Consider the following 137,794-nt stretch of genomic DNA (forward strand, 5'->3'; position numbering starts at 1 on the left):
GTGATCTTGTTCTGTATCCTCCATGAATGCAGAAGGACTCTCTTGATCTACTTCAGGTGCTAAGCTGTGTGGGTCACAGGTAATTTAGAGACGCCCCTGCTAATAACGAAGGATGCACCCAAACTGAATACTGAGGTGTGTTTTTATCAAGTAAGACATCAAGTAAGGCTGATACCAGAAGACAAGCCACTACTCTGGTTTTGTGGTGTGAGATGCAGGGCAAAGAGACTCCAGCTGTTTATGAATGGCAAGGTTTTGGGTGGTTATAGACCACCAGCTGCTGATTTAGCTGTGGCCAAACCAAAGAAGAACAGAGCCCAGAGAGGGTGCACTAGAACTGTGTTGGTACTGTGTTTCTGTCACCTTGGGCGATATACAGACCCTACCAAACCATAACAACTAGAAATGTGAACAAAGTTTTGCCATCTTAATATTAACCACTAGGTTACATTATGCCATTCACCATGAGAGCTACAATCCTTGCTCCAGCAGGTTTGGGCTAACAATAAGGATTGAGATCTGGTCTTACTGTGGGAGTTTGGGCTTGGTGGGCTGTGAAGGCACTGCAGGTGGCCTTTTTTATGGAAACGCATTGTAAAAAACAGGACCTCTTCTGACCACGGGGAAGGTCTTTATTTGTAGCCAAAGCTCTAAAACGTAGGGAAATGTAGTAAATAGTCCAACATTTATCCTCTCCTTCATATTTTTCAAAACTATCCGTCATGATGCTTGACACCCCTGATCTCGATGATTGAATCCCAAAGTGTGGTCGGAGCCTTTTGCTAATGCTTTCCAGGTGGGCAGCAGTAATAACCAACCCCAAATCAGGGAAAAATGTGTAATAAGGATGTTGGTCATCTCCATTTGAGGACAGGCATGCAGAAGTTGCAGTGTGTTGCAGTACACTGGAGTAACAGTAGAGGGAGATATTTTATTTCAAGCCAACGTGAAAATAATCAAAGCATTTAAACATACATTATTAACACATTCAAATGCAAATACATATCAGCCGCCTAGCTTAATAGTTGTGATTCCTCTCCTTGATGTGTTGAAGCTTTGTCCTCCTTGGTGCCTATGCATTTGACCTAGAAACAAAAGATGCCACACTCAGTACAGTCCTATCTACCAGCCAACAAAAACACTTAAACCATTCCACAAGAGATAACAGAAATCATAATCATATACGCTCGACAACTAACTGTGTTCCTAATGTAACTATCCCACACCAACTGCCGCTCCACTGCTCTCTTAAGTAGGGCTCCTTGATAGCCAGATCGGCAACAGGTGAGGGATTAATCCCAGGTGTGGCTGGCTCAAAGGCAGGAGGCTCTCCAGGCACACACACAAACACACAAACTCACTCCAACTCGTGCACAGGGAAGCAAGGGACCAGGAGCAGATCACACCAACAAACAACCATAAGCATTCGAGAAGACAAATGAAAGTAATAAATATTCATCAAACCCAAAAATAACGCATGATCCCTAGGTCACAGTCCCAGCCCCATGACGACGTTGTGGGTGCAACAATATTATTTCATGAATGACTTTTTCACAGTATGCCTACTAGTCATCCATACATGCAGTGATATGATTTGATTTGATTTTTTTTTTTTTTTTAGAAAATGTGTTTCTTTTCTCATTTTATTGATTATTATTAAGACAGGGATTTGTTAAAATAGATCTGAACAGTATTGCAGAGGCAGATTTGTCATGATGAAAACAAATCGCAGGTTTTGTTAAATGCAATTTTAATTTTTGAACTTTACCTGTGAGTAATTTCCAACCAAATATCTGTAGTTACAATCTAGTATCACGGCAAATTAACTGTTTACAATCCAAAGCATTTCAATTTTATATCTTAATGGGTAATTAAGGCGGGATTATAAGTGATTACATTACAAATTAAATAAACAGAAAAGCAGTTAAGGGGGGGGGGGGGGGGGGGGGGGGGCTTAAAAACAACACAACGTCAGTGCCTATATGGACACTGTGGCTCCATTAAAAACCAGACTGCCTAAAACTAAATCTGAGCCCTGGCTGAACGACATGACCCGAGCTGTCGGACTCGACTGCCGTCGAGCTGAGCGCAAGTGAAAAAGGACAAACTACAAGTGTCATTCCAGATGCTGAAGGACTGTTGGCGTCAATATCAAAGAACTGCAAAAGATGCCAAAAGAAAACACTTATATGACATTATTTTTGTCAAACTGCCGTGTTTTATTTAAAACTATTAACTCTGTTCTTAATGCACCATATACTGACTGTATCGAGCCCTCATCAGAAGCCTGTGAAATTTTTTACACTTTTTTATTGACAAGGTCTCCTCCACAAGGGCTCAAATCTCTCCTCATGCTCACGACCTCTCAGTCTCTGTTTCCTGCTCTGCTGCCTTTGACAGGTTTGAGCCTGTGACTCTGTCCTTTTTAAAGGAGACTGTTGGTCATCTTAAGCCTGCAGGGTCTCCAAATGATGCTGTCCCTCCTCGACTTTTAAAAGGGGTGTTACCTACAGTTGGTCCTTTGGTTCTTGAGCTGGTAAACCATAGTCTGATGTCAGGTGTTGTCCCTAAAGATTTTAAACATGCAGTAGTCAAACCCCTGATTAAAAAACCTGCTCTTGATCCTACGGTTCTTGCAAATTACAGTCCTATCTCCAAACTACCTTTTCTTTCCAAAATTCTTGAAAAGGTAGTTTACAGCCAAATAATGGCCTTCCTGGAAAAGCAAAATGTGTTAGAAGTTTTCCAATCTGGTTTAAAACCCTTTCATAGCACTGAATCAGCCCTTTTAAAAGTTTTTAATGACATATTTTTAGCGACTGATGCTGGGGACTGTGTTGTTCTTGTGCTTTTTTTGACAGCTGCGTTTGATACCGTGGATCATGCCATTTTATTCTCTCGTTTGGAGCACTGGGTGGGCATTAGGGGCCCAGCACTGGAGTGGTTCAGGTCCTACTTGGCGGGGCGAATTTTTTGTGTCAGCCTCGGTGACTATGTGTCGTCCTCCGCTCCCCTCTTGTGTGGTGTCCCACAGGGCTCAGTTCTAGGCCCCCTCCTCTTCTCTTTATATCTGCTTCCTCTTGGTTCTGTACTGAGAAAGCACGGCATTGCTTTCCACTTTTATGCTGATGACTGTCAGATCTATGTCCCTCTAAAGAAAAAAGGCAGATACCTTACACAGCCATTACTTCAGTGTCTCGATGACATTAAGGTTTGGATGTCTGTTAACTTTTTAAAATTCAATGATAAAAAGACAGAGGTGATGGTTTTTGGTAGCCCCACTGAGACCCCAATGTGTATGTAGATTCCCTGGCCCAGTATGTTAAGCCAACTGTCACAAACCTAGGGGTCAAAGTGGACTGTGATCTGAAGTTTAACAATCAAATTAAGGCAGTGGTAAAATCTAGCTTCTTTCACCTCAGGCAGCTGGCAAAAATAAAGCCAATTCTTTGAGCACTTTGAGACAGTGATCCACACCATTGTTAGCACTCGGCTGGATTACTGTAATGCACTTTATATTGGGGTCAGCGCATCATATATTAGTCATCTACAGAGGGTGCAAAATGCCGCAGCTCGTCTTTTAACTGGCACTCGAAAGTTTGAGCACATTTCCCTTGTTTTAGCTTCACTTCACTGGCTGCCCATTTCTTGTAGGATTCATTTTAAAATTCTTTTATTTACTTTGAAAGCTCTCCATGGCCTAGCCCCATCTTATCTCTCTGAGCTGCTACAGCCTTATACACCCACCTGCTCTCTCAGGTCAGATGATCAGCTGCTCCTGAAGATACCCAGGACTGGCCGTAAACTTAGAGGAGATCGTGCTTTTGCTGTAGAAGCTCCAAAACTGTGGAACGAGCTTCCTTTAGAGATTAGACAGGCCAGTTCTTTATCTGTCACTCTTGGAAACCCACCTCTTTACCGACACCACGTGAGATGTTGGTTTTTATTTTTATTTCAGTTGTTTTTAGGTGATTCGATGCTGTTTTATCTTGTTTTTGTTTTAATGTAGGGCTGTTTTAATTTTATGTTTTATTTATTTATTTTGCTGTTTTCTGTTTTTCTATTGTTTTAACTTATTTTCTGTACAGCACTTTGTTCCTGTGCTGGGTATTTTAAAGTGCTTTATGAATAAAATTGGATTGGAATTGGATTAAAATAAATAAGTAAATTTTAAAAAATAACAAATCATGCAGTTTAAAAACAAGTAACTGGATTAACAAACGTAACAATGAATACAGATTTTAATCAGGCATTTTATAGGAGACCCTTTCCTGTTTTTCCTTGCTTAATTTGTTTTTACAGTTAATTGTTGCGTGTTGATGTTCTTTTACCTTTTCCATTCTGCCTTGCCTTTGATACTAGGGAAGTCCAACAGTAATACCTAAATACATATTGTGGCTAATGTACGCTTGGCGGTGGTTGTGCAATGAGGTGTGTTTTCGCCTCCCACGCGGTGTTTGCTGTAAGAGCTCGCATCGAATCTTTCCATTACAATCAAGTTTCGTTTTAACACTGACATCAAACTGCAGACTAAGAGCTGCGTGATGGCCACGGCCGCGATCAACTCCTTACTGAACTACAAAACAGAAAAATACATTGATACAAAAAATAAGGCAGTCGGAGTGTTGCACAGACTTTTTCAGTTATCTGTCATTGGTTACATAATAGGGTAAGTGCATTATTGCCACGTATAATTTCCTAAACTGTACATGTTATTACTTAACGGGTTAACTTAAAATAAGTCACTGAACAAATATAATAACATTTGGGCTTTGTCTGTAGCATATCGTTTGGTAAACAGAATAAAACAAACAAACAAAAAATATTAATTTTTGAATGAGCGGTTCATTTATTGTATTGAATAGTAGACTATTCGCACGTTACACGCTTATTTTATACTTTAAAGAAGTAAGCAAAATTAAAAATAAAATGCTTAAAATGTCAGAATTTTGACCTGTGCGTTTGAGCAAATACCACATGAACGTTTCTCTTTCGCTGTTTTGTTTTTTGTTTTTGCCCGAACCTATGCGCACTTGTGGCATGCGGTTCAGCGTCTCGCTTTACCCGACACAATTCAAAAGTGTTACCTGGGACACAACAGGCGGAAACGGAACACAAGGGGTCTATTCCTGGCTTACCGATGACAGCCGAAAACCGCACACAGTAATCTTTAGGTGTCATGTGGGTAGAATGTAGAGAACTGTGCATATAAGTCTGCACAAAACAATTTTTAGACAACACTTATCTTTATAACTGAGTTTAAATGTTTTGGTGTGTGAAAATGCGTCAGATTATATTAGGTTTATGACGTGCAGTGTTTGAACCATGATCTGTTAGGATTCCTTTAATGTTATCAGCACAAAGATCAGAGAGTCCCTGTTATAGTGGGAGGAAAAGGGGGGCTACCCACTCATTCATGGGGGGGGGGGGGGGGGGGGGCTTTAATCCAAACTTTGTTTATATTAATAGTGGAGGCTTTGATGTTGCTTTTATCCCTTAGCAAAATTAGAAAAATGGGTTAGACCAATTTCACAGCTAAGATATTAGGTTACTGCTAATGCACACTGTTACTGTGGTCTTACCTCAAATAAAGAAGAATATGAAAAGCACACAAATGTGACTAAGAAATCATTTGGCTATGAGCTGCTGTTAATATCAGATGTGACACAGTGTTAATGAGGACAGCTGAACACAATGAAACAGCAGGTCCTTCTCCAAATGATGTGACACAAGGCGAGATCGTTTAGTGGCAACTAAAAAGTATTATTAGGAATCATTTTTGAGGATTGCAAATGTGGGGAGGTTTCAAACTGTGCAGACTTTGTGGAAAACCTTTATCATTGATTTTCATTGAACATGGCATATGAACTGCTCATTACTGGCCACCCCAACAATACCCACTGATTGTCATGTACAGCCGCTGGCTAACTTATTCCTTTAAAACATTCGTCAGAGATGTGGGTCAACATGGAAGAGGGTCGCTGAGACTGCTTGTATATTGTCACAGTTTGCTGATTTGGGAGACTGTTTTGAGTGTGATGTAAATACAGAACACAGGCAGGGGTTTAGCAACAAAACAATCTGCTTTATTTGGCTGTTGTAAAAAGTCCAAAAGGCAAAACAGAACCCTAAGAGAAGAAACTAAACTGAGGCATGGGAACAAACTGGGACCAGGAGACTGATGGGACAGATGACACAGGAAGATGGCATTTTCTATAAACACAGAAGGGCAATCGGGGAAGTAGATATAGTTGAACTAAATCACGGAGGATGTGAGAAGGCGAAGCAAAACTAAATGAAAAGCACAAGGGACAATTAACTATCAAAATAAAGCAGAAAGTGAGAAGCGATAATTAAACTACACCAAGTTCATTGCCCTGGAGAACAGCTACAATCTCAGAGCCAGTAGCTGGCCGTGGTTTAAAGTGCCCCTTGCAAACACAGAGTCAGGAAACATTCGGAAAGTCCTCCGAACGTTCTCATTGTCTCACAGCACGTCCTCTGAGAACCACTGGTCCCTCATTCAATAAGCCCAAATTTTACTTGAGGTTAGTATTTGTAAGCTTTCAGTATAACCTCCAATCTGCTAATTATGCTAAAGTATTTTATTCTGCCTATGCGAACAATGTAAATCGCAGTGTGGACTAAACCATTTTGGTTCTTTTTAAGAGATGAAAGGACCCCTGAGCCTCCACAATATGTTGAAATCAAAGTTCAGTCACACAGCCAGTTCATTTGGGCAATTTACTTATGGAACTAATTAATTAATAATAATAAAAATGTAAACAAAAAAACAAACTCTTCATTCCAGGCCTTGCAAGGTTAGAGAGTCCCACTAAGCCAACCACTTTGATACACCTGACTAGCAGTATCACCCCTCAATGCATACTGTATGTCACAAAAGACAGTTGAAAAAGGCAAAAACATATAAAATATCTGCATAAGGTTTGCACCAAAGCTTTTACCAAAGACCTGCGAGAACACTGGGTAGTTCTGCTTTGATTTAAAGGTGGGTTTTCATAGTCAAGCAAGGCTACCAGGAGATAGATGATGCCATCCAGAGTTCTGTCATAACTAAAGTGAAGGGAACTGCGGTGACCAACACCAGTGAATCTGGTCTGCTTGTGTGGGGACCTGAGGAGTATGTCATCCCCCCACAGGTGAGAACACTTTTATTATTTCAGACTAGATTAAAGCCATGCACTGCTGATGAGACTTTGACATTTTGTCTGTTATTTTCTTTTTGTCATTCAGGGTGAAGATGTTCTGTTTGTTGTAACCAGCTTCTTAGAGACACCAAACCAGAAGATGGGTTACTGTGCTGAGGTGAGAACATTTTGTTTTCACTTTAAATCACTGACTGGACATAATAGACCACAGTGATGGTATTTCTAACTTTAACTAAGAGGTGTTTTCATTGTTTTTAGATTTGATGAATGGCAGCGGTGATGATCAGGTCGTTGTCTCAGTTTTAATTGCTGGTCATTCTACAGACTCATTTGCCATCAAATAAAACAATTCTTCTAACATTCCCTTGTTTTACTGACAACGGAAATATTGCCTCTCCTGTTGATTTCACTTTCACTTTAACCTTTCACCTGCCAGCCCAATTTTTCTAGCATGCACCACACCACAGACAGTTTCCTCTTGCAAGTACAGGTTAGATAGAGTGTGTCATACTGTGTTGCAAGTAAATGATGTTAACTCTAAGGAGAGTATCCACTATTTATTTAGGGGATTTGTTTCATTTTGTCTGTTACTTACAGGAAAAAACTTTTTTTCAATAAGTGATTACATGAGATAGGTAACACCATAAAGTGCCAGAATGTGGAAGAATGATATTTTATGAAACTACTTTATCACTCTGCATGTGAATATAACAGACTGGGGAGGCTTCCTCCAGTGCTTCATGGCCCACCTGACAATAGCGTGATGTGTTTAAAGTCATACACATTGGTTTGTGGCTGACCTGTAATTCCTCTCCTGCATGGTAACATATTGTTTGCACGGTAGCAGAGAAATGTTTTCCTCACACCTCTTAACCCATTTTGTCACCTCCATCATCATCATATGAGTGTGTATGTGTGTCAGTATTCATGATTTATTTTCAGCTCACAATATACAGTATGTAAACCCAGAAGACTCTCTGGGTTGCCTGCCTGATAGCCATCAGCTAAGAAGAAACAAACAGCTATAAAAATTTGCTCTTATAAATATTGACCGAAACCGAGAGCAGGGTCTGACACTTGCAGGGGAGCCTTTTGGTATCATGCAGCATGTGCCATTTTTAACGGTTGAGTTCTAGTAAAATAGAAAAAGCACAGACATGCATCCATTTAACACCCTTGGCTTCATTTAACTTTCATATTCACCATGTTGCTAGAATACAGAAATCTTCTATTTTAGATTAAGATATTCTTGGATGCTAACAAGTTCTGACTGCTTTAAATATACTGAAATTTACTTTTTGTGTTATATTTGTAAATTCTGACTTTGTATCCCTTATTTTTGACTTACATTTACATATGTACAGTGGGGCAAAAAAGTATTTAGTCAGCCACCGATTGTGCAAGTTGCCCCACCTAAAATGATGACAGAGGTCAGTAATTTGCACCAGAGGTACACTTCAACTGTGAGAGACAGAATGTGAAAAAAAAATCCATGAATCCACATGGTAGGATTTGTAAAGAATTTATTCGTAAATCAGGGTGGAAAATAAGTATTTGGTCAATAACAAAAATACAACTCAATACTTTGTAACATAACCTTTGTTGGCAATAACAGAGGTCAAACGTTTACTATAGGTCTTTACCAGGTTTGCACACACAGTAGCTGGTATTTTGGCCCATTCCTCCATGCAGATCTTCTCGAGAGCAGTGATGTTTTGGGGCTGTCGCCGAGCAACACGGACTTTCAACTCCCGCCACAGATTTTCTATGGGGTTGAGGTCTGGAGACTGGCTAGGCCACTCCAGGACTTTCAAATGCTTCTTACGGAGCCACTCCTTTGTTGCCCGGGCGGTGTGTTTTGGATCATTGTCATGTTGGAAGACCCAGCCTCGTTTCATCTTCAAAGTTCTGACTGATGGAAGGAGGTTTTGGCTCAAAATCTCACGATACATGGCCCCATTCATTCTGTCCTTAACACGGATCAGTCGTCCTGTCCCCTTGGCAGAAAAACAGCCCCATAGCATGATGTTTCCACCCCCATGCTTCACAGTAGGTATGGTGTTCTTGGGATGCAACTCAGTATTCTTCTTCCTCCAAACACGATGAGTTGAGTTTATACCAAAAAGTTCTACTTTGGTTTCATCTGACCACATGACATTCTCCCAATCCTCTGCTGTATCATCCATGTGCTCTCTGGCAAACTTCAGACGGTCCTGGACATGCACTGGCTTCAGCAGCGGAACACGTCTGGCACTGCGGGATTTGATTCCCTGCCGTTGTAGTGTGTTACTGATGGTGACCTTTGTTACTTTGGTCCCAGCTCTCTGCAGGTCATTCACCAGGTCCCCCCGTGTGGTTCTGGGATCTTTGCTCACCGTTCTCATGATCATTTTGACCCCACGGGATGAGATCTTGCGTGGAGCCCCAGATCGAGGGAGATTATCAGTGGTCTTGTATGTCTTCCATTTTCTGATGATTGCTCCCACAGTTGATTTTTTTCACACCAAGCTGCTTGCCTATTGTAGATTCACTCTTCCCAGTCTGGTGCAGGTCTACAATACTTTTCCTGGTGTCCTTCGAAAGCTCTTTGGTCTTGGCCATGGCGGAGTTTGGAGTCTGACTGTTTGAGGCTGTGGACAGGTGTCTTTTATACAGATGATGAGTTCAGACAGGTGCCATTCATACAGGTAACGAGTGGGGGACAGAAAAGCTTCTTACAGAAGACGTTACAGGTCTGTGAGAGCCAGAGATTTTCCTTGTTTGAGGTGACCAAATACTTATTTTCCACCCTGATTTACGAATAAATTCTTTACAAAACCTACCATGTGGATTCATGGATTTTTTTTTCACATTCTGTCTCTCACAGTTGAAGTGTACCTCTGGTGCAAATTACTGACCTCTGTCGTCATTTTAAGTGGGGGAACTTGCACAATCTGTGGCTGACAAGGAGTTGATAGTGGACTTCCGGCGGTGCAGAGAAGTACACACCCCCATCACCATCAACGGCGCTGCTGTGGAGAGAGTGAGCAGCTTCCGGTTCCTTGGGGTACATCTGGCTGAGGATCTTACGTGGTCAGTACACACAAACAAAACAGTGAAGAAGGCGCAGCAGCGCCTCTTCTTTCTCAGGAGACTGAAAAGATTCGGCATGAGCCCCCGCATCCTCAGGACCTTCTATCACTGTGCCATTGAGAGCATCCTCACTGGATGCATCACCACCTGGTATGGCAACAGCACCGCCTACAACTGCAAAGCTCTCCAGCGAGTAGTGCGGTGCTCTGAACGGATAATTGGAGGTGAGCTTCCTTCCCTCCAAGACATCTACAGGAAGCGGTGCCTGAGGAAAGCGGGGAGGATCATCAAGGACTCCAGTCACCCCAGCCATAAACTGTTCAGACTGCTTCCATCAGGAAGGAGGTTCTGCAGCATCCGGTCCCGTACCAGCAGACTGAGAGACAGCTTCTTCCACCAGGCCATCAGACTGCTGAACACTTCATAGACACCTCACCTTCACTACTGGAACTTTAACATTATGCACTACACACTGTACAGTAATGCCACTGTTTTGCACATGTCTCACTCTGTATATTTTATTTTATATATTTTATTTATTGTTTACTCTATTTAATTTGTAAAATATGTGTACACACACACACACACACACGTAGAAAAATATTTAGTATACACATCCAGAAATGCATATACTATTATATATTGTACATATATTTATTAGTTTCAGATGTAGCCATTCTTGTATTTTGCTTGTTTACATTATTGTATTTTGCACAACTCTGTTGCTTGTGAAGCTCGCACACAAGAATTTCACTCACATGTGCTGTACCAATGTACCTGCACATGTGATGTGACAATAAAAGTGATTTGATTTGATTTGATTTGACTAAATACTTTTTTGCCCCACTGTATTTATCATTTAGTTCGATATACTATATCACACTTGGTTCTGTGTTGTGTTTTTTGTTTTGTTTTTTACATTGCCTCTGTCCTTTTTTTGTTCTCAGAGCCACAAAGTGCTTAATGGCCACTGTAGTGTTGACGAGGACTGTAAAAAGGGAAAGATGGTGGAGTCTGGTCATGGTGAGAAAGAAACATCCTGATATTAAATCAGTATTGTGAAACATGTCTGAATCAGAAACTCTTTTCACATGATCATCTAGATGTTTTTAAACAGTTTTTTTTTGTTGTCTGTTGTCTAAAGGAGTCATGAGCGGCAAATGCATAAGAAACAATGAAAAGTCCAATGGGACCTGTGAAATATTTGGCTGGTGTCCAACTGAAAAAAACATCAAACCACAGTGAGGACAAATTTGAAATGACCAATCCTCCTTTCTCTCTGCACTAACATGCACAAACATTCAGGCAAATCACGTGTAGTTGTCATTTATCGGGTCAGCACAACAGGTTTGGCACTAAATCTAAACTAAGGATGTCCTACACTGAGACACTCAGCTTCATGACCCAGTCTTATAATAGTATTGTATCAGCTCACATTAAACAGCACTGGGTCATAGATGGGTTCATTTCCCACTCAGCAATTCAATCACAATCCCTCTCTATCTGCTACAGGAAGGTTTGACTTTGATTTGTTTTTATTGTTGTCTTATACATTTATTCACAAAAATGTATATTTACTTAACATTTTGTTTTCACAGAAAGCCTTTGCTCAAAAATGCTAAAAACTTCACCATCTACATCAAGAATTTCATCCAGTTTCCTAAATTCTCATTTTCAAAGTAAGTCCTCTTTAACATTTACAACAATATCTCCTTGTACTTGCTGACTAGCTGGATATTGCTGTGTGCAATAAGCAGTTCACATCCATAAATATGTGTTTTTCTTAACTCTGAGGTCCAACATCCTCAAAACAACTGATCAATCCTACTTGAAGAAATGCAGATATGATGAGAAGCAATACCCCTACTGCCCCATCTTTCGCCTGGGAGACATTACGAGAAGAGCTGGATGCAACTTCCAAGACATGGCCACACTTGTTAGTATTACATTGTATTTTCTCAAGATTGTGTTAATGTGATATAACCTCAAATGTTACTTTCTAACACACATAGAGTTTATACCCCAAAATAATTATGATGACTGAATCCATGACTTAAAGGTTTTTTTTAGTTACTGTTATTAGTCATGACCTTTGCTCATTGTTCTTGGGAGAAATTGTGAGACAACCGAAACATGTCCCACTGAACAAAGTTTCTCATGTTTCCTACTTCATTAGGTACAACTGTTCAACTGTCCCAAACCATTCCACTTAATGATTTGGGATCATTAAGTGGAATATCTAATCAGCCAATTACAATGCACCAAGTCAATCCATTTAGGAATTAAGACATGATCAAGATTACTTTCTGTAGTTCTATTCCTTGATAGCCACAGTGTACCCATTTTCTGACAGCTTCTTCCAGCAGGATAACGCACCATGTCACAAAACTCTGACAAAACCTGATCTCAAACTGTTTTTGAACATGGCAATGAGCTCACTTAACTATAATGGCCTCCAGTCACAAGAGCTAACAGAGAACCTGTGGAATGTGGTGAAATGGGAAATTAATCCCCTTGATGTGCAGCTGTGTGGTTCTGTCATGTCATGTGGACTGTTCTCTGTGGAATGTTCAGTGCCATGAAGAATTAGTTCTTCGTGTTCTGAAGGATTAAAGGGGTCTGATCTGGTACTAGCAGGATGTAGCTAATGTTTAACAAATGTTTTCTATACAGCTGTGAATGAACGCAGGTAAAACACCACTAATGGAATGCATACAAGTATCCAAATTTGAATACATGTATAAAAATAAAAATCTTAGAATAAGCATGTTTTGGCTGTTTTGTTAGGGTGGCGCTATTGGCATTGTGATACAGTGGGACTGTGACCTTGACAAAGGCACCTCTCACTGTAATCCAGAGTACCAGTTCACTCGCCTGGATGCCACTGTCTCCAACAAGAGCATCGCAACAGGATTTAACTTCAGGTGAGGCTCACTGCAGAGCATCTTTGTTGGCATGGTGCACAGACATGTAATCATCTTTACAACTTATGAAAGGAATAAAGAACCATAACCATTCTAAATTACCTAAAGGTTATTTATGTTTATCTTTATTTTATTTTTTATATTTTTGTTTTCTTCTCTAACAGACATGCAAGATACTTTAAAAATGCTGCTGGTGAAAGCTATCGATCTCTATACAAAGTTTATGGCATACGATTTCATATCCTGGTATATGGGAAGGTATGTACAATGCATCAGTGACAGAATGAATGCATAAATGGTGCCAATGCATTACAATAAGATAATTTATGTAATAAAGCCAATACATATAACACCAATGCAAAAATACCATTATTATTAGTAGTAGTATCCTCTCTTCTTAGGAGAGGGGTTATTAGGAATGATTTGACAATTAGACAGAATACAGTAATTAAGGGCATAAACTGCATGATGTGTTACTTTTTCTCCAAAACTCACAAACCAATCTCTCTGGGGTGATTGCATTGATAAACTCTTTTGCAAGAATTTGCAAGAAAAGATTTTTAGAATATCAACAAATTAAATCCATAGTAAAAAAAAAGAAATTTAAACCCTGTCAAGTTGAACTACAAACACCATTGAGTGTGGTACAATTTCTTACTCGTAAAACCCCAAAATTACTCTCCAAAATATACAGAATGCTTTCTAAAACAGATGAATCAATATCACTTCCTATTGCAAAATGGGAAGTGGATTTATCAGTTAACTTAACTTTTTTCACTGCCCTATGCATTGCCAAGAAAACAGTCCTCATGAACGGGAAAAATAAAAAATAATCTTAATTCTAACCAATATAGAAATTATCTAATAGATACAGCCTCTGCCACCACATCAAATCAATTGCTCTGGGCTCCTTTGATCAGCTCCATCACCTAGTGGGGGTGGGGGGTTATAGTTTGGTCCCACCTTCGCTGTTGTGATTGGGGGTAGAGACAGGCTTGGGGCGTCGGGGGATTCCCCAGGGGCGTCTTCCTTGGAGGGCTCAACCTGGGGTTGCGGTCATGTCCTGTTAAGGGCTCTCTTGGCTCTTAGGTGATGGTTTCCTCGTGGCTGCATGCAGCGGGGCTAGGGGAGGGTCTGTGCTGATGGACGTGGGTTACTGACCTGGTAGCCTGGCTGCCCCTGGGTGGGTCCGGGTCGGGTGTGGGGTTCTGAGGGTGCTCCGTCTCCGGGCTGGGGCCCTGGCTGGGCCTTGGGTCCTGGTTGGTATGTCGCCGGGGTTGTGGGTGGGTGTATGGGTGTATGGGGGCTCAGCCCTGGCGCAGGGTGCCGCCAGTACATCGAGCCACCTGAGGGGCTCTTCAACTGGTGGGGGAGGCTGTTATATCTTGCAGGAGGTCTCCTCTCTCCAGGAACTCACTCTGCAGATGGGGGAGATACAGGAGATACAGGAGAAGAACTCAGCCTGGGTGTCTATTGTCTTGTGTAGTCTGGAAGATGAGTGGATGACGGGGTGGGTGCAGTTTTCTCTGTGGTGGGGTCAGGTGGGTTGTCCTCTTTCTTTGCCTTTAGACAATAATTCTGATGGCAAAAGAACCAAACGGGACTGGTGAAAAAAAAAGAAAAGAAAAAAGGAATGATTTGAAAAGAGCACTGCAGTCTTTGCTCTTTGAACAAAAATAAATTGTAATAAACTCCTATTTAAAAACATCTCTTGGGTTTCTGATCTCCTCCACAGGCTGGAAAGTTTGCCATAGTCCCCTTGGTTGTCAATATTGGTTCAGGACTGGCTGTGATGGGAGCTGTGAGTATCATTAATAATTAAATCAACATGATATTAAATGAATTGAACAGCATTTTTTTACATATATATCACAGAATTGAATAAAATTCTTTTCAACAGGGAACCTTCTTTTGCGACATTGTCCTCCTTTATTTAACTACGGGGAAGAAGTCTTACAAAGACCAGAAGTTTGAAGTCTTAAAGTATGAAAAGCAACACACGAGTACAGATGTAGACATTTCTTAGGTTTTTTTCCATATTGAAAGGACCACAATATGTGTGTATAGAGAATAATGAGCTAGAATAACTTCACATTAGATTTTTTTAAAATACATATATTTAATATGATATATAATTTGAATAGTTTGATTGATTTAATAATTGAGTCCAATAACATATGCTATTTAAAATCAAGACATAAGCTTGTGTTTTGGGGTTAATTAAAAGCTATTATGGTCCTCACAGGACATAAAACATGCTTAACCTTAAACATTTCCAGGAGTTATGCTGAGCCCTACAACACTGATAATCACTTTATTACAAGTTCCCAGTTTCATTTGTAGTGAGGTGTTTTCATTGTGGTTTATTACTTGTTGTTAATAAAAAGATCCTACATCATTCATTATTATCTAACTATTGAAGTAATACAGTTTTTACAAATTTTCAGTCAGGAAAAAGTGAAGAAAGGTGAAAACGTCCAGGAAACATGCAGTAATGGGCTGTCAGAGGGGTATGTTTCTGCTCTCATTTGTCTTTAAAGACTGTATTGTTGCGCGTGCATGTGTGTTTGTGTGGATTTTGATTTCTAGTTAAGGATATATGTTCATTTATGACTAGAAAAATGCATTTCTGGTGTGATCTGTGGTTAATTTACGCTTCTTTACTATTTGTTACAACAGGTCTCTGATCTGCAGAAACTGTGCCATGAAAGATATGAAGAACAAAATGGAAAAGGACAATCAAAATAGTGTAACATATCAACTATTAAGTGTTCAAAGGTCATGTCCTAACCTCATTTCACAAGTTTAGCCATAAAATATTTTAGCATTATTATGAAGAACATAAACCAAGTTTACTGAACTTTTATCTGTTTACTTTCATGGCTGTGACTTTTTTTTTCTTTTAACACTATTCAGTTCAATTTAGAGTTATTTATGTAACCCCACTTCACAATAACAGTCACCTCAAGGTGCTTTATGCTACGTCCACACTAGCCCGGATAAATTTAAAAATGGCATTTTCGTTTGAAAATGCTCCATGTCCACACTATCGTTTTCAGTTGTTTTCACAGAGTTGTGTGCCCTCACTAAAACGGCCAAAAATTCCAGTCCTGCGCATACATGAAATGCAGGACTCATTTCTATCTGCCATTTATTTACTTACTTTGGATTAATAGTCCAGCCTACAAAAAATGCAAGCATTAGCTATATTTTCAGCATCACTCCCATATAGGAAAGTTTCCATTTAAGAGATACTGTGTAGATGAAAGAAATCAGTGCTACATTTTTATTTAAATTGACTAACGATGTATAAGCATGTATAATGTAAAAATTACTGATACAAGCACAGACCCCTGTGGAACTCCATGAATGTGTGATGAATAGTAGAATGTCCAAGCGTCATGGAGGGCTTTTGTTTTAGTAGAGTAACAAACAATTTGCAGTGAGCATGTACCACTATAACCAACCAGATCAACCTCTGTGGGAGCAAAGTTTAGGTGGCTGCTTTGTATTTTGTTCGCACATCCCACTGAAGAGCATAACAAAGGAGGAAGCACTTCTTTAAATTTGATTACATCACTTCAGAAAGACATCTAGTGTTTTCCAGTGCTGTGCTGTGTTCTTTAGAAATACTGTTAAATGTTCATTGTATGTTTTAGTTTAAGTACCCTGAAGCAGCCGTTGTTCTGTTTTGGTATTATATAGGTTAAACTGAATTTATTTCAACTGAACTGAATTGAAGTGAATTGAACAAGAGCTTCAGAGAGCACAAATCCCCACAGAAAGAAAGTGGTCATACGAAAACTTTAGTAATTTATGTCGTTTCTGTTGCGTCACGCTGGTGCTGGGCTGGTTTTATTAAAAAATGCTACATCAGCCTGCTTTTATAACAACACACTGATCCCTGATCTTTGACCTTGAAACAATATATACTATAATTTTTCTGGGTCAACTATGACCTTGGGTACTAACAGTGAAGGTCAAGGTCAAATGCTTAGCCAACCTAGCTACACATGAAGTTTGAAGAAAAATTGTTTGTAATATCTGAACTGAGCAAAAAAAGAAAAAGAAAGAGAAAGTCTGCAGTCATTCAGAACGGTTGGTCTGTGTATGCTTGATTTTCATTGTTAAATATTGGACACCTCATGTATGAAATGGGCATTCAGTGTCATCTTCTGACACTATTGTTTTTCATACTTTATATGATTTTGAAAAACTTCAAATAAAGATGTTGATAAGAAATTATGTGTTGTTTCTATCATACCTTTTAGTTGCTTCCTTGGTGTGATCTTTTGTAACACTCCTATGTACACATCTACACACAGTGGAGACACTTGCACAGATGCTGTGTGACAGTTGATCAGTTCTTGTTTATAGATTGTGTAAATATTGCAGCACAGCCAACGTGAAATGCATTCCTTCCTTTTTTTCTCAGATAGGGGATTTAGTCAGCCAGCTGTCGGTTAATATAGTTTATTCATGGTGACATCATTGAAATAATCAGATTTTAAAAAGAACTTTATGCTGAACAAGTAATTTTTAAACCTTAGCGGTGGAAGTGCATTTTTAATGTATACTTCATATAGATGAATGATAAATTAATATATGTGTGTGTTATTTTCATTTAGAAAATGACAATGATTTGATCTGAATTTGTATTTCTATTTTCCTTTATATCCACAATGTTTTAAATTATAATGTAAATAATGCAAATAGTATTACAACTTCTTATGTTAACATAACTATGATAATGTAACTTTGTTAATGTAATTGTCAAAGTAACAATATTAAATACTTTGTCAATATTAAAAGTAAGAGTGTAATAACACAAACACAACATTAAGGTTTTTGGCCCCAAACAAACCGACTTAGACATAATTTCTCTGGTTGAATTAGTGGAAAACACACTAGTTTGCACCTCCTCAGTGTTGCCTACAGATGTCACCAAAGGACAGCTTCACAACTGTAGCTTGCACAGTAGCTCTGTGAAGGTTCTCAGTCATCCAGGTCACGTCCAGGTAAGAAGCTTGGAAAGAAAACCGTCTGGACTTTTTGAAATTGCTTGAAGATGTTTCATCTCTCATCTGAGAAGTTCTTCAGACCTTGCACACTATCCCTAAAAGATAGCAATGGTTGCACAGCTGAATAATGCTTTCTGACAACAAATAAACGCTGTGTCTAAAACACTTTTGTAACACTCCTATGTACACATCTACACACAGTGGAGACACTTGCACAGATGCTGTGTGACAGTTGATCAGTTCTTGTTTATAGATTGTGTAAATATTGCAGCACAGCCAACGTGAAATGCATTCCTTCCTTTTTTTCTCAGATAGGGGATTTAGTCAGCCAGCTGTCGGTTAATATAGTTTGTTTATTCATGGTGACATCATTGATCATCATTGACATCATTTTAAAAAGAACTTTCTGCTGAACAAATAACTTTTAAACCTTAGCTGTGGAAGTGCATTTTTAATGTATACTTCATATAGATGAATGATAAATTAATATATGTGTGTGTTATTTTCATTTAGAAAATGACAATGATTTGATCTGACTTTGTATTTCTATTTTCCTTTATAATTTAAAACATTGTGGATATAATGTAAATAATGCAAATAGTATTACAACTACTGAAACTTCTTATGTTAACATAACTATGATAATGTAACTTTGTTAATGTAATTGTCAGAGTAACAATATTAAATACTTTGTCAATATTAAAAGTAAGAGTGTAATAACACAAACACAACATTAAGGTTTTTGGCCCCAAACAAACCGACTTAGACATAATTTCTCTGATTGAATTAGTGGAAAACACACTAGTTTGCACCTCCTCAGTGTTGCCTACAGATGTCACCAAAGGACAGCTTCACAACTGTAGCTTGCACAGTAGCTCTGTGAAGGTTCTCAGTCATCCAGGTCACGTCCAGGTAAGAAGCTTGGAAAGAAAACCGTCTGGACTTCTTCTTTCCAAGCTCCTTTGACCTTGCACAGTATGCCTAAAAGATAGCAATGGTTGCACAGCTGAATAATGCTTTCTGACAACAAAAGACAAAAAACGCTGTGTCTAAATCTCTTTCAAAAGAATACTGGAAAGCACTGTATAGGAGACTAGTAAAGCAGGACTTTGATTTAATAATAAAAGGACTCTACCTCCCGAACTAACACAAATATTAAAACAAAGAATAGCAGTAGGGCGTGTTTGCACTGAGAAGCCAGATTGTTCAGCTCCTCAGACCTGAGGAGCCCAGATGTCATCCAAAGACCAGGAGGCGCCACCAGGAGCCATTTAACACAGGACACCTTAAATAAACTGTAGGGGGCATCAAATAAATATTAAATAGTGACAATAAAAAACTAGTTGACATACTTATTACTTCATTCATTACATCTCGTTTGGGCTACTGTAATTTGTTATTATCAGGAAGCCTGAAACCTACCTGAAAGGTTTGATCCAAAATGCTGTGACAAGATTATTAACAGGAACTAGAAAGAGAGAGCATATTTCTCCTATATTGGCTTCTCTTCATTGGCTCCCTGTTAAATCCTGAATCAAATTAAAAATCCTTCTCATCACATCCAAGGGTCTTGAATAACCAGACCCCATCTTATCCTAATGATCTTATAGTACCATATCACCCCATTAGAGCATTTTGCTCTCAGGCTGCAGCAAGGGCGTAGATTTGGTTTTGGCATTGGTGGGGACGGATAATTCAACCACTGAAGTCTGCCCTGTTTCTTTTTCTATTTTTTCCCTTTTTGTCTTTGCTTCTTGATAGAAAAAAAAAGGAGTAATATACTTGCCTACATATGCTATTCTACATGCTTTTAAACTATTTAAAATTACAATTCATAGTTTTATATGTGAATTATATATGTTAAATTACTATTAAACAAATGACTGACTAAGTATTTTAGACTTTAGTTTACTTCAGCCATATTCCATATAAATCAGATATCATACAAAAATAAAAAATAGCTTCAAATACAGTCATGACAATAAAAGAATATGACTTTAAGGACTTAACAACATTACTTCAGTTATAGTACACCAACATCTCTGATACATGAGCACTAAGGGAACACTGAATGACCTGGTGGTTTTTGTCCATAAAACTACTCATCTAAGATTTCCACAAAGTAAAAGATCTCTCAGCAAAATTATGCAACATTTTAGGCGCACTATTGCCCCTGTTACAGCAACAGACATGGACTACTGGTGTCCCACACAACAACTCAATGTCCACTATGTGAAGGAGCCAAACACATGCCTGCTCCTCTCGTTAACTGAGATAAACTGCTGGCATATTTGTTTTACATCTATACTGTCCAGTCTCTCCTGGTGGACATGGCACACCGCAGCATTGTTTAAACTCATTTGTGTCATTGTTGACCTTAGCCATGTTTTTAGTCTTCTGAGAGCACTTAAGCTTCTTTCAGCCTCAGTACATGTGTTTTATCCTCAGATTAAAATTATTATTATGTGCTTGATGTGCCTCACCTTTGGCCCTGGCTCTTCTCCTCTGACTGCACTAGGACATATTGCCACCTGATAAAATAACACATTGATTCGTGCCATATAAAAAGTGAGACATGTCAATTCAGATTCTTTGTCAAATATACACTAATAAATCAATTTACATCAGCAGCCTAACAATTGTCATGATAATAAATACTAGTTAATCTATAGCACCGAATCATCAGTCAGTCACCTGTGACCTCACATCTTCACCTCTGTCTGAGCTACAACATGGCAGAGCTGCCTCTGTCACCTGATAAATAACAGTGAGACATTCCACATACATGCAGTCACACATGTGCTTCAAAAACAGTAATGAACCACCAAGTCATCATCCAATCTCTCCTGTGATCTTGTATCACCATTACTCTCTGAGCTTTGTGTTGGTTCTTCTGTCACCTGACAAATAGGACATACATGACAAGAAGAATAAAATGTGTAGCTGCTTCAGTGTTTCTGTCAATTTGTGCAGATCTTGACTCATCGGTGATGTTTGTAGGGTGAGTGCATTTTTAAAACAATTTGTGCAAACTGCACTACAAGGTGGAATATTTGCAAAATCATGACTACCTCTTGATATTTTGTCTCAAACATTAACTCTATGAATATGTCAGTACCATTAGGATGAAATTATTGTGTCACCAACATTTTAACGTTAGACATGTAATTTTAACAGCCTCTGTAAACTAATATCCTGGCTTGCTCGAGGCTGCCGTTTTCTCTGACAGTTTCAATTAAAATTAGAAATGCTACTCTGAGACTGGGATAACTAATAGTGCTGCCTGTTGTGCAGTTAGTTTCCAAAACACATTATTCATGGTTACATAAAGTTTTAGACTGACGTGGGCCAAAGCCTAGCATAGCCTGTAACGTTATTATGGCGGACACATTTTATGAGTGAACTTGGCTTTAATTGACTTACAGGTTTCTTTGAAAAATATTTTCTTATATCCAGGTTCTTCCTTTTTGCTGCCATCCTCCTTGCCGCTGCTAAAACTAAACAGAGCTCCCTGAAAGGCACAGCCAATCACATTGGCCATATTTGTCACATGATGTAGGACTCCAGTAGAGAACGTAATTTAACTCTTTCTGCTCCACTGGGTGAATGAGACGTTGACAGATCGTTTTTTTCTTTCTGTCGTTTTTCTTTACTGGCAGAGATCAAATTATTGGTGGAGACAATTCAATAATCGCTGGATATTGGTGGGGACATGTCCCTTCCATGCCAAATCTACGCCCTTGGGCTGCAGGCTTACTTGTAGTCCCTAGAGTAGCCTATTTAAAAGTAAAATGGGAGGCAGAACCTTTAGCTTCCAGGCCCCTCTTCTGTGGAACCAGATCCCAGCTCGGATTAAGGAGACAGACTCCTTCTCTAATTTTAAGATTAGGCTTAAAGCTTTCCTTTTTGATCAACCATACAGTTAGGGCTTGATGCTGTTATTTTTAGATCGATGCATGGAAGTCATGATGGTGATCACTCTACCTGTGAGTGGAGTTGTGGAGCTTTTTGATCAAACTCTTATATTGTCTGATACACAATTCTGTGCTAATTTAATAATGTGATAAAAACTTAAATCTCTACATATTCTTAATGTTGATAATGACAACATGACAATCATGAGACAAACCTTTGCACGTGTGTATTTGAGGTAAAACATCTAAGACCGATAAAAGACTTACAAATAGAGAAGTTACCTTTGCCTCGTTCTTTGATATACATAAATAATTTAATTATGCTGTCTATTTATGAAAAAATAAATCTCACGCTCATGTGTTGGTTCTCATATTCTAAGGCCTCAACCCTCTGTTGTCTGTAAGACTTGTTCTTCATAAAGTTGAGAAGGACAAAGACACAAAAATAGGTTCCCTGTTGAACAGAATTTTATTCAGTTCTGTGACTTATGTAATACTGTCAGCCTCTTTTAATAACATGTTTAATTAATTATTAATGTAATTGTCACTCAAATGGCTTTTGTATAAAAGAGATTAATATTTAGGTTTCTGCAGTTAAAATATTTTTGTTGGACCATATTGTTAAGGTGTGTTTTCTCTTGTGTATGACAACAATTTTTGTTGCCCCGCTATTATCGCGAGGTTTGGGCGTGTTTATAAGAAACTGTGAGGCCTGCGGTTCATCCACTAGCTGTACAAGGTATTTGTTATAATTGTGTTGTAATAGTCTGCAAATTTGTAATGTATGGTGTTCACCAGTAGCGGTTTTAGATACGGGCGACACGGGCGGTTGCTCGGGGCGGCATTGTGGTGGGGGGCGGCATCACGGGCATCGGCAAAAAAAAAAAAAAAATGCTCGTACTCATGCTGCCCGACGTCAGCCAGCGCATATTGGGAATGGCATAGGCACCGATTGGTTTTCTGTCGCCCATTTCCTGGGAGTAAGGGCGCCCTTCGTCTGCGAGGTGCGCCTGCTGCTTGTGGCGCAGAGAGGAGAGGGCGGGGCGGCGGGGGATTCTCTGACCGGCTGGAGCAGCATCTAATAACCAACTCACAAAATAAAAACAAACCAACAAACACGCCAGAGGGAGTGTTCGCCCAGGGCGCCAAACAAGCTAGGACCGCCAGTGGCGTTCACATTACTTTATATGTTAATTTCAGAACCCACAAGACTATACTATTATTTAGCAGAGTGAAGCTGACCCCCCACCCACTTGAAACGTAAAGGTAAATAGGCGGAGCGGTTAGTGCTACGTTTGTGCAGATTTGTGCAGGTAAAATTAGCGTTTGTGCTGCTACGGTTTTTGAGATATTAAACATTATTTTATAGGTCATTCAAAGGTCACCATCCCCCCAGACTGCTCCAAAACAAACCAAAATGGTCTACTTTTTTAGTGCTACGTTTGTGCTGATTTGTGCAGGTAAAATTAGCGTTTGTGCTGCTACAGTATCTGAGATATAATGATTTTAATTATTGCGGCCTACACTGTATAACACCAGTGTCTGTGGCAGTGAGTTTCAGCAGCTGTGGAGTTTTTCACTTTTTCTAGGCTTGCGGCATATTAACTTTTATTAGTTTACACTTTAGTAACACAATTTATTCAGCGCAAAGGTCAATATTTCTTTTGTTACTAGTGCAGAAACGTACACAAGGTAGGCTAAAGTTTTTATTTTTTCTGTGGCAAAACTGAGTTTCATGTGAAGTGATTCACGTATACCTAAATTATTATTATTTTTTACATACCCAGTTGGCCTCTATGATTTTGTTTTGAATTATATATGTTCATTATTATTAATGTAGCTGTCTCAGAAAAAATGAAGTGTTTGCTTTGATAGGTTGTTACCTACGTGTAGAAAACTGAATATTCCACAGCACCTAGGCAACATGTGGCTCACCGGCCCCTCCACTGTGGCTCTTATAAGTCTTATAAGTCCAAGTCCAAGTAAGTCATTTTTTTATTATAAAGACAACAAGAAAGGGTTCTGTTAACAGTTTTTTTTTTTTTTATGAAATATCTGCATTGACTATTCACTGAATGTACAAGGCTTTTAAAAGTGATTTAATGTTTCTTAGGTTCAAATCTGTTTACTGTAATTTTCAAGTTGGTTGCCCATCTTTCCTAATTTTCAATTATTATGGAAAGGACTCACGTAGCTGGCTTCATTTTAACAAATACTTTTTTCCGATATAAAGCTTTGATGATTCATTGTCTTATCAAATCTAAAAATAAGCATTTTTATTTACATTTCCATAGCTTATACGACACAACAACTCATTTTCTAGATATTTATAGGCTCTTTCTTTTTTTAGGCTCTAGACAGGTTTTGTAGCAGCAGGGGGAAAAGGGGCCCTTTGAAATGAAAAGGATGCTGACCCCTGACTTAAGAAGAGTGGTGTGTGACGGTGCAGTGGTGCGACACAAGAGGTCGCTATCACACAAGCTCACCACTCACAAGCAGCCAAGCACAATAGCAACAACGTTATATAACTGGAGTAAATTGGAAATTAACAAAGGGCAGTGTTAAAAGTAGAGTAAGAGTGGTTTAAATCCACAGCGAATTTCTATAACACATCTGTCAAAGGTTACTTAATTTCTACTGTACTTCAAAGTGATGCTTTGTAGTTTATGAAAGTGTTTTGTGTGTTTGTATAAGGTAAAATTACATGTGAAGTTTACAAAGTTCTTCAAGTTAAAGTACACATATATTAAGAATGAAAGTCGTTATAGCTAAAGTATATAGTAACAGTAATGCCAAAGTAATACTCAAGTTACGTATAAGTTACAAATTTAAAGAAGTATTTTGAAATCAAAGCTTAGTGCATTGACTGACATTTAACTAGACTCACAAGATGGCTGACAATGATCATGAAGAGCAATACTGCTGAGCAGATTACAGAACTATATATAATATAACTTCCGGCACCACTCCGAGCTGGCAGCCAGCATCAGCAGCTCCGACCTGACCGAGTCCTTTTTTCTCTTTAATATATGCTTCTTTGTTGTTCTTGTGTTTCTTGTTTTTGTTTTTCTATTGTGGACTGCTGTTCCCCACAATGGAGCTCAGAATTCTATGGACAATCGTGTTCTTTATTACATTTTTTACCGCATCTGTGTCCAGAGAGCGCGTGGAGGTCCGACCTCCCATTGTTTTCAGCAGGGATCAGCTGTTAGCCCTCTGGGCCTCCGCTGCCCTGCCTACCGCCGAGCAAGCCAACATCCCCTGCGAGGTGAGGAGGAAGAGACGCGGTACTCAGGCCGGGATCGGGCGTCGCAGTAAAGTTAGGAGGTACTGGCCAGCAATTCCATCTATTATTATGGGGAATGTGAGATCTCTCCCCAATAAAGTAGACGAGCTGGCGGCTCTTACCCGACATCAGAGGAGCTACAGGGAGTGCAGCCTGATGTGCTTCACAGAGTCGTGGCTAACCGCGCTAACTCCAGACTCACACGTAAACATGGATGGTTTTCATCAGATCCGGGCCGACAGAACAACGGAGAGTGGAAAGAAGAGAGGAGGGGGTCTGGCTGTGTTTGTGAACGATAGATGGTGTAACTCTGGGCATTTATCTATCAAAGAGACGCTATGCTGTAAGGACATTGAGCTGCTAGAGAGAACCGCGAGAGTTTAACACATGATTATGATAGCTGTGTATGTCCCGCCCTCTGCTAACGCTGCAGCAGCCTGTGAGGTCCTGCACACTGTAACCAGCAGACTCCAAACACAGCACCCTCAGACCCTTTTCCTGATCTCTGGGGACTTTAATCACATCTCCCTGTCCTCCACTCTCCCCACCTTCACCCAGTATGTCACCTGCCACACCAGAGACAATAAAACATTGGACTTATTGTATGCCAACACCAAGGAGGCATACAGCTCATCACCTCTCCCTCCCCTGGGGGGCTCAGATCACAACCTGGTTCATCTCCAGCCTGTGTATAAACCTCTAGTACACAGAGAACCAGTTGTGAAACGCACAGTAAGGAAATGGTCGGCAGAGACTGAAGGGACTGTTTCCGTTCTACTGTGTGGGACAACCTCTGCAGCCCCCTGGAGGATGACCTCAACAGCATCACAGACTGCATTACGGATTACATGAACTTCTGTGTGGACAACACCATACCCAGCATAAAGGTTCGGTGTTTTTCTAACAACAAGCCATGGATAAATCCTGAAATTAAGGCTCTCCTCAAGGACAAGAGGAGAGTCCTTATATCTGGAGAGAAACAGGAGCTGAGAGTTGTCCAGAAGAAGCTGAAATGGAAGATAAGGCAAGGAAAGGAAAACTACAGGAGGAAGATGGAAGAGCAGCTGCAACAGGACAACATCAGAGAGGTTTTGAACAGCCTGAAGACAATCTCAGGACAAAAACCAACCCCACAGGGTGCAGGAGACTTGGGCTGGGTGAATGACCTAAATAAATATTTTAATAGGTTTAATCAACCACCCACCCCTCCCCCAGCATCGTTCCTGGGGAAAGTACCACAGCTGTGGAAGACATCCTGTGTGGTATCGGTACCAAAGACCTCCCATCCCAAGGACCTCAGCAGCTACAGGCCGGTAGCCCTGACCTCACATCTGATGAAGACCCTCGAGAGGTTGGTTCTGAACCATCTGTGCCCCCTGGTGAGGTCTTCATTGGAGCCGCTGCAGTTTGCTTACTAGCCTGGCATTAGGGTGGAGGACGCCATCATCTACCTCCTGCACCGAGCTCTGACTCACCCAGAGAAGCCTGGAAGCACTGTGAGGATCATGTTCTTTGATTTCTCCAGTGCTTTCAACACCATCCAGCCACGACTTCTGAGAGACAAGCTGGAGCTATCAGGAGTGGACCGCCACATGTCCAAGTGGATACTGGACTACCTCACAGAACGCCCTCAGTATGTGAGGACAAAGGGCTGTGTCTCTGATATGCTGGTCTGCAGTTCGGGGGCCCCACAGGGAACTGTGCTGGCACCGTTCCTCTTCACCCTCTACACTGCAGACTTCTCCATCAACTCCCCACGCTGTCATCTACAGAAGTTCTCTGACGACTCTGTCATAGTCGGCCTCATCACAGGTGAGGACGACTCAGAATACAGACAGTGGACTCTGGACTTTGTAGACTGGTGTCAGCAGAACCACCTGCTGATCAACTCCAGGAAAACCAAGGAGTAGGTGGTGGACTTCCGGAGATGCAGACTCACCACACTGACACCGGTGAACATCCAGGGAGTGAACATTGAGATAGTGGACTCTTATAGGTACCTGGGTGTTCACCTGAATAATAAACTGGACTGGAGCCACAACACTGACGCCCTTTACAGGAAGGGTCAGAGCAGAGTCTACCTGCTGAGGCGGCTGAGGTCATTTGGAGTACAGGGAGACCTTCTATGACTCTGTGGTGGCATCTGTCATTTTTTATAGTGTAGTATGTTGGAGCAGCAGTTTATCGGCAGCTGAGAGGAAGAGGTTGGATAAACTCATCAGGAAGGCCAGCTCTGTTCTGGGATGCAACCTGGACCCAGTGCAGGTGGTGGGAGACAGAAGGACTCTGGCCAAAATAACATCTCTGATGGACAGAGTCTCCCACCCCATGCATGTAAATGTTGCTGAACTGCAGAGCTCCTTCAGTGACAGACTGCTGCATGCTCGATGCATGAAGGAGCGTTTCCGCGGGTCCTTCCTCCCAGCAGCTGTCAGACTGTACAATCAGAACTGCTCCCAACAAACATAGATGTTTACATCTGCACTGTAACTGCAATAATTTAATCAACCGATTCGCACTACAACCTGGGTTTGCCTCTTATCTGTAGTTAATTTTATTTAATTTAATAATTGTACAGTACTCTGTTTATAGTAACCATTGTCCTTGATGTAAATATGTAAGAAAAAATTGTGTATGTTTCTGTTCCGTGTCCTGTGTACTGTTTATTTGTATATGTGTCTTTCTGGCTGCTGTTACAACCAGATTTCCCCTTGTGGGACAATTAAAGGATTATTCTTCGATTCTAACTACAGACTGTTTGTAAAAGTGAAAGAGTAAGAACACTGAAAAGGGTAAAGAGATCAAGAGGAGAAACTTTCAGAGCGCGAATTGAATGAGGTGATTAACAACATAATGTCACCTGCAGAGATGTACAAACCATTTATGAACAAATACGCCAAAGGACACGCTGGAGAGATTGTTTCTCTCGCCTGGCCTGGGAATGCCTTGGTGTTCCCCCGGATAAGCTAGAGGAGGTGGCTGGGGAGAGGGAGGTCTGGGCTTCTCTGCTTAGGCTGCTGCCCCCTGCGACCCAGCCCCGGATAAAGCGGAAGAAGATGGATGGATGGATACACCAAATACAAACTGCAGATTCAGACGCAAAGCGCAAAGTAGTGTACTTCACTTTCCTCATTCATTGTTAAAAGAGCTGAAAAACAGCTACAAGGAGACTTTGCAGATAGTGATTAAGAGCCATGGCCAGATGTTGGGTCGTGCTTAGGATCTCATAGTACCAAATCAAGGTCAAAATCAAGAAGGTCTAAAAGTGGTTCAGGTCAAACTGATGACCCTCTAAAGTTTAAAGTCTGGCAGTTGTCATTTGAAACCATGATTGAAAGAAAAAACATTTCAAAGAATGAAAGACTTTTATCTCAGGAAGTAACTCGGTAGACCCACAAAGAGAGCAGTTGAAGGATTTCTCCTAGTGGACAGAGATGAAGCATACAACTCAGCTTGGGAAGTGCTGGAAAAGCTATTTGGAGATCTTTTCACTACAGAAAACGCTTTAGAGACAAACTTCACAGTTAGCCTTAAATAAGCTCCAAGGATGGAAGTGAGTTGAGAAAGTTTGCTGGCTGTGCAGCTGTAATGCCACAAATAAAATCATTAGATGGAAATTCAGAAACTCTTGTTGGTTGACGACAAGATGGAACCGCACAGCTATGAAAATTTGTAATGAATTTTCCATCAGCTAGCCATATGGGAGGTATCTGGGAACGCCAAATTCGGACAGTATGAAGCATACTAACAACAATGCTAGACAAGTCCTCAAATAGGCTTGATACAACTAGTCTAAGAACACTCCTTTACAAGTCAATGGCATCATTAACAGCAGACCGTTAAGTGTGGAGTATCTTAATGATCCCTCGGATCCGAAATCATTAACTCCTACTTACATATTAACGATGAAATCTTCAGTCATTCTCCCCCCTTCCCAGACGGTTTTGCAGGGAGGATTTGTATTTGAACAAAAGATGGAAAAAAGTATGTCAGGTTGGGTGTCAGACGCCACCTCTCTGGGGACATCTCAGGCCCTCCAAGGTTTGGAGGCCTATCTCCCCCTACCACCACTTCCCCTGCCAGTGGCGGACTCCCTCAGACATCGGTGCGTTGGTGGTTCTTTGTGTCCAGGGATGGGCGTCCAGGTACACACCGGCTCACGCCCCGAACCTTTATCGGGGCCTGGAGCCTGGGGCTCGCTCGGGCCACTTCGGAGGTGGGGTGCCCCCGGCCTCTCGGCCTGGGGCTCGGTCACTCAGGCACAGCTGGCTGCTGGCGGAGCTCACGGGCGCGTCACTGCAACTCCCCCTGGCTTCTGCTCCGCGGCTGCTGAGTGAGCCCTCATCTGGGACTCTCCTCAGCTCTTACCGGGACAGTGGCGCAGCTGCCCCTCTGTTGGTCTTCCTTGGTCTCTTGTGTTCTGGGGGCCTCTGGATGTCTGGAGTCTTGATCTCCTCCATACCTGCTTCATGCCCTGGAGGACGGGGCTGTGGCCCCCCCACACCCTCTAGCAGATCATTACATGAAGGAACCTTTTAAAAAAAAACAAGCGCGTCCATGCTCACAGGTGTACACACGGGTGATCACACCCACAAACTACACCCTTTTTGGCTCCTACCTCAAAGCACACTGTGTTCTGTTGATCTTATGTGCTGCACAATAATGTTTAATATTTAGTATTTACTGTCATATTCCCATATATCATTGTGATGTTGTTTATTCTACTACTCTTGTTCTCTTCTGCTTGTTTTCTTTTTTATTTCTCAGCAGGTGATCCAGGTGATTGATATATGCATTTTTTTTTTCTGCCCGTTCTGTTGGTTTTTGTCTTTTGCCCTTCTCCCCCGTCCCTCTTCTCAGCTGTTTCTCTTTCCCTCTTTCTTTCTCCCCTTCTTTCCCCCAGTCAAGTCTGTCCCGTATTCAGTAAGTGAAAATAAAATAAACAATAAAAGGCGAATCAACTGGACCATTACGGCAAGCCTGGGATGGTCAATTTGCTAAAGTAAATCCGTTGGGCATCTTTCTTTGCCTTTAGACAACAATTCTGATGGCAAAAGAGCCAAACGGGACAGGCAAAAAAAAAAAGAAAAGATGGAAAAAAGTACAATTTCTAGCAAATGATTTTTGTCCACTTCTAATAGCTAAAGTAGGGGTGAAGAACTCCAGGCCCTTAGGCGAGTGTCCTGCAGGTTTTAGATATCACCCTGGGTCAACACACCAGAGTCAAACGATTAGTTCACTACCAGGCAGCTGGAGAACTTCAAGATATGTTGAGCCATAATTTAGCCATATAAATCAGCTGTGTTGGATCAAGGATACATCTAAAACCTGCAGGACACCAGCCCTTGAGGCCCCCCACACCTGAGCTTAAGTGTGACTTTTAATTGTCACATGCTTCAGTGCATCGAAAGTAAGCTGTACCAACTGGTTAAAACCAACCTTTTTTTGTCCCAGTCCAGCCCTGCTCAAAGAGAATCAGATAGATCATCCTGTTAATATATGTTTTTAATGTTGTAAAACTTTAACATTGGCATGTATGAGGATCGACTCACTTTGAAGCCTTTGAAGCCACTACATGATTTTTTATTTAGCTGTGAAGTTTGCTGCTTGGTGAATTCCTACTGAGACGCAACTCCCCAAATATGGTCACATTTGGCTTATGTTCCTATGGGAACACCTGAAATGCCAAACTAAGTGCTTTAGAACAAACAGACTGGTGATGCTTCTGTTGCTGTGTCCATCGTTTGTGCAGCCTATTGTCTGTTACATATCATAAATGTTATTTATTGTATGTTGACTCGCGTTTTGCTCACATCACTCTTGTGTTAACCGTTCAAAAAGCCTTACAAAGCAGTTGACATGATTAAACTGAACAGGCTGAAAGCTGAACGATAAAAAGTCCAGTAAAGAAATTGATTTTAAAAATAATCTTTAGAAAATGACCCCCAAATAGTGTGCTCTCATTTCATAGTATGAATGCACTGCAGAGTTACCTTGAGCACTGGGTGATAAGAAAACAAGGACAAAACTGAAAAGGTGTTCTCTCGATGTGGGATATGTGTTTTGAAATACAAATAGATAGATCAAAACTAATCACAGATCTCATCAGAGAAATCGAAAGGTAAATATAGCAACACTGATAATAATTCATAGTAGCAGGTTGAACTAGACTTTAGGAGCTCTTATACACGCTGCAAAAAAAAAAAAAAAATCCACGTTAATCTGTTACTGTAAAAAGTCTTTCGCTTTCTTCTTCTTTGAGACAAAAGAGTTGAAACAAAAACATTAGACATAATTTACTGGCACATTTATCACAAGGAAGTGCATGACTGAGTTGTAGTTTGGTATGTGGTGTTTTAGTATAAAAGTACCTGAGCGGGAGGATTATCCACATACCATCTGACAACATGAAGGTCCTGCTGCTTACGCTGCTCTTCGTGCTGCTGTGTAGCACCCAAGGTGAGGCCTTGTCATTCTAGCTTATATTCCATTTTAAAAGCAAACTTCTGATTGGGCTAGAAAATAGGTTTGATCTGAGGGAATCATTTGATTACACCTGGACTTCCTGACTGAGATGAAGGCTGTTGTCTTAGTATTGTAACATGTTTTGATGGATTTTATCCTTTTTTTTAATTAGTGCTCACTCTCAATTGCTACATCTGTGTGGATGAAAATGACACAAGCTGTAAGACAGAGACAGTTTGTCCACTGTCAGCGCAGTACTGTAAAACCAGCCTGAATGGTGCGTAGGATTTGTTTTCTACTTTCATTTTGTTTGTTCTCATGTTCATGATCTAATATGTGCGCTCATATATCATGTAAAATAATACAATTCCAACAATGGTGTGATGGTATAGTGATTGTATTTTTATTTTTTATTTTTAAACAGGTGACAGAATTTCTCGATCATGTGAGGAGTTCTGTGCTGAGGACTATTTCACAACCTGTTGCAGAGAGGATTTGTGCTAGGCCTGAAGCACCCCTCCCGTTCACTTTCACTTTCTGCTTAATCAAATACAATGAAAAAAATGAAATTACATTAATCTGAATGCAATGTCATTTGTTTATTTACCCAAACGGAATCTATCAAAATCACGCACACTTGATTAGAGTTTGACTTGCTCTCATTCATTATGATCCCAAATACATGACTGGTGATTACGGTCATGGATTTTCTTGTATTTTTTTGTTTTTCTTAATGAATAGATGTGGGAAACAGGGCGAAACACACCCACACCCTCTTAATCCTTTCCTGAGTGACTTAGTGGGTCAGAGCAATAAGCAATGCTATGTGGGTCACTGTCTATCTCCACTGTAATAAAAGTTGGACTATTTTTTTAAACTGCAAAAAAAAAAAAAAAAACCATTAAAAGCTGTTGTCTTAATCTATTTGTTCCAGCTGTCTTTTCTTACAGGGCACAAGTGTCTTGCCTGTTTCACACATTAAAATCTTCATACATTTTCACACGGCCCCATGTGGCCACTGTAAGACTCCCTCACTGGTTTCGTTTGGGTGAGGTGAAACTGAGCTGATAACCACGGACCATAAAACGAACATCTCTTTTTAATGGTTCAACATGAGGTCTATAATGATTCGATGCTCAAATGATTTAAGATTTTTCATTTAATCCTTTTTTTTTTACATGCATGTAAACACAGTCACACTTGTGGTTGGCACAGGTCACTCGCCTAGCAGCATTCACGCATCCTGCTTTGTTTTCAGATATGTCACACCTGTTGTTGTTAAGAACCCACAGTATGCAACAGGCCAGACTTGTTCTCAGAAACAATGCACTGCTGCACTGTGCATTGTTTTGTTGATGGAGAGATAAAAATACTGCAGAACTGTATACAGACTAGAAGGCCATTTTAAAGAGGCTCATTAAATCATGGGAGGTTGGCTGAAGTCAGCCACGAAGTGATTATGTGGTTCATTTAGGACTTATTATTATTACGCTTACCTTGCTGTGCAAAAGGCATAACCACCACAACATCTGACACTAGAAGACAACAGTGACATGACTAATCGAAATGAGCTGAAAGGCAGCAAAATACATTTCAGCATCACGTCGTTTTCTTTGAAGTACTTCTTTTATTTTCATGTTTGTGAAAATATAGGTCATATTTTTTAATCTCTCCAGCTGTTTTCTGCTCTGCATTAGAGGAGCTCAGACAGTATGATTTGTGGATTAAAAGAGCACCAACTTCACACTTCATGTGTTACAACTTAGTGCGCTTTGAACCACTCCAGAGAGATGATCGATTAGTCTCTAGGTAACAAAAAACAACAAGAAGAAATGCATTGCATGCAAAAATAACCTTATATTTTTTGTGCCTCACCACAAACTGATATGTGAAAACTTTCCTACATTTATTGTGGTTTGTCAAAAAGTTACTTTAAATATTTCAAAGCTGTGGAAAAATACTTGCCTGCAGCTGTTGCCCACACAGGAAAGAGCTGTTACTGAGCACGTGAGAAATTGTGTGCAGCGCGCTCAGTGTAGTGTTTGTTTTATTGTCTAAAAACCTGCCTGAGGGCATGGTTGTCACAGATGAACAGTCTCCTTTCAAGTGCATTTTTTTCCACACATTACATTCCCTTTTGCTATGCTGTCTTTAAATTCCTAACTTGTTAAGCCAAGCACAGATATACACATTGTTTTACCTCACTACATTTATTACCTTCAAGTTCAGATTTTAACACATACAATGCACATGTATTTAAATAATCTCCCCATAACTGTGAAAAATAAACTGCAACTTCAAAACTACTCCAACTGCTACATTAAAGCACAGCTTACATATACTTAAAGCACATCCATGACAGCATACCGTAAGTAGTATTTGATGTAACTTTATGTAAACAATCTGTTTATGGGCCTGTGTAATTTGACTAGTATAAAGATGCAGGTGGTTAATTACTACATTACTACTACATTTGGTTTCAATTTTGTATTAATGCTAACTGATTACAGCGTTACAGATAGATATAAAACCTACATTAAATTCCCACTGATGTAAGGAGGAACACATCTTAGCACTTAAAGCTATAGATGATGATGACAGAAAGTATTGAAATTCCACTACTTACCTTGCATCATGGCAGAGATTAATGCCTCAGTTTGCATAATAACAATAAAAAGTGTTGAATCTGGGTTTTTGTGTGTTGCCTCAGAATCACAGGATATGTTTGTTTTTTTTAAATATATGTTTTAAAGATTACCCCAGCAGGTCCAGATGTTTATTCTTGCACTCCGTTAATCAGCTCAGTGTGCCCAGATTTAAACCATGACCTTTATGATCAGTCCAGTGTATACAATGTGCACCGCTGGAGTAAAGTGGATATAAGAAAATGACTTTTCCAATAAAACGCATGAAAACGCTGCTTATACATTCATATATTATTGATCTCAAAAACTAATGTCATCTCTAGTCAATTGTTCTTAATGGAATGATTAATTTTACCTTGATTTTACCAGTGATCCTCATAATTATTGATTAATATTTATGATTGATAATATTATTTAGGCAAAAGACTTTTTAGTCTTAAGTCTTCCTAAGTTGCCTTTAATGAGGAAATTTACCTGTAAATTTTTGTTTTTGTAATTTCACTTAGGTCAGAATAAATAAATAACATGGCTGCTCGCTGCTTCCCTACTGGAAAAAAAAGAAAAGAATCAAAACAAAGACAGAGTCTGCTGATCCACCAATAGTGGGCTTGTTGTCAAGAGTGAATCCTGCTTTAGCTGCTAGAGTAATGGTGGGCCATCTATTGGATTAGTGGAGGGATTTCACTGTGGTATTAATCTGAGAAGACAGCAGGCGACCGAGGCTGGCCTCAGACTGAGCTGTTGTGTCTTTCAGCCTCTGGCTTTCACTCGGCTCGCTGTTTGTCCTCCATCTGACGCACCAAAGCAAACTGAACCCGAGACCTCGCAGCCAACATGAACCTTTTCTGCTTTTCTCTGGTAAGATGCATGCATTTGTCTTCTTTACAGAACAGTCTGTGTGTGAGTCGCAGAGTAAAAGAGAAACTTGAGTTGCAAATCTGAGGTTAGCCACAAGAAATATATCGTGAAGATCAATAAATAACACACTATGCATACCTAAATGTGTGGGAAGCTACAGAGTGTCTATCTAGGTTTTTAATCGCAGTTTTCCTACAAAGAAGCAAAACATGATGCTAAAGCGCGGCACTAATCTAATGAGAATGGTTGCTGCTACATCTTCTCGGTAAATAGATCATTGATAACCTGCTGCAGAAAGTTTGATCATTAGACAAGTCCTCCTGACACCGACCTTGTCTTCTTATCTTCCTTTGTCTGAAAACTTTAAGCTTTGTTTGCCATAAAGTTTTAAGCAACATTTCACAGCAGTTCTTTTATTACAGTATGTATTTTGAAGCCCTGGTTTATGTATTACTGACTAATTTCTTTATGCCTACAAGTGCTGTTAAAAGTGTTTATTAATGAAGCCACAAAAGCTAAGATAAGAAGCAGGAATACACACGTGTGCACAATATACACATGGGTACCTCAGATGCTCCTGCAGCTGTCATGCTGCACGTGGGGATGTGACATGTGGGTTGGATACTTTAAACTTGTCTCTGCACAGATGTTGGGGATGTTTACAAATGATCAGACTGATTCATCATTGCCTAGAATCTCTAACGGATGTCGCACCTTTTAACCACTCTGCTCAAATAGCACATACAGCAAGTTTTCGTGCTGCCCGTTAACCCAGGTAGAAATCTAGAAAAGAGAAAAAACAAACACAGCAGCAAAGCAGCAGCATCTCAAAATACACACTTGTTCCCCTGCAAATACAGGAACTTACACTTCATTTGGAAGCTTTTTGTTTAAACCATTTTGCACTACATCTTACATTTTGAGTACTCTGTAAAGACCTGTTATTGGCCCACAGTCATATGAGTCAGGGATTGATTTTCTAAAAGATGGAGGACTCCAGTTCTGTCTCAGACCACTCATTAAGAATTTTGTGGTTTGGTTTAACCAGGAATGGTTGAGTAGAGAAAGAATACAAAATCAATACTCTGCACTATCTTTTATCATGTACACCGATGAGACGTCACAGTACAGTCAAGATGAGCTGACGAGAGAAATTGGTTATGCGTTCCTAGAAGGAATCCCAACGAATCAAACAAAATTTAATCCACGCTGAAATCAGTTCTGTCGAAATTCCCTCATCCATGGTTGACAAGCAAATTTAAAGGAGCTTTGGAGCAGCATTGGTGACATTTCCCTGCAGTCATATCAAATCCTCATAACTACAATTTTCATATTTTGCATCTGATTACAATGAAATGCAGATTTATGTGCTGGAAACATGGATGGAAACAGATGAATTTCATATCCGGCTGCCAAACTGCAGCCCTCTAACAACTGTGTGTCTTTTTGTCTGTCCACTGGGCATCAGGAGGGATCTATGGACAGCCTGTACGAGGCGGTGCAGAGCTCCAGCGACGGCCCACCACAGCCTGTCCCGAGCCGCTCCTCCAGCCGCTCGTGCAGCCGCTCCTGCAGCCCGGCAGTCTTGCTGAATGATGGCACAAAGTGGCGAGGCTCTGGAAGATCTATATCCATGGTGTGTGTCATGAAAATCTCGTACATTGAAGCATGTTGTACAGACTGTGAGCGGTGCGGGCTTGTGAACAATCATGACCAGATTGTATGGGGTCACGGCCTTGAGGAGCTGTGACATGTAACCAGATTGAACCTAAAAAAAATAAAGCTGATTATTAAATGATGAGCAGAGCCAGTTGACAGCTGCCTCTGAGGCGAGGCCAAATGTTCAGTTTCAGTGAATCTCTACATGAATCAGCTGGAGGATTTTGTTGAATGTGGCAAGTTGCTCATTTAGTACAGACAGCCTTAAATGCTTTGTTTTCTTTCAGGAGATGCCTCAGACGCAGAGAGCCAACTCGAACAAGAAGAAAAGAAGGTGAGCTCAGACGTAAATTACTCAAGAATGTTAAGATCGTCCTATATGCCCCACATTACAATGCTTTAAGCTCGAAGCTCAATCTGCTCTATCTCCACATATTATGTATGTCACTCCGCTTCGAACGGACAGGAAAATTGTATTAAAAACATCAAGTAATCCTGGAAGGAATTAAGGCTTCTGTTCGTCTAGTGCGTGCTGTGGCCTTATTTCTCTTTCTTTTGTTGGTCGAGCGTGCAGAAAGCATAAAGCTGCCCTGCCAGTGACAGAGCTTTCCCATTGAGTAATAATATGGCTTGAAAGGCTCCCTGTTTATTTTCGCTGTGGGTTAATACTGTAAATCCTTCCTGCAGCAGAGCAGAATAAATTGGAATGCTGCGCTTAAAGAAGAGGGATTGACGTCCGTAAGACACAATAGGAACCAAAAAAATCTATAAATTGTTCAGCTTTGTTGACAGAGAACTGTATTTTGAGAAGAAGGACCCTTCACACTGTTGGGCCAGCAGAAGGCAGATTACGGCTTTGGGCTAGCTGGACTAAGCGGATTCAAGGTCAACACCTTTTACTCCCTTGGCCTTTCTTTGGACAACGTACAACTTTGTTGACGCTGTAAACGCAAAGAAAGATTTAACACAGTGGACATCTGCACAGCATGAGTCTGCAGTCTTGTGGTCATGTTTTGTGGTTTATGTGCTCCATAGTTGCCTTTTTGAAGTCCCAGGCTCTTTACTTTGTGTTGTGAAGAAAATAATAATGTCTAATTTGTTTTAAATAAAAATAATAATCCAAGATAATGAAATATTTCTTTGTTATTTTACTTTTAGGACACATATATCCAAATCTGCATCAGATAATGAAACACTAGGTGAGTATAACAATTTCTAAACTTCACTTTTTATTAGTGCTAAAGTGTAACTTGTGCATAATGACTGTTTACAACATGTGTTACAGCCCTGACTCCCTTTCACAAACCCTGAGGTAGACTGCGATGAAATAAATGTGTATTTTGGAAGCTTCTAATATTATTTATATTCAAACTTCCAGCGAGCTACCAGGCTTTATGTCCGTGTCTCATAATGCTGATAATGATTTTACTATCAGTGGCTTCCATTCACTCCAACTTTTCGCTTTAAAACCTCCAACGCTCGTCTCTCTCCACGGCAGACACTCCCGGCTGTAATACTGCAGTGTGGCAGCATGCCAGGAGCAGAGAAGATTTAGTTCACATCGCCAACAATCACAATGAAGGTAAGCAGGAAATAAAGAGGCTAAGCTCATCTAAAGTTTATGCCAGCACTCATCTGGAGTCCCAGCAGGACGCTCAAAGGCAGGGTGGGGATTTCGAACCCAATTCAGCATTAAAAAATGACCCCAGACTATCGGCCACTGTGATCTTAAATGGGCGGGACCATTGAAATTCGCCTTTCTGTTAGTATAAAGTAATTTATCAGCCCATTTAATCTAAACCCTGAGATCTCTTAATATAAGAAGAAGAAGTGCAATTTTAGCAAACTGTCTCAATTTGTCTACATGAAAAAGAAATGCTGATGCAGTAAATGGAAAAAATGCTGTCAGCACAACTCTCTGTGCTTGGGTTTTAGGAAATAAATGAATACAAATAGAGAAAAGGTTCTGGATGCTCATTTGTCCAGACTGTTAATGGAAATACCCAGTTCTTTTTGGAGAGTTTCTATAGTAGATCATTCAATTGTTTACCTATTATTTAGTTACTTTGGTGTAGTATGAACAGCAATGGAGGGAGGTCTCTGTCAGCAGGACAAGCTGTAAAATGTAGCGAAATTCCAAAGATGTCCAGTGGGCCAGATTGGAGTCATTTTAGGGCCTGACTCTGGTCCCCAGGCCTTATGTTTAACATTGGTCGGGACAATATGCAATGATGTCGAAAACAACAAGTGAGAGAATGTTTAATTTAATTCTAAGATTTGCTAATCATTGAGGCAAATTCCTTAAAAAGTCCTCAGGTGTACACATTGTGTTGTTGCAGAGATGCGAAAGACGAAACACAGGACAGAAACCAGAGGTGGGAAAGGAAGTCATCATTCTGGCACCAAGAAAAAGGAGAAACAGACCTCAAGCCAGGTTAGAAGAGTAGTTTCACTTTTAGACTGTTTCACTCAAAACCCTCTCTGCAGACATGTTTCAGTCATGCAATGCATTCAGATCTTTGTGGGTACCACAGCGGTATCAGTTTGGTTTTAGGTTTTAAGACCATTTTGTTCATTTGGTTGGCTGGTTTTAATGCCTACTCTGAAGTTTATTGCTCCCAAAAGGCTGATAAATCTGTGCCAGCATCATGTTTGAGCACCTTCGACACACCACAGCAGAGCATTTAACAGCACCGACACCACCACCTGATGTGACTTGCTGAGAGCTACCGCTGGCCCAAATGGCACAATCTTTTAGCACAAATGCTGATTGGGTTTTAATACAGTGCAGATGGTTCAAAGAGGGGTGCACCTCTCTGTGTAATCTCTGGACCACATGGCAGAGAGGGATGTGAAAACTCTGTGTGTGCGTGCGTGCTTAGAAAGGTTTAAAGGCCTCATGCCAGGTTTCTCAGTGGCCAATCTACCTATTGCCATCATAGTTAAAAGAAAACAAAGCATAGCTTGCCAAAACCGGTTCAGCAGCATTTTTCCTTCCTCAAAACACATTATGACAACACTGACATTGTCACATGATCGCTGAGCGCATATCTGCAAAGACTTATAATGTTTACAAATCTTGCAATCCTGTTATCCTTTGTTAATTGAATCTCATTACTATTAATGGTAATGAGATTTTCCTCACCCATTCAACTCTGCCTGTTTGTAGTAGTCCTGCACAGCTCTCCCCTCTAACAGAGAGCAGGCACCCTTGCTATCTGTCTCCTCACAGATCTAAACTAGAAGTCAGTGGACCAGCTGAAAGAATCTAAACTTAACCCCCTAAATTTTCCATTGCTCTCATCAAGCCTGTTAAACACTCCCTGCCAGAAGGTCACACACAATGAATCAATGTTAAGGGGTGTGGGATATTAGAGGTTCTGGAATGAAAGTGTTTAAATGGTGAGTGTGTGTGCATTTGTTTATCTTTTCAGAGTGTCCATGCCAACGGAGTGGCAACAGAGTCCAAAGCAGCTGTCAGGAGAAACCCCAAAAACAGCAAGAAAGCAGGCGGGAAAAGTGGGAAAGAAGGGACAAAGAAAGCAAACAGCTCCAGAGGTAGGAGCTTTCACCAACATTAACCATCATTTCAAACTCTTGGTTGCACCTTTATTCACAGTGGTTAACACAGCAATCAGCTGTTTAATATTTTAGACCGGACACAACCCCAAATGGCTTTGTGTCTCCTTCTAGAATCAAACCAGGTATCTTTAGCTCGTTACGCAAACGTGTAAAGCACTATAGTATATTTAATACAAAAGAATTAATGTCTAGTAATCATCAGTAAATTTAAAATGTATTCACGGTACAAATTACATGTCGGAAGATTGGTGGTTCAATCCATGTCTGCATGCTAAAGTATCCTTGAGCAAGACAGGCTACTGAACCCTGAGCTGCTCAGGATGCATTCATTGCAGTGTGAGTGTGTGTGAATGAGTAAATGAGGCAAGCGCACACTAAATGACAACTTTAACATTTAATATAGTGTTTTATGCATTGACATCATAGCTGATAAAAGTAATACTTGCATTATGATGATGTGAAAACATCTAACACTTCGTGTATCTCTTAATCATGACCAAAGGTTTTTGTGGTTTTGTAGAACAGGTTTCATTCTTGCTGCTGTTTTCATTCCCAGAGGGTCAACTTTAACTGTTTAGTCAAAGTCACTGATAGTGCACCGGACATCCTTTAGTGTCGCCACTGTGACCTGTTGTAACAATAGTGACGTTGCTCCTAACTTGTTGCATTTTAAACCAAACCACAGTCTCTTCCTGAACCTATTTAAAACACTAGTGAATAAAATTCAGTTTTTCAGCATTTACTCTAACCTTCACCTACACCCCGCTGCCTTAAAACAAAGATCAGAAACATTGCTTACAACTTTACAATAGTAAAAGAGTTTTTTTTTTTAAATGATATTGTTATTTTTAAATCTTGCCTTTGTCCTTCCTGACGTTTCTAGAATTTCTATGACTCTATGACTAAGAAAGATTTTGGCTCAAAATAGCAGAACAGCTACAGTTATGTGGCAACTCCAGTTAATGCCCTTTAAAAAAGTAATCAACTTTAAATTCTACTTCTGCTTTTAAGAGTTGCAGCACCTTCAAATTACGTGTCTGCGGCATCCTCACACCTCTCAGAGGGCCACAGCGGTTCAGGATGTGAGGGTTACAAAAGCCAAGGACATACTACACATACTCTGTTTGGCCAACCTCCTGTTTCCTCCTCTCTTTTCGGTACTGCTTCGACATGTAAAGTGATCCTCACAGTGAACTGTCTCATTTGACTAAGTCATTTCCAGTTCAGTTTAACTCTGATGAGGGTTAAACAGCAAATCATTGCATCATCTAAGTTAAATAAAGTTACACTTGAGTCTGATCCCAGTTTGAGAATGGTGAGAATTGTTGACTGTAAGTCACTTTTTTTCTTGTCCCCTCTCTCAGTGTGCTCCCCACCTGGCATGATGAGCCCACAGATGGGACACCACTTTCCCGAAGTGCCGTACAGATCAGACAGGAGGCCCTACCCGGGTAAATTCTCCACCCTCCCCTCTCAGGAGAACACAACCCCAGGCCGATGCACTGACATGGCCAGCCTTCCCGGTGGAGCGACGCCCACCCACCACCAGCGGTGGAGTAACCCTGCTGACAGCAGTCTAGCCTGGGGGACCGTACAGCACACCTGCCGCAGGCCTCTAACAGAGTATCGCGTCTACTCCCATGACTTCATCACGGCGCACGTGAAGGAGTGGGAAGGAAGACAGGAGCACCGGCAGGTAGTGGCCCAGGATGGTTGCTTGAAGCAGGACTGTAAACCTGAGATTCCCCCAAGGGTGCCGCGATCTATCACTGATGTGGACCTGTCCGAACCAAATGTAAGTTTCATGCTGATTGCCACACAGTACTGAGACTGAACTAAAGAGCAGTGAACTAAAAATGGCAACAGTTTTTCAAGGTACTCAGCAGATTGGTTGTCCCAAGAGAACTTCCTCTGAGTGTTTCAGCTGCCTTTCGACCCAGGCTGACTGGATGACGCTGAGCTGAGGGTTTTGTGGTGGACATGTGATCAGCTGTAGGATTCATATCTGTCTTGTCACTCAAGATAGTTGTCTGTGGTTTGTCAAATGCAGTCGAATGCATTTAAGACCAATTAGGTGCCTTGCTGATGACATTTTGTGGTCTATGAGAATTAATTCTGGTCACTATGTCAGCGCTATTGACATGTACCCAGCCTCCTCCCATACAGAACATTTTGCATTTTCTTTAAAAACGTCTCCTACAGATGCTAATATTGGTTGAACATTGAGATGTAGGTGTGGAAATTGATGACTTTGTGGATTTTCCTCATTGCGCAGCTCATTGCTAACATCACGCAACGGAGTACACATTTGCACGCACATGACATCTCTCAAAGCTTTAGACTCTAAGCGATACTCGGTGAGCACGTGTGGCGTGTGAGCCATGTGTTACGCAAAAACAGTTGTCAAAGCCCAGGATGACTAGGGAGAAAATTGTCTGATGAAAACAACCATCCAGTGCAGAGATTACAAAATCCCCATGGATCTGTGGTGTCATTCGTTCTTAGAGTCAGAAAGTCATTTAACAGAGAATAAATCCCCAGAGGACTATAAACAGAGATGGCGCAGGGTGTTAAGACTCTATCTTGTCCTTTTACGAACTTCCCGTGAGATAGTGATAAGAAAAGAAAACAATCAAGTGAAGTGGTTTTAATTTAATTTCCTCTGAATTTGCTTATTTCTTGTTTTGTCACTGGGGAAGTTAACATTAGCTCTGCAGAACTAACAGTGCACACAATGCATGTCAGAACAGTTTTGATATACTTTTGGCATAAAACTGTATCTCAACAAAATATTTCAATGAAGATAGGGTGGATTTTTTTTTTTAAATCAGACAGGAAACCACTAAAGTAAGAAATTTAAAATCTTGATCTAGAACAAAATGAGTTTCTTTTGTTGTTGTTGTTGATTGCAAGCAGCAGGATTAGACTGAGGTTTAGGTCTGCAGAATTCCCTTTTCCACAACCGACCGCAGTGTAAACATGGCAAATCCCCAATGTGGCGACATGAGAGAGGCAAGGTGGAATCCTGTGGAGGCTAAAAACTCCCTCACCTTTTCTGATTCAGTGGAAACACTATGAGTGTGTGGGTGTGTTTGTAGATAAGAGTTTTGTAACTTTTATCATTCGTCACCGATTTTAGAAAAAGGGTGACTTGTTTTAGTGTATCCAAAAAGACATAAAGCCAAAAAACCCTCAGTTCCACACCGAGAGGGGAGGTCGACCGGAAGGTATTTCGACACACCAAAGTTGCCACTTTCAGCTGTTCCTCTGTCATAAATCCACACTTCCTCAAAAGCGTTCTGCCCCACATTAGGAAATGAACTCAGAAGAATAATTACTCCAGCATCATTTACCGCAACAGAGTTCCCCATTGCTGATAAAAGGGAAAATTTGAGGTATATTGAAAGAAGAATTGAATTAAACAAAAGAGGTTTTGTCTTCTTTTTATTCCTGAACTACATAAAATAGCTTTCACTGTGAAGCTTTTAGCCTCATTGGATAATTGAACCTGAGTTGAGTGGCTACATGTATATGATTGTGGCATACTTATGCACAGTTACAGACCAACATGGTGGTGTGGCTCACCATCAGCGTCTAAAAGACGAGTAGCAGATACAAGACAGATGTTTGAACAAGCAAATGCCACATTTATAAAACTGAAGTGCCGCTATTCCTGGAAGTGGTTCTAGTTGTTTCGCTGAGCCGGCCACAAAATGCACACATAAGCATTCGTATTTTTCCCCTTTCAGAGCTGCACTGAAAGAAACAGTGTGAATTGCCTCACATCCTGTGCGTTCTAAGGAAGTGAGCCAGCCAGCCCATCAGACAGATAATCTGTGTGTCAGTTAACACTTCTCTGTAGAGGAGTACAGCAAAGACAAGAGCAAAGGACTAAGATCCGACTAACACCTTGAAAGAAAAAAAAAGGAGTTAGAAAATGTTACAGAGGGCTGCATCTAATGTGTCAGACAAAGCAAGGAGCAAACCAAAGGTGGGTGAAAATAATTATGATCAAAGCTTCAGGGTCCAAATTTCACTTGTGACATCGACTCCGTTACAAATTTGTAGAAGATGAGGCTCAATCTAACATCACCAATTATTGAATTAAAAACTACAGTCTGCTGGAAGCAGCGCGATGTTTTTGGAGAATATGTCACAGTTCATTTTTTAAATGGTGAAGAAAGTCTTTAAAATAAAACCTTGATTTCTGCCAGTGTATTTTCAGTCAGAGAGTGCACTCAGAGCTGCATTAAATCAGTCTGCACAGGGCTGTCTAGGAGTATGGAGCTCATATTTAACCAGGATTTCCAGGGATTATTCATTTATATGATTATTTTTGGTGCTGTGCTGGGGAGATGATGGAGGCTTGGGAGAGATTAGGCTGACTATTAGTTTTATGAAAACCCGGGGGGGGGGGGGGGGGGGACTGAAAGAATTAAAATTGAGCCAGAGCAGCAACGACTTGTCGTGTCACCAGTGCGCTGAGGGTAAACTGGTTTTATCAACGTACTTGTGTATTCGTTTAAGTTTAAAACACAAGCTCTCATTTAGTGTGTACTTGACTTAAAATCGTAGATTTTAAAGGAAGGGTTTTTTTTCTTTTCTTGTTGGTTTTTGTCTTGTCCTAGATGTTTTAAGACTGTTAAAAGAAAAACTGATTATATTTGGCCTGTGAAATCTCGGGTCACAGCACGATTGTGCTATTCAGACGTTGTTTAGCCGTCTTTGTGTGACATCTCTTTTTACCCTTCCCCACAGCGCTCCACAAGCTTTGGCAAATTTGAAGGTCTCAGACATCACTCATCACAGGCCAAACCGAAGGAAAATGGAACCGCTATGGTTTGTAGATGTGCTTGTTTTTCACTTTTGTAACCCTGATGTCAGCAAAATTTACTTCAATAGCAATAATAGTGTAACCGATGCATGAGACTGCCATACTTAATGCAGGTTTTTCACTCATACATTAAAAAGCGGACTGAAAGCGACACACTGGATTTTTTGAGAACAGAAAAACATGTTGTCAATACTAAATATAATTGTAGAATTGTAGAAAAGAAAAAGAGTTGGTGTTTTGTTTTTGTTTGTTTTTATTTTAGGTCGTATTCCTTAATATCCCCGTTCAGTTTGTACTAAACCATGTTTCTTCACACAGGTCACAGAAGAATGTGAAAGTTCAGACCCAAACAACTCAGCTGGACTCCGGAAGAAGATGAAGGAGATTTCACTGACCATGCGCAGAAAAATGGGCAAAAAACATGCCAAGTCTTTATCCGAGGAGACAGTGAGTCGCTGAATCACTCACACACACTTTTACATCAATTAACCGAGCACTCTGATAAGGTTTTTGACCGTTCACATACACACATTAATGCTTTAGTTCTCCAGCGCTGTTTTATTCTAAAGAATTTGTGCGCAAGTGATCAAAAAGTCCCTCAGCGTGCAACAAATTCGAGGCCACGGACATCACTTACTGCAAACCTGCTCTGTTTATCACTTTCATCTCCTCTGAAACCACATCCTCAAACTGTGACGCGGTTGTTGGCGATATTTAGATGACTGTTTGCTGTCATCTGCATCGAAAAGTGTCTTCCTGCAGTATCTGTGTTTTTCTCAAACAGCGATTGAAAGATAAGATGTTTTGATTAGCTTTGGAAATTTCATAGCCTACACCTCCACCTCCACTTTTACATGGAGTCGTTCGAATAGTCTGCCTAATTGTGCACACTCCGTCCCTGTTTATCTGTTTATGTAACGTTGCTGCCTTTTAAAACCGTGGGCCTTGTCGTTTTTTTTTCTTTCCTTCAGGGCGATGACACAGACAAAGAGCCAGATGCAGAGACAGAAAGCAGCCCTCCAGCTGAGAAAAACTCCACACAGACAAGCAACTCCTTGGAGAGTCTTTACAGTGGCCAGAGCTCCTCCAGTAAGTATCTGCTCATAATGCACACCCAGACATAGTGAATAAATGTGTGGTGTTAACCAGTAATACACTTAGATGAGTGTGTAATCCTCCTGTGCTGTGTTGTGTTTGTGGGTTCAGGTGGTGTGACCAGTGAGTCCAATGGCTCTGGTCAGAGAGACAGTCTGAGGCTGGAGGAGGACGGCTCGTATCACGGACAGTTCTGTGGCCGAGCTCGAGTCCACACGGATTTTGTTCCCAGTCCATATGACACGGACTCCCTCAAACTCAAGGTAACTCTCCATGTCCACGCTTTACATGGACATGGCTGTACTTAGACAGGGAAACATCTGCAGTAACAATGAAGCAGTCTCAACCATCTTTTAATAGATTTTTTTTTCCAAGGTTGGTGACATCATCAACATCATCAGTAAGCCTCCAATGGGCATTTGGACAGGCATGCTCAACAACAAAGTGGGCAACTTCAAGTTCATCTATGTCGACGTTTTGGTGGAGAAAGAAGAAGAAGAGGAGACTCCCAAAATCAGACAGCAGAAGCTGTGCAAAAGACCTCGACCTAAAACACTGCTGGAGTTACTGGAACGCTTGAATCTGGAGGTGAGGACCAGATCTGCTCACCTGGGGTCTTTTGTCTTAGTTTAGGGGACGAATCACAAAGTTTTCAAAGACTTAGTCATGACAGCAAAACATTTAAAGATTTGTGCTTTAGTTTTACAGTCGGTGGTTGCTCTTGTTTTAGGAATATGCTTCTGCACTGATGCTAAATGGCTATGAAACAGTGGAGTCCCTGATGCACCTGCAGGAGAAACATCTTATAGAGCTGAACGTCAAAGACCCAGAGCACAGACAGAAGCTACTCACTGCTGCTGAATACCACTACACAGAAGGTCAGAAACACACCGAGCAATCATTGTGACTGGTTCTAATGCTAACAAGTAACAATATGCAGCACTTAGTCAAGGGAGATACTGCTTCATAAGAGTTCACTCCTGAAAAATGAACATTCTGAAAAATAAAAATAAAGATCCTCTCATGAAGGTTTCAGTATTCAGAAGTGGGCTGCACAGACTGGCTCGCAGCAGAGATGCAGGAGTCAGCAAATGAGACTAACAATTTTTGTTAGCAGGCTCAATCGGTGTTATGTTAAGCCTGAAAGTAACACCACACTGAATGTGAAGCAGCTGTAAATACAATACAGTCTTCACAGAGACTGTATATTAAAGAAGCTAATAGCTACCTCACTTATTGTCAATCACAATTTTATTTAATAGCACATTTTATTATACACAAACTAAATGCTTTTAACATAATAGAAAAATACATAAAAACCTAAACCTTTGTTTCCAGTCCTACCCTTTATTTCCTGTCTGTAACCCGTCCCAGCAACCATAAAACAAAGAATAAAAACTGTACAATTGGCTCTCGTCTTTTAACCAGCAGTCATGAGAGTTACATTTTCTGAGTAAATAATAACTCTGTGTGTGTGTGTCTGTACAGACAGCAAAATCTTTGTCCAGTAATTAAATACAATTACATCCCTAAAGTCTTTTAAGCAGCATGTGGAGCTGCTTTGTTTGATTATGGTTAAAACATGGTAGAATTTACTCATTTGCCAATCAGAAGTGAGCATTCAAACAAACAGCAAGATAAGGTAAAGACTGTATTAAATAAAAACTCTCTTTTTTAAATTAAGAAAAATATTTTATATTTACCATAAATATAAAATGAATGGAAGTGTAATTCTGTCACTTTATTTCTGTGGGACAATAAAAAAAGGGTTCACTCTGTAAATATGTGGGTAGAAACAGGTAAAGGCTGAGACATTTGTGCCGTAGAGAATAGAAATACATCATGCACACTGTGAGAAGCTTATTGGTGACTTCCTGTTACTTAGATAGAAAGTGCTTAACATGACAGAAGGTGTTCCTGTAATCTGAAGTCTGGAAGCAGTCTGACTGATTATCAGAAATCCCTGCATGAATGAAAGCAAAACTTTCCAAAACAATCCAATATGACAGTGGAAAAACACAAAGTCAAAGTAAATGTCAGTGTAATTTCTTTTTTAGCTCGGCTTGGTTGACAGTGAAACTAAACAGATGGCAGCTGCTGCAGCGTGACCCTGCCAAGCTCACATTAGACACCAGTAATTTAATCAAGCTGAGCTAGATTAGTCGGATTAGCGGCTTCTGTTAGTGAGTTTAAAAAACAATGAGGAAGAATATTTTTGCAGTTTACAGGAAAAAAAATTAGGTGACATATTTTCTTCTAGAGTTTCCTGCTTCAAATCATATGTATTTGGGTCATGTGACAACTCACCAGAACATCCTCTGGTCTGACACCAATAAGCAACATTTGCGATAATGCGTCGCTATCATCGCAATAAATCATATTAAAATTAAACGGTGTCACCCTTCCGCATCTAAATATGGCTTCAATTCTGCAAAGTAGTACAGATTTGAATATTATGACATTTAATTGAATTCAGTTTGGTTTGTGGCTGCAGGTGATGATGTCAGGGATGCGGAGGAGCTCAAATCTTCCCACAGTCTGCAGGAGGAAGACAGCGACTGTCCCAGAGACTCGGGCTGCTTCATCCCGTCAGAGTGTTCAGACAGCAAGGAGGACACAGAGCCCGTCACAGACGCCGTGGAGTCCTAAAGCACATGTTTGTCATTTGTATACTTTGATCAGAGTTTAAGTTGCACATTTTCTTATGACTTTGATGAAAATGGTTTTAAAAGACTCATTCCATAACTTTCTGAAAATGTCACAATTGTATCCCTTGTTCCAGTGAGGGAACAAGGGATACAATTTGCTTTGTATATGCTAAAGCTTTCTAATGTGGAAGCTTTAGCATATACAAAGAAGAGACAATATTCTTAACTTCATATTATCTTTTTGTCACTTTATCACTATGATAGGTATAGGCATTGAGTTTTGGCAGTAAGTTGCCAAAATTTTGTCACATTAATGTCATTTGTATTTATTGCATTCTAAATCTTGAATTGTTTTTGCGTGTAAAGCTTTTATTTATCACAGCTGCATCATTTTGACCTTTCTTGTTACGTCTGATCTCTGTTTAACTTTCGGTCTACTTTCCTTTCCTGTGATTTAACAGCTGTTTGTATATTCAGATCTTGTCTGTAATGCATACTCTACAGATTGACAAGTATACTTTTTTCTGAAAGTGCATTTGAATGAGATTGTGTGTGAGAGAGCCTGTGTGTGAGCATTCCTGTGAAAAGGAGCATTCATTTATTTTCAAAACTTTTTGTAAATAAAGCATTTTAAAAATAGAGTTAAATATGTGGTTTGTGTTTATTTAAAGACTCTAAGTAATACAAGAGTACAGTCTCTGATAGAGCCAAGTCCACAAGTACATCTGTACACACGGATTGCACCTCTACATGAATTTAGCTTAATTACCACTAACACATGACCCTACACTGTGTTCACTGCATCATTCCATGTTTGGCACTGATCACCACCTGCACTCATATCTATCTACTTAGCACTTTTAATTCTTATGCTTATTTTTATTTTCATGTCTATTTTAGCTTAATTTATGACAGTATGTTTGCACTGAAGCACCGCAGCAATTTCCTAATGTTGTAAACCTGCTCAACATTTGGCAATAAAACCCTTTCTGATTCTGATTCTGATTAAATTAAGGTCTACTTTTAATAGTACTATTGCTAATACTACTACTACTAATAATAATAATAATATTTAGTTAATAATTAATTTATTATATTTTACTTTTATTTATTCATGTTTGTATCGATTGACTAATTTATTTAATTAGTAATTTATAAATAAAAAAAATAATTGTTTCGCCTTTCCCTGATTGGTTAACCTCGTGCATACGTTTCAAAATGCTCCCTTTGCGGTTGGCGTTGCTAGCTATATGGGATTTGTAGTACAAAGCGGCCGATTTCTGGGTTTCTGGTAGCGTTTGCGTAAACGACGTAAACTACATTACCCAGCATTCCCCACGAGCCGTGCAAAGTTGACGTGTATTTTGTTGGTGAACTGAAAATTTCCCGTTTGTCGTCATCCAGTTGTCAAAAGCCGGACACGGTTTCGACACAGCTTTTAATACATTTTTTGTGAATTTTAAGCGTCCGTTGACTTCGTAACGGCTTGTGACGATGGCTGGAGAAATCTCCATGATTGGTGAGTAGAAGCATAGCCGTTTTAGGGTGCTAATTCATGAGCTAATAATGGTTTGGTCCACCTGTGATGCGCGTGCTGTTACCGTCCCACAGGTTCGGTGATTCTGGCCCTGTTCTTGGCTGGCTACCTGGGTCAGCAGTACCTGCCTCCCCCAAAACCCAAGGTGATCGGTTTGGACTTGGGCACCACCTTCTGCTCCGTGGGGGTCTTCCACCCGGGCAGCGGGGAGGTGGAGGTGATAGCGGATGAAGAGGGGAGGAAGAGCATCCCTAGCGCGGTCTCTTTCACCACCACCGCGGTGCTGGCCGGACACGAAGCCGTGGACCTAGCTGACATCAACCCCCAAAACACCATCTACGATGCCAAAAGGTTCATCGGGAAGATTTTTGAGCCAGAGGTCCTAGAGAAGGAGAGCGCTAGGTACCCGTTCAAGGTGGGTCATCCTGGGCTGGGTTTGGAAAGTTTTCAGCTCAGACAGGCAACCAATCTAGCCACCTTTCCTAACTATGTGTATGCAGTGATATTAGATCCACACTTTAAAAAAAAAGCATCCTCTCATCCTTCTCTTGCCATAGGTGATAAACAACAAGGGCAGTGCAGAGTTTGTGATCTCCACCAACCACACCTTCACCGTTACCCCAGAGTTCATCGGCTCCAGGCTGCTGCTGAAGCTGAGGAAGATGGCTGAGCGACAGCTGGGTGTGGTGGTGCAGCAGGCCGTCATCTCAGTGCCTGCAGAGTTTGATGAGAGGCAGAGGGACTACACAGCGAGGGCTGCTAACCTTGCTGGTCAGTTTACTAATGAGTCTCAAGACTGCACATAATTAAACTGGGTTTACAGAGAGCTTTACCCAGTCTTTGAATCCATTACAGCGCTTCTTCTCAGGCATCATTAAAAACAACTCGTACCCCACATTAATGTTAGAAGTGTGTGCACGCTAACTCTTCCTTCGCTGTCTTCCAGGCTTGGCAGTCTTACGTGTGATCAACGAGCCCACGGCTGCAGCAATGGCCTACGGCCTGCACAAGGTGGACGTGTTTAACGTGCTGGTAGTGGACTTGGGAGGAGGGACTTTGGATGTGTCTTTACTCAGCAAACAGGGAGGCATGTTCCTCACTAGGGCAATGGCAGGTAATGTGCTTCACAGCTCCAGAAATAAAAGTTTGGTATAGTTGTAATAAAGTTGCGATAGACTAGCGACCCTTTCCAGGGTGTACCCTGCCTCTCGATAAACCCCACCATTCCTGACTGTAGAATATAATTTTAAAACACCATGGTAACAAACAAGCAACGTTACATGCTTCTATATACTCTAGAACCTTTTTTTATGTTTGTCACACTTAAGTTTCTGATCATTTCATTTATTTATTTATTTCACACTTGGTTCAACAGTTTCAGCAGTCATCAAACAAATGTAAATATTAGACAAAGATGAGACAAGTAAACAAAAAAATGCAGTTTCTAAATGAAGGTGTTTGTTATTAACGAGGAAAAAATACAAACCTACTTGGACCTTTGTGTAAAAGTGATTCCACCCTAACCTAATAACTGGATGGGCCACCCTTAGCAGCAACAACTGCAATTAGGCGTCTTTTACAGCGCTGTGGAGGAATTCTGGCCCACTCATCTTTGCAGAATTGTTGTAATTCAGTCACATTGGTGGGTTTTTGAGCATGAACCATCTTTTTAAGATCATGCCACAGCATCTCAATCAGATTCAGGTCAGGACTTTGACTAGGCCACTCCAAAGTCTTCATTTTGTTTTTCTTAAGCCATTCAGAAGTGGACTTGTTGGTGTGATTTGAGTCATTGTCCTGCTGCAGAACGCAAGCATGTTTCAGTTTGAGGTCATGAACAGGTGGCTGGACAGGATGTTTTGGTAGACAACAGAATTCATGGTCCCATTTACCACAGCAAGTCTACCAGGCTTCTGAGGCAGCAAAACAGTCCCAGACCATCAAACTACCACCACCATATTTTACTGTTGGCGTTATGTTCCTTTTCTGAAATTGTGTGTTACTTTTACGTCAGATGTAATGGGACACGCACCCTTCAAAAAGTTCAGCTTTTGTCTTGTTAGTCCACAGAGTATTTTTCCAAAAGTCTTGGGGATCATCAAGATGTTTTCTGGCAAAACTGCGACAAGTCTTTTTTTCTTTTGCTCAGCAGTGGTCTTCGTCTTTGAAATATGCCTTGCATGCTAAATGACCTCATGTTTGTGTGTTTATTTTTAAAAAGCTGCATAGCTGCTGCTCTTCTGACTACCAAATAAGTGACTTACTGCATCTTGTGGTTCAAAGTGGTGTTAGGTAAGATTACAGGAGTACTGTGTCACTGTTGTTGTGGTGTCACCTCAGAGAAACGTTACGCTAAGGGTGGGGTGGGGGGTGGGGGTGGGATGGGGCATCGATACAGCATAGTATTGCGGTATTTTGTATGGCGACATTGTATTGATACAGGGACATCCATATTCAACATTTTATTAAATAAATGAAAAGAATTTGGGAAGACTGTAAACAAGAGGGCTCACCTCGTGCACTCCTGAGATGATGTTAGCCAAGCAAACTTACATGCAGTCCACTCGAATGTGTTAAAAACTATCCAACTAGCTTTGACAAATCTACCTACTTGTTCAAAGCAAGTTAACAGCTCAGCCACTCAATTAAAAATAGGACAGCAACTTGTTTATGTCTACAAAGAAATTGGTGGCTGCCTGGTGATTATATTGAATATTTTCACATTCTACGACATATTATAACTTGTGGCGACTACATTTTTTGGGTGTTGCACATTCCTGACCACTTTTGAACAAAAGGCAGTTGCACAGGTTGTCTGATAGGAGGCAACCTTTCTGCAAAACAGTTGCAGTCTGACTTGGACGGACTGCAATCACTTTGAGAATGTTAAAGGTTTGCAAATAATTGTATCATTTCTAAATGCAGACAGTCTGGTTGAGTCTTTGGCGATGAGCACAACTCAAGGGGACTTGACTCAACTGGCTGTCTGCTGAATGTAATCTTGTTGTATTTCTGCAGAACAGGATTCCTACTGGCAACCACTTGATACTCAAAAATCCCATCTGTTTCAATCATTACTCGTGAATGGCTGCAGAATGAAAGCACTTACTCTTTTTGATATACTCTGTATTGTGACAGTGTTGTATTGTGTATACTGTACCTCTATACTATCAGTCTATAATGTTAAAGGGCTCTTTTGTTTGTTTGCTTTCAGGCAATAATAATTTGGGAGGTCAGGACTTCAGCCAGAGGTTGCTCCAGTACACAACAGAGCGAGTCCGGCAGGAGTTTGGAGTCCCACCCACCCTCAAGGAGGACATCCACCATCTCCGGCAGGCTGTAGAAGCTGCCAAGCTCAACCTGACCCTCCAACCTAGCGTAACCATCCGGGTGCCCCTGCACCTTCGCACTCTCGACAGCTTAGACAGCTCCACTCCGCCTCCAGTTCTCTTCCAGGCCGTAATCACTCGCACGCTTTTCGAGGAGCTCAATGAGGACCTCTTCCAGAAGATTCTGGCACCTGTGGAGACCGTGTTAGCTGAGGGTCACTTGGACAAGGAGGAGGTGGATGAGATCGTTTTGGTTGGAGGCTCCACCAGGATCCCGCGAATTAGGAGGCTAATTAGTGAGTACTTTGGAAAGGAGCCCAACACATCAGTGGACCCTGACCTGGCTGTGGTCACCGGCGTGGCCATACAGGCCGGCATCATGAGCGGCTCCTGGCCTTTACAAGTCAGTGCCATAGAAATACCCAACAAAAATCTGCGCAAGACGAACTTCAGCTAATCTCTGTTCCAGTGTTTTATTAGTATTTCATGCTTCTTTAATGCGCTTCTTTAACATCTGCTGATGGGAGGGAAAATAAACACACACACAATAAACCCGTCACCAAAAAGCTTACGATGCACAGCGGTCCTTCTGCTCGGTTGTGGAAATCGAGTGGACATCAAAGAAAGCAGACGGTGTACTGAAACAACATTCCTCTACAGCGACTTGTAACATCAGAGGTGAACCGTCTGGTTTCACATTCTGAGTAACAGCTGCTTTTGTTGTGCGCAAACTTGCAGTAAGACAGTGTCTCTGTCACGTATCTGCTGCACCGTTCAGCTTCAGCAGTCGAGGCTTAGTGGCATCAGATACTTAACTTGTGTTCAGGGAACAGCCACACCTTTCGAAAACATCAAGACTAGCCAGTACTGCTCTAGCTATTTATTTATTTATGTGTAAATTGTGTGGGTCTGATTGTGTTCGTGTGAGAGAGACAATGCGTGTAGGTGTTTAATTGACCTTTAATTTGAGTTCTTAATTATGGACATGCCTTTCAAAGGAGCTGCTACATTGTTTGACCTGCTCCCTCAGAGGCCTTCGTCCTGTTCATAATTTTGTAGAAGTCACAGCAACTAAGTGAGACCAGTTAAAATGTGTCCATATGCTTTTAAAACACTCAAATGTAGTGTAACTGTGAGGTGCAGAGTTCAGTCAACAGATGAAGGTACGTGCTGTGGAAAGCCTTCGTTTTTTTTTTTTTTTTTGTTTTTTTACAGTACTGTAAATCATTAGCATCGTGAGAAAAATCCACATAAGGTTATTTGCCTTTAAAAGGGACTGAGGAAACGTGCTCAGTGTTGCACTTTAAGGACTCCACATGTTGACCAATGAGACTTTTTTGTGCAATAGCGCTGCTTTATTTAAATATTTGGGAGGACGGACTGCTTTTGCTGCTGTAGTTCAAGATGAGGATGACCAAAGCGTCACTCATCGGTGCCTTGTGTGTTTGATGCTGAGAAATGTGTTCCTGTCACATTTGGATATTTAAGAACGTGTTTGAACGAGATACAAGAAATTTTTGGTGTATATCCAATTTGGAAGTTCATCTCTGGAAAACAAACAGAAAAGCCGCTCTGATAGTTTTACTTTATTTCGACCAAGAATTCAGTGTGCCCACATTCCTTTGAAGTATCGCAAACTGTTTTTCCCCCCCTGTTGTAATTCATAAATAGGTGTATTCACACCTGCTTTTGTATTTCACATTTTGATGTGTTAGAGCCTCCAGTAAAGATACTGTATGAATCATTTCAATTCCTAACAGGAATAATACCAGGATCTATTTTTATATTGCAACTTTCACCAAGTTTAAGTGTATTTGCCTGAAAATGTCAACAGTCTGCTTTTTGACCTATTAAAAATGAGTTTCTGTCTTCTTCACTGTCCTTTCCTTTTGCAAAGTCAAACTTTTTTCAGTTTTGTATTTATGACTGTCGGGTACTGAGGTGGGGTGATGCAGATGAAGCTCATGTACTCATCTAAATTTTATCTGAGGCCTCTAATAGAAGGCGGAGAAGTTCAGAGAGTAGATGAGTGAAGCTGTAATACCTCCCATTAACATAAATACATTTAAGCTCTGACATACATGAGTTACTCAAAATAACAGTTTCACTTCTGCCAAGTGACCTTTACCAGATAACTTAAATAACCCTTTTTAAGATCTTAATGAGGACACTGCACCCTTCTGAGAATTATTGAACCTACACGCTTTACACTTATCCAGACAAACATGATTTCAAAAGCTGTGCAAGAGAAAAGGGAAATATAACCCAAAACACTTTGTTTTATTTCATTCCTTAAGACTTTAATTTAGAGTTTATAACATTTGCTTCTGAGGCACAGTAATACCCAACATAAGAAAACACAAAAAGGTAATCATCTCTTGACCTGTTCTGATACCAGTCGTATCCCTTAGATTAACTTGCAGCTTCATTTTCACATTTGGTGCCCACTTCATCTACCTCACAGCGGTCAGTTTCACAACAGCAACCAAGCTTTAGATGCATTTTGTTCGTCTGCACTGAAATACCACAAGACTTGACTGCTGTACTTGAACTCAAAGGCTGTACAGGAAGTGAAATCTAATAGGACCAGACTATTGCTAAACTGTCACGTAAGTTCAGATGCCTTTGTGGGCTAGAGCATCTCACGCATTAATCACCTTTTACATACAATTACACACTCAGCACTGCACACATTTATATACCCAGTCAGAAAACACATAATACACATTAAAAATGTACATTCACCATTTACCATAAAAACAGGAGCACAAGTCTCCCCCCCCCCCCGGACCATTTAAACCAGGTGTACTGGGAGCACAGCTCACATGAGTCAGTAGAAGGGATACTTAGAGTTACATGCATTGGTAGGACAGCAGGGCTCTGAGCCTCTATCAAAATAATTCTCTTACATACACCATGTGAGTTTGTCACCTGGAGGAGAAGGCAGGACTTCTGTAAACAGCTTCTGAATTTTTTTTTCTTTTCTATTTAAATATAAATATTACTGTTGGTAAGTTTACTATAAACTACAGCATAGTGCTGCCAGGAGGCAGGATACAATGGGCTGTAAGCTATTAGCCCCATGCTGCGACAAAGCCACAATAAAAAATAAAATTCATCTGAAGAATATCTGATGGCGCTTAAAAGAATGAACTGCTTTGGAAAATTAGCTCAAAAGAAATAAAGAAAGTTGATCTTTGTAAAGAAACAGGCCATGGGAACTCAGAGGAACATTTGGAAGTGAGAGGAGGAGGAGACAAAATTCAATCAGTACAAAGTGCTCTTTGAAATTGTACAGTATGTGTGAGGGGGAGGAAAAATAGTACTATTTACAGAGTATACACAAGGATACTGCAGTCTGCCGGTTAATCGGGGCAGCAGAGGCAGAGAGACACTTTTACACTGATAAACTGGAATGACGGGATCGCCGAGTAGTGTTGTTTTCATCCTGTGAGGCGAGATCACTGGCTGATGCCCTGATTGGCGTAGTAGTCGTAGCTGTCTCCATAGAGCTCCTCGGCACTGCCAACTCCGTTCCTCACCTCTGGAGGGCGCCAAAGGACAAGAAACAAAACAACTTGTTTCAATGATACATTTCCAGCTCTTTCTGACCTCTTCTCATTTACACAAACATCTTTCCCCAGCAGGTTAACAACACTGAAGGATTGGAAAAATGATAAAGAACCACAAACAGCTGGCACTTACATCACTCACCTTTGACCTCCAGTACCAAGGGCTGTCTACACAGACTGGGACATGATTTTCCCCTGGCAGGATTTTGGGGGAGGACAGATGTGTGAAGGGATGGATGGATGCAGGTATGATGATGGGGAAAAATGGCAAAGTAGGCAGAGAGGTGGAAGGTAACAAGGGATGCAACGGATGAAGGGAACAAAGGAAGAAGTCACTGCTTGTGAAGGATGAAAAGGTGCTGAACATCACACGGAGGATGTAGGAGGGAGGCTGTTACTGGGGCTGACCTTCAACATGGAAGAGAGGAAGAGGAGGACCAAGAAGATTTACAGACACTCAGATGCATGCTGGGATGGACTGGCATGCTATTTGGGCACCTGAAGTCTAAAAAACAGGTTATGGAGGTTCAAGAGCCCAAATTAATGAAAAATAAATAAATAAATAAAGACTGGTAAATAATTCAATTTTTCTTTATTTCACTGCACGGGCCTTACCAGAGAAAATAAGTTTCTCCTTCATGACGTTGATGTCTCCACTGGACCTCCTGACCGCAGCATTCAGCATGATCTGTTCAGGGTTGTAGCTGCGCATACCGCTCATCCGATACCTGCAGTGTTTGCACAGGCTGCATCAGAAATCACCACGAGACACAAGGACACCCTAAAGACAGCTGCACTGGATTACAGCCTGGACATTTCAAATTGTAATAAGCAACCTGGTCTGTGTGCATGCCTCACTCTGTTAAAATGTACAGATTGGAACAAATTATGTTCAGGAATTGTTTGTTTGATACTTCACATGCTATGATGCAACATCCAACCGATATCGGTCAAGTGTATGAAGTATGGCGTTCAATTTGGAGGAAAAAAAACAAACGAACAAAAAACAGACTTCTCATAGTGTGTATATATGTATGTATAGGTACTGATCGGGTTTAATTGTAAGTAATAAGGTAAAAGCATCACTCCTTTATCTTTGGAAACACTTGAACGTATTTCATTAAAGATGTGCATTTTGCTGGCAAAATGATCATTTAATTAATGAGTCAATATTCACCGCTCTACTGTTCTCTTAAAATATACTGTCACTCATAGAAAAAAAAAAAACAATGTTTCGTTAACAATTAAAAACATATCAACTATTTTCTTATACAAGTGGTTTATCACTGTTTTGTCTTTGCTAGATTATCGTTGCTGACAGGCCACTGATTTCATTTCCTGCCTGCCACAACTTCATCCTCGTTTTAATGAAAACAGCCCCGATTTCAATTCAATTAACTTGGAAGCATTAGTCACAATGAACTGTGACTAATGCACAGAAGCATTTAGAGACACAAACAAGCCAGGATTCAGAAAGCCAATCCTGAGGCCTTTCCTGGATGAATCGAGAGCTCCAATTCATTTTGGACATTTAGTCGTTAACTTATTAAGACTGATGAGACATTTAAACTCTCACTGTGGACTATTTTTTGTGCTGTGTGGGTAGATTACATTTCATTTGTTTAGCAGAGGAGAATGAGGATGAGAAGTCGTCGCTGTCATAGAGGAAAGCACAGCAGCAGTGCAATACATCCATTCAGGTGAGACAGAGAAGAAGGTGAGAATAAATATAGGAAGTGGAACTAAGGTGGAGAGAAAAAATCTGGATGAGATGGATGATATAGTAACAGCAGAAAAAAAAAGAAAAAAAAAAAGAGGAAATCAACGATGCATCAAACAAAGGAATGATGGGTAAAGATTATGAAAGGTAGAAAGGTGGTGAAAGGAGAGAAGACTTTGGGTCAGGAGAGGCGACCCAGTTACCTGATCATGTGATAGCTGAGAGAAGATGCCAGAATGCAGCAGGAGGAGGAGGAAGAAGAGCATGCAGGTCAGGCAGAGGAGAAAGGACGAGGAAGAGGCGGAAAGAGAAAAAAAGGACAAAAGAAGGCGGGAGACAAGAGATCAGTTTAGAAGCCAGCAGAAGCTATTAAATAGCTCCAATAATCAGAGCAGACTCATTTTGAACCCTTATTGTGGAACAGATTAATAAATAAATCAATGCCCTTGGTGCCAGTGATGACAGGAGGACAGGCCATCTGTCTCTGGGGTCATCAGAGAAACAAACAAACAGCACTTATAACACAGCAGAAACGCAGGGCAGGGAGTGTGAAGGGCTTAGCAAAGAGAAAACACGTTTATATAAAAACATTCACCCTTCTCCAGCCTGGGACACAACAGAAATACACATGACTGCTTATAATGCCACAAAACAAAATGGGTTTTAAAGAGATTCTCATTTGATTAAAAAACAGCATCATTATGTAGGAGCTGCTGATGTGTTCCAGACAGGGAGATGTCTACTGAGTAAATGTGTTTGTCAATTAGCAGTAATGAGTGTATTTAAGTGTGAAAGAGGAATAACACACCTGCAGAAAAATAGAGGAACATTAGCTGTTGTGTAAGAGCTCGCTTTAATGATCTCACTGCTGTGTGTGTACTTACTTTTGGAAAATGAATATGCCTATGACTACAGCGAAGGAGATGAGGTCTGCAGACACCCACGCCAGGCAGTACACATTTGGTCTCTGGAAACACACACACACACACACACACACACACACACACACGATAGATCTGAGTTTTGTCTTGAAGTCATTTACAGCAGGATCCATCACAGGGTGGCGCTATATGCCAAAGAATACAGTTAATTTCAGCTGAATTGTGCTGAACTGTTTTTTTCTGAATAAACCCACTAAAATAACAGTTTTTTTAAACAAACACTGACACTGTCAACATTATCATTTACTACAAACATAAATGCAAATCTCTACTTCCTTCCCCATTACCTTCTGTTGGTCTTAATGACAACTCATAGCATATTTGAGAGGATATTTTTCACAGTTGGGTTTAACAGACAGCGCCGCAGATGCTACGAAAGCCTAAACTGTCCCTGAGCCGTAGCAGTGAGCTGGAGGTCATGTCCACATGTTGTCATGCAGAGTTCCCGTATGGTGCCACAGATGGGGGGAGCGGTTTGGCGCGCTGCACATATGAGGGCGAGTGGAAGGATAGCAGAGAGGCTGCCCATGTTGAGAAGTTTCAACAGGAAGACTGAACTAGAAAAGAATGACACTACAGCAAACAAGAGTTCAGTTCAAAGCTAGGCTCTCCTTTTGATATCAATCAGTAAAATCTAATTTAGTCAAAGAGAGGATGAAGCTGAAGGAGAGGGAGGTTAAAGAGGGCCCTCGCAGCCTTTACAATAAGCATGTATCTAGTAGCTCCCTTAATTAGGTCCAAATTAAATTAAGATACAGGTGGGCTCCACTCGAGTTGTAGTAGCATCTTAAGGACCACTGGTTGAAGCAGGATAGAGCCAAGCTAATCAGTGATTGCTATAACTGAGTCTCTGAATACAATTTTATTTAATTTTTTATTTGTTTGGCACCAATTAAAAACAGGTAAAGAGCCTTCAATATTAGAGAGAAACCTCAGCAATCAGACATGAGTAAAAGTAAGAATTTTAAACAGTAAGAGATCTACATGATGCCTGCTGGTTGGAAGAAGAGGCTCAAACTTACAGTTTATAAATGGGATGTGTCATTCTCTTTGATTTTCTATAAATTAATAAAACACCTGCTGAATACACATATTTTAAGACACGTCTGCAACAAGATTTGGAGAGCAGAAAAGGTCTGAAAAAATCTCAATGCAGTAAAGGAGCAAGTGGGGGGGGAAAAGGAAATCATTCAAATAGAAGATCAGACACCCCCCCCAAAACAATTAACTTAAAAGCAAAATGTGAACCCAAAAGACTTATATAAAACTACTGTGTGTGATGAGTCCTTACCATTAACCAGATGGGGTAAGGCACCTTTAGGAGGACATGCGGGGCCTCTGAGGAGACTGATGACACCCCGCTGCACCAGAGCACCGAGTACAGCCAGGGCTCGTTGACTGTGTAGAGGGTGAGATTGATGTGGGCCTCGGAAAAGTTCCTGGGAAAAAAGGGGGAGAAAAAAAAAAAAAAAAAAAAAAAAAAAAGGAAAACATTCAGGCACTTATAAATCTTTGTGCTGAAGCTGCAGACTGATAACACAACATCAGGGCTGTGTGTCTTCCTACCTGATTTCCTCTCTACTGACTTGGTTGTATCTGAGCAGCAGGCTGCTGATGCCGGACTGCTCCAGAACTTGAGGGCTCCGTTTCACCACTGAGGTCTGGATCAGATCAGGTGCTAGCTGTCTCACCTGGGCTCTATTGTCATCAGGCGTCCACATCACCTGGACACGGCACAGTACGTCAAACAGTTACAGCTTTGAAACTCTATCACCAACACAACTATTTTTATAGGATTTGCATTTGAACTCATTCGTTTTGCATGTAGCATGCAAACAAAGAAACACCAGACATCACGCAGTGAAAAAGAGCAAACACACACTGCCATTTAATCCCTATATAACTACCAGGCTTTGAGGAACCCCAGATTGCTGCACAGCTTGTAGTGTATCGTTGATCCAGCTGTCGTAGCAGGGGTGCTTGGGAGGAGGTCTACGCAGCCTGAAAACCACCGTGCTGTTGTGATATGAGGCTAGTTCTAGAAGCTGCTCCAGGCTGCACACGGTCTGGTTGGCGATCCGTTCCTTCTCACGTTGAAGCAGCGTGTTCACGGTCCAGAAGGGGTCATCCTGAAACATCACACACACAAAAAAAGGAAGAAAAAAAAAAGTGATCATCAGGTTTACAGTTTAAATGAAAGAAAAATACAGGTTACAATACAGCTTTATAACACTTTTATCAACATAAAAACTCAAAAGATCATTCAGTACATCGTTGGAGGACGCCACATTTCTCGCTACACTGCTTACTCCCTTTGGAGAAGATCCTGAGAAGATTCTTTTAATCTATGATAAGATGCCATTTCACTTTTTTTGACTAGAAAACACTTCATTTCTGCCTTTTATATATTGGAGAATACATATACACTACAGATTAGGTGATGAAAAATCATTGTTGAAATTACATGGAGTGGTGGTACGGCTTTTCTTAGAAATGCAATATCTATCCACACAGTGTGCACACATGCAGTGTAAACACAAGACGGGAAAGTAATGAAGATTCAAACAAATACAGACAGCCACATCTCAGTCTTTGCACATCATGGTCTCACCTCATAAGAGCTAAGCTAAAGAAGGAAACATTTTAAAGCAACAAACCTGCACTTTTAGACATGGACAGATTAATGAAAAAGCAGTCCTCGAGTGACGGCTGTTTCATGTACGAGGATGACAGTGAAACATGGCACTCATCGCACCGCAGCTCCCAGTAAAGCTTTGGTGAGTGTTAACATTTTGATGAAAGCCAACGACATCATGAATGATCTAGAGATGGCACGATACCACTTTTTTATGTCCGATACCGATATCATAAATTTGGATATCTGCCGATACCGATATGAATCCGATATAGTGTTTTTTAATCAACAAAACTGTTTTTTTAAATATCTTGCTGCATTTTGTATAAGTTCATACTCAAGTTTAAAACAACAACTACACTAAAGCTATTCTGTTATACCTATATGCAAAAAAAAAAAAATTTCATAGTTCAGCAATACTGATCAATCTAATAAACTTAAACCTACACCATCCTCCCTATTCTGGTATTTTAAAGAGTACTTAGCGTAAATATTAAGCAACCTAACTAATAGGGTTCCAACTCCCAGCAACAACAAAAATAAATAAATAAATAAAAAATAGGGAACCACCCCTCACACTCCACCTCATGATGCTTAATCAACGTAATCAACCTTAATTTGATGCAGTGTGGAAAAAAAATGCACAGAAATCAATTATTTTTCAAGAAATATTAAATAGATTCAACATCTTTCTTCAACAAAATTGCAGACTGCACAGATGGTACCTTCCCAAAGGAAAAAGTACTATAGCTTACTAGGGTATATATATATTAGACTTAATAGTCACTATATACAGTAATTGACTTCTATTCATTTTACATCAAATTAAAACTTTGGGTGTAAGATTCGGATAATTATTTATTAAAAGCTAGACATTTTAAATGAAAATAAGAAAGAAAAGTATGTCTTTGTGCCCCCTTTTCCCTGTTAATGCCCTATCGGCCCCCCTGGCTAAACTTTGCTAGATCCGCCCCTGCACAGTTACCAGCCGTCAGCTACGTAGAAAAAGATCCTCGAGTAGAAAGTAATATTAAATACATTCTAACAACAGCTGATCAAGCTTAAACGTGCTGCTGTTGTTCAGCCGCTGGTTTCCTCTTTCTGGTGCAAAGTGGGCCAAAAACAAACCAGAGAGACGGACTCGCGACAGAAAAGCTGATCAGCTGATCGTTAAGCAGTTTCATGATTGAAGTAGCAGCCAGAAGAGGCAGTCGCTCCATATATCGTTTGGTAAGCTTAACGCAGGAATGCTTTACAAACATTCAGAGATAGACTTACACACTTGCTTTACTTCTCTCGGGGATAACTTTGTCGGAGATGAAATGCCAGGTTGCTAGCGAAGCTCCAAATGCTATCCAGACCACTGACAGGTCCCGCATGCCACAGCCGCTCTATCACGTGATGCATACTGCTCCGACGTGCTAACGTTCTGAGGTGAGTTACGGCGTGTTGCAAGTTTTGTGAGGTGCTTTCATGATATTTAATGGATCGGATTACATTTTTTATTTTTCTCCGATATCCGATCCAGTAATTTAGGTCAGTATCGGACCGATACCGATACGTAATATCGGATCGGTCCATCTCTAGAATGATCAATGTGCGATGCCGTATAGCATTTATGGCTCACTGGGATAATGGCTTTTGTTGCACATCAGTGCATCCCGGCACGCTAAAGCTAAGACTACTTTCAAATAAATTCACAGATTTAGTCCTTATTAGAAACCAAGAACTACCTTGAGGAACCAACGTCCAGCGTTGAGCTGCTGCAGATCCGTCCAATTGAAAAGTGAGGCTTCGTCCATCTGTCTATCTGGAAAAACCTTCTCTACGTCTGTGGTCCTTCGCAGGGTAAAGTCACGCATCAGGAAAGGAACACCATCCATGCTAGCAAACAAAAGAATTAAGAAGTAATTAATATTTGCAGCTGATGTGTACGAGAGAGATGAAGGTTCCGAAAATAGCAGAGAAGAGATAAGAGCTGAAATCGTGCCAAAAAAGGAAAATGCTGCTGCTGACCAATATGTGAATTAAAAAAAAAAAAAACCTGAGCTCATATCAAGATCATTTCCAAGAAAAGACAAAAGGAAAAAGCCCTTCCATTCTCTGTATTTGTCGTTCAAATACTAATCGGAAAAACAAACTAAGCATTTGACTAACAAATATTCTGCTAACACATATAGGTGGGTGTTTGTCTGTGTTTGAACTGTTAGTTTCCAAAACAGCATCATCATGTGTGGGGAAAAGAAATAAATAAAAATCATGTTCTATAGTATGAATGCGTGCACACATGAGCATTTGTCTCCAGTCTGCTTCAGGAGTGGAGTCTCTTTGTGGATCTGGCTGTCATCAGGTCTAATTACTCAGCACCGTTAGGAGCCCACCTGTCAGCAGCCTGAACATCACACACCCATTCACCTCTCTCAGGACCACACACACACACACACACACACACACACACACACACACACACGATTGCTTCAAAAACATCTAATCAAATTAGGATGCACTGACGGTCTTAAAACACTCTGCACTATGAAATGTGGCTCTAAAACACAAACACACACTTTGTGGCCGGCATCACTCTCCACCTCCACACAATCACTCATCCTCCATAGCCGTACATGCATGAGTAGACATGGGCACCCACTATTCATCATATAGCACGGCCACTGGAGTATCCACCCACCCAATTTCCTGCCTTCCTCCAAGTGTGCCTCTCTGAGCTCAGCCCGTCTTCATTATGTTGGTAAAATCATGCAGGAATTGATAACTACGGACTGCTACTATACTTAACAGCGGTATGTTCAATGCATAATGCCTAAGATTGTCCCTTTGGTATTTGGAGTACACAATAATAATAAAACAAAAAACAAAAAACAAAATCCCAAGCAGGTCTAAATGTGATACGTGGTCCTGTGTGACGTTAGTCCTGAACTGATTGAGAAATTTTTGAAAAGCCAGTGATTGTGATAATCTATGAAACCCAGTGTGTGTGTGTGTGTGTTGGGGGGGGGTACTAAACCTTTTATTTGCTTTGCTTTATCATTCTCTTGTATTGATTGTATGTGCGTACCTGATAGCCACGTCAGCCTCCAACCCAGTGACGTTCATCTGCAGCGCTCGCTGGAAGGACCAAATTGTGTTCTCTGGAGCAAGCTACAAACACACTCACAGTAAAGGACAAGCACAGAAATTTTTTATTTATTTTAACATATAGCCCCGTAACAATGACCTAACTTCTGACTTTTCTGAAGTTGGAGCTACATCTCTTGATAAGAAAATGACACAGAGAAAACGTTTTTACATGTATTTATAAAGCTTTCACACTCTGTCCTGTTCACAAAATAATACACACTCTGCCCTCTGAACACAAAGGATTGTGTGTAATGAAAAAAGTCACAGCTGCAGCTTGCCCTTTAACTCTTCTGGTCGAGGGTATGATCAATACCATACCATCACTTACTAGAATAGTATCATCCTATGAAAGCCTGTCAGTAAAGCTACTTGCCTGGGAACCACAGGAAAGGAATGATGCTATAATCAATACAGAGTGATTCTGGGACAAAGAGTCCAGTGATGTGATCACTGTTTCCCAGTGGGAGTCTCACAGCCTTCCACAGCCACTCCTAAATTTAGATTCCACAGTGAGAATCAATTGCCTTGCACAAATAGCACAAAAATCTGGGTGTGTTTTTGAGCGTGTGCGTGACTAACTGTTCTGAACAACCATCTTCTCGTTCCTTCTAACAGTTGTGTAATACTCAACAGTACGTTTTGCCAAGGGCTTAAATTTGTCTGCAGGTGATGTTAAGAAGCAATGGCATTAACCCAAGCACATAAACCAATCATGCAAAAATGCACTTTGCTTACAGATCATATGTTAATGTGGCTAACCATTCCAGCTCCAAGTAAGAGTCTAACTGGTGCTTAAAAAAAAAAAACTACAAACAACACTTTGTCTTTGGCTGGGTTACACCGCAGTCCAGAAGAACATGTAGGTATGGAGCGCTCCCAGCTCACATAGTTTTTCTATTTTTCAGTTGCACACAAGTTAATATGCTGACACAGTCCTTTTGTTTTTCATTCAGAAAAGTGAGAAAAACAAAACAAGGGACTAATATAAAAAAAATAACAATATAAAGCAGCACAATTTTTCCTGGGACTCTGGGAGCCTTGCTGCTAAGCCAATATCTGGACTCTGTATGTTACTGTACGAACATGTACATCAATTTATTTATTTATTTCGTTTTAAATTCTCATTCAGAATGGAAGCTGGGCATCAGCTGACTCACCATAGGGGCTCCTTGATGGCCAATAACAGCAGGGCGTGGTTTGAGGGTGGCTGGGTCCATGATGCAGGGAGAGGTGATATGTAGGGGCACCACGTAGAGTGCTAGTAACACACTGACATACAGCAAAACCACCACCACCTGGAACACTGGAAGAAGATATGCAGCATCAACATAGTTACAGTTGTTAGCTGTGATATAATGAAGTCTAGTTTGACTTTGGGGAAATTTGCTTTTATGATGACTACTGTAAGAACACTCCAATAGGAGCATAGCATAATAACTGGAACTGGGGAAATGGGTAACACAAAATCTACCATTCAGCACCTCCAAAGCTCACCAAACAGCTCATTATACACAGTTTGTGAAAGATGCTAGGTGCTAGGAGTGTGCCAAAATCAGTTACCTGTGCAAAGGCAGTAAATATCTGAATGTTCAGCAGTGCTTAAAACTACACAGTGGCCAACAACACATCCATCGGGGCCATAGAGATTACCCTGTGTCCAACTCTGTATGAGTGTGTAATGATGGCTCAAAGTGGGCACCCACACACAGGAATGTATTTGTTTCAAGGTCAGCTCCGGGGCGGGGTTCAGTAGCCAACTCTTGTTACACACAGGAGACTCACACAACCCTCATCCACCCTCTCACTCGCACACACACTCATACCCTCTTTGATATTCAGTTGCTGTTCTGCACTGAATAAGATAAATTTTGCCAAGACCTTTTCACCTCATCAAGTATATATAAAAAAAAAAAAAAACCTCAAACATAAACATAAAAAATGAAGCCAACAACTAAACAGTCAGGCAAGTTATTTTCCATCTTTCAAAGAGACAAGGGCAAATTCTCTTGAGCAATGATCATTTAGATGTATCAGGTTTTATCACTAAAGACACATTTATCTTTGAAAAAACAATAACTTGTAAGTAATTAGCACTTAATGATATACCATTAATGCATCAGTTTTTTGGTAGCCAACACTGTGGCTCCCCCTTGTTCAAAATCTCAAAATCATAAATCACAAAGACTTTCAAGTTCTTTTTAGGTGTCTGCTTTACAGACACCAGTGGCAGTGAGAGTGAGGACAGAGCACACATTCAGAGCTAACGATCCCCACAAAGAGTCCTGAAATCAAGGACAAACAATTCAAAATGTCCTGGGTGGAAAACATCACATGAGACCGGAGGAATGTTCGTTATCTTGGACACCCTGGGTGGAGGTCTTGGCCTCTTGTCTACATAGTGTTAATCATTCACAACTCCTCCTGTGTATGTGTGTGTTTGATCTGTGGCTGATGGTAACGTCAGGTAAGAATGGACTTGAATGTTGTGTTACAGAAGCACACATACTCATTTTTTCTGCACGGGTGACCTGTCCAGCCACAATCCAAGATAGTGCCGTGACTGCGGCGAGAGCCCCGATGTGCAGGAACGGGCCTGTAGCCTGAACAGAGGTGTGAAACAGAAATGAATGCGGGGGTATGTAGACAGAAAAGGTTAGAGAGAGTTAACGATTGAGTAGAGGAGGAGAGAAACAAAGACAAAGAAGACAGAGAGACATGGAATTACAGATATTATCTGGAGTTGAAGCACTGGCAACACTATTTAGAGATAATAGCTGTAATTTGTAATGGCATTTAATTTTAATGGCCACAGTTGGAGTGAAATCATGTGTCCACTTCAATCACACATTTCTGGTGGTGCAACAATCCCAAACGGACACACTAACTATAAGGTTATTTAAACTTCTCTGATGTAATTTAATTTTAGAGACACTGCAGTTGCTGTAGTACCGCATAGACAGTTTACATGATTACATATTCCTCCAAATGGCAAGCAGCAGAGTATCAACTGCTACAGCAGGCACACAACGATTATTTTAAAGGGACATTAAAAAAAAAAAGAAAAAAAAAAAGCTGTATATGGATGTACAAGATGGACCGATTGTTGTAGACACTGATGTGTAGTGTAGGAATTACACCAGTTTAAATGGGCATGTGCAAACCTCCACAGCACTACAAAGGAGAGACACTTCAGTCCACCCTGGCTGTCTCTGTGAAAGAAAACTGATTATAGCTCCATTACTGAGCCATTATTATATCAAGGCCGACAACCTCTGGTCAAAGTGTTGGTTGTTGTGTGAAAATAACACTGTGCCTCTCGCCTGTGGATCACAACACTCACTTTAGTACGGAACCTAAGCACCAGCTGTGATGTCTACCCATCACAAGTAGTTTAGGGTGATTTAAGTCTGCTGACCTGCAGGGAGATGGGGATGACATCCCACTCTTGCGCCCATGTTTGATTGACAGATATGACCCCAATGATGGTGGTGAGCAAGGCAGCAGTAACTCCTATCTGTGTGGAGAAAGAGGGAGAGACACCAAAAGAGGTTGTTTGTTTAGACACACATATGCACCAGAATAACCCAGAGTAGCTCGCAGCTCTTTCACATCTCAAACAGTGTTTGGTAACTGTATTTGATTTGCTGACAGCATTTCTGAACAGCTTGTTTTCTGGGATTTTGCAACTCTGCTGGGACAACTCCAAACTATAAGTTGGGAAGTTCAGCTGATCAGCAACGATTGGACACAGCGACACACACAAACACTAAGTAAACACATAACAGAGTTAAAAATACATATGTAAAACTCGCCCGCCCCCCTCCCACCACCCATTTTTCACAAACCACACACAGACACATTAACAGTTGCTCAGCTTCACATTTGGCATGTTACCTTATGAAGCCAGTGCAAATTTAACTGCTGCCCAAGTGCAACGTGGCAAAGTGCTAAAACCTGAAGAGAAAGACAGAAAGAAACAAGAACAAGGTTCAGAACAAGCCTGCTGCCTTACAGATCTCAACTTGCTAATCGTTGTTATGTAAGTGGTTACCATATCTGGCAACACATGAAGACAATTTTAAAATCTCTTCAACGATATGTGACTCACAATTAGAAAAGCAATATAGGTGAAGCCAGCAGCGGTGGTGGCTAGGATGGGAACAGTGCCATCACTCCACTCCCCAGAGCGGTTGTACAGGAACCTGCAGAAACAAGGATAACAACATTTCTTGTCTTCATCACACCTAATAAAAAAAGGGTGTGAAGGCTTGTGAGAATAGAGTGTCAGTGTATATATGTGTCCCTATTTTCTCCCACCTATTATCGGCCGTTTTTCTTTCTTACAAAACAAACATGACTGACAAACTACCAACAACATTATGTTAGATTAGCTGCAGAAGTCCACAAAGAAGCAGACTTGTACAAAGAGACAAAATGATGCAATCTACAGTTGAAACATGACATTGATGTAGAAAGCTGAAAATGGAAACTATTGGTTTACTAAAGGTCTCTGATTGACAGGCAGACATCAATAAAGTGCTCTCAAGCTTTGTGTTAGCAACAATAATGCACAGACTCTGCACAGTGACCACAGACACTGTTTCTGTGCCACAGGGAAAATCTGACAAAAATAGATTATGTAACATTATTAATGGATGGTTGGACAAATTATTGAGGACTGGCTTCTGTTTTATGGGATGCTTTACTATAACATGCAACTACATATAGCTATATATAGACATAAAAATATACGCATGCTACTCTGAGTTTAAATCCTCTGAAGAGTGACACTGGGTGTAACACCAGGTCCACAGCTGCAGAGAAAAGACGAAGTGCCTGAATGTATTTGTTTCTGTGCATTTCTTTGGGTGTGGGTGTGCACATTTTTAAATGACAGCTAGGTCCTTTACATTCAAAGTCTTGTGCATGATTCTAGTGGCATAGAGCCACAGCAGGGTCACTTAGTGCAGATGCTCCTCAGCCCTTTGTGAATGCTTTTTATGCTACACATGGACAGAGATACTCCCTGCAGCTAAATCACTCAGTCATAAAGACAGGGATGGCAATTGCTGTGATCATCTCTGGAAATCCCACAAAAGCAGGGTAAAAAGAAGGAAATTTGCTATAAAGAGGGATGGCAAATGTCTATTGGAGATGTAAATGTGGATAAATACACACAACTTAGACAGCAGATAAAACTGGACTGTCTGCAGAGCTCCAAAGAGGATGGCAAACATAGCCAAAGGAAAAGGTCAACAGGGGGCATTGTAGTCTACTACAGCTCCATATATTCTTGGATACTACTAGGGTTGTTTTGCATGACTCAAAAATAATTCTTATTTATCCTGCCCTGGGTTTGGTGCAGCCACTCAGTTCAACCACCGTCTGGAACAGCCCGTTTTAGCTCCCTTTCATATAACTTTCTACTGTCTGGCTGCCCCTCGCAAACTCGATCTAAACAGGAAATGGGTGAGCTGTGCACCTAAGATGGTCATTTTAGGGATATTTGCTTTCAGTTAAACTGCAAAGGACCATGAGTGGAGAAAAAATAATAAAAAAAAATCTACCCAAAACTAGTCTGAGGCCTTTAGGCCCATTTTAAGGCCCAGCTTTGTTACTTATTGTGAATCAAAAGCTGGGCCTTAAATGAAAAAAGAGCTGGGAGATCACTGAAAACTACAGAGGTGAAGAAACGAGGAAAGGTAATGGAAGCAACGGATGATAATAAGAGGAAAAGGTGACATTGTTGCAGAGATCCCTGAGAGGAGAACAGAGAGAGGAGAGGGAGGGGAAAGTTTTCATCTGAAATCATGTGATGTCTGCATACTCTTTAGAGATTTTGCACTAAAATGGAAACATCAGTGTCGCTAATCAGTTAACATTGCCTTGCATTTAGTATCTTAAAAGGCTCAGTTTCCACAGACATTGATTAAACCCATTCCTCAACCATAAACACAGGAGGCCTTCACTGAATTTTTCTTTTAGTCTAGGATTAAACCGTAGTGTCTGCTCTGTGAGAAGATGTAAGTGGTTGTCCCAAAAAACAGTAGTGGGTTAACAAATACAAATGTATATTGTCAAATATACATTTGTTCGATTAAATGTGGCCCAGGACTGAGTGGTGTACAAAACAGGAAGTTGATGGGTGAGGACCTCTGTGACGTAATGGTGTAATCTGCACAGGGTTGGGTGGTCTCTGTTCAGATTAATAATGCCTTGATTATACTCCGTTGCAGACACGGACAGCTGAAGAGTCGAGTGGTCGTTCCTATTTGACTTCTTTGAAGTTTGTGGCCTTTGGTGCATGTGTAGTTGGTGCATTGTAGAATAAATTATTCGCAGACAAGACTGCATAGTCACAAAATGCTAAAATAAATAAATAAAAACCCCAAAAAAACCCAAACAAAAAACAAAAACAAGCAGGCAGATGTCCCTACAGACCCTTGCGCTCACTGCTTTTCACTGATTGTGAAATGTACGTCAGTCAGATCCGAGCGGACCATAGCTGATTGAAGGTGCTGGAAGTATAATTGAGGCTTCTGGCAGAAAACAGGTTAAACTGATTGTTTACAAAAACAACAAGCCAACAAGTAAGGGTTGAATGTGTTTACAGCCAAAACTATATGCTGGCAGCCTCTGACAACACACAGGGGCACTTTTGTACTCACCAGTTGAACTCGCTGTAGTCATTATGTGCCTCCCACCAGAAGTAGAACCAGACAAGCAGGAGACAGAAGGTAAGGAGGAGGATCAGGGACCACAGAAGCTCCCACTGCACACACAGACACACAAACAATTATTTATGTGGCTCCTCCATATTTAATTATAACAGACTTGAGAAGATGACTTAAGTCCTTTTGACAATAATAAAAACAACTGAATTACAAACAATCTGCTGAATTCTACACACAGTAATAGAGACACTCTGTATAAATTATTGGATAGACAGTCACAATTTAAGTACCACAGGAGAGACCAGCAGAGTTCATAATAAGTTAACTTTTCCTAAACTTACCTGAGCACATGGCACCAAACTGACCCGAGTATTCCCTTATACACTTTGCTCATTAGCAAGGAACAGCTTTTAATAAAGTTTGTATGCAAGCTGACTAATTACTGTCCTCATCTCCATGCACTTTGGCACTATGGCAAATATTAAATGGGCTAAATCTTCACAGAGACAGAAAGAGACCCTGAGGACATGCATAAGAGGTGATGAGCACACAGGCATTTCCATCGTTCTCAGCAAACTTTAAATACATCTACGGTTGTGCTATTATCCAGACAAAAACCTTCTGACCTTTTCTTAAAGCAAAGAAGCTTGATTTAAGAAAAGCTCATTGTGCCCTGATGAACTAAGCATCAGCAATGATTGCTCACAAACCCTTAGGTAACGCACACAAAGCTGATTGAATAAACCCCGTGGGCTAAAGAGTAATGCGACTTTAAATGATTTGATACCAGTGACATGCAGTGAGTTTTGTGGAAATCATACACACCGTTTGATCACAGTTATATAAAAAGTCAGAGTTTTGTGTAATCTGGACCAATTGCATGATACACATTTACTAAGAAAATCGACTTTTCAAACCTGCTCCTGGGTCAGAAACAAGTGTCTGTAACTGTAGTGCAACTGTAGTAAATGTGTGGTGAGTCTATAGGAAGTCTGAGACGGTCAGCCAAATATCTGCATGAAGTTTAAAGATGTTGCTTATAGAATCTGGTATGTATAAAAATTATATCCAACTAATAAAATAACTGATTAATAAAAGAAAACTGTTTTTACTAGTTTAAGCTTCTTTATTTGTTGTATTTGTTTATCTTCTGTAAGTAAATTTATATTTGAAGAGCCACTTTGAGTTCCCAGAAACCATTTATGAATATTTTATAACAATAATTAATCTTTAAAAAATGAAAGAATAGACAAAAACAAAACAGATGAATGTATCCTTGCTTTTGGCCTAAACATCAAAAAACATAAGTATAAAAAAAACTTGTGAGCTTTATGTGGGTTGTAGTGTTAAGATAAAGTCACTTGGTTAAATAGCCTAAGCAGCTAAAATGCACCACTGCTGAGTGCTGAGGATCAGATCATTATCACCTCAACCAGCTGATGTAAGGCAGTATGCCTGACCTGCTTTTATCAGCTCTCATTTTCAAGGTGTGTGGGTGGGTTGGTTTTTTTTTTCCTCTCTCGTTCTTTTTTTTTAATATTCAAAGCTTTCCAAAAGCTGGAGCTAAAGGTTTGTGGATCATGAATAAGCTTTTCAGCTTAAAATGATGTTAAACACAGCATCTAAATGCCATACTTTGACCTCAAACTAGTTTTAAGAGCTTCCTTAAATTTCAGCATGCCGATCATATTCAGACTCTTATGAAATTCCTGATGGAACATGTTATTTCACTAACAAAAAAAAACACTACAATAATAATGAATAAATAAGCCTCTCAAAAACACTCAGTTATTTTCTGAAAAACAACTACTGCTTAGCTTCCACTGCAAAATAACAAACATTTACCTGGATCCTTCCTAACATTCAGATAACAGCTCAGCGTGGTTACAAAGAGGTTACACTGATCTCTGTGGGAGGAAGAGCTGTGTGTGACAGGCAGGTCTGGCCCGGGTTCCCATGGCCCTTAATGACTACCTGGAGACACCTGGGAGAGCCGACCTTGAGAGGAGCCATTGTTTGGCCTGCCCCCCCTCTCATTAAATGCTCCACCTTCTCCTTTTCTTTGGATGAACCTGAGAGAGCTGCTATGATGCACAAAGTCTTTACTACTAATACGGAATGAATATGAATATGGCACACAAGGAATCAAACAAGACAACCACAAGTCAAGAAGAAAATTCTTAAAAAGATCATCTTGTTGGGTCTGTTAGTCCGTCTTCCTGTTTCCCAGCTCACTCAGCAGCAGAGCTCATTCAGTCAAAGATGACTTGACCTGCCCTCGTAACGTCACATTACCATTCTGCACAGCTGGCTTTTTATCCGGGCAAAAGAACACATGACACAGACCAACAGCGGGCCAACGGAAATCTATGAAAATTCAAAGCAGCTCTGGGAAACAGTGTTTGAAAAGCACTCCAACACTTCTCCAGGCTTTATTATGACAACATTTCCAAGTAGAGTGCTAAGTTGTTTGACTCTTTAGGAAATCACAAGAGCATATTCTCCTGAGGAAGACCAGTTATGTAATCAAACTTAGAATCTAAGTTATGCTTATTTATCTTATATGTATAATCTTGGCTGTGTCTGTGTCTGAAATGACCATATTAAAAGGACAACATGTATGATGCAGTCCATACTGCATAATGAACTAAATCAAATGCATTTCTGAAATGTTGAATAAAAAGTGCAAATATTTGAAAAGCTTGGAAGTGGCAGAGCTAACTGCTAAAAATAGAAGGATCAAATGGATCAAGGAAAATATTGCTGCAGCATATAAACACTCATGTTAAAACCTTAAAAGGATACATTCCAGAAAATCCTCTGCTTGCACTTTGTTCACAAAACTCTGCAAGTAGTGGAGACAAATGCCATAACAAGCTTTTACCTACAATGTTGATATGCTGCTTCTACAAAGCATCGACATCCCTTCAAGTCACATAAAGCATTCATCATTTATGAAATGGTACTGTACTTTATGCTCTGTCAAAAAATATATATATACAGGCTGCCTAAGAAAACATTAAATAGTGTCAAAATAATAATATTTGTGATTCTCTATTGCACTCAAGAAAACGACACCAGTGAATTCATATCTGGAAAAGTCAGGTATGGAGCACAAACCGTATGTGGTGTGGAAAAATATACCTTTTGCTCTTTTTCCAAGACAGCTGAAAGCAGAGAAAACATTGCTGTTTTAAATTAAAAAGCTGCACAAAGACTTACTTATGGGGCCAAGGGCTGTGAACAACCCCTGCACAGGATAAAATAAAAGTAATAAAAAGGAAGTCTAAACAAATTTATATGAGTTACTCTTCCCCACCTCCTTCTTCAGCAGCATTTTATTTTTAACTGCTCACAGCAGGGCCAATACAGTGGATTATTACTGCAGCAGCCAACAATATATTAAATAAAGCCTACTGGATTGTTCCTCTGTCTGCAGTAATGTTCTTTTGAATTTTATGGTTTAAAAACAACTCAAAATGTCAGCTCGAATTCAGTGTCTTCCCCTTGTTGCAGCTTAGTAAATATTCCCATTAGAGTGCAGCTAAAGGCATTTGGAATGTTAAGTGGGAATGAATCAACCTAACTCAACCCAACACTTACTGCAGACATAAATAAGGGGTGAAAAAAAATCCACAAAAACAACAGCAAAGAATCTCAAGAAAGCAAATTCAGCAAATGGTCATGCCCATGGGTTCCATACTTTCAGGCAGAAATTGAATTTGCATTAAAAGGAATCCTTATATTATGAATCCACTTTAGAGCTTGTAAATTTGGATGGACTACCACAAAAGGTCTTTAATTCCCAAACTGTTGATGTGTTACTTTTGTTAGACCCCTGGAATCAAAGTTGAAGGTCTACAGTGAAATCACTCCTTGACCGCATCATTTCGAATCCACTGTGGTAGCTTTTGTGGAGATTTGCTAGCTCCTTCCAGTTGGTACTTTGTGACAGATAATTGGTTCTCAGTCAAATTTAAAGCAAGGAAATCAGGTAAATACTGAACATCATCATATCTAACAAGACGGCACAATCAAGGTATCAGTGGGTAATATGCTACCTATAGCGGTTACAGAGGTTTTGATCTTTTGTCCTTCTTTTCACTGTAAGGGTGACTGCTAACTGCCAATATGGCTGATTCAATCTGTTCTGTGTTCTCCAACAATGCCTCAATATGCCAGACTGGATCGAGTCTACACAGTTTCACACTCAAGATGGTAACTATTTATACCCATGAGCTGTTCTACAACAACACTTGGACAGGGTTGCACAGAAGAAAACACGTGATGTGTGATTATTATACAGAACTGCAAATGGCCTATTGTGTATACTTTCATTTGCATCTGATTTGTAAGTGTAGCCAAGACAGAACTAGGATGTTAAGTTCTGTAGGATGGATAAAATAAATTCACCCATGGAAACGTGTCATCCTGTGGATTCACAAGTCAAGTTGTGTAACTGTGGCCCATCCTGCATAACAACAGCAGTAACAGCAAAGATGTTAATTTCTTCAAGTTGTTCATTTTCATTTCATTTGTCAAATTTTAATTAAGATTTGACAAAACAAGTATTTGAGATCACAATCTAATGTAATCCCTAAAAATTTAATAAATACGAGGAGATGTACCAAAATAACTAACACAAGTTAAAAACTAATTTTGATAATTTGTGACATTAAAATAAATACTGTACAAACACAGAGTGCACACTGTGAGACAGACTGAACTACACATTCTCACAGACTACATCTTAAATTGACCGAGCTACAAAAAGAAAGACACATTTAAATAATTATTGTGAAAGTAACACAGTCAAAATTCATCATCTTGTCCAAATCTGCTTTGATCACTGAACCTGCTCCTCTGCTCCTCTGTCTGCAGCTTCACCTCCTCAGGCCGGGAACATTTTTGGCTGCTGTGCTCTGATTTCACTCTATTTGCTCAGATTATTTCTGGTGTTAATGACGACTTCTCTTAAGTACACATTTACATTACAGATTGATTAAAAAAAAAAGAAAAAAGCTAATCCAACTGCCCAATGGTGGAATGTCACAACTTTAATAGTCTTTTGTTTTTTTATGCTTTGGATATATTGCATATTGTGTCACCAAATGTATTCAACAGATATCAGATTTATTTACTTCCTAGACATTGGTCAGGCTCTGCAAGAAACAATTAAATGATACATTTAATTAGACACGGCAGCTTGACACAGTATGCTGCAATTAAACATGCCAACACTGCAGGATGCTGCTTAATTTCCTTCTGCTACCACAGATCAATACAGGCAGAAAAAACCCCCAAAAAACCCTTTTCCTGTAAACTCCAACCTAACATGCTCCGCTCTCCTTGCCTCCATCTTCACTGGACATAACACCTCAGTCACTTGTCACATTCCTGAGCAGATCCAGTTAAGTCTCTGACATTTCACACAAGCCGAGTAAGCATTTTAAAATGCAGCTATATTACCAGCCTGCCAATAGCATGAGTGGGAAAAATAATTCAAGGCCACATTACTACTTTTATCATAAAAAACAAAAGAAAAAAAAAACTAATTCCATACACAAGATTCAGTTCAAGTAATTTTGCATATATGAGAAATGTACACACAGCCAGCATTTCTTCCTGAAACATGAAGTACACCCATCTCAACCCTGTAGATCAGTAAACTCTCGGTCAAATGTTCAAACATGTTTCCAACCATAGGAAGGTCTGGATAGGAGACCATGTAAAAAAAAAAAAAAAAAAAAATCCTAAAAAAAACAAAGAATGCACTTCAATTACATGCTGATTGATTTAAAATCCTCTGTGTACAGAAGCAGATATACACTATGTGTCACTGTCCAATAGCTCTAACTTTAGACATTTACTAGATGTTACTTGTTTGAAGGAGGCCACACATTTTAGAATTTGTTGAAAAGTCACTGTTTGGATTACAGGGGTGAGGACGCACACACTGGGAAGAAGTTCAGGGATTTTCTAATCAAAGCAGATAAAGTAAGTATGTTAGCAGAGTTGCGGTACTTTGTTTCACTTCCTTAACAATAATAATTTGCGTCTGCCATAAAAAGAAAAAGAGAAAAAAAAGACTGTAAATGCAGAGGAAAAAAAGATATCTGCAAAATGTTCATGTCCAAGGCAACAGTCCAGAACAGAAATACACTGCACATATATTTAATCCAACAAGTGCGTAGGAGACGGACAAACCGGTCCAATGCAGCAAACAGACTAATGTTAAATGTCTAGTCTGTCAAATCACTGGTCCAAAAACTAAAACTCGTAAAAATAAGCTGCTGTTCATCAGTTCCAAAGAAAAGGAACAACTGTTATAATCTAATAATGTTCAGTCTTCAAATATCTTCCCTTTTTATCTGCTAGCACAAAAATTCAATGTTGCAGAGCAGCAATCGCTTCAAGTAACTGCTAGCTCTAGCTCCTGTCCAGTATTTCACAAGCCAGGGCAAATGTAGACCACAAGATTACCAAAGCTTTGCTTCTATTTTTGAAGCCTTTGTCCCACTGAATTGTAAAGACTGGCTAGATGGAAATACTTTCAATTATTACTGAGAGGCCAGATCGGCTTGCACTGTGTGACGTTGGCAGTCTTCCTACAAAGCACCTTGAACAGACAGGAGGCAGCGTCACTAAGGTAGCCAGTCAACCCGAACGACTCATTAGAGTGAACAAAGATGAAAAAGGGAGAGAAACTACACAACCCACTTGTGGATTATAAACGGGTCTATAGTTGTTGCTTGCTTGTCAAGCTCCTGTGATTCGCTGAGGTCCAGTTACACATACCTGACACCAGCTCCAAGTCGCAGTTTGCCTACAGAGATCAGTGAAGGTGCAGTTTTTTATGAAATCACCACATTGTAAACTAAGAAACATTCTCTATGGAAATCAAAAGTAATTTTTTTCCAGTATCAGCACTGACAATTTTAAATATTAAATGAATCCAAATGAATTAAAATAGACTGAAGGGTCCATTTTTGCACTGGAGACAAGATAAGTGCTACCCAGCACCACAGGTTCAAAACAAAGGATGAGCACCTTGGGGGAGTGGGGGTGCTGACTTGGTAACATTTATTCATTTGTGCTTGTAACAGGAAACAGAGCTACACTGTGTCCAGGTCCCTCCAAACAGGAGGAAAAAATGAGGTCCAGTGTATTCCATTTATGAAATGCAGGTAAATATACCCTTTTTGCCTTGCTGTGTTATTTCTGTGTGTTTACTTATACACCTAAACAGGTTTATATAGGTAATTTGCTCACATCAGTGTGTGTGTGTGTGTGTGTGTGTGTCTCCGCTTGTGCCCTTTGTTTCTGCCAGTTTAGAGTATATTATATGGGCATAAATAAATGAATGTAAACAAAGACATGTGCTGTGTGTTTGAGTCTGTTGGAGCAACATAACCCAAGTGTCCTTCCAAAATAGCAGAAAGAAAGGTCACCTTATGCAATACTTTTGGCATCCAGCTAATATTAATGGTGCTGCAATTTTATAAAAATGAGCCAAATGAGCCTTCAAAATTAAATTGTTTAAAATGTTTTTTTCCCCATTTGGTGGTAATAATTACAAATGACTTGGACCCCAAGGTCTGCTGACCTGTCAGTGATAAATGAGACCCTTCTACAGAATGCTTGCAGGGTTTTCTTTACGTGACAAGTTTGAAGTTCAATAATAACAACACGCGCACAAAATCTAAATCAACCTTTTTTAAAATTTAAAAAAAAAAAAAGAAGAAAAAAAAAGGGTGCAGAGTGTATGTGATGACATACAGGTAGAAACAATGGAGTATTATAACTTCAAGCTTGACCATAGAAAGCTCAAGGTTATTGAATGAGGGAGAAGCCAGCAAGGACATAATATGGTCACATGTATTTTTCTTAGTATGTAAATTAGGGTATTTGGAGATCATGGTGTGGATATAAAAGCACACCTCTTTGGAAGAATAAGAACAGTTTTATAGGATTTGTGCATTTTTTCAGTAGTATATTCAACAGAAAATGTAAAAACTCCTACACATCCAACTTGTTATTCAGGGCTGTGAGGAAAAAAGAAAGAAAGAAAAAACCCACACCACATTACTGTAGCAATACAATAATAATAGCTTTTAAACTTAGCAATTAAACTTTAAGGAGAAATGCCAACTTTTTAATAAAGATGCTACTCTTAAAAATGTAGGTTGAAGGTCACTGGAAGATCTATAAAAAAGCCAAGTAAGTGAGTTTAATTACTAAGCAATAAATAACAGAAAGCCTTGTTTGTGGAAAGGGAGTGAAATTCTCTAAGGACTGTGGGAAACTGACCTTGGTAAAATAAATTGCGCACAGAACAAGATGATCGGATCTCATTCATCCACAACTGTGCGCTGGCACACGTGAGTGCGTGAACAGCTTCAAATTCTCTTGTAACAAAGAATGAGAGCAGGGACAGCACTGACTCCATTTCCTACTGATGTCCTTCTTGTACACAGTGTTATGTAAATCTATACACTAATCCAGTTTCTATACAAACAAAAGCTCTGTTAGAATGAAAAAAAAAAAAAAAAAAAAAAAAAAATCAGGTCAGTCAAATGTCATTCTTTCAATTAACAGACTGGCTGCTAGTGTCGTTAGTATGCATCTCTAAAACAATTAGACAAACCTGAGAATACACTGTAAATAAACAGGTCGCAATTGCTGTGATGGTGTCATTCTATGATCTGTATGGGTTTGAATGCAGGCTATCCCAAAAACTGCAAATTTTTCCTTTCACTTTAATTTCAGTGTAACCTGACTTTTTATAGTCAAAAGAACCTGTGTGAGCAGCAACTCTGTAATAAAATTAGGAAAAAACTGAACTGAATCTGACAACAAAGCCTTTAATTCATGTAGCGTGCTCCTGTCTCAGAGGTTTCCCTAAAGTGTATTAGGAATGTTATGAATGATAACTCTGACTATGTTACATTTAATAGAAAAAATATGGTTCCCAGTCACATCAGCAGAGTTTTGGTTATGTCAGTCTCGCGTTGTTGGTATGCAGCAGCCCATCTTAACACTCTGAAACAGGTAACGTCAGCTGAATTGTCAGTGCTTAGCTAGCAAACAAAGGTAGTGGATGACAGTCTCTGGGGGTTGCAGCAGTCAAACAGAATCAACCTACTGTGACATTACTGTAATATTTGTTGCTCCAGCTAGGCCAACATAACGACCATGAAGTCAGCCTCTGGGGGCTTCTGCCCAAGTTGTTTCCATTCTTGGCATACAGCAGCTGACTTGCCCCCCACACAATATAAGCAGAGTTGCTAAGTAGTGCAATAAACACTCGGCACCAGATTGACAGTGGACAGTGAAGGTAATGTCAAATAAACCTTGGTTTGCGTGGTACTCGCCAGGTAGGTTGTCCCAATCAACTTCGGAAAGTATTCACGCTTCTATGGATTTATTTTGTCCAAGTTTTATGCAGTTTCTTTACATAATCCCACACTGACAAAGTGATGGTGACTACAAATGATTTTTTTAATCCCTTTTTGTTGTTGAACTATGTGCTATGGTACAGTGTGAGGCATTACTCTTTTACAGAAAGGAACTCATGGATAGCAATATGTACTGTACAGAAATGGTAAGGTTTCTGCATTGTTTAATAAGGGGCCTCTCACCTTGGTGGTGTCATCATGGGAGCGTTGATAGCGTTTCCATCTGCAACCATAGATCCCAGTGATGCATGACAAACAAAGCTGGCGCTCATAGACTTGGAGGGGTTGGTGTTTCACCATGCTCCTTCAGTCAGTCCGGCTTCCAGAGCTCTAACATCCCACTGGCTGCGAAGGATCCTGTGAGAAATTACAAACAGCGTTAATATTGAAGCAAACAACGCAGCAACAAATTGTTGAAACCACAAAGGCTGTGTTTGACAACCCATGGAACAAATGGAGTAACATGTCTGGCACTTTAATAGAAAACACATGCTGCCTTGAAAAGCTCGTCCTGATAAAAAGCACAGCTTCAAATTAAGACCTTGTGCATGTTTCCAATGACAACTGGGACTGCTAGCAGCTTTTCATCAATATGATCAAGGAAAAAAACATGGCAAAGAACATTGGTAAAGTGATTATCTATTGAACATCACATGACCAAGAACATGAATATATCACCCACTTATAATAGGTCTGGGACAAGACAGCGTGCAGGAACCACCTCTCCCATTAATCAGGCCAATACGAGGAAATGCAAAAGCAATACCAACAAGTGTACGTGTAATAATACAACTGTGACATTTTAGCAAAAACCTTTCAACCTCTGGGAAACTTTAAAAAGGTCAAAATGTCAACTAAAACTCCAGGTAAAGCAACATGATTGTCCTCACTACCACTTTATTTATTTTTTAATAATGTGCAGGGGGTCTCTGCATCATTTGGCACCTTATCTGAAAGTCTTACACTGCCAGCACTCACTATTAATAAGGCTACAAACCATGGTGGAGTAGCAAGGCACATTATACTTCAGAAGAAAAAAAAAGTCTTGATTTTCCTTTCATCCTTGTCTGATGTCGTTTTAGTAAACATGGTAGGCAAGACTAGTCTGTGTTATGTGTGAATAACTAGAGTTATGAGTAATCCTCACCAATAAGCCTGCTGCTGATTCAGCATAAAGACTTTGTAATCAGCTATAATAACAATAATGATATTACAGCGGTGCGGACTGTTATCACAAGTTTACCTCACTCTCCAGGGACACGATGGAGCCCGTTGTGCTGCAGCTGCAAAACACACATCAACCAAATCTGGGGTTGAAAGTGCAACTTTGTGTTTTCAAAGCAGCAAATGATGCATATATAATGGCAGGGTGAACAAGCCGTGTCGATGAGAGGCAAACAAACATGAATAAGAGGCTACAGCAAGATGCAGACTTGCTTCAAGCTAGTTATATTCCTTTTTCCTTGCAGCGGTTGCTAGTGTGTAGCGTACTTGCATCTGATGTTTCAAATGCAAGTACATGCAGTAATTCTGCACTCTTCCTGCTGTAATCAGGCTGTCTCAGTCTCTGGACAGCTGCTCATTAGCATCTACAGCATGGGCCACGTTTCCTGTTATTAGCGAAACTGCTCTGAAAAGGGTGGGCTAGACCCAGGCAATAATGAATCTAGCTCACCCCAGCAGGACCGCAAAGACAGTCAGTCAGTGTGTTATAAATGATTTGTGGGTTAAAATGAAAAGTGTTAAATGTAACTTCTCCAATGCAGCAGCTTTGTTTACAAGCCTTTTGTATAAGTATTATATCTTAACAAGCCAAACATTTTTTCATAAGAAAAAAAAAAAAATCTGTACTCTTACAGGACAGTTAGTCATGCTAAAGGTTATCGACTGTCTGAAGATCTGTACTTGTCAAATTCATTGCTTGTACTGTGTTGAAGAAATGAAAATCAATTCACTGATACTTGCACAGTTAATATAATTACTCAATGACTGATATAAAATTATTGCTGTCAAATAAAACCAGGCACAGAGATCACATGATTACAAAGACTCACTTCTTGTGTCCAACACAATGCACAGGTGTGTTCATTAATCACCTTATACTGCACCAGTATATTGGCCAAAATCAAACTACTTTGTAGCCAGCCTCTCTGCTGCAAAGCAGCCTAAGGGATTTAGACCTTGATCAGACTGAGCACTATTTCATGCTGCCATGGCCATTATAAGTGACATTTCTTCTCAAACCATGTCTGCCAAGTTGAAAGAGATCAGAGCCTTGTAAGGACATGATTAGGAGCATAATTACGGAAAAATATCTACAAATCTGCCAAAACACTAATGGCATAAAAATCCTCATTTTGAGGCAGCAAAGAGTTTGACATGTTTGATCATGACATTAAAAAAAAGAAAGTGAATTGCCACCTGCCTGCACATTAAAGCCAATGTGTTGTCATCAGGGGTGCAGCAGAAATGTTAACAGAGAGCCAGAGAGAATACTTGCTATTCTGGCCAGATTCTGGAGGGGTGTACATACAGATAATGTGGCCTTAACGTAAGACGTTTGGCTTCTTCGTGGACCCTCACACAATCTTCACTTGACCACTTGCTACTCTGCGTCATCCTGTGTGTGCGCACAAATACATTGAATTGAAACTGAAAAATGTCTCAGGTTCTTTTACTGGCACGACACACAACACATCAAGTCTGTTTATAAACAAACAAAAGGGTCCTAATTGATAAGCAGTTTTGAAACAAACATTTTCTGTTGAAACATGCAGCCCTAAAAAAAAAAAAAAAAAAAAAAATAAAAAAAAAAATAAAAAAAAAATAAAAAAAAATAGTAGTGAGAGAGAATGCAAATTGGATTATGTCCCATTGTGTGATACACATGAGAAAGGAACCTCTCACATGCTTCAACTCACTGCCCAAACACTTTCTAAAGTTGATGTGGAAAAATAGCAGTAGTAAGCAGCTTTAGCTGAAATCAGGCACAGTGTAGATTGGTCAAAATGACTAAAAAAAAAAAAAAAAAAAAAAAAAAGGCATCAAAATCAAAATTCAGCTCAGCTCTTCAGTGAGGAAAACACACGCACACACTTTTGACATCTTCAAAATGTTAGCTGGGGATTGTAACAAAAACCCACAGCGGTTTGGAGTTTCAGTTCAGTTAGTGGAATTACACAGTTCAAGCGCCAAAGACTCAAAACAAACAAATGATTTTAATTAATATTTTTTTAAATGAACAGAAGTCAAACAATTCGAGATTCTGAAAAGAGCTGCTTTTCACATTTCTGCTGCCGACACTGGAACAAAAAACAAATATGGATTTATGTTTGGGCTTGTCGACCAAGCCTTTAAGACAGGAAAACAAATGTGAAGCTGACACAGCAAAGTTTGGTGTGATCACAAAGGCAAACTAAAAAACACTTTCAGCACTGTCATGCCATCTCTTTGTTGACATAATGTTCCAACCGGTTGCCACAGAAACCCCTCCATGTTGTTACAGGAAAGGCTGATGTCATAACTTGTTTACCCCCAAAAGCTTCCATTCATGAAAGTGTTACATCCACTTGTACTCTCAAAGTCAAAAAAATATTACACGCCATAACTACTTTAGTTGAGATAAACATCAAACGGGCCTTTAGAATTCCACCTATTTGATGAATGATATCATCGTAAGTAGATGGAGCAGCACCGAGAGCACAGATTTGTCACCTTAAAATGGAAGGCTTATGCATTTTTCATTTTGGGGTTAAATACCCCCATCGCTCATCTCCTCAAGCCTGAATAAAAGAAAGAAATGCTCCCCCATTAATCCCTTTATCAGCATAATGTCTAAGCAAAAACTCATCAGCCAAATACAGCCCAGTGGACACAATTAATTCTTAAATAAGATGCAATGAATTAGTGAAGCCTAGTTAATTACAGCACAAGTCGTGATGTTCACCACAGACTGAATACATGTTCAGCCAAGACTGGAGCTACACTATCATATTTTGCCAACATGGATGTGACACCTCTGACCACAGTAGGTGTGGAAATGTAACCACCATAAGCAGTGTGGGCTGCTCTGTCACAGTGACTCACTGAGTCACAGACACAACAACCGAGCCACAAAAACTGAAACTTTGATTAAAATCTTTCAAAAATTACACAGTAAGAAGAACAGAGCTTTCTGCATATTTAGCAACACATCAGAAGAATAGAGCAACTTTTCAGATCCTGTCACCTAAATGGCCTCATTCTGAACTCAAACAGATTAAGCGGCAAAGTCAACAAGTGCTCAAAGCTTTCGTCACACGAGAAGCAGACTTCCTGCCATTACTGTCTGTCACAAGGTGTCTGAACTTGTGTGGAGAGGAGGAGAACATGAGAGGGGTGCATGGAAAAACCCCTAAACAGCTTTTACCATCTTCTTTTCTGCTGCCTCATTTCCTCCAATCAAAAGTACACCCAGAGAAAACAGTCAGCAGGGGAGGAAATGCTTCAGCAGTTTCCCAGCAGAAAACATCGTCTTCCTTTGGTCAGGGAACTGAAAGAGACCGAGCAGCAGAGAACTGCAAGACCAAACGCAAACCTGCTAATTGTGAATAATATATTCTTAAAAAGATACTTCACAAAAACAAAAAACAAAAAACAAAAAACAAAAAAAAAAAAAAAAAAAAAAAGGGGGGGGGGGGGTTGCCTCTACACATCTGCTGCAAAGTAATCAAGACCATTTAAAAAAAACAAAAAAAAAAAAACAAACCCAAAACAAGATAACTAGTGAGGATGGACCTGCTGAGAATGCAGAGAAAATGCTCACTCAAACTTTTCAGTAGATGACCCAAGGGTTACATACATAATGAAACAAGAGGAGGTCCAGGAAGTTCTGACAATGCAAAATCTGCAGCTGCATGTCATGTTCCAATACTCTGACATGCTTATTGAGATGTGCAATAGATACCTAGTAACTGAGCTCCATGGAGACCTTGCTAATGGGTGATAAAGCCTATTATAAGGAGCAAAGGGAGAGCACTGACATCAAAGCTGTTAAAGCCAGTTCATTCTAGAGGTCTTGCATTTAGGCCACGGAAGATCAATTGCACTTCAAACAACATTTCTGACACCCTCCTTTTCTTGTGTTTAATATAAACAAATCATTGTTGCTGCTTACTGTTAAGAAAACCCCATGACTTCCTGTGCACTTTAATGACAGACCTGCATCACAAGATTGCAGTGTTTACCACATCTGATTCACAGGTTAACAGTGCAATGTTGTTCACATTTATATATTTATTAATAATACAAATAATGATTAAAGTAGAAACAATATAACAAAGCCAAATAGTTCCCTGCATTACAATGCATTGAAACCTCTGCAAGTCTTAAGATAAGATAGAACTTTATTAATCCCTCGGGTGGGTTCCTCTGGGAAATTCGACTTCCAAAAAGCACAGCAACGACCGAAGTTACAGTTACAGAATTGTTATGAGATATATATATATATATATATATATATATATATATATATATATATATATATATATATATATATATATATATATATATATATATATATATATATATATATATATATATATATATATATATATATATATATATATATATATATATATATATATATATATATATATATATATATATATATATATATATATATATATATATATACACACACACACACACACACACACACATACAAATACAGAGACAAATATAAATAAAATATACAAAGGGGATAAATAGAATAAATAGGAATAAAAAATAAAAATACAAGTGAATTGCACATTTCAAGTATTGAGTCTATTGCACTGTTGACTATTTACAAAAAGTATTGCACAAGGTATTGTACAGTGAGGTGAAGAGGCACTACAGCTTAGTTGTTCCCCCCTCCTTTGTCCTCCTGTTTCCCCTCCCTCTCCCCTCCAGAGAGGAGTTAAACAGTCTGATGGCGTGTGGGACAAAGGAGTTTTTAAGTCTGTTAGTTCTTGTCTTGGGGAGAAGCAACCTGTCACTGAACAGACTCTTCTGATTGTTTATGGCCGTGTGCAGAGGATGCCCAGCATTGTTCATAATGTCCATCAGTTTCTTTAATGTCCTTTTCTCTGCCACTGTCACCAGAGTGTCCAGCTTCATGCCGACCACAGAGCTAGCCCTCCTGATCAGTTTCTCCAGCCTGGATGAGTCCTTCTTTGCTGTGCTGCTCCCCCAGCACACCACAGCATAGAAAAGTACTCCAGCAACCACCGACTGGTAAAACATCCTCAGGAGCTTCCTGCAGATGTTAAAAGACCTCAGCCTCCTGAGGAAGTACAGTCGGCTTTGGGCTTTTTTATACAGGTGCTCTGTGTTGCATGACCAGTCCAGTTTATTGTCCACCCACAGCCCGAGGTACTTGTACTTGTTGACCACCTCCACCTCCTCCCCCTCTATCTGAACCGGCAGTGGACCTTCTCTGGACCTCCCGAAGTCCACAACCAGTTCCTTAGTCTTTGAGGTGTTGAGTTGCAGGTGGTTTGTGTGACTCCATGCGACAAAGTTCCTCACCAGACTTCTGTACTCCTCTTCCTGATCATCCCAGATACACCCCATGATGGCCGTGTCATCTGCAAACTTCTGAATATGGCATAATTCAGAGTTGTAGCAGAAGTCAGAGGTGTACAGGGTGAAGAGAAGAGGGGACAGCACAGTTCCCTGTGGTGCTCCTGTGCTGCTGACCACAGTGTCAGACGTAATGTCCTTCAGCCTGACGTACTGTGGTCTGTCGGTGAGGTAGTCGGAGATCCAAGCCACCAGGCAGGGGTCCACCTCCATCCTGTTCAGTTTTTCCTGAAGCATACAGGGCCTAATGTAAAGATCAGCCAGGTTATGTGACATCTGAAAAGACGCGCACGCATGTCAAATTCCTATTACCGTGAGAAAGAGGCTGGTGAGTTTCCTGGGGAACCAAAAATCTGGAGACATGTTAGAACAGGCCAGTTGACTGACTGTTTAATTTCTGTGTTTATGTAAACCAACCTTTCAGGTGACGCAAGGGGAAAATAACTCCAACCAACAGATTCTGGTACATTGTGATTAATGTATAAAGATACTAATTGAGACTGCACAACATGCATTAGTAAGACAATAACAGCACTTGGCTAAGAACAACAGTTACACTTTAGTAATGATTTACAAGTACTTTTCATCCTTAGCACTCCTTAAGATAAAAACGTGTGTGTAGTGTGACAGAAGGTTCACCAATAGCTGGTGAATGTATTTACTTGGTATCATTTAGTAATTGTGGGCAAACATACTAAAATCATAAAAAATAAAAATAAAAAAGGAAGCAGATCTCATTTCAGCTGGGACACAAAAGGTCATTTGAAGTCAGCATGGTGACCTCAAGCCTATTCCTTCATGTATTCATGAGAATTAATGCAGTTTCACCTATAAGCAAAGGCCTATGGCTGTTGCATATTCAATAACATGCTTCAGTGTTCACGCTCCCCTAGTGCTCTCAAGCTTATATCAAGATGAAGAAACAAAAAACAAAAGCAAAGCTGCATATTCAACACATGAGTAGAGAGTCGCTGACGCCAGAACATTCTGGCCTGAGAAAAGAGGAAAACAGCACAAACAAAGCTCAAATAAAGGCTCTTTGAGGTTTTTCCTGCTCATGACCAACATTTTGAACAAGTCATAATTTGCCCCATAACGTACCCCAATTTTGAAACAGACAGAATTATTAAATTAGGTGAATAGAATTAGGAGGACTTTGGAAAATGCATTATAATCGTATAGCAGTTAAACAGGACATGTTAAACAGCACGACAGTCTGAGAGTTTGTTGTCAAGGTGAAAGCAAAAATTAATGCGCTGACCAGAGATACTGTCAGTAACATTTGGTGATTAGTAATAATGATATGCAATGTGAAGTTGCAGGCGCTTAGGTACACTTATTGCCCTTCACACGCATATGAACTTAAGTCTCTTTTCTTAATCCATAGGGTTTAATATGGTGTGGGCCTACACTTTGCAACTATAACATCTGCAACTCTTCTTATGACTTGCTGTTGTTCCCAGTTCCTTCCATTTTGTTATGCCACCAACAGTCGACTGAGTAGAGGGAAAATTTCACAACTGGACTTGTGGTGGCCTCCTATCACGGCATCATGCTGGAATTCACTGAGCTCCTGTGAGTGACATATTCCTTCGTGATTGGACGTGATTGGAATGAATGGCCAATGATTATTTTTCCACTGTTGTCCAACTGAGTTTAACAGATGAAGACAACACAGCATTTTTCTGCAATAAAGCCTGAGATTTAAAAGACCAGCTCCAGAGCTGAGCTAATTCGGAGTATTACTTTGGCTGAAAGTCAGATAGAGGACGTATTGAAAGAAGGGATGTATTTCAATCATTTCAGCAGCAAATAGAAGAATTAGTAGAGCCAGTGGGGGGTGGGGTGCAAAAACATTCAGACAATGCAGTGCTCTTCAAACTGACAGCTCATCAATCTGCAAAAATATAGGTCAGTAATAATCAGATGAAAAATAATTGATTTAATCACAGTCCATCAGTGTCTCTTAATTAGAACACTGAAAGCGGAAAGAGGAAGCGACATTATTGTCATTACATTATTTGAGCAAAACAAGGGAGCACAAGCACAGAGAAAAATCTCCCCACTCAATTCAGGGCGGGCAAAACAAGGTGTTAAGTGGGTCAAGTGATGCATCAGTAAACGGGTCAAGTAACGTTCCATTTTTTTTTTTTTTTTTTTTTTAAAAACGTAGGTAAGAATAAGGAGTGGGCTTCAGCTGCAGTATGAAGCGTTCTACATGGCCTAAAGGTGACCTAATAGTAGAATATATCTGGAAAGCACGCCACCTAAACACCCGTTTTTATCCACACTTTGAAAAGAAACATCTCAGTCAACCTTGTAGGATTTGAACTCCTTCCTGTTGTGATGTGACAGTACCGTCCTCTCATCTGCCTTGCAACTGGTTAGGCAGCTGATTGTTTGTGGGTTTGGATAATTACCACATTAAAATAAAGATCACACCGACTCCTGTCTGCTTAATGTATACATGCACTGTGCTTTCGCATCAACCTTAGGACAGCATGTGATTTCAGATGTTTCGAGGATGAGGAGAAGCATCCAGAATAGGAGGTCAATACCACAGAACAGTGTCAAGCTCTGAAGAGCTATGAGGATGGAGTTTTATGACTATGTCCAGGATACGCACACAAAAATTCACAAGAAGTCCAAACTTCAAAGTTAAATATCGTGGTTTCATGTGGCAAATGGAAAAGTGCTGAAATGCTTTTAACAACTATCAAGTAGACGTACCATCTACCACATTCCCCATCTCAGTTTAACATATTAGCATGCTAACATCTACCAATAAGTAAAAAACAAAGCATGACTCAGTGTAATGCTAACATAATGATGGTATGCTAAATGAGTCAGAGAATAGCTAAAGTGACTATATTGCATCTTGGGGAGAACGAGAACATGTAAGCTAGACTAAAGTGGCTTTACACTTGAAGAAAAGTGTCAGCATTTTGGTGGCTCAAAAAGAGAACAAGAAAAGAACAAGTAGGTAAAACATCTCTACAAAAACACAGCTTGTGTGTTTTAAAAAAGGAAAGAAAGCAGCAACAAAATTGCAGAACTACAAAGGATGCTTTGGGAAAGGCAAAGGAAAAGAACAAGAGCGTGTTGTTTCTTTTGTCAAAGTTTGCTTGCAGTGTATGACATCTGGATCCCATCTTATATGAAGCAGAGTGACTTATAAGCAGCTTTACAGTCTCACTTTCATCTGGATTTAATCAAAGCTTCGATATTGAATGAAAGCCAGGCTTTAAGGTTCTGTGCCCAGCATGTAGAAGCTTCCATTAAATAGAATGTTTCAGCTGTCAAAGATAACATTAATTCATTAAAATGACCCGTGAGCCTATTAATGAAAAAGGAAAATATATAAAGTTATCCTTGAATAACTCTCCTCTAATGCCTAGTGATAAGGTAATAGTCCATTTACTGCATCTGCGAAATGTACTGTGAGAAAGGAGCCAAAGGCAACAGACATGCAGTTGTGACGAGCACTTTTCAGCCTGGGAATTAGAGCAGGGCGATATGGCCAAAAATATTTATCACGATATATATTTGAAAATTTGCGATAACGATATAACCGACGATATAATTGATGCGAGACAAAATACAACTCCACAACATTACTAGCGCAAAAAGACAACCTTCCATTTATTTTCACTTAAAAAAGAAGCTGGTTTTTATGTACATTAAAGCTTTATAAAAATGTAACAGTGCAAATGCAAATTCCTTGCTGAAAGTTTAACCAAAAGGCATTTCCAGTAGAAATGGGCTGACATATCCTGAGCATAACCATGTATAATATCCACTGAAGTTAAAAAAGAGGTGCTTTGCAACATTAAACTGCAGTGTGCAGTACGCATTTTTCGGACCATAAGGTGCACGGGATTATAAGGCACATTAAGCGAAACAAAGCAGTCAGATAAATCAAACTTTATTAAACTCATTCTTCTTGCTTCCTCCACTTCTGTACCATTGATTCATTAATGTTGAATTCTCTGGCAGCTGCTCTATTCCCTTGTTGTTGCAGTATAGTAATGACTAACCTCGTATTGTGGATGGATTATCTCAGTTGTTCACCTGACTGAAGTTTGGTCCGTTTACAGCATCCTGCCATGCGATTGCATTTGTCTCTAACCATGAAGAACCTTCACGTTAACTTTTATAAGTGGAAAAGTGTTAGTGTTCGTCCTCCAGCTTCACTGTTTATGTTATGCTAACATAGCTGTGTCGCTAGCGATCACGTAGCACATCATTATATACCAGCTAGCCCAACTTCAGTAACCCTACAAACGTCACTGCTGTTTAGTTTCCTGTCTTCATTTATGTTGGAAGTGATAGCAGAGCTGTACGTTTGATTTTTTTTCAGAAATCTCTCAGTCAGAACATGCAATATCATGCTTAGGTAACTAGCGAAACTAGCGAGCTAACTTCCGCTAGCTTCCTGCTAACTTCTAACTCCGTTAAATGTAATAACTTTTGTTTTCATGGATGCCTGGAAGTTAAACTTTATAGTTACACCTGGTAAAGCAGCAATGCTGATCGTTTTATTAAAGATGAAAGAATTTAGACAGTTTTTAACTCTAAGTGATGCTGCAGTGTTGTTTGACCTGAAGTATACGGAGTTTAGGACCCAGATTACTCCCAGATTTAAGAGCATCTTAGTCCGACAAATACGACAATAACAACGGCCGCTTGCATGTTCTGCAAAAAAATGTGCTTTGTTGTGTATCTGACGGACAAACACCAAACCAGTTCCACATCACGGAAGTTGCACCATTTTTACAAACCAATTCTGGTTCATCTGTTTCACTCAACAATCGGCCATGTGCGTATGAAAACAAAGGCACTGCGCATGCGCGTTTTACTCCCATTCTATCGCGATATTTAATTTTCCTATCGTTGCCTAACATTATACCGGTATTACCGTGAACGGTATAATATGGCCCAGCCCTACTGGGAATATTTCTTTTATGCTTTCTTTTTTTCTTAACAATTTATAATATTATTCAGCTTGCAGTATCACCACTTTAAAGGTTTCAGAACTGATACCGTGACCTGGAACATAAACAGCTAACAAGGATGTCCATACCATGCCGAGATAATACTCTTGTTTGGTGGTACAGACCACACAATTAGCTTAGTTCACTCAGACCTCTTCAGTCACTTTGTTTTTCCACAGGGAAGCAGGAAAAGAAAAAAAAAAAAAGTAGTTGGACTACAATGTGGTATCAAGGTGCCATCTGTAAGTCTGCACGGGGCCCTTCTCCACCATCTGTGTGTTGACATCACACCCGTCTCTGTCCTCCACTGTGACTGCCATCTGAAGCTGAGAGGCAGGAACAAGCAAGCCAATGCCGCCATGGTGGTGAACATTTAGCTGCTTTAATTTGGGATGATTAAACATAGGTGACATAACTACTTTGCAACAAGAAATAAATGGAAAACACTACTGAACTGAGTTTTCAGCCAATAAGATTAGATGATAATTTTAGATTAGATGATAACCTGAGGCACTAAAGATATGAAAAGAAATGTACATTTTGTTTTTGCTTGCACATGACAAAACAGACTTCCGTCAAGAAACTACAATTGCCTTTTTCAAGGGGAACATTCAGCTCTGATAAAATAACGTGCCGTTTTGGGCTTTGAACAGAGTTCAAGTTGTAAACTAGGAAAGACGGTGCACCAAAGCCCCCAGTCTTCCTCTGGGAGTTAAGGCCAGGATAAAATTCACTTGATGAGTAGTTCTCGTCTTAATTTCTCGTCTGTTGGGAATTGGAGGATGCAAACACAGTTAGTCCCATCAAGAAGTTGGAGAATTCACAGAAAGCCGTTATTGAGACCTACACAGATCCTTCCATACTTGTGTATGTTCAAAGCTTAACGATGGTGAGAAATTTTCTCCGGAAATAAGATGACACGTAGGAAAGCAGAAGTTTTCTGAATTTTCTGGCGGGCCCTTTAGCAGCCTCTTATTTAACCAGAATTCATCAAAAGCTATAGTTAATGAAGTGGCTTCATGACATGTCCATGTAACAACAGGATGTTGCTACTTGCATTCCAAATATCAATGCTTGATTTGACTTTTCTGCAAATGCAAATCTGCTAAATAGGTAATTGACTATGTCACCATCCAGAGCTGGTACAAACCATGTTCATGTCTAAATATAAGGGAAACAACTACAGATTCTTGTGATGCTTGTGCATTTCAAACTTGTTTAAAAAAAAAATACATTTTTATTACCAGTCAACTACAGTTCCATAGCAAGCTACAACAGGCAAAAACCTCAAACTTCCAACTCAGCAGATTCAAAACTCTTCAGCACAAATTCCACCCTTGGGTTTGCCAACATCTGCTCCATTACAGACAGCAAGTCTGTTCAACAATTGGGGAAAAACACCCAGAAATTTGAGGAAAAATTGGTTGCAATATGAAGTGCTATGGAAATTATAGTCTTCTGGATGTATCATCACATACAGCTTTGCACAGTGTTTCATTTTTCCCCTAAATCTAAATCCTAATCCAACTTAGTTATCTATTACATTTGCATTAAACATTTGCTATAGCTTCAGTGAGTAAACAAATGAATGACAACATTTTTCCCTATGGGTACTATGAGTTCAGAGCATACACTTTGATATGTGGTTTCCTTCTAGCTTTACAGCACCAATGACATTTTCCTTTCTTCTCTCATATATGGAGCTTTCAGATAATACATCCTACATATCAGCTATTGATGATATTTGGCATATTTTCTGACAGGGAAATATAACCAACACTACACTCAAACAGACAAAGTGTTTAGCTTTTCACTGCAACTTTACACAGAGCAGAGCTCCAACACATAAAGCTTCTTTTAAAAGCTCTAAATATTTCTAACTAACTGTGTGTGTGTGTGTGTGTGTGTGTGTGTGTGTGTGTGTGTGTGTGTGTGTGTGTGTGTGTGTGTGTGTGTGTGTGTGTGTGTGTGTGTGTACACAAGAAAAGGGTAAACAAGTGAATCACTGCAATGAACACTTCACTGTTCTTAGACCCAGTATGTCACCAGTTCTTCTGAACCGATTACCTTCAGTTGTAAAGTAGACCATTTTATCTTTCATTGTAAAAGTAAGGCACTGGATTAAAATTAGACCCTGTGTATAAAAACCAGGAAATAGTAAGAATATTTGCTGTCATATATAAATATGTAATTTATGTTGGAAAAATGAGAAAGGAAAAGTCATCATTTGGATATATTAAAATGAATTATTTAGTTCATCGTCTCATTTCCAAAGCACATTAAAGATGGATAAAATGTTTTCCCCTTATTGGAATGTTATAAAGAATATTATGTCCTTTGTATGAGAAACTGGAAATAAAATATCAGTCCACGACCAGCAAAAATGTTGTTTCTACAGGCCTTTAGATCTGCTGTTAGAGATCGGACATTCAAATAATTTAGGTACAAGCCTAACAACTATATAAGACAAACTGTTGCACAGTTGATGATCTGTGCACATTTTTCACATATCACAGAGTGCAAGTTCAGGAAGTACAAGCAACATTTCCCAACATGCCACCCTGCCAACAACTTTTCAGAACTGGCATCCATTGTTAATCAGTCACCTGAAGCATCAAACAATTGAATAAATATTTGCAGTTAAAATTCAGTTCATAAGGAAAATGTATACTACATAAATAAAACTAGACTCTGGTTCACAAGACAGAACAATGACAAGCAACTGACAGCAACATGGTGACCACAGACATTGATGAAGGAGGCAGAGGGGGAAAAAAATAAAAAAAAATCTTTTACAGCTTCAGAAAAAATATTTTGGTTTTAGTTTTATTTTTTGTGCTGCAAAATTAAATTTTCCTCCATATAACACTCAAACCTGCCATAAGACAGATTCAGACTGCTAGAAATCCACAACTGAGTGGGATCCGGTTGGCAATTGCCTCTCATCAGGCAACCTGTGCAATTGCCTTCTCAACAGGACTATCTGTGAGGAACACTATTGATCTCTGGGCAACCATTTAGTCAAAACAAGTTGCAATGGTTAAGATCATCCCAAGGTGGTATTGCATGAGATATTCATAGTATTCCTAAAGAATTTAAATATATTTAATAAAACATCAATATCTGGATTGATACAATGTCACAATAGGCTGCTGTATTGATTTTTCCCCCACCCCAACCAGTGGCCAACCATCAAGCTGTTTCCACATCAAAACCAGTCGCTCATTGCAGACAGCTATGGAGCTGATTGCTGGTGTCTTGCAGACATTTAAGGTTCTGGTTGCCTAGGTGATCAACTGATACAACTACTACCAAGTCATATGTCTACCAGCAGTATCCTGGGTTCTCATTAGTAGTCAATTTAATTGTTCACCTGGAAGTTAAAGAAAGAGCTTTCTTGAGTCCCACCCACTTCCCTTGACCAGTGGTCATTTCGCTAAAAGTCGGCAAATATGGCTTCCTTTGATCTCGGGTCAACACGTCATATCAAATGGCTTCCAGTGTGAATCAAAGTGAATCACTCCCTTTTTGCACACAGCTCATAGTGAAACTTTTATAATCTGTCCAACTGTAACTAAATGCAGCGAATATGTGCATCTACTGTGGAGGGGCTGATTTAACAGTCACATTGACTGGGCCCTGATGCACTTAGGTACTGAAAGACACACGTTTGATTTAAGGACTTCAAGCATTCTCTGATTTTTTTTTTTTTTAACTTATAAATTTATTTTTTGTAAGTAAAGAAGAAGAAAAACAACCTGGGAATTATGTGAAATTTCACGTCCCTATTAAGAAGTATATCTTTCCCCGCCCAGACAAACCTGAGACAGTCAGCTGAGAGGCATTTGATAAACTTTAAACATAAAAAAAAAGAAGAAAAAGAAAAAAAAAAACAGCTCTGCCCTTTTATACTTAAAAATTTCAAAAGAAACAACAGTACAGGTTATTGTATTTATGTCTAAATTTTTACACATAGCTTTAAAATCCTTTTGCTCAGTTGAAAGAGGAGCAATAACTTTGCCTCAAGGTAATAGAGAAATAAATAAAAATAATGTTCTGGCTGCCATCAAAAAAGGAGCTCCCCTACACTGTGCCATCCCATAGAGGTTCAAAAATACAGGATCAGCATACTCCACTCCAAAGACAGTTAATCCATAAGAGACCAAAAAGCTTGCATAGTCACTTTGAAAGTCTTTACTCAGTCTCAGTCATTGATTTTACTGAAACTCCGTCTAAGCAAGCTCCAAGTCCTTCAAAAGTAATAGGTAGCCTGTGAGACATAAATAAATACCATCTGTTAACACTTTCTGAACAGAAAGTGTTAGTTTGTTTTGTTTTTTACTAAAGTGTAATTAGTAGCAGATGGGGAAGTGTTAAAGCTGCCACGAAGGTTATTAACAGTTGACCAAATGGATGCTGTCCAATGGACAAAGTCTGAAGATGAATAAACTTCCTCCGATAAAGTGCTTCATAAAACAAATCTAGAGGGTAATCTTGTATTCTTGTAGTACACCAGGGAAATCCAAACAGCAATCATCCTCTCCAAACAGAAAAAAAATAATAGTGCCATGAATTATGCAAGTGGTAACCTAAGAGCAGTCCACAACACATCAGCAAACGCACATTGGGCATATGGATGGAGGACCCCGTGTTCAGCTTCCTTAGTTCCACTTGCATTATGAACCTTACTGTCCAATAGATAATGAAGAGAGTGCAGCTGATGTATGATTCGAGCCCCTCCAATGGGAAAACATCACCATGGGCGTATCCCCCAATATGCCGTAAGTGATGCGTAAATGCACATGGTCATAGCTAATGGACTGCATGTACTTCTAACCTCTGCATGTGAAAAAGGACACTTGACTTGCCTCATATTTAACCGCCGACACGTTACGGGACTGATGGCTAGTGGTCAAGAGTCTCTGGAACATATTTTAATGAGGTGTGTAACTGCAAATAAACTAAAACAGGTTAAAGATAGATACACTCACCTTTCTGGGTGCCTTTATTTGTTATCAGCTGGCTCGAAGGTTCCGTGTAAAAAGTTTCTTTTCCTTTGAAAAAGAAAAAAAAGCCCCCGACTCAACAGTCAAACGGGGACACCCCGTGCCAGCGGTAACGGATGAGGAGCCGAAGTTTCACCAAGAAAACTAAGGAGAAAAATGCCGGCTGAGTGCGGACGCTGTGACCGGTATATGTCCTAGCTAAAATAACTCCTGTCTCCTTTATCTTTGAACCGCTCCGTCCGGGTTTTTCTTTCCCCCTCTCTTCTCTGTTAACTCAGCCTCCCCTGCGTGAATACGGATACTTACACCGACAAAGTAATTCAATGTACTGGCTAGTGGGAGGAGTGAGTGTCGGTCCTTTTATCTCCAGCCCTCTGTTACAGTGAGGAGGCGTCACCGGGCTGACTTTACTCCCGGCCTGCGCGTTCATGACACATCAAAAAGACAGCCCCCAAACCCTCCAGTTTGTTTGAATTAACCAAAAAGAAAAAAAGTGACCAGTTTTCTGCTAAATTTGGACACATCATGCCGCCGAAATAAATTTCTTTCAGCACTAACACCTCTGACGTCAAACGGTACCCTCATTACCATCAGCTGAGATGTAAACCGAAAATTCGAGGCGACACGAATGCATCAGTACTCAAATACAGTAGTTTATAAACCAAAGAGCACTGGTTTAATCTGTTATCTTAACTGCATAACTAATTCACCAAGCTGACATTAAGAAATCTTGATCAAAAGCTGACCTTTGTTTGACAAGTGCAACAAAAGCCATCTGAGCTTGAAATTATTTTTTATCTGCTTTATACGTGACATCATAACTGCCTTAGCATAGATTTTAAATGTTTTGTTTTTGCTGTCACTGATTAAGGTACAATGTCTTTCCATTTAGCCAAATTCCATTTTAAACATAATTTCTTGATGTCCATATTTTCTGTGATTCTCTTTACCAAGTGAATAGCTAAAGCTCTGTTTTATAGGACTTTTAAAACCAATACCGATGCCAATATTTTGTCATTTAAAATTCGGTATTCAAATCAAATCAAATCACTTTTATTGTCACATCACATGTGCAGATACATTGGTACAGCACATGTGAGTGAAATTCTTGTGTGCGAGCTTCACAAGCAACAGAGTTGTGCAAAATACAATAATGTAAACAAGCAAAATACAAGAATGGCTACATCTGAAACTAATAAATATATGTACAATATATAATAGTATATGCATTTCTGGATGTGTATACTAGATATTTTTCTACGTGTGTGTGTGTGTGTGTACATGTGTGTGTATTCTGATATATCAGCTGATACTTTTTTCTTTCAGCCATATGAACACATTTCTCTCACGTTTATTATCTGTAGTTTGTTTGGGGGTTTTTTTGTTGGTTTTTTTTTAATGTATTAGTTTATACTCTTCCTAACAGCTCAGATCAGCTGCTTGTTGTGTTTGTGGCTCTAAAGACATTTGCAGAGTGCCCTCTAGTGGGCAACTTATTCAGCATTAACACTTATAACATGATTGAATATCTCCCATGTCATCTTTACTTTTAATATTTTATTTATCAGCCATAATAAATAGTAATCTTGACAGATCGACAAACAGCAAATATCGGCCCAAGAATAAATTGCTTGGGCTCTGGATCAGTGTACCTTCTTGCACCACTTGAAAGCATTATATCTGATTACATTCATTTAGAAAAATCACAATAATCCACCACTCATTTGTCTGTGCACTCAGCCTTTTTTTCAGTTCAGACTTGATATGCAGACACATGTCTATGACTCATCAAACGAAAGCGATTTATTGATTTCTGTCAAACAAACACCATCTGCAGTTATAATCAGAGACAGCATGTAATGGCAGCAGTCCCTCATGATCGACCGCTGGACGCACTGTGAAATGTTTAGTACTCATGTGCAAAAATTGACCACATGTGGAGAAACCATGCAGAATTTCTCTGCACATAAAGCTTCTTGTGATAAAAGTAAAACTTATTCTCACGGTGATGATCTGGTTGTCTTAGAAAATGGAAGTTCACGAGTGGGAGAAATGACTCATCTGCAGATAGAGCATTTGAAATTTTCAAACGTTTTCAAGATGAGTTGCATTTAATTGCTTTGCCTGAACTTTGGGTGTTCCTTATGTCAAGAGATGTGGGAGTTGTGGTTAAACCAAATCAGGTTTATCACCAAGGAAACAGTCAGTGCCAGTGATTCTCAGCTAATGGAGATGAAGAGCTGAAGCTATCTTACATAAAACAGTAAAAAATAATGCAGTCTGCTTTCACAGAGAGATGATCAGCGGGAGCAGATGTAGTGTCACATGACAAAGAAAAGGTCAGGTGGGAGAACTCATGGGGTAAGGGTAGGTGTTGGTTGTCAAACAGCACATTAGTTTCCTGGCACAAGTAATTCATTTTTTTTTTTTTTTTTTTTTTTTTTTCCTTAAATGACATCAGAAACAGCAGTATGCGACATTACGTGATGGCAGAGCTTCAGTTCATCCTTTGTCTTTTTTTTTTTTTTTTTTTTTTTTTTTTAATAGATAGGACAGGGGGAATGAATGAGAGAAAGAGGGGGAGAGAAAGAAAGAAAACCAAAGGGGAGAAGAGACGGTGAGAAGGGGGGGGAAGAGAGAGAGAAAAAAAAAAGAACTCCTGGGTCACCTGTATGGAGAAAAAAAAAAAACAACAAAAAAAAACAAACAGAGGAGACAGCAAACAACAAAGAGTAACATAATAATAGAGAAAACAAAGCACCATCACAATAAACTAGCTAGTCATAGATATCAATATTTACTAAATAATAAACGATATTGTGCAGCACGCAAGATAGACAGCGCACAGTGTGCTTTGAGGCAGCAGCCAAGAAAGCTTTAGTCCGCGTCTGTGAATACCCATGTGTGCATACCTGTGTGGATCAGCATGCTTGCATTCCAAAGGTTTCTCCATGTAATGATCTGCTAGGGAGTGTGGGGGGGCCACAGCCCCGTCCTCCAGGGTGTGAAGCGGGTATGGAGGAGATCAAAACTCCAGACATCCAGAGGCCCCCAGAACACAAGAGACCATGGAAGACCAACGGAGGGGCAGCCGCGCCACTGTTCCAGTAAGAGCTGGCACAAGTAATTCAGATACATGGCCTGCATGGTAAATGGCCTGCATTTGTATAGCGCTTTTCTAGTCCATAGGACCCCAAAGCGCTTTACACTACATTCAGTCATTCACCCATTCACACACACATTCACACACTGGTGATACATGTTGTCAGCCACCTCGGATACTCACATACATGGAGTCACCAGAGGCACACACACCTTGACATTACCTCTCTATGTGCCTCTGTGCATGAGGATGCAAGAGATCCTATGACAAATCCCCATTTGATGTGGCTGGCCCGGGCTTCCCTGGTCCTCTCACCACAGGTTGGCATTAGTCAGCAGCTCCAGCTGCTGTGCATGCTTTTGAACTCCACCCATTTTAAAATGCCAGCCAGCATGCACAGACAGGAAGGGCAGGATGGCTGGTGGGGGTCTCCCCTCCAGGTATTATTATGTAATATGGCAGAGCTTGTGACTGATGCTCACTAGAATGAGACAAAATTTGAAAAGAGCAGGAAAGATTTGAATATGGATGAAATGGTGAAATGCACAGACAGTCTAGACTGAGTGACTAAAAAGCCAACACTGCGGCTTTCTTCTGACTTTGTAGGTTTGCTGGAATTTCACAGCTGGGTATGATGTTTTCATAGTTCTCACATCAACTCAGAGAGGAGCTAGCATGGCAGCAACTCAGTAAAATATCTTGTAGAGGAGCTGATGAAGTTATTGGACGGATTTAAGCGATTTCATCATATATTCAACCACAGTCCAAGAGGTGTCTCCTGACGTTGGCAGCCAGCAGTCAGCTCTTGAAGGTTTATGCTTTTGGGAGGATTTTTCAGTTTCCCTTTGGTTTTGATATGTAAAAAATATTGGGACAGAAAGTGCTACTCCTTGACTATCAAACTCACAGCTTTGCATAATTATATGTTTCAGATCAAACAAATTTAAACCTGAGTAAATAGAAAAAGCTCTTACCTGTTTGCTGCCAACTTGTTTGACAAATTAAAGCAGGCTTAAAAAGCTCCAAAAGGAACACTTCATGAAATAGTCTAAAGAAAGTCAAGAACAGCTGAAAAACAAAGTCAGTGACATCAATCAATCGAGCTACAACGCCATTTCTAAGGTGTTGTGAACCAGGTGAGAGCTATTATAATTATTAATTAATTATACATGTAATTATTATAATGTGGAAAACTAAACCTTCTCATGAATGGCTGGTCTACAAAAATTTCCCCAAGAGTGCATTGATTACTCATCCAGGGGTTCACAAAAGAACTCAGAATATAATTTAAGGAACTGCAGGCTTCACTTGCCTTAGTTAATGTCCGACTTCATTATTCAGCAATGAGAAAGAGACTGAATAAAATTGGCATCCATGGGAAAGTTCAAAGCTCATCTCACATTTTCCAAAAAAACAACTTGATGGTTACCAAGACTTCTGGGAAAATATTCTGTGGACTGACGAGACAAAGGCTGAACGTTTTGGAAGCTTCGAGTCCTGTTACAGCTGCATAAAACGAACACAGCATTTCATAAAAAAGAACATCATACAAACAGTTAAATATGGTGGTGGTATTGTAACGGTCTGAGGCTGCTTTGCTGCTTCAAGTCATGGATGACCTGATGTAATTAAAGGAACAATGAACTCTACTCCCTGTCAGAAAGCCCAAAAGGAGAATGTCGGGCCATCAGTTTAAAGTTTAAGCCCACTTGGGTTTTGCAGCAGGAGAATGATCCAAACCACAGCAGCAATTCCAGCTCAGAATGGCTTAAAAAAAGAAAAGACAAAATTAAGCTTTTGGCCTAATCAAAGTCCAGACTCAAATCAGGTTGAGATGCTGTGGCTTGACCTTAAACAGACTGTTCATGTTCAAAAACTGTCCAGTGCGATTGAATTAAAACAATTCTGCAAAGAAGAACAGGTCAAAATTCCTCTACAGTGATGTGAAAGGCTCATTGCCAAGGGTGCTCAAACTATTTATTTGGTTTTGGGGGGCAATTATTTTTCCCACACAGGACCAGGTTAGAATAGCTATTTTTTTCTCATTTAAAACATGCATTTTATATTCATTCAGGTTATCTTTGTTTAGAATGAAAATGGGTCTGATGATCTGAAACATGTAAGTGTGACCAATATGCAGAAAACAAAGAAATCAAGAAGCAGGCAAATAGTTTCCCACAACACTGTACACAAAGGGCCTTGAGGTGACTGTTGTTGTGATTTGGTGCTATATAAATAAAAGTGAGTCCAATAAAACTAAACTGAATTGAACTGAACTATATATAGCATGTGTACGCATGGTTATACATGATATGTAATGAATCAAAAATGAAAGAAAGTAAGGAAAATATTTTGTATATAGTGTATTTGATTCCAGGTCGAAGCACATTTTGCTGCTTAAAATGCAGAGAAGCATGCAGGTTGGATTCATAAAACAAAATAAATAATGCAAGACTAAATATTAAATGTAAGCAGGTACAGTTTAAAGCATGTAAATAATGCATGCAAGTTACTAACCCTAAACAAAATAAAAGAATAGATTGAACGACAATTAATGTATGACACATCAAACCAGTTTTAAAGATAACAATAAAAAAGGGGTGGGGTTAAGTATAATAATAATACAAATAGAGACAAGTTATCTGTCTGCCATGGTCACAGAATACGGTCAGAACATTATGTGCAAAATATGGTTGTGTATATCAGGCACTGAAAGATTGTATGAGAACAGAATATGATACTATGGAGTCCTTCATTCAGCCAGGTCAGCTTGACACAGAGAAAAGCAGAGAAAATAATTACTTAAGAGTAAGTTTTAGGCTTTTTAAATTAGTTTTATAAATGATTCAGATGATTTCATTACAAATTAAAACTAAAAAATTCACTAATAAACAAAGTCTGCAACATGCACCACAATCACTATCACATCTAAATAAGTTAATTATCAGAGAAGAAGAGTAGTGTGGGGAAGCTCAAAATTAATTTGGGATAATATGCGGTAATTATGTAAATAAAGAACGGATTAAAAACAGAGCTCAGATTTTTTTAATGGCTTCACATTGGCAACAAATAACTAACGAAATAAATAAATAAATTAGGAAGACATTTTAATAATTAAATTACAGTAAAAATATGACAGTAAAAGTGTGTCCACAGCCTGGTGTTGTTCCGAAACATGAGTGCCAGTGCTTTTGCAATCTCCAACATTTTTGGTTATATTGATAAATAGGCTTTAATAAAGATGAGTTATGAAGTTAAAAATAACCTGTTTTGCAAGTATCTTTATGACCCTGCCTTATTGTATTGTACATAGGCTAAATGTTCATTCTGGCTCAAAACAACTTGATACCTTTCATGAGATACAAGTTTGAGATATGGTTGCGGTATGGCTGCTCTGCTCTGAGCATCACCCTGCAGTTCCCCCACTTCTCTGCACAGACATGACAAAAAAACTATGTTACCTTTGGCAGTTCTGGGTAAGAATATACCCATTTTCTTACAGATATAATATATGAGATGATGGGGCTTTGATTTAACAGTTACATCATTTTAAAATGATCTAACAATAAAACCCAGATGGTTTTATTGTTTTATTGTTAAGATCAGTAGCACTTCCAAAAACTGGCCCATGAATTAAAATGCATAAAAGAGGCAAAAGTTAAATATAACAACAACTACAGCTTTGGCAATTTATTTCTGAGGATGCTGCCAAAAACTGCAGTGGTGTAATGGTGTCATGTAGTAAGTTGTGTTTTTGCGCCATCTAGTGGTTGTTGATTCACATCACACATTTTATCTGTGGGTCTGATTAGCATTTGTTTCAAATTTGAAATGATTGCCAGTGGCTGGGCTGGCTGGGCCTTGGGTCCTGGTTGGTTTGTCGCCAGGGGTTGTTGGTTGTGGGTTGTGGGTGCGTGCGCGGAGGCTAACAGAGATGGAAGATGAACTCATCCTGGGTGTCTGTTGTCTTATGTAGTGTGGGAGTTCACTGAATGTTGGGGTGGGTGTTTTTTCCTCTGCAATGGGGTCAGCTGGGCCACCCCAAGCTCTGTAGGGCTTGGCGGTGCTGCTTCTGTGGGCCCCATTCTGGATGGGCCCGGGCTCCCTCGCCTTGCTGGATTTCGGGGAACAGGGGTGCCTACCAGGGTCAGTGGCTGGCTCCAGGATGTGTGCATGAGAGTGGGAATGGATCTCTGTGTCTGTGTGTGCCTGTTTGTCTGTGTCTGTGCGTCAGGTTGGGTCTTAGACTGCACCTCTCTCAGTACATCTCAGCCCCCACACCCAGGTATGGAGGCCTAGCTCTCCCCACCACACTTCGTGCCAGTGGCTGATGCCCCCACCTGTCATTGTATTGGTGGTTCTCTGTGTCTGGGGATGGATGTCCAGGTATGTATTGCTCACTCTCAGTGGCTGCTTGGCAGGGCCTCACCCCCGTGGCTTGGCCAGGTCCCTTCTGGGGTGTGGAGGGCCCTCAGTTCTTCTTGTGCTCTTGCGCTCTGGGGGGCCTCTAGATGTCTGGGGCCCAGATCTTCTTCATGCCTGCTTCATGTCTTGGGGGGAAGGGATATGGCTCTGTGCAAATCTTCTTTTAATGTCCGTAGTGCCAAAGTGCAATAACGTTATTGCAATTCAGTACATTGCCTTTATTTTAAGAAAAAGATTTTTAAATAATTTAAAGTAATTTCTCCAGAAAGAATTCAAACCTGAAAATAATCTCCTACTTTTATTACAGTAAAAAACAATAACACACAAAACAAAATGGTCATGTTTTAAGGGAGCATTCCATTTGTCCCACCAGGGGGCATATTCATGCTATATAGGCCCTCTGAAGAGAAAGCCATGACTGGTGATGACCTTAGCCCTAAATTTAACCCTATAGGATATGTATTCTGTTTCCCTACAAAAAAATTATTTCTGTTTGCTTGGTTGAAAAGGAATTTACAAATTTAGGGTTAATGTTTGGAACTTGGGTTGGGATCGTCACCAATTATGACTGTAAAGCCTTAAAACAATAGTGGCTACACAGTCACATCATGAAACTCAATTTTTTAATAGAATTTACCTCATATGCGACCAAAGCATGCAAGTAGAGCTGGGCCATATCATACCATTCACAGTAATACTGGTATAATGTTGGGCAACGATAAGAAAATTAAATATGGCGATAGAATACGGGTAAGACACGCATGCGCAGTGCCTTTGTTTTCATACACACATGGCGGAAAAAGCATGGCGGTGACGGAGAATAAGAAGGGCGAAAGCGGATCGTTGAATGAAACAGATGAACCAGAATTGCTTTGTTAAAATGCTGCAACTTCAGTGGTGTGAAACTGGTTTAGCTTTCGTCCGTCAGATACACAACAAAGCACATTTTCTGGTAGAGCATGCTAGCGGGCCGTTGTTATTACCGTGTTTTTTGGAAAATACGGCACACTTAAAATCAATCCTTTAATTTTTCGGAAAATCGACAGTGCCCCTTATAGTCCCATGTGCCTTATGTATGAATTCTGGTTGTGTTTACTGACCTCGAAACGATTTTATGTGGTACACGGTGCTCAAAAATCTGTCAAATGTTTTAGTAAGACTTTGCTAAGCTACGAAGCCGCACCGCTTGTAGTGATGTGTCGGTCGCAAACGAAACGGCTCTTAGAGCCGGGTCTTTGAAGTGAACGACGCGAGCCGGCTCCTTATCGCGAGCTGTGGGTTTTTTTTTCTTTCTCTCACCCTCTCTCTCGCACTTTTTTCCTGCTATCCGGTTGTTCAGTGATGACGCGACGAATCCGACGAATCCTACTTCCGGGTCTAAACGCTCCTGTGTTCAATATGACACAATGCTGTGTTCCTGGTTGTTTTAACGGCTCAAAACAACAGTCTAATCTGTCATTTTACCGGTTTCCTTGTGAAAAGAGAGAGAAGAGGAAGTGGCTGAAGTTGATAAGGTATGTTACAACTCGTAAGTGAATGAATAAATTTGTAAGATAAGAGCTAGTGGGCTCTTACTTTAGTTAGCTAATATAGCTAGTGATGAACAATTAAAACCCGCTACTAAAAGACAAACTGGCTTTTACGAGTAATTGTACTTATATAGACAATGGATTTTATTGTGTTTTATTTAATACAAAGACGTTGTTGCATTTTTGAAGTCATTTTTATTTCTCCAAGCAAAGATTGAGAGCTAAGGGTCACTTCGCTATATATATGAACCTTAGTTAGCTTTCGACGCTCAGAGGAATAAAAATTACGTCCAAAAAGCGATGTCTATGTAAGAAAATACATTACAATCCCCAGCCTATGTGCCAGTTAATTACCAAAATAAAGACCTAACCAACAAATAGCTAGCAAAGGTTGCCAGTACTTATCTTTCTGGTAAGCTTAAAAGCAAATTAGTACAACGATGTGTAAGAAAAGCATCTGGACTTCTTTAAGTTTTAAGTTTCTTGAAGCTTCTCTCATCTGGATGAAAGAAGCTTCTCTCTATTATTTATCTCTATTTTTTTTGTATTAATCATAACTAATGGAGGGCTAGCGTATGATCTGAAATTTCTCTCTGTCTTTTTAAACACTTCCACAGACGTGAAAACTTCACCCCAAACTGCAACTCAAGAGTCTGCAGTTGGCACTTCCCTCAAGGAAAAGCTGCGGGGCCAACAAGATTTGCATGGAACGACGGGAAGTCTTTTCAGTTCCCAGATGACCACAACCCTGTTAGAAAAAAGAAGAAAAAAGAGCAGGTCCCAGCTATTGGTGAAAATCAGAGTGAAATATCAGATGAGCCACATCATTCCAACAATGCAGCTACACAGACAGATACTGCAAGTTCCACAAGTTCTTCCCAAAGTCTTCTGGTGCTAGAGATTCAGAATGACATGCTAAGAATAGAGAATGAAAAACTTAAAAAACAAGTAGAGAAGCAGAAGCAGACTTTCTCATTCAGTCAAATATCTGACAATCCTGAAAGGGTCCAGTACTATACTGGATTGCCCGATGCTGCTTCTGTCCTGTTTTTAGAAGCGCTTCTTTCCAGATTTGATCTTAAATATCATTCTGATTGGACTGTCCAAATGATGCCCCTAATTGACCAGTTATTTCTAACCCTGATCAAGCTTAAACTTAATTTTGGTCATGAAGACCTTTCAATAAGGTTTAACTGCAGCAGAGGCACAGTAACTAATGTTTTTACAACAATTGTTAGTGCACTGTATGACATTTTGTATGTTGGCATGCTGGAAAACAACATTCCCTCGAGAGCCAAGAATCAAACATCGCTGCCAGATTGCTTCCAACCATTTCCTAACTGCAAGATTGTGCTTGACTGCACGGAAGTTTCTGTTTGTAACACAGAGAGACTTGACACACAAAGTCATTTGTACAGCCAGTACAAAGGACGGACCACACTAAAGGCTCTAATTGGTGTGGCTCCTAATGGTGTAATAACCTTTGTAAGCAACTTGTACGGTGGAAGTGCCTCAGATAAGGCCATAACAGCTGACTGTGGAGTACTGCAACATCTACAACCAGGTGACATGGTCATTGCAGATAAGGGCTTCACAATTCGGGACATCCTACCAGAAGGGGTCTCACTGAACATTCCGTCCTTCCTCACCAACGGACAATTCACACAGGAGGAAGTGAACAACAACAGGAAGATTTCCTGTGCAAGAATACATGTAGAGCGTTCCATTCAAAGACTGAAAGTTTTCTCAATTTCGCATCACATCCCATATCAGTTAAAAAAAAATATTAATAAGATCTTGAAAGCATGTGTGTGTCTTACAAATTTACAAACACCTATTCTCCGTGAAATTGAATAAATTATACCTGTGAGAGTTCAGAGGTAAAAGTACATTGTGTCATTTTCTAACTACTTGTGGACCAGAAAACACAACTGTTGAATAAGTTTACTTTTATTATTTATAACTCCTAAGTGGATTGTTTTGTGTGTATACTCAGGATGTTACAACATAAAAACAACTTAGTTGCATAGTTTCAAATTGAGAATGGTCTCATTTGTGATTCGTATAATGTTTTACTCTGTTTTTATCAATGGCTTGTTACATTTTTCATTCCATTCCAGCTTCCTGATTACTGCCTAGTTTTCTTGCTATGCATTTTCAATTAAAATGAAGAATACCAGATACATGTGTTACTCTTTATTTTCAGGAACAGTTTGTCCAAAACATTTTATTTTTTCAAATCAAAAATTAATATAATTTAAGAATTTATCTGAATATATTTACAAAGTTACAATGACAAAAAATGTACAATTTCCAAATAGTTTTAAAATTAACTATAAACATTTGGACTGATAAATTACTCATGCTGATATGAATTCAAAGCTGCGATAAAATATGGGGTAAAAAAACTTCCCGGTAGAACGTTTCCAACGCTTCAATGTTAACAGCCCAAGTTTGTTCTCTATCCACATGCAAGATGAAAAAGTCACATGGAGTCCAAACAATAAAGTGACAGCTTTTCGCCCCTGTGAGATAGAGGTTGCCCTGGATCTGATGCCAGTAGTTGTGATTCTTTTTTAATACCAGGGAACCACTTGCCTCATCCAGCTGTAGGAAAAAGTCCTTACTTTCTGCAGCCTCCAATACAGTTTTGGCTCTGGCTGACCATGGGCATTTCACCTCAATGATGCACTCATTAGAGACAGTCCCATCTGGAGAACCACCAAGCAGGCCACTGTTAGATAAAAACAGTCCCCACTCCTTGATAGCTGCACCAGTACAGTCAGTGTACAACTGCTTGGCCTTTGGCTCATGAAGGATCCCCCAATCACATGCCTTTGGGGATGAAAATACAACTTAGTCATAAAGGAATTCTTAGATGCACAGACCCTTTTTACTAACAACTTACTTTAGATCCTTCTGTCAGGTTGTACTGTCCAAGCAGAGTCTTAAATAAGGAAGGGGGGTATGAGCGCCGCTGGACTGCACTCACGACCAAACCGAAGTTGCTGGCTGTGATTCTCTTCTTGCGATATGCTGACCTTTTATAAAGAAACACAAATTAAGAGACACAGTTAACTAAAATTTCCTACTTAACACTTAACAGAATTAATTTCAAAGCACTTTCTTACCACAATGCATTCTTCGTTTGCCCAACTGTTGCTTCCTCAATCTGTTTCTTCTCTTCGTCAGACACAGCCAGTGATGCCAAGAGATAACGAGCCTTGTCTTCTGCTTGGGGAAATCCCAGGTTCCTCAGCACTTCATCAAATGTCTTGGCTGGTTTAGCCTAGATTTAAAGCAAAAGGATTTTAAAGGTTTTAATGGAACCAAGAAATTTTGACCACAGAATAGACGAAGTCAGGTACAGAGTATATAAAATACATGTAAAAAATAAAGTGGGGACAGTGGAAGCAAACAGTCTGCTGTATGTAGTTTACAAGAGTTTACATACATGTACAATTTATACCACATGTTAAAGTAAATATCAAAGTACCTGAGAGCATTCAGGACTCAAAATCCAACCCATCCCAGTAAAACATTGCAATTTCGATAGGGATGCCACTGCCCATTCCTTGTCCTCCTGGGAGACAGGTCTTTCGATTCCAGCTGAAAAAAAAAAAGCTTTTAGTAATCTGAATAAATAATAATTTTAGCATATAAAACACAATGCTTTTTAAAAAGTTAAGAAAATAATTATTATAATTAATTCAAAGGGCAAATTTTAAATAAATAACTGACCTTGTGTTGTTGAGGGTGTCATCACAGACACTCTCTTGGCAGTAATTTCTTCTGCTTTGCATGATTTTACCCTCTTCCACACACATTACACGTCAGTGCGAGACACATTCTTCTCCACCCAAATCAACAATGCCGCCATATGATGGCACTTATCATTGCCAATCGGGCACTCACAGGAGCTGAACCTGACTGACTGACCCTCAACATGCACCTACATTGAAAGAAAGTTAATGCTTACCCTAAATGATGTTCCTTCCTTCCTGATGTTGTAAACCTGCTCAACATTTGGCAATAAAACCCTTTCTGATTCTGATTCTAAACATTCTAACAAACACTTGCAGCGCTGCTCTGTGTACTGGTACCAGGTTAACTAGGCTAATATAACTGGTACTAGGCTAACATTACTAACTCTCCAAAACCTCCATGTTATGTAGATTTTCATCTTCGTTTACTTCCACTGTTATAGCATTGCTGTACGTGTGTGTGCTTTATGAAATACATCAGAATACAGAATATCTCATGTTTAATCGTCGGCTAGCTAGCTTACTCCTAGCTCACCTCAACATTGTAAATCTTCTTTTTCATGGATGCCTGGACACTTCCCTTTATAATTCCGCCTGGGAGAACGGTTACACTGACCACTTTACTAGAGTTGAAGGAATTAAGACCCTTTTTAACCCTAATTGGTACTTCGCTAAAGAAGGAGGTAATCGTGAACAAAGTCACTGGCTCCGCCATCGTTGTTTCTTGAGGAGCACTTAGACCCGGAAATACCTGCAACGTCATCCGTGACATCTGACTGAACAACCGGATACTCTGCACGCCTTTGCGCTGGGAAGAGGGGGGAGGGGCGGTAGTTACACTTGCAGTAGCACAGGAACAGAGCGGGAGGGAAAGAGAGAGAAAGAGAGCCAGGGACAAAGGTATAGTAATCATCCACAACTATTTTGATAAAGGATTCAGAAAGTTTATTCATGCAGGCCTATATGACAGAGAATATGCATGTCCTTTTCGTTTTCATATTTTAATTTATATTTAATTGTGTTGTGGTTTGCAGTGTTTTGTGTTGTTTTACTTTAAATTTGTTTAAAAGGAAAAAGCTGAAAATTTAAATATTTAAAAGTTGAAATCAAAGGAGTTTGCAAAGAAAAGCGTCTGGACTTCTTTAAGTTACTTGAAGACGTTTCACCTCTCTTCCGAGAAGCTTCTTCAGTTCTAAGGTCAAATGGTGGGGAGTCCCAGATTTAAACTCAGTGGGAGTTTCCCCCCACAGAGGGACAAAAGGACCCCCTGATGATCCTCTAATCGCCTGAGCCAAGGTGTGAAACTGGGTGTGGGTCCCAATCAGGGTGTAAAGGGGGTAAAGGGGTAAAAGGGTAAAAGTTGAAATGTGAATAGTTGGTTTTTGTATTATGATTTATTTATTATTGTATGTGGGGTGAATAAATAAAAGTATATTTACGGTCGCCCGTACAGACAAAGCACGTACAAATTTCAAAACACGTAAAAACTCAGAAGCACGTAAAAACTCCAAAACATGTACAAAAGACAACAGAAGTGCTCCAGAATGCTAGGGGCAGTGTTGAGTTTTTGTTACCTAGAGGCTACACAAGCCAGCAAGTACCAACGACGGTATTTGGTGTGTGGTAGTAACAGGTAAATGAACATTTTTTTTAAATTATTTGAATATATATATGAGTGCTTGTGTGTAACTTGTGTGTAACTGCACACAATAGAATTTTAGGTCTCTACGTCCATCCCATGGGGAATGGGAGCGAAAACAAAAGTGTTGCGTTTATATTTTTGTTCAGTGTATATATATATAATTTTTTTTTTCCTGGACTTGCACCAGGAGAAAAAAGGGTCAGTAATTCTATTAATGCAGCTGAACAGGTGGATCATTTTAAAAGTTTACAGTGATCGGGGGATGGCTCTGAAGTTTAACTTCTAGATCAGGGTGAGTTAAAAGCTCATGTAACTCTCCAGTTTACTTAAAAATCATTAAATCATTTTCTCATTTAGCATTCGATTGCAAAAAATTTTTTATCTGTCATTAATATGAGTCATTTCAGACTTACAAACCAAGGATCGATTAAAAAGCCTGTATGTATTTTTATAAAAGTGGACTAAACTGGCTGATTGACAAATTTTATACATTAACTGAAGGTTTGATTATTGTTTGTACCAAAAAAAGTTGGATCCAGAAATGATGAATATATCTATGAATATATTTATGTAAAGATACACGCACACCATCAAATGTATGTGTGTTTAACTTAGTTCTGTAACATGACCGGTAGTATACTAAGATACCAACAGTAAGATGTGTGATTGGTGTTTACTGTAAAAAGCACTCCAAAAGCACTCCATTTTACAGTTGTAAATCTGACCAAGAACAAAACTGCTCAAAAGACAAAGGACATTTCAGCTCATAGAGACTACCAAGCAGATGAAGTCCTTTATTAGATGTGAGGAATAGTGATGTGCGATACCACCGATTTCCTTTCCGATCCGATACCAAGTAAAATTCAGGGTGGTATCGGCGATACTGATCCGATACCGATACTCTGTACAAAAACTTAATGTTTCATTGCATTTCATAATACAATATATAATTGTATTATGTAATTGTAATAATAACATAACCATATTGCTTCATAATGATTAGAGGACATTAGACAACTTGTTTTTATTGCTTAATAATGCAGAATAATCATATAGAAACAAAAAAAACTGACGTTGTACGCTATTTGAGCATGTTGCCTGCCTGCAGCACTAAAGGACTCTGCGAGAGACGTCTGTCTCGCCCTAGCAGCACCTGTCCCTGTCCTCCTCTTCAGTTCGCCTCAACATAAGCTTATCATATTCTGTGATGTGATTTACTCCGAGGTGTTTGACAAGGTCAGTGGTGTTGCCACAACAACGTGTCCACACAGGACTCTGTTTGCGCTCAGCCATTGTTGTGAGTGTGCACGCCAGGGGCTGCGACACATTTATACAGCCGGAAGAATCGATGTTTCAGTATCGATCCGCACACCACTAGTGAGGAACCTGGACCTGAGAAGGAGAATGTAAAAAGCAGGCCCAACCACTGATACTGACCGTGAGCTTAGGCCCGTCACAGTTACATCATACAGTTGAGCTGAAACATTTCTTTGGTCTTGCGTCATCTTCTTGCAGCTGTGCTTTAAGTTCTTCACTGACAACTTTGTGTTTCTCAGTTTGGAGTCCTACCTTTAGTAGTTTGCGTGGATATCATCTTGAAATTGTTTAAAACTTTATACTTTGATGTGGGAACTTTGAATCATGCAGAAAACTTTTTATGCATTTTTACTTTTCTTAGGTAAATTACTTTTTTTTTTTTGTAACAAAAAGGTTCCTCTTCTCTCTATTCCACCTGGATGGAGTATATATTGGAATCCATAAACAGATTTTCAGGCCCTATTAAGTACGTTTGGAGGAAACCAAACAGGCATATATCTTAAAATGATAAACAGGAAGCTCACCATTGAGAAAGCCTCTCTTAGGTTTTGTTTTGTTTGATAAACTAACACAGATGTCAGGAGTGACTGAAGAGACTGAACTCTGTTCACAACCTCCATATATATATATATATATATATATTATCCAAGAGAAGAGTTTACTGAAGAAACTCCAGAAAGCAAAGAAGTTGCCGTCGTTGCTGATGGCTGGTGCAATGACGTCCAGTTGTTGCATAGGCTCCTTGTCCTCGAATAGCAATTCTTCCCTGGAGTTATGTAAGAGTTGCTCCACCCTCTGAAGACTATTCCCACCCTTGCATCAGATTCTGCAGAAGAGAAAACGTGTCTGGCACGTGCCTGCATCCTTACTTTTGCTTATTTTTATAAAACGCAATCTGCAGATGGTCTTTTAATTTTCTAATGGTGAAAAATTGCATCATGTTGGTTAGGCATCTTCTATCTGATGAACGTGATTATGTCACAGTTATTCAGTTGTGTGTTTGATGTTGGTTGGGAAAAGCTCTGGAAGCTTCTGCATGCTCACACAGACACGTACACACACGTGGTGTATATTTAGACCACACAGATGAGGCACTGTGAGGGGAACAGCAGGTAACTGTTTCCTCCCCACATCATTTCTTATGCATGTCCCTTTATACCACACAAGGCAGAGAGTAAAAGCATTTTTATCTTAATGATTTAGTCTCGATTAATTGGCATCTGGTTGAACTCGAGTCTGCACATGCTGAGGAATCTCAGTGTAAACTGTCACTCCTGGGCCTTCAGAAGGACAAACAAACATGGGGGTGGGGTGGGTTGTAAAAACTGTTAATGAGCTCATTTGTTGGGTAGTCATGTATGTAACTCAGCTTCAGGTACTTGTGAGTTCTAAACATGGCTATGAGTGGGTTGTGGACTTTTTTTGTCCCTCAAAATTTCATAGAAAGTTCTAGATGCCTCCCCCAACACATCACTAAAAAAGTCAAGCCACTCATCAGCTGGCATGTCAGGGCAATTTGTAGAGAGCAGTAAAAGAAAAGCACTGGGAGGGGGGTCAAGAGATAGATGGAAATACTTTAGTTGGAGAACACCTAGTCCTGCAGTGTCAGACACCCAGATCAATATTTTATTATCTGCATAAGTAAAGCTATAGCATGAAATGTCTCTCTTTGTACTGGAGGCAGGTTTCGGTCTCTTTATATACATCAGAGATGAAACAGGAGACAGATAATCTTGTGAATGTAAATGTGCGATTTTGAGATCACAATACCAACAATAACATTAATCTGTGTGCTAAAGAAAAGGCTCAGCAGTTTTATGAAACTTTTCTTTCCGAAGAAAGCAGATCCTGCTTTTCTTTTTTTTTTTTAAACATCAGTGGTCTTCCAGACAACCCCCATCGTTTAGTAGCTACCCTGCAATCAGCAGCTGAGTTGGACAGACGTGGCAGTGTGGGTGTGGGGGTAGGGCTGAGGCTCCTGCAACTTCTGGGGAGGCATGAATACTGCTGCATGAAACTTTCTGGATGTTTCCATGTGAAGTTAAGCAGCAGTTTAACAACAGCCAGGGAACAAGTTACAGCTTTTATTCTGGAGTAAAAATGCTTTCTGAGTAACATCCTGCCTGCGGAGACTGTTTTGATGCATGGTGGTGTTCCACACTTGAAGAGAAGCTCATACACACAAATGCCAAAGAGTGCAAAAAGAACTTTAACACTGTATTTATATGCATGCAAAACAATCATTTAATTCACAGTCAGTGGCAGCTTAATCTTTATCTCCAATCATGTGATGAAACCAGAGTTTAAGATTGAGTCAGCAAGCAGTGTTAAAAACCGAGGGGACTGAGGCAGAAACTTAAGACTGACCAGGATTCAGATTTTCTATTCAGGAGCCTTTTGTGGGAAAGTTTTAACGCTGATCCAGGACCAGCACTTACTTCAGTCGGCACAGCTTTCATCCCACCCTGTGATTTCAAGAGGGGGATGTCCCAGCTCCCAGCTTCCTGAGGAAACACAGACACCCTCATTTGAATATCCCATTCCCAACTTCTAGAAAATTCTCTTTTAGGATATATAGAGCCAGGGAAGTCTGTCACAGCCACGCTATCCACCGGACACAGCTCGGAGAAGCAACCCTGCGATAATCTGTGCCAGGTAAGGATCAGAAGATAACGGTCTTTGTTTCACAGGGAGGAATGCGGCGACTGAATGAACTGCTTTGTTATCATGTGTTACAGCTGCAGTTCAGCTACCCTCCATTTTACCCAGTTTGAAAGCTGCAGCTGAGATTCCTCTGTCTGTCAGAGAATACTTCTTGTATTTCTTCTGTTTCCAGTAGGGAACAAATCCTGACCTGTTATCAGAGCTGAAAGTTGTCATGCAGCTGGCAGGGTGGCGCAGGCTTTCTGCTGCTTCCATGTCAGAACTTTGACAACAGTTTAAATGCATTCAGTTCAAACAAATAAAAAAAAGGTTTGCAGGAAAGTAGCGTGCCTGCACCCAGTTTAGCTTGTCTTTCCACTAGGAAGAGTATCACTTTGACTCATTGGAGCTCATTGGATCAAAGTATTTCCCCCCCTCCAGGGTCGGGAAACAAACAGTGAAAAGTGCCTCATCTTGAATGAGCGGTGGGTTGACTAGATTGGCAGCTTAATATTTAATGTTTAAATTCTAGTGGTTGAAAACTTGAAACTAGAACAGAGACGTTAGACTTCGTACTGTGCATAGAGTTTCTCTCCATGAGAATCTGCCTATATGTTCTCACTGCCTGCTCCACAGAGATTACTACATACACCTCTTGTCTTTCAGAATGAAAATCGCAGAAATGAAAACATCTCAAGGTATCACAAACATGCAATCACAGAGGAACAGATGCAGTGTGAGTCTGCATGAGAAACAGTATGCCAGTGCAGCTGGTTATTCAGAGCCATTGTTTGAACCAGAGATGGGATGATTTGGGTGCAGCCTACAGGCATACGCCCTTTTCTTTCTCTGCAGGCAACATGAAAAAAGTCTGCACTGTATGTCTCGCAAGACTGTTGCAAAGGGATTTCTGATCCTCGCATCTGAGGAGACACTATTAACCATTTGTATCACTTAAAATGTGTCCGGAGAAGCGAGATCCAGCTCAATCCAAGTAAACGTCGAGTTTCAGCTGTTCAGCTCAGGCGGCGGTCGCTGCTGACGTGGCACGAAACATGTCTCCCTCAAACTCGGGACATTCCAGAGCTCCTGAGTGGGCTGGGTCAACTCTGCCCTTCCTCCACAGCCCAAGTGTAGTCGGCTCCCTGGCATTTTCTTTCTGAGATATATTTTAATAAATGAATATATTTCTGAATATCACAAACATGCTCTTCTTTTTCTTTTTCTTCTTGTTCTTTTTAAGGAATAATGTCATCATCGTTCTCTTTGCTTCCTTTTCACAGAGTGCAGCTGCTGTTGGAGACAGACAGGATGTGGATGACTAACATTGTAGGCCTTTGTCTGCTGGCCTTGGTGGCCTCTGCAGAGGATGTGAAGCTGAGCACCCACGCCACCGCGCTGGCTGATAAAAGCACCAACTTGGCCTTCAGGTTTGTATATTATTGATTCTGGCGCACTTGTAACATAAAGTAATATTCTCTGTGTTTATATATAAATATATGCATTTTTTTTATTTCACTTTAGCCTCTACCACACCATGGCAAAGGAGAAAGACACAGAGAACATCATCATTTCTCCTGTGGTGGTGGCCTCCTCTCTGGGGCTGGTGGCTCTTGGTGGCAAAGCCTCCACTGCCTCCCAGGTGAAAACAGTCCTCAGCGCTGACAAACTCAAGGATGAGCATCTGCACGCAGGCCTGTCAGAGCTCCTCACTGAGGTAAGGAGCTTCCCTTGTTTCATAATTCCACCATCATCACCACAGGCCATAGACTCCGAGTTGTCTTTATATCACAAATTAATGGCGTACATGTGCCACTTCTTCTCAGGTGAGCAACGCCAAGACACGCAACACCACCTGGAAAATCAACAACCGCCTCTACGGCCCCAGCTCTGTGTCCTTCGGTGACGAGTTTGTGAAGAACAGCAAGAAGCACTACAACTACGACCACTCCAAAATCAATTTCAGGGACAAGAGGAGCGCAGTGAACTCCATCAACGAGTGGGCGGCCAAGTCCACAGGCGGCAAGCTGCCTGAGGTCACCAAGGACGTGCAAAACCCAGACGGAGCCATGATCGTCAACGCCATGTTCTTCAAGCGTGAGTATGGCGTTAACGCCTGACTGAAGCTCTTTGTGAGGCCAGACGCCTGTGCAGAGTTGTGACCTCGTGTCTTTTTCCCCCCTCACAGCTCACTGGGAGGAGAAATTCCACGATAAAATGGTGGACACCCGTGGTTTCCTGGTTACTCGCTCATTTACTGTCGGAGTTCCCATGATGCACCGCACAGGTGAGTTTCTCTCTCATCTTTCTTTTTGATCTTATTATGTCTCCAGAAGCTGATAAGCCACCCCGCCTTCCAGTACACACATGTGATAAGATCTGCTTTGTCTGCCCCTCTCTCAGGTCTTTATGATTTCTACGAGGACACAGAAAATAAAGTCTTTGTGCTGAACATGCCTCTGGGCCAGAAACAGGCCTCCATGATCCTTATCATGCCCTATCACCTGGAGCCCCTGGAGCGCCTGGAGAAACTCTTGACAAGGAAGCAGGTGGACACTTGGCTCAGCAAGATGGAGAACAGAGCCGTAGCCATCTCCCTGCCTAAGATCTCAGTGGAAGTCAGCCACAACCTGCAGGTAAATGTTTGCACACTGGATGGCTCAAATGGAGTGTAACTTTAAGAGTGTTAGAAAATATTACTGTGAACCCAGAGCGCTGAGCAACTTCATCTGTGTTTTGCAGAAACACCTGGCTGAGCTGGGCTTGACAGAAGCTGTGGACAAAGCCAAGGCTGACCTGTCCAACATCTCTGGAAAGAAGGATCTCTACCTTTCCAGCGTCTTCCACGCATCAGCCCTGGAGCTTGACATCGAAGGAAACCCATACGACACAAGCATCTTCGGTACTGAGAAGCTGAGGAACCCCAAACTCTTCTACGTAGATCACCCCTTCATTTTCCTGGTAAAGGACAACAAGACCAACTCCATCCTGTACATCGGCAGAGTGGTTAAACCTAAAGGGGACAAAATGCGTGATGAGCTATAATGTTTAAAGTTATAAATTGTGGTGGGTAGCTTTATTATTTGTGAAATTATGGCAGGAAACTGTGCACGTGTGTAATTGTGTGTGATTTTATGCACGCGCATGTTTTGTTTTTGGTATGATTGTTACCTCAGTAGCACATTCCAATTGACAATCTGTGGACTGAATATCCGAGCTTAGAAACATTCGACTTTCCCAGGGAACAAATCTGTTTACATGGCTTCGTCTTAAGAACATGCTGGTTTGAATAATCTAAAAAAAGTGCCTTTTTTAAGACTTCCACAAACAAACAGCAGTCGGCACAGCAGACAGCATGCTTATATTAAGTACGAGTCCTCTTTCACATCCTGTTTTTGCCTGCGTGTGTTCGGCTACGACCTGTGTGTGCGTTTTTGTTTTTTTTGCAATATCTTTAATGTTTAAAGAGAAAAAAGATCGATGCACAAGCTGTTTTACAGTGCTGTCTCATTCCCCCTCTCATTTTGCCTCCAGCCTGCACTGAACTGTTCCCCTGCACGAGCTGAGCTTGCAGGGGGAAGGTGGCAAATCGTCTGGTGCTTAATTTAAGTTGCAAACCATCTTCTGTGTCGTTTTCTTGCTGTAGGTATTTTCCACAAAGAATCTGTTGGAATGGTGTGATTTATGTGATTAATGTGGACCTTTTTCAATAAAAAAAATGAAGAGAACATATTTGTGCGTGGCTCTTTTCTTTGTTGAGAATCTCCTGAATGAATACCACGTGAATGCCATTCAAATACGGATGATAGAGTGCTATAGGGAGCTGAACTGGAGAATGTGTGCACGCTAGTGTTAACATCTCTAAAGGATAACAATTTTTCCAGCTGGCTGAAGGTCAAACAGTCTTCCCAGGTCTGGAATGCAGTGATAACCCTCAAGGGAATTTGGTGGACCATTTCTCTAAACACTACCAGCCTAAATAATAACACCAGTGGGATCTTTTGTTGGGATCTTCCTGACAATGCAGACTCTACATTGTTTAAAAACTGGAGTGCGGGGTTCTCATGGTGAGTGGGAAATCTAATCTCCAGATGTTTGCGCATAGCAGGATGTAGCTGCAAGACAACAGCACACCGACAAAAGAATAAACATCTATAAATGAGCGCCTCATAGACTCTCAGTATTCCTGTAGGGCTTCTGTTTCATGCACGTCAAATACGCATTGGGACAGAAATAAAAATAAAGAATGCTACAATAAAAATCACCAGAACCTCTCATACGAGAGGACGTAATCTCATTGTGAGACACAAGTGCGTCTTCTACAGAGAAGCATGCCGCCACCTTGTGGTTGCTGAGAATAAGAGAGAGCGAGCTTTTTAAGGTGTTACAAATGAGTGATTTAGTTACTTTATATTTACACAGATCTTACACATTGCATTACAGTTACATAATATACAAGACAAATAAACATCATATAAGTTACACAATATACATTACAATATATTGCTGACTGACTTAGCTGTTGATTTGTATACTGAGCATGAATAATGCTTCTATTTTCAAAAATAACATGATGTGATCAGTGGGAGAATTTGCAAAATTTATAATCGGCTAAAATATGTTTCATTGTTCAGCGCGTGAATATAAGATTACTTCATACTTAGGGCTGAGTCCAAAACATGCATCAAAAAAAGGTACGTTTCTACTAAACGACATTTTGTATTTATTTCAGTTTTTTACTTTGTAAAGGTTTTACCTTATGCAATCCGCAATGAAACTACAGTGCACAGGGACATTTCTTGTATTGTTGTATTACTTTACTGATGCACACCTCCAAGGAAATGCAACTACTAAAAAGAAGTAGATAAGAGGTTAAAAAGCAAAACAAACAAAAAAAACCCCCAAAATCTGCTCAGCGCTCATTCCCAAATTTTTTTGGTGAAAATTTTGTGTTTTAATTGTTGTACAGGGCTTTCTAGCTCTTATGTCTGTGACAAGCACTAATATATATATATCTATATATATATCTATATATATATCTATATATATATATATATATATATATATATATATATATATATATATATAACATTGTATTTACTTGCTAATTTACTTTGAACCGGAAGGTGGTGCTGTTCATCTGTTACTCCTTGCTGTCCTGGATATATATGTGTAAGTTATATACATGGGACCATTATCTTTTAAAGAAACCATGTGACACTTGACACACGATTACAAATTCACGTGTGTTAATAATAATTAAATAATAATAAAAGTTTGGTTGGAATTTTGGTTGATGTGAATAAAAACATAATGTTTTCTCTGCATTTTTGATTTTTTCCCCGTAAAGCCTGATGTATATACAGTCGACACACATACAGTGTGACTGTGAGCAATAAATTTCACAAAAACGCCCTATGTATTAAACATGATACAAGTTAAAGCTCGTATATGCAAACTGATATTCAATGTCTTCTATTAATTCATCGGAAGGTTGAATAATCTCTCCAGTTTTATTTATTGATGTTTTTCATTATTCAGGCTTTACAGGTTTAAAATGTCTGACATCATTGAGAATTTTTCACTGGGTCTGTTATAGATTTTCAACATGTATCTTATTTGTATCGTCTTACTGAGCACCTCATCAGAAACAGAACATTAAGGCGGATTCATTTAACTAGAGTTTTGAGTGCTGACAATAGATGTTAAAATGACACTGAGCACATTAGAAACAGTGACATGTTTCACTGAAGGAAGTGGCCATTTTCCTCCTCATGACCGAAATAAAAATGAGTCGTACTTTTCCTTATTTATACTTGTTAAATATTTCAAGAAAAAAAACTGTAGGCATGGGCTTAAATGTACTTTGTCATGTGCTTCAAGACAGTAGAAAAAAAACTGATCGACCCCTTTCTTTTTTTCCTCTCATCTTGTTATTTTCATACAGTAGCAGCTTTTGCCTCAAACTTTGAATGGCTAACCAGTTTTAGAATTCAGCCACAGCTAAGTAACAGTCTCGACAACTATATTATGAGCTTTATAACAAACTAAAAACAGATAAAATCACCAGAAAAAAAGATAACATTTCATTTTGAAATAGGCGTTTGGGGCACTCAAATTTTCCAGCAAGTGAGCTTCTGATTGCCCTGTAATAGGTGACCACGCAGTGGCCGGTGAGTGCAGAGAGGAGTGAGCGAGTGCATCCATCATGAAGGAGTGGTGCACTTTCCCCGTGATTCTGGCAGCAGGTACGTAGGCAGGTAACTCTCATTACATTAGCACCGTTGTGTTTTGCTGCGCTGGCTGCAGGCAGATTAGCCGGTCGATGGACAATCCTCTTAAAGAAGTCTGCCTTAAGCCACAGTGAGAAGCTGGGTGGTGCTCTCTGTCCTCTGCGTGCCCCTCCCAGTCTCTATTTGGATGGATGCTTACTCCTCCTGATGCTTTCTCCTCTCCTTTCCTCTCCTCTAGTTTTGCTTGTTCCACATTTCTCCTTCTCTTCCTTGCCTTCACAACTTTTTGTCCACCTGCCTGTTGGCCTTGCGGAAATGAGTCTTGATCTCCTCTGTCACCATCTCTTGCCAGTTGTCCCTAGTTGACACAGAGTAAGGTGTTAAAATCATGGCTGTAATTTGTGCAGTTGTCAATTTTAGGGAGTACTCTAGGATCCACAAAAACACAACGAGAGCTGCTACAAACACAGTAAATTAAAAAAAACAAAAACAAACCACCAGCCAGCCACAATGAAAACGAATGCACTAAACAAAGAGGGCTTTCCCCAATCTGCTTAAGAAGATACGACAAGATCAAAAGATTCATGTGGCACTGCCAGACCACAAGCAATTTGTGAGATCCAGATATCTATAAGGGAAATTTATGCGCACAATCTCATCACGGTAGCACTTTACAGCACAACACCAGCTGGCATGCAGGTCTATACCTCCTGTGTATGGACTAAGAAGGTCAAGCCTTTTTCTCGGCTTTGTTTTTCCTGTATGCAGCTATCTCCTCAGGGTTCAGCCCGTGATTGTCTTGCCTGAAGCAACATGTGGATAGTTGCAGTTTGCATGAGTGGCAGGACACAAGTTACATGTGTGCATCACACTAATGAAAAGCAACATTTCTGAAAATATATCTGAAAAAAAAAAAGATGTTTACAAGTGACTCATGAATCTGACTTCAATGGCAAATTGTGACAATCGCACACATTTCATTATTTCCCTTTAAATTCAGCTGTTGTGACGGTGCAGTGAGCGAATGAAAAGCGAGACTCTGTCTCTTACCCTGGTTTAATCTCTGGTGGTTTTGGCAAAGGCTTTGTAAAGTTGGTTTTCCCCACAAGCCAGTATGTCTCCTCAATACCTTTACCCTGCAACAAAAAGAACAACTCAGAGCTGTGCAGTCGGTCTTTTAGTAAATAAGTAAGTCCTTCCCAAAGTGTTACCTTAAGCTCTGTCTTTCCTCGGACTTCTATTTTATAACCATCGTTAAGAGAGCGGAGGATCTTCACTGTGCTCATATTTACATGGATTCTATAAGCTGAGGATAGGATAAAGCGCATATAAAGACAATATACAGACAACAGAGTCAACCTAAACATGCCACGATGCAGCAAAGATCGCACGTACGCAGGCCAGTGGATTCCATACGAGAGGCAGTGTTCACGGTGTCTCCAAAAAGGCAATACCGAGGCATAGTCAGACCCACCACGCCTGCAACGCAGGGCCCTGCAAAATACACAACAGAAGTCCAATCATTCCATTCACTCATGGAAAAATGTCCGTTACTAGTGGTGTTTTCATTTAAAGGTGAAACCCATGGTTTCAATTAGGAAAGTTTTAGTATCTGAGGTGTTTTACATCACTCACTTGGAGAGAAGCATTAAGAGTCCCACCTCATAACAGAGCATGCATCAATAACAACAAATACGAGAGAGATTAAACATGAAATTGAGCGGCTGAGCCAGAGGTGGGTTGCAGTGGAGTGGACTGCAGATGTGCAGCAACTGTGGGCAAACTAAAGTAGCTTAAACCATGCACTATAATGCCTGAGTTGTGCTTTAGCAGCAAATAACTTAATAACATACCCGGAAATGCCTCTTAACCCTGCGGGGTAACTTTAACCTGATGCACACCTCCAAGGAAATGCAACTACTAATCAGGCTGATGCAGCCCGCAGCACCTCTGATTGGTGTGGAAGGTTACAGCGTAGGGTTTGGAGGGGTTATGTTGTAAGCTATGACGTGGATTTCCTGCTAAAGGATAATTCAAGCATACAATGAGATGTCAGCTGATGTGGGCTGGCATGGCAATGAGCTGTGACTGCCTGTGTCTACCTGAACTAATGCTTGTCCATTGACTCTGCATCAAGCCGAAAGCACTGCAAAGTCCACTGCCAAGACTGCAACTCTTATACTTACTACACAGTATATTTATCTGTGTCATAGTCTTGTTATGTTTTTTTAGTTCTTGTGTTATTTTGTACGATGCACCACAGTAGCCAACATATACTGTTTCTAAATGAATAAATACGATCGGACTACTATGTGGATTCCTGTTCTAAAATCTCTTTCAGCGACGCACATTCATCTTTGGATTCTACCTGATAAGCTTGTCAGGCTGATAATGACTCCAAAGACTGCCACGCCCACCTGAGTGGATTCCTATTCGTATCCTGACGGGCACGTCCGGCATGTGTCGCATGTGGAAGGTTCCCACTGAGCTGAGGATGTTCAAAGACATGTTGGCGATCTCAGCAGCGTGCTTGTTGCCATTTTTCTTAGGCAGGCCTGATGCTACCATGTAAGCATCACCGATGGTCTCCACCTGGACAAATCAAGAAGTTTATTCAGTGAAAGGGCAAATCAAGTGGAAGTCAAAGGTTTCAGACCAGTAACCTCTGAAACTGGGTGTTTATCAGGCGATATTATTCCCTGACCTTATAGACATCATGGTTAGAGAGCACAGCATCGAATAGTGTGTAGAGGTCATTCAGGAGGTCGACCACCTCAATGGGATCACTGAGCGAGGAGATGGTGGTGAAACCCACAATGTCGCTGAAGTAGATTGTCACCTGATCAAAGAACTCTGGCTCCACTGTGGCACCAGTTTTCAGGGCCTCTGCCACAGAACTGGACAGAAATAGAAAAAAAAAAAGGACGAATGAGATGATCATGGAGTAGGGGTACATTTATTTTCCAAACTTCATGCTGGCAGGATTGTGTGAGAGTGTTGACTGACGGTGGAAGCATTTCAGACAGCAGCTTCTCCGTTCTCTGCTTTTCCACCTCCAGCTCCTCTGTTCTCTCTCTGATGAGTTCCTCGAGGTTGGAGCTGTACTGCTCCAGCATCCTCAGCATGGAGTCGATGATATTGGTCTTCTTACCCTTGTTGATTAGCTTGAACTATTGGAAAAAGTACGGCGTCATGTTAAACAAATATGTATAGAGCTCTTTAAATAGTTTAGATGAAGTAAAGAAATGAGGCCACGAGGTCGTCTGCAAAAACGAACCCGGTCAAAGATCTCATCAAAGGTCGGTCTGCGGTCAGGCTGTTCGCTCCAGCACTGCTTCATCAGCTGGATGCATTCAAGCGGAGCCTGGTCTGGAGCCACAGTAGGACGGCACATGGGAGGAGGTTTTTTCACCTTACGGATAATCTCTGGAGAACACGGGATGAATAAATACCAAAGTTATTACAGGTGCCTAAAGCAAAACTAAAAACTAAAGCTGTTTGTAAAACAAACATTTTAATTAAGTGAAATAAAAATAATGCAACTAAATAAAACCTTAAACAAAAATTTTAAAATAATTGAAACAGTTTTGTGAACTTGGAAAACTAACTTAAGTAAAAATATACAGGTAATATAATTTTACTGTTTGCTAGTTTGATAAAATTATATGAATTTCCCTGATAAACCTTTGAGGGATTGTTAATTGAGACTGTGGGGGTCTATGACACTGTGAATCAAATGTACGGTGTCCTTGAGAGGCCAAAAGGACTGCAACTTAAGAAAACAACAGTAATAAGAAAAACGCTGCAAAAGCACACAAAACACAACGGAAATAGGAAAAACGAAAACAGAAATAGGAAAAAACACAAGGGAAGTGTTTCTGGGGAGACAATAACCTGACGGACCAGTTGCAGGAACCCAAAACACTGTAGGCGTGTTTTATCATGATTCATATAATACTAATGATGGATTTTTAGGCTAATAGTTAGGTTAACACACTTACCTCATCTTTTCTTTCCTCACAAAACCGATAGATCCTCCACTTCTTCTAAGTGTCTCCCAGCGCAATTCTTGGTTCCTGCAACTGGTCTGTCGGGTTATTGTCTCCCCAGCAACACTTCCCTTGTGCTTTTGGAAATCTGTTTTTTCCTATTTCTGTTTTCATTTTTCCTATTTCCGTTGTATTTTGTGTGCTTTTGCAGCGTTTTTCTTATTGCTGGTGTTTTCTTAAGTTGCAGTCCGTTTGGCCTCTCAGGGCCACCGTACAAATGCTTTCAAAAACTTCTGTGGATTTTCCGAAATCTAACGTCTGACACATGCCCTCCATACAATAATAATTAAAAAACAGATCTAACACTAAAACTAATGAACATTAAACTAAAACAAGAAAGAAATCAAACGGGAGACTAACTGACACTAAGCAGAATTAAAAACAAATGACAGAATACAAAACTATTATTACTTTTATCTCTGTACTGACACTCTGTTAACTGAATTTGAAGTGGAAAGACAGCTTTTGGTGGCAGCCAAACCAAAATCAGATGTCTCCATCTTCTCCTTACTAAATAAGTAAATAACTCATTGTTTGAGTATTCTGTGATGAATACACACCTTCAGGTGGCAGTCCCAGCATACAGTACGGTGGCCCTCTCACCACCACCTCTTGAAGAATGATAGAAAAACCGTACACGTCTCCCTTAAATGTCCCTTTGCGAGAATTTGCAAGGTCGCGTAGAAACTCTGGTGCTGTCCAAAACAGATCTAAGTACAACAAAGGAAACATTTAGATTCTGGCATTGTTTCAGTAAAGTATATTGAGTGTAAAACACAGCACAGCAAACAGTACCTTCAGGTGGGGGCTCTTCTAAAGGAGCTTTCTGAGACTCCAGCAGCTCATTGAAGCCATAGTCAGTAATCTTGAGGACAAAACGGCCGTCTACCACACAGTTTCGGGATTTTAGCCTGCCGTGGGGGAAGTCCCTGTGGTGAAGATATTTTATACCCTAGAAAGATTCAGATGCAAATAACACTTTGATTCAATCATAAAGAAACAACTAAAAACACTTAATAAAACTCTTGCTGTTTTCTTCCCTTCAAAAAATGGCAAGCGGTTCTTTTCTAAAAGACTTTTTTTTTTTTATCACCTTGATGAGATCGAGCATGAGGGAGGACTTGAACATCCAGTCTAGTTTAACGTCCTCGTTCCTCAGCAGGTCCTGCAGACTGCCCCTCGAGCAGTGCTCCGTCACCATCGCAAACATGGAGCAGTCCAGAAAGAAGCCCAGGAACGGATTTACGTTCTCGTTTCTCAGGTCCTTCATCTGAGAAAAGTAGCTGCAGTTTGTTAAGATGACCAAAAAATCATACACATTTTTCAGTCTGAATATTTGCAGGAATTACACATTCAGGTTTTTTTTCTCATTCATCATTGGGTCACACAGGAGAGCACATGTCACCTAAATATTGTGTTGAAATGACACATGACAATAACACTGTATAGTTTATATTTGTATTTGTACCATTTGATAACACAGTATTTTGCATTTATATTTTGTATATTTGTATACACTGTATTTTGTATTGTATATATATATATATATATATATATATAGTGGTGTCAGAGCACAATGTCTTGCTATTTGCCCTCTGTGTATGCTGTTGACCAGGAGCGTCACATTTCATCTCTCTGTATATCCATACTGGGCTGAGACAACAATAGAGTTCACTCTGACTCTAACCCTAACTTGCTCTCAGATCACTCTCTTCCACAAATTGTCATAAAAATCTGAAGACACAGAAAGCAGAAAATGTCTCCTGAAGCATATTAATATGCATTTACGTGACATCAAGTTGGACATGCTGCTCTACCTTCATGAAAATCCTGGAGGTGCTTTGTTTTACTTCCTTGAAGTGGCCCTCTTCGAATTTCTTCAGCCAAACCCAGTCGCCCTAAATGCAAAAGCATGATATTATTGTTATATGAAATTAAACTCTCCATTGATAGAGTCATAAAGGGTTCTTATTTAGTCAACCTCCTTCCACTGAAATGTGTTAATTTTGTATATAAAGCATCTTGAGTCACTGGCCCAGACATTATGTTACACAAGGATCTCCCTTACCTTCCTCACTTACTCACCAGCTTATGTTAAGAAGCTTTAGTGAATATTTGATGTAAACTCAGCTTACCTCGTACACAGCTACATTAGTGGTCTCATGAGTTTCTGTTTGCATGCTATTCACAGAGTGTGAGGGGTCTGCAGATTTCTCCTCCAGAGCGCTCCTGGACTCGCTCAGATCTTCTAAAGTGATTTTCTGCATGACATCAAACACCATTTAAAGATTTATTAGAAATGAGAGCCATGCTGTGCTTGGCAGACATTAAATGTGACGATGTGGAAAACGCACAGATGATGGAACGGTGTGCTTTAGTCTAATTTAATGATGACTTACCTTTTTGCTAAGCTGAGGGTTGATAAAAGTGAGATCCTCTAAGGTCAGGAGGATCCGATTGGGACCTCTGACCAGCTGGATCTGATGAAGTCTCCTCCTGCCAAAGTGATTTTACAATAGGTAAACAGCACACATACAACAAATTCCCTGAATCTCAGAAACGATACGGGGGAAGTAGTGATGTCTCCCTCAAATGTCTACATCTGGAAAAACGCTTTTTTTCTTCTGTTTTGCTACAAATTTATATTCCCTGCTGTCATGATTTAATAAGTAAAAATAATAGTGGCTTGAACAAACCCAAATTTTCACCATTTTATCTAAAAAAAGGAGAATGCTTATAGTTCTTCGAGTAGATTCTTCTGGTGTGTCTGACTGTCTTTAATCCAGAGATGAGCTCTAAGTTAAAAGTACATTTCTAATTCTCAAGCTTTTATACATGAGACATGTCTTCTCAAGCAAAGAGGCATAATATGTGATTCTGGAGATGATATTAGTTATTACCCACATCATACCACATGGTATAGATCACACTACTTCAAATCTCTGAATATAGGCTTGGAAGCGGGAGGCATCGTTGGAAAAAAAAAAGACTTTGCATATTTACCTGATATAGAGAATTACTGTGAGCCCCGCAACAGCCAGGGAGAAGATGACTGCTAACGCTATTATGATGTAGGTGACCTCCACACCTAAGGACCATAGTGGTATGCATTAGACTGATGGATAAATGACAAAATGTAGACTTGGCTAAACTCACACCTCTTTACACAAACACACCAGAGCCTCATACCTCCTGTGCAGATGGTGCCTTGGTCAAACCAGCAGCTGGAGTCAGAGGGAGGAGGGGACCCTCCGGGGAAATTTATGGACCTCCCCGCAAAACGGAGTGCCCCTGATGTTAGGTCCACTACATAGGTCTGGTACAGCTTGCTGCCCCTGTTGTCAGAGTCCAGGATGATGTAGTTGGTCTTAACACTCCCAGAGGTGTCCACTTTGACCTCCTGGTTGAAGCCATTAAAAGTGATGTTCCGCTTGAAATAGGCCAAGTTTGACCCTGACAGCTGCATGCCTGCTTTCCTGACATTTTGGATGGACTTGGCCAGCAGGTAGATGCTGTTATAGATGGTCCCAAACAGCGGATGAACCTGCAGGTTCAAGCGAAGGCTTAGCAAGGTTGTAACAGAAAACATGACGGGGTTCCTATTTCAGTCATTTACAGCTGCTAAAAAGGATATTTTATAATTAATATAGAAAATCATATATTATTATTAAAAGCATGTGATTATGTTTTTCTATAATATGCGTGTGGAGACAGCAGGAAACATTATAACTGTCTAATGACTCAGCCTTTGCACCAATATATGTCATGATATGCAACAATGTGTGATGGAATAACAAACAAGGAGGACATTGTGAGTGAAATCAGTTGAATTGGCTTCCTACCTGCTCTGGCTCCATGGGCAGCGTCACTTCTTTGCTCCTCTTGGCCGCAGCAAACGCCTCGTTGAAGGACAGTGGCTCCGAGGCCACTGTGATAGTGAGCACGGTGTCGTAGGCCTCTCTCAGGTTGCTGCTGTTTTGCAGAGGGAGGTAGGAGACGTTCATATAGGGCACGCTGTAGAGCAGAGCGTCGTAGGGCACAAACACATACTTCCCTGAAGTCAGACCCATCTTGCGTGCTGTGAGGAGGAAAGTAGCTTGCTGCTGACCTCCAACCAAGACTGAGTGCATGCACATAACGATGACTGAAATGAAGAGCAAAGACACAAAGCATTACAAATTCCTTATGAATATATGTGGTGCACTAACAGGACTATTATGAACAAATGCTGTGTTGGGAAAAGCACCTTATTTTTTATTGAATGGAGAGAGTGTGAAATATCTTAACTGCAGTAAAAGTGCCAGAAATTTAAGAGGAAATGTTTGAAACCTTTGCAGCTTCTTATTGTCAAAATAAAAGTCTTTAAAAAAAAAAAAGCAGATTAATTAAATTGGTGCCGTTCTTCGCTTTAAGCACAAGGTCAAACCTGAGTTATCTAAATGGCATCCGGCTCAGGTGTTGGAGAACAGCTGAGGTGTGGCAGTACTCTGGTTGGGTGATCTATTGGTTTGGCATTTGCCATTCTGCAAGTTGCTTTAATGTCAAATGATGTTTGCTCCCAGTGTTTTGTAACAGAAGTTGGTCAAAGAAGGGGTCATTTGATTGTTAGGGGTTTCTCTGTGTTATTGTAGGGACTTTGCCTTACAATATAAAGTGCCTCGAGGTGTCTGCTGTTGTGATTTAATAATAAAATTGAACTGAAAATAAATAAATATATAAATCAGTGGCCACTGTTATTTTGAGACCTCGTTTGACTAAACTGAGCACACGAAATGTCCTTTTTTTTTTTAGAAAATCTCCCCTTTGGGCAAGAATATTGGCAGTAAGCGACAGATAACAGATAGAGGTCCATTACCAGAGAAAGAGAAGGGTATGCTACTTATTTACACTGCTGTGTTTTACTGCTGATTTTATGTAACAAATATAAATGCATGGCCAAAATATCAGAGCCTTTGCGCGTTAGAACCATACCACAATTTCACAACTTTAACACAGCACAGATTGTACCTTGGGTGCTTTTCTCCTGTCCCTCCACAGACTGCATATAATCATCTATGGAGCACTGTTTTTCTCACACACTCACCCCTGACACCTCCTGCATCCTGGATCTTCCTCATCGTGCTCTCCACCTCCGTCTCATTCACGCCCATAGATCCGACGAGTCTAACGGGAAGCCCCTTGCTCCTGAGAGCAGAAGCAACCCTCACAGCCGTGTCAATCCAGATGTCCTCATTGGATGACACTACCAGGACGCTGGCCCATCTGAAGTGTTTCAACACTACGAACAACACGTCGGTGGGAAACGGCACTGTCCTGGTAAAAGTTGGGTATGCCGTGGCGCTCTCCAGCTCGTAGGCGACACAACCATATGAGAAGAGAGCCTTGTCCCAGTTCCTGGCGAGCAGAGACGCTGCGACACAGTATCCGGGGTTGGTGGGGCCAACGAGTCCGTCTGCTATGCCCTCGTAGTAAATATATGCCGTGAGCGCTTTCGAGGTTTCGCACGGCTCTTGGACGATGATGAAGTCCATTTTCAGGCCCAGATCTAGAGCGGCGTCCCCGTTTATCCTGCTCACGGCGAGCCTGGCCGCCGCAGCAGGCAGGGCCTTGTAAAAAACAGGGTCGCAGTTCCAGGGCCCCAGGACCCCCACTTTGAATATCAAACAGCGGACGCAGCAAGGGAACGTCAGCACTCCCAGCAGGACCCATAACAGAAAGTTGTAAAAGGGCAGAGCCGGTAAGGTGTGTCTGTTTTTAATTACGGGCACACACGAATGGCTGGACTCCCACAGCGGCCATCTGAAATTTGGAGCAATATGTTGCATTGTCCTCCCACGGTGACCAAGATAGTGAAGCCTTGCGTTCACTATCAGTTATCAGTCACACCTCTGACACCTGCAAACCGGGGTACAGACACAAGTCTCCATTTTGCCCAGTATTATTTGAACGTTCACAGATGTTTAAGCACAACTGAAGCACTCACCACATGTCTGTAACGGCATCAGGACAGGGTCCGATGAGACAATCTTACAGATACCCACTCGGATCTGCGTTCTTTCTTTTCTTTTTTCTTTGTTCTGTCTTCACACACACTCGCCAACTAACCATCCCCGATACCTTTACCTGTTCGCCCCGGTGTCGCTCTGATGAAGACACAGGCCGGTCATCGTGTGGGGATTACGGGCTGAAAGTGTCACGAAAAGCGCCTAGATGGGGGTGTGGAGACAACTTTAGCACCCTGGAGAGCTACTTACGTCCTGCAGTCAGCGTCTCTGAGGGCTCCTGCGCGTTTCCACAAACAGCTCTGTTCACAGGCAACATGTCTCTTAAAAAAGGACGCAAACCCACTCGTGTCTTTTTTTCTTTAGCGTGTAAATGTGAAAAGAAAATTAGATGTATTCCAGATCGAAGTTTTTTTTTAAATCCTGCACTCCTCCTTTCGATAAAAAATAAAAAATAAAGCGCAATTTCCCTCCCCCAAACATTACAACTCTTTGGTTTTGTAATAATTTGAAGGGGAAATGATTTAGTATGTTAGTATAGGAGGTCAGTATCAGCTACAGGCCCAATCAATCAAATCCCTCCAAAGTGACCCGGGACCAGTGTTACTCACTAATCCATTTTCAGTGAGGCACAATATAAGAGGATTGACAGCAGGCCTTAGCGCACTCTGAAAGCCTTGCTGTGGTCCAGGTTAGGCCTTTTTGCCTAGAAGTGTAATAACAAATTCATTTTTCCTCATTCTTCGTATAAAAGAGAAAAAGAAGGTCCTCCGTGTGCACACAGAGACAAACATTTAGCAAGCAAACGGGTCATTATCAAGACAACTCAGCCAAGGTGCACCGAGGCAAGTGAACAGCGCTTTAATTGGCCTAATGTGCGCACGGTGCAGCTTGGATTAAATGAATTTGAACTCTAGCGAAGTGGGAGTAATTAGAGTTAACAAGGGCTTTCCCTGCAGGTCTCACGAATTCTGCCTGCGTCAGTCTTTTTTCGGTCTTCTATGACTGGTGAAGCAGCCTGTGCCTGGCAGAAGCAGCTGGTTGTCACCACATCCACACACGAAATATGGAGAGGGTGGATGAATGAATACAAACAAACAAACAAACAAACAAACAAACCAACGGTGGTGGTACATAAGACATCATCACATGACTTATATATATATATATATATATATATATATATATATATATATATATATATATATATATATATATATATATATATATATGAATTGTGCACACACACACATGGAGCTGCAAAGTTGAGTCCACCTTTGTTGACCCATATCCCACATAAGCTGGAGAGCCTCTTAAACGTAACACCTTGACAACGCTGTCCTTCATCCAGGAATAGAGAGTAGAAATGATGACACAGCGCAAAGTCCGTCCAATGAACAGCGAGCACAGGTCTGCTTCTGAGTGCAGCTCTGTGGGGACACAGTGAAGCATCTGCAAGACAATAAACTGACAACCAAGTCAAAATACATAAATACACACGTAAATAAATATCAGCACAGTCAGACGATACGTTTCCTCACGAAAGATTCTCACAATATGCAGTCTGTGCAGAGAAAAACGGAAATGCAGTGTGGGCACGAAGGAGAAGGATGAATAAACATGCCTTTGGACCGATAAAATAGAATAAGGAGGAGACAAGTAATGGAGACACCAGGGAGGAGAGTATTTTCAAAGGCCTTGGACTTTTTGCGTCGTCCAAGGCACAGAAACTCCCACTAACAAGCCAAACACTTATGCTAAAGAAGTTGTTCTGAGTTTTAGGAGCTCTGTTCTGTCATGCCAAAGTCTTCATTTAGCAAGGTAAAGTACAATTCTCTTTTTAAGGGAGCCAAGTTATATTTAAGTGACGGGGTCAGCAAAACTGCAGCTGTTATTTTCTGTGATTAAAGTGAGAAAAAAATGAATAAATAAAATAATAATAAAAAAGTAATAATATATATATTTTTTAAACTTAAGCGCATAGTGTTTTTTTTTTAATGAGCTCTGGTGTCATCTAGTGGACAAGTCCTCCACTGCTTTTTCATATTTCCCCCCATTGACGTCAAAAGACTTTCTGGCTAATATAACCTAATATAATTAACCCGCTCAGTAAAGAAAATTATTGTTTCCCTCACAGTTAAACCCTCCTTAAAGGGAAAACCACGGACATTTGAAACACGGGCTGGTTTATAACACTTAACACTAAAAGGCAAAATCAAGCCCGAGCATTGCACTTCCTCTGCACATGCTCAGTTAGACGCATATGCAGTACAAATTTATTAAACCACCTATTCAAAAAAATAAATAAATAAAATAAAAATCAGGAAAACTCAAATATTTTAGTTCTTTATGATGATGATGATTATTACTTTAGCCAAAGCACAACATTCAACCACTTAAACTACTGTCTTTGTTCACGAATTCAAGTAAATATGTATTATAAGTAATATAAAAATAATACTAATGTGGCTTACTATTTTTTCTTTTCCCTTTTTTTGTAACTCAGTGAATTTGACAATAAGTATATGATTTCAATCAAAGAGCTTGTGTATACTGGTGAATTAACTATTAACCAAACCTCACACTCAGTGGTGCTCTGATGAATTTATTAAGCACTTTAAAGCTGTCAGAATAACTTAACAGTAAATGGATTTTTTAAAATCTCTTTTCTTTATTTTATTTAAAAATGTGTCATATGTAACTTTTTTCTCAGATGTCTTTACTGGACACTGCTAAAATTGGATTGATTTGAACTTCTAACAGGTATAACTGGAATAGACTAACAGAAGAAATGAGCAAGATCTCTAACTTTTGGTAATGCCTTGTTACAACTGCCTCTGAGTCCTTGTACTTTTATTACTATTTTTCGAAAAACCTAAATGGTTGGCCTTTGCAGCACGTTGCTCTGAATAAACCTAACTGGGCGTTTGTTCTTTTCAAACATCTGAGCAGCGATGTTGGTTTTACCCTTCTGGTTTATTCCTCTGCAAACATTATTCAGGAGGTTTAATCTCCACCTGCTTAATCATTTGCCTACCCCATAATCTATTATTTGAATTTTGCCACATGAATAAAGGTTTTTCTTGTTATCTTAAAAAAAAAAATCCCAATAGCATGAATGATAAGTAATGTTTTTCAGTTTCAGATACTGTAACACGCCCCTGAACACTGGGATTGTAACCAAGGAGGATTTTACAGCCTGTACTGTTTCCACAGTTGACACTGACATTGAAATAACAGAACGACCCAGCGATCACAAACTTGTTGTTAGGTTCACTCTGGCTGTTATGACTGTTGTAGAATGGACAGATTATGAAACAATGCTCCCTGAGCACAAAAGGCACCCACTCATATTACCCAAACACCTGAACTCGCAGTGGGAGCAAACCACACAGAAGTGATTTCTATTTCCTTTGTGTCTCCAATGATGTGTCCTGCAGACACTTAGTGTGATTTTGTATCACTTTGTGTGTCCTTGTTTGAAATCTCTTTGCAGCGACTGTGTGGCTCGGCTTTGGCTATATTGCACTTTTGCTTGTGTTTATCTCACATTCATGTTCCATTTCGGTCTTTTTGAACTATTCTGTGTATCTTTGGGGTCGTTTTGTCTCTTATTGCAGATGTTTTTGTCTCAGTTTGGTACATGTTGCATCTCTTCATTGGTTGGTGTATGTTTCATTTTCATTTCAAGCAGTACTCAAGGCCTCCCTCGACCAACTGGGCCTAGGGGGCTGTGTTCAGCAGGCTTCTAATCCTTTGGTGGCATTTTTAATAAGCAGTATGCCATAGCAGGAGAAAAACAAGAAGAAAGAGAGCTGGTTTACTGGTTTGATTTCATTAGACTAGGATTAGTGTTAGGGTCTTGAGCAAGTTCTGATCTTTTGACAAACCTGAAGACCCTTTTATTGCCAAAAAAAGAGGCAAGAGGTCTATGCGTGTGACAGTGTTTGCACAAAACACGCAAAAAATATGACCAGCTTTCCTGCAGAACTTACTGTACTGCGTGCCTTTTTGTTTGCGGGGAAAAAACAATAGTTACAGTTCCTCAATGCTGGCCTCAGTTTGTGTGCACCCCTGGGAGTGCTGGTGCATGTGTGTGTGCGGGTAACCGTATGGGTGTGTGCCATGGTGCTGTAATGCTCTCACGAGGAAAACAATGGACCTTAAGGGTGCAGATAGAGAGAGCCGGGGGCCCTTCAGCATTGTTTGCATACCAACAGATGTTCATTATCACACTTGACCTCTGTGTTTTTGCTCCTGCATTATGAGAGAAGTGTTCCATGTCAGGATAACAGGGTGTAACACAAAATC

The 137,794-nt window shown here is 40.2% G+C and overlaps 6 protein-coding genes and 1 long non-coding RNA gene across 12 annotated transcripts; 5 read left to right on the forward strand and 2 right to left on the reverse strand.

Annotated features, from left to right (window-relative positions):
* Positions 1-4,544: 4,544 nt before the first annotated feature.
* On the forward strand, positions 4,545-18,027 carry LOC308401741 (P2X purinoceptor 5-like; the record flags this gene model as incomplete). The annotated part of the gene is made up of 13 exons (XM_080890121.1): positions 4,545-4,669; positions 7,010-7,160; positions 7,255-7,326; positions 11,189-11,264; positions 11,386-11,482; positions 11,840-11,920; positions 12,036-12,177; positions 13,029-13,165; positions 13,330-13,423; positions 14,901-14,966; positions 15,066-15,148; positions 15,613-15,675; positions 15,845-18,027. 13 exons carry the CDS (start codon positions 4,545-4,547, stop codon positions 15,972-15,974), a joined length of 1,317 nt encoding a protein of 438 aa, XP_080746247.1. The 3' UTR covers positions 15,975-18,027.
* Positions 18,028-31,793: 13,766 nt separating this feature from the next.
* Positions 31,794-32,726, forward strand: LOC308400946. The gene is made up of 3 exons (XR_013972452.1): positions 31,794-31,845; positions 32,024-32,128; positions 32,276-32,726. It is a non-coding gene; the product is annotated as an uncharacterized lncRNA (long non-coding RNA).
* Positions 32,727-35,223: 2,497 nt separating this feature from the next.
* Positions 35,224-49,806, forward strand: samsn1a (SAM domain, SH3 domain and nuclear localisation signals 1a). The gene is made up of 15 exons (XM_080889366.1): positions 35,224-35,354; positions 36,823-36,990; positions 37,301-37,347; positions 38,172-38,212; positions 38,512-38,595; positions 39,353-39,447; positions 40,448-40,571; positions 41,960-42,390; positions 45,354-45,434; positions 45,748-45,876; positions 46,401-46,518; positions 46,636-46,787; positions 46,900-47,112; positions 47,255-47,402; positions 49,019-49,806. The coding sequence occupies exons 1-15, from the start codon at positions 35,331-35,333 to the stop codon at positions 49,171-49,173; spliced, it is 2,010 nt and encodes a 669-aa protein (XP_080745492.1). The 5' UTR covers positions 35,224-35,330; the 3' UTR covers positions 49,174-49,806.
* Positions 49,807-50,523: 717 nt separating this feature from the next.
* hspa13 (heat shock protein 70 family, member 13) lies at positions 50,524-55,253 on the forward strand. The gene is made up of 5 exons (XM_080888125.1): positions 50,524-50,691; positions 50,784-51,124; positions 51,267-51,480; positions 51,656-51,823; positions 53,924-55,253. Exons 1-5 carry the CDS (start codon positions 50,667-50,669, stop codon positions 54,493-54,495), a joined length of 1,320 nt encoding a protein of 439 aa, XP_080744251.1. The 5' UTR covers positions 50,524-50,666; the 3' UTR covers positions 54,496-55,253.
* Positions 55,254-56,286: 1,033 nt separating this feature from the next.
* On the reverse strand, positions 56,287-99,141 carry gdpd5b (glycerophosphodiester phosphodiesterase domain containing 5b). 4 transcript variants are annotated; one of them, XR_013972376.1, is made up of 17 exons: positions 98,762-99,141; positions 82,357-82,530; positions 72,710-72,813; positions 70,150-70,243; positions 69,936-69,995; positions 69,457-69,555; positions 68,548-68,641; positions 67,199-67,344; positions 65,980-66,062; positions 64,640-64,790; positions 62,179-62,400; positions 61,838-61,995; positions 61,563-61,710; positions 60,215-60,297; positions 58,226-58,338; positions 57,753-58,115; positions 56,287-57,582 (listed from the first exon to the last, which is right to left on the reverse strand). XR_013972376.1 is itself a non-coding variant. In XM_080888124.1 (16 exons), exons 2-16 carry the CDS (start codon positions 82,471-82,473, stop codon positions 57,500-57,502), a joined length of 1,755 nt encoding a protein of 584 aa, XP_080744250.1. In that variant the 5' UTR covers positions 82,474-82,530; positions 98,762-99,141; the 3' UTR covers positions 56,296-57,499. The 4 variants fall into 4 exon arrangements, 1 of the variants encoding a protein (XP_080744250.1); XR_013972377.1 differs by having other exon boundaries at positions 57,744-58,115; XR_013972378.1 differs by having other exon boundaries at positions 56,290-57,582; positions 57,753-58,018.
* Positions 99,142-117,052: 17,911 nt separating this feature from the next.
* On the forward strand, positions 117,053-120,931 carry serpinh1b (serpin peptidase inhibitor, clade H (heat shock protein 47), member 1b). Of its 3 annotated transcripts, XM_080888848.1 has the most exons (8): positions 117,110-117,211; positions 117,866-117,897; positions 118,483-118,629; positions 118,724-118,916; positions 119,026-119,296; positions 119,388-119,486; positions 119,603-119,835; positions 119,942-120,931. In XM_080888848.1, exons 3-8 carry the CDS (start codon positions 118,511-118,513, stop codon positions 120,242-120,244), a joined length of 1,218 nt encoding a protein of 405 aa, XP_080744974.1. In that variant the 5' UTR covers positions 117,110-117,211; positions 117,866-117,897; positions 118,483-118,510; the 3' UTR covers positions 120,245-120,931. The 3 variants fall into 3 exon arrangements, with proteins under 3 accessions (XP_080744973.1, XP_080744972.1, XP_080744974.1); XM_080888847.1 differs by lacking the exon at positions 117,866-117,897 and having other exon boundaries at positions 117,053-117,211; XM_080888846.1 differs by having other exon boundaries at positions 117,079-117,211; positions 117,866-118,629.
* A 1,369-nt stretch (positions 120,932-122,300) lies between these two features.
* On the reverse strand, positions 122,301-134,032 carry gucy2f (guanylate cyclase 2F, retinal). The gene is made up of 20 exons (XM_080888898.1): positions 133,465-134,032; positions 132,565-133,376; positions 131,324-131,625; positions 130,671-131,025; positions 130,485-130,569; positions 129,881-129,977; positions 129,617-129,742; positions 129,299-129,379; positions 128,575-128,751; positions 128,277-128,433; positions 128,042-128,191; positions 126,710-126,858; positions 126,439-126,602; positions 126,137-126,329; positions 125,850-126,024; positions 124,828-124,926; positions 124,644-124,738; positions 124,483-124,568; positions 124,140-124,235; positions 122,301-123,790 (listed from the first exon to the last, which is right to left on the reverse strand). Exons 2-19 carry the CDS (start codon positions 133,304-133,306, stop codon positions 124,163-124,165), a joined length of 3,306 nt encoding a protein of 1,101 aa, XP_080745024.1. The 5' UTR covers positions 133,307-133,376; positions 133,465-134,032; the 3' UTR covers positions 122,301-123,790; positions 124,140-124,162.
* Between the last annotated feature and the right edge of the window lie 3,762 nt (positions 134,033-137,794).

This window comes from Rhamphochromis sp. 'chilingali' (genome assembly GCF_963969265.1).
Source record: "Rhamphochromis sp. 'chilingali' genome assembly, chromosome: 8".
Classification (NCBI taxonomy): Eukaryota; Metazoa; Chordata; class Actinopteri; order Cichliformes; family Cichlidae; genus Rhamphochromis; species Rhamphochromis sp. 'chilingali'.

Bases quoted from the DNA above. Each gene is read 5' to 3' on its own strand.
- gdpd5b (XM_080888124.1), bottom strand. From the start codon at position 82,473: ATGGTGAAACACCAACCCCTCCAAGTCTATGAGCGCCAGCTTTGTTTG. The intron at 70,244-72,709 runs GTGAGTACAAAA...TTGTTTCTGCAG, and splicing joins GACTACAGCGAGTTCAACTG to GTTCCTGTACAACCGCTCTG. The intron at 69,996-70,149 runs GTGAGTCACATA...CTTTCTCTTCAG, and splicing joins CCTATATTGCTTTTCTAATT to GTTTTAGCACTTTGCCACGT.
- serpinh1b (XM_080888846.1), top strand. From the start codon at position 118,448: ATGTCATCATCGTTCTCTTTGCTTCCTTTTCACAGAGTGCAGCTGCTG. The intron at 118,917-119,025 runs GTAAGGAGCTTC...ACTTCTTCTCAG, and splicing joins TGTCAGAGCTCCTCACTGAG to GTGAGCAACGCCAAGACACG. The intron at 119,836-119,941 runs GTAAATGTTTGC...TGTGTTTTGCAG, and splicing joins AAGTCAGCCACAACCTGCAG to AAACACCTGGCTGAGCTGGG.
- hspa13 (XM_080888125.1), top strand. From the start codon at position 50,667: ATGGCTGGAGAAATCTCCATGATTG. The intron at 51,125-51,266 runs GTGGGTCATCCT...CTCTTGCCATAG, and splicing joins GCGCTAGGTACCCGTTCAAG to GTGATAAACAACAAGGGCAG. The intron at 51,824-53,923 runs GTAATGTGCTTC...GTTTGCTTTCAG, and splicing joins CCTCACTAGGGCAATGGCAG to GCAATAATAATTTGGGAGGT.
- gucy2f (XM_080888898.1), bottom strand. From the start codon at position 133,306: ATGCAACATATTGCTCCAAATTTCAGATGGCCGCTGTGGGAGTCCAGC. The intron at 131,026-131,323 runs GTAGGAAGCCAA...TTGAACCTGCAG, and splicing joins TGCCCATGGAGCCAGAGCAG to GTTCATCCGCTGTTTGGGAC. The intron at 130,570-130,670 runs GTATGAGGCTCT...TATGGTCCTTAG, and splicing joins AGGCACCATCTGCACAGGAG to GTGTGGAGGTCACCTACATC.
- samsn1a (XM_080889366.1), top strand. From the start codon at position 35,331: ATGAACCTTTTCTGCTTTTCTCTG. The intron at 37,348-38,171 runs GTGAGCTCAGAC...TTTTACTTTTAG, and splicing joins TCGAACAAGAAGAAAAGAAG to GACACATATATCCAAATCTG. The intron at 46,519-46,635 runs GTAAGTATCTGC...TTGTGGGTTCAG, and splicing joins CAGTGGCCAGAGCTCCTCCA to GTGGTGTGACCAGTGAGTCC.